General features: G+C 35.3%; 1 long non-coding RNA gene across 2 annotated transcripts; it reads left to right on the top strand.

The window, feature by feature from the left end:
- The first annotated feature begins 51,838 nt into the window (after positions 1–51,838).
- LOC307185642 lies at positions 51,839–102,361 on the top strand. Of its 2 annotated transcripts, XR_013828130.1 has the most exons (4): positions 51,839–51,954; positions 54,770–54,945; positions 92,519–92,658; positions 93,126–102,361. It is a non-coding gene; the product is annotated as an uncharacterized lncRNA (long non-coding RNA). The 2 variants fall into 2 exon arrangements; XR_013828131.1 differs by having other exon boundaries at positions 92,519–102,361.
- The last annotated feature ends 41,818 nt before the right edge of the window (positions 102,362–144,179 follow it).

Genomic DNA, 144,179 nt, shown 5'->3' with positions numbered 1-144,179 from the left:
GCAAAATAAAAATTTGCTGCATTCACTGGAAGAATATAGGACAGAGTTACTAGGCATGGTTATACACTGGATACACACACACACACACGGGCACTTATTAAGGAGAAATTGTGATATAAATGTCAAATAGTGAAAGGAATAAACTAGTGTAATGGCTAGTTTAATATCTGTAAATCTACAAAGTTAAAAACATTTAAATAGAAATAAACAAAAAAGTCCAAATTATTGCATTCACCAAAGTATTTCAGGAAAAAGAAAAGTTTCATTACAGAATCAAGAATAGTCTACTAAATAATATGTTTGGCTGTCTGACATTTTGACACTTAAATCTTTCTCATTCCTAAGATTTAATTTTAACACTTTAAAATGTTAAAGTAATGATGTATAACATTCAAGAGTCTTATAAAGAATGATTAAAATACATAAGACAATCAGAAACTGTTAGGTTAAAAAACACACAGCCAAATGTAAATGTATATATAAATCAGCTAAATCTCCTTCAGAAGTTTTAATTACATCAGGATTGAATAATCAAGTTCTATTATTTGCTATTTATAATTTACACAATAAATTCTATTTCAAGTCTTATGTGTTTGTTACATATTTTAAAATATATTATTCATTGTTATACTTCATAAATTTAATGTTTTAAAGGTTAAGACAATAAACTTTCATAGTTAAAAAACATACATTTAATTGGAAAACAATGACAATAATAGCATTTATAATAAAACTCAAATACTATAGGAAAAACTAAATACCAGTGTAATATCATAGGATACATAGTAAAAGAGAAATATTATTATTAGACAATAAGTGGGTGGAGACTAAAGCAATCCACAGCGACACATCCCTACAAAACCTTAGCATTTTCATCTAAATTCCCTGGTTGACATAATCACCCTCAATTTGTAAGGGAAATGGCCCTAGTTCCCCTAAATGTTGCTCTGTTCCTTGGCAACATACAACCATGGTCCCTTTATTAGCTTATGATGCCAATCAATGATGTAGACTATTTGCCTGAAGTTCAGCCAAAAGCTGATCTCACTAACCTATCTTGGCTTACTAGCAACTGAAAGAGCTTTTATCTCATGCTTATGCTGCCCACAAAGGCTGATCCTTTTTGAATGAGGGTCTTGCAGTTCAGCTGAAACCATAAAACCCACCCAAATGAAGAAATAGGTGAAATTGCCAAGAGTCAGTCACTTTAAGTCTTTGTCACCTCACCATCAGAACACCAACTTCTGGACTCCTTTATTTACTCCTCTGTGATTGACACGTACCATACTGTCAATAGATGTACAGTTCTTAGCAAAGAGATGATGGTGAAGTCACAGAAGGATGAGATATATTCTGCTAATGCATTTCTGCTGTTTTAGTATCTCTTTATTGAAGAAGAGTAAATCTAATGTCAAAGTGACAAGTCATCACAATTTTTATTTTTGTTTTAACAAACCCAGAAAAAAAAAAGAACATACTTTTACAAAGAAAGAGGATCAAATACTTAGTTGCCAAAAACAGATACAGAGAGAAAAGTAGTGTCCTGTTTGACTGCAACAACAGGAATTAGCAGAGTTCCTGACATATAGAAGTATCGTACACATTTTGTTAAATTCATTTCATTGGGTGATGAATATTTTACCCAAAATAATTGCTTAATTAAAAGACAATTTCTTTAACAAGTTTAAAGAGATCTTACTGACCATTCTGCCTCTGTAAAAGCCTATCCCAGATCATTTCTTGACATGGTAGCTATAGTGAGCCTATTAAAATCTAAAACAGATCACATTATCACTGTCCTGCTCCACAATGCTTTCCATGTGACTCAAAGCCAGACCTTCTCTATGGAGCACACGGCCACATGTGATGTGGCTTCCTATGTCTCTGACCAAATCCAGCCCTGCACATCTCACTGACTCACTCATCTTTCCACTGTTTCTGTCAGACCCTCCATGCTCTAACCTCAGGGATTTTCCAAGGCTCTTCCTTCCACCCAGATACACACATAATTTACTTCCTTTCTTTTTTCAGATCTTTACTCAATTTCCACTTCCTAACCTCAGGGATTTTGCAAGGCTCTTCCTTCAACCCAGATACACACATAATTTACGTCCTTTCTCTTTTCAGCACTTTACTCAATTTCCACTCTCATGGAAAGAATTTCATAAATCCTCACCACTGGATTTAATATAATCTCTCCTAGTCCTAACTCTCTATCTCCTTCCTCTGCTTTATTATTTTCCATACCACTTATGTTCTACCACTTATAGTTTATTAGTACTTATTTCTCTGGTTTATTGTCTATGTTAGGGGTGGGAAAACTATGGTGCACAGACCCAATCTGGCCCTCCATCTGTTTTTGTAAATAAAATTTTATTGGAACAGGAATTACATTCATGTATGTATCCTCTCTGGCTGCTTTTGCATTCTAATTGCAGAGATGAGTAATTGTGACATAGACCACATTGCCTGCAAAGTCTAAAATATTTCTACAGAAATAAAATATCTCCACAGAAAAAATATATTTCTACAGAAATTTCTGCCAATCCCTGGTCTATCCTAACAAAGAGAAAACTCCATAAGAGCAAAAATTTTGTCTGTAGTTTTGATTACTATTTCTATTGCTTACTATAACCCTGGCACACAGTAAGTGATCAATATATATTTGTTTATTGAATAGTAAGCTCTGTTAAATCAAACTGCAATGTCATAAAAATTTATCCTGTCTTAGAGAGATGGCTAATTGATGGCCCATAATATGATCTGTAAATTCCATAGGAATATAAAATATTTCAAAAAACATAAAAATTTTCATCTATTGGGGCTTCCCTGGTGGCGCAGTGGTTGAGAGTCCGCTTGCTGATGCAAGGGACACAGGTTCGTGCCCCAGTCCGGGAAGATCCCACATGCCGCGGAGCGACTGGGCCCATAAGCCATGGCCGCTGAGCCTGCGCGTCTGGAGCTTGTGCTCCACAACAGAAGAGGCCACAACAGTGAGAGGTCTGCGTATTGCAAAAAAAAAAAAAATTTTTTTCACCTATTATTCTTATGTCAATTCAGGAGGAAAATGTATTTTAAAAGTTGTTTGCATCACAATTACAGTTTCTCAACAGTAATCTCATATTCTCTTATTGCTCTCTAATTACTACTGAGAAAGCAGATTATGTTCCATTGTGTTCTAAAGCAGCTTTAACTTGCTGGCTTGCTTATCAACATAACCAGCTGTTCAATGGTAGATCCAGTGATGACGGTGTTTTTAATTGCTTTTTTCATTTGGCTAAGTAAGTTCAGATGGTCACTAATTAGCTCTGTCATGCAGAGATAGTTTTGTTATGAACAACGCAATCAGTGTTTCACTGAAAAGACAACTGTCCTAAGATCAACACTGCTTAATTATCCCTATGAATTCATCCTGTTTCTTTATTTGTTATAGCTGTCATGAGTAAGGTGACAGGAATTAAACAAAACTGCAGCTTAAAAGCATACTTCCACCAGCGCATATAATGATTCCTCATTTTCGCCTGCTTAGAAGCATTCAACTGAAAAAAGTCATAAAGACTTATTCTCTATTAAGGTTTAGGCAATGCTTTGGGGCATCACAAATTATACTAAATTATAAGATACTGAAATTTAAATGTTTTACTTTTATATCACATTGTAAGTTTTGGACACAACCATTTACAAACTCCTTGAAGTTAATTCACTTTGGAAAGCAGAGATTCTTCCCAACTTAATAGAATAAGACATTTTTTCAAACCTAGTCAGAATACCAAAAAAAAAAAAAAAAAAAAAAAAAAAAAAAAAAAAAAAGAGGTAGAAAATGGCACAAAATGAATTAAAACAAATATATTTCATAATATTTGTATGTAATGCTTTTTAATTGTTACTTCACAAAGATTTTAGTAGAACACAGTCTTGCTGCATAAAGAATACAAGAGAATTCAAAAATACAAAAGAAAAATCTCAGTATACTGTGTGCCTCAAGAAACATTTCTACCTCATTCTTTTTTCACTCTTCTTAGCATTGCCATTCTTACAGGAACAACAACAAAAAATCGGTACAATTTCACTTTGTATATTTTAAACTAGAGAAGGTATTGATATATGCCTGTCTGAGAGTGAAATACAAACCTAAGCTTCCTATCTGACGTTTTATTTCATTCAACATTTTCCCCTTGTCTTGTCACAAAGCAACTTCAAGAACTCTTCAACACCAATGACCCAGTTTTTGTTACACATATTCCCATGAGATAAAAAATCTTAGCTAAGAGTTAGTCATTATTATACAGAGAGAGAATTTTTGGATCAAGTCTACGTAATGTTAAATACATTTATTCTGCAGTCAAAATCAAAGACTATTTCTTCCAATATTAAAACCAGAGCTTTGGATTTTTCATTTAGAACATCATTAATATATACTCCATTATTCTTCATCAATTTTATGTACCTTTTTACCTCTAATATGCTCTCAAAAACATTCTATTTTATTACCTGAAATTCATATTATTTTATATTATTGCAAACATTATGATATTCCTCTTTTAATGTCTTTCACAAATGGAATTTAATTTTATGTGAAATGTAAATAACATTGACTATAAGCTTAAATCTATCCCTTCAACAAAATAGCTTTAAAAAATTATTCAAATTCTAGGAAAGCTTGAGTTTTTATGTTTCACAGAGGTTTTCCTCACATATTGGCATACCCTAAGCTTGCAAAAAGCAGAGCAAGAATCCAGAAAATACAGCAGAGGACAGCTGCTTGGGGCTTCTCAACTGAATAGAAATTTCAGAGATCACACAATGCTGAGATACTCAGTCATAGCCAGAGAGGAGGCTCTTAGTGACGGTACTGCTTTCTGTGGTTCTGGAACCATGGCTAGAATTAAGGATTACTGTAGGAATAATGGCAAAACCAAGATTGATCCACCTGAATGAAGCCAAAATCAAGACTTTACAGGAACAAATTTCTTTAATTTCATTCCATAGCAAGACAATATTTTATAAAAAGAAAATAACAATCTAGGTAACATAATCTAGTATTACTCAAAGTGTCTTTCAGGATGTTCATCAATCACCATAATTTATTAGACATATGAAGAAACAGGCAAATATGATCCATAAACAAGAGAATAAAGTAGCCACTAGAATCAGATCCACAAGTATCTAATAAATGTTACAATTAGCAGACACAGACTTTAAAATAATTATGCTAAACATGTTAAAGAATTTAGAGAAAAATATGGCAAAAGATGGATGATTTCAACACAGTAATAAAAATATAAAAACAAACTTCTAGAATTCAAGTGTCTGAAATTCTAGAATTTAATTTCTGAAAAGAAAAAAACCTTTCCTTTTTTGTGTTTAACAACAAACTGAAAACTATATGTGATGGCAGGCCAGTAGAAAGAATACAAATTAAAGCACAGAGGAAAAAAGAAACAAAGGAGTAAAGCATTATAGACACACAAAACAACATCAAATTATGAAATTGAATAATTGGAATGAAATAAGGAGAGGAGTGTGAAAAGAGGGAAAAGAAATATGTGAGAAGGTAATGGATGAAAACTGCATACAATTGACATAAGTTTTCTAAGCACAGACCCAAAAATCATATAAACATCAAGAATGCTTAATAAAAAAAGAAACATAAAGACACATGCACACGCGCACACACACACACACACACACACACACACACACACACACACCCTTTCTAGGCATATTACAGTCAGACTCAAGATAAAGAGAAATATTTAATATCAGATATAGAAAAATAGCATTTCAGCGAAATCACAATGGTAAAAATGAATATTTCTCCAGAAACAACAGAAACCAGAAAGTAATAGAATAATATAATTAAATTGCAGGGGGGACTAAAAACAGACAATCAAACAAAAGTCAACCTTGAATTCAATCAATACCCAATGAAAATATCATCGAATATGAAGACAATATGAAAACATTTTCAGACAAACAAGAACTAAAATAATACACTACAGGAAATTCATAGCCCAATAAATACTAAAGAAAATGCTTACTGAGTAAAAATAATACTGTATGTGCATGCAAGAAAGAAAGATAACACAACAGAGTTAAAAAAAATTGTGAGAAAATTGTGAACAAATGTACAATATCACATTTAACTTTATTTAAAGATTATTGACTGCTTAAAGCACATATAATTACAATATATAATAGAGTTTTAAAATATGTACAAGTAAATATATATAACCACAATAGCACAGAGAGTGAAGGTATATAAATACAATTACTGCAAATTTTTTATGCTGTTTATGAACAGTGTGATGAAGTGGGATGTGATATATTAAGGGTGCATATTGTAACATAAAATATCCACTAAAAATAATAAGACAAATATGGCTAAAAAGTTAGTGGAAGTAACAAAATAAAACACAATTATGGGCTTCCCTGGTGGCACAGTGGCTGAGAGTCTGCCTGCCGATGCAGGGGACACGGGTTCATGCCCCAGTCCGGGAAGATCCCACATGCCGTGGAGCGGCTGGGCCCGTGAGCCATGGCCGCTGAGCCTGCGCATCCGGAGCCTGTGCTCCGCAACGGGAGAGGCCACAACAGTGAGAGGCCCACGTACAGCAAAAAAAACCAAAAAAAAAAAAAAAAAACCAATTATACTTTAATAATGCAAAAGAATGAAAAAGCAAGAAAAACAAAATATCAAAGAATCTGTGGGAAGAACTAAAATCAAAGAGCCAACGATATTCATATCAACTGATCTAAATAAATTAAACACAAAAATTAGAAGATGAAGATGGTTAGCTTACATGAATATATCAGAGATCCTACCATAAATTGTTTAAATGAAATTTAATTTAGATATGAGAGGAAGTTAAAGTAAATAGGTGGGGGAAAACATACACCTTGCAAATACTACTACTACTAATAAAAAAAGCAATGTAGTTATATTATTATCAGACAGAGTAGATTTCATAGTGAAGAAATGCAGAAGGTTAAAGAGATAAAGAGAAACATTTTTGAAATAATAGAATAATCAATTTATTGAGGATATATACCTCTAAATTTCTATGTAGTTAATATCTTACAGAATACAAAAATTAAAAATTCATAGAAAAAAGGTAAAATATACCAATCCCAATCACATTTGAACATGTAAATGCATTTCTCTCAATGATTAATAGAAAAGTGTAGACAAAAAGCAGTAAGAATACAGTGGAGTGGAACGAGTTTATTAAGCTTTTCAAACTAGGACAACAATTAAATAACATTAAAATCAATAATGGCAGAGGTCCAGTAGCTCTCCAACCTAACTAGTTTATAATTGGTATAATATTTTACTGGAATATTAACTTGTATTTTATTCTTTGTCCTTGCTGTGTTTTTCCTGACCTTAGTTTAAGCCATTGGACCATGCTTGTTTTTTAAATTGAAGTACAGTTGTTTTACAATATTGTGTTAGTTTCAAGTGTACAGCATAGTGATTCAGTATTTTTGCAGATTATATTTCATTACAGGTTATTACAAGATAATGGGTATAATTCCTTGTGTTCTATGGTATACCCTTGTGGCTTATCTATTTTATATATAGTAGTTTGCATTTGTTAATCCCACACCCCTAATTTGTCCCTACCCTCTTCCCTCTACCCTTTGGTTACCACAAGTTTGTTTCTTCCATCTGTGAGTCTGTTTCTGTTTTGTACACACATTCATTTATATTATTATTAAGATTCCACATATAAGCAATATATAATATTGGACTTTGTTTGACATTTTCACTAGGCATAATACTCTCGGTCCATCCACGTTGCTACAAGTGGCAGGCAGTATTTCATCTTTTTTTATGACAGTAATATTCCATTGCATATAGATATACCACATCCTCTTAAACCAGTCATTTGTTGATGGGCACCTGGGTTGCTTCCATGTCTTGACTATTGTAAATAGTGCTTCTATGAATATTGAGGTGCATGTATCTTTATGAATTAGTGTTTTTGTTTTATCTGGATATATAGCTAGGAATGGAGTTGCTAGATCATATGGTAGTACTATTTTTAGTTTTTAAGGAGCCTTCATACTGTTTTCCATGGTGACTGCAGAAATTTACATTCCACCCAACAGTGTAGGAGGGTTCCCTTTTTTCCACATCCTTGCCAATATTTTTGTAGACTTTTTGATGATAGCCATTCTGACAGGTGTGAGGTGATACCTCATTGTGGTTTTGATTTATATTTCTATAATAATTAGTGATGCTGAGCACCTTTTTATGTGCCTGTTAGCCATCTGTATGTATTCTTTGGAAAAATGTCTGTTCAAAATGACTTTGGAAAAATGTGTGCCCACGTTATGATTGGTCTGCTTGGTTTTTTGATATTAAGTTGTATGAGCTGTTTGCATATTTTGGATATTAACCCCTTGTTGGTCACATGATTTACAAATATTTTCTCCCATTCCATGCATAGGTCGTCTTTTCATTTTTTTTTTTTTTTTTGCGGTATGTGGGCCTCTCACTGTTGTGGCCTCTCCTGTCGCGGAGCACAGGCTCTGGACGTGCAGGCTCAGCGGCCATGGCTCACGGGCCCAGCCGCTCTGCGGCATGTGGGATCTTCCCAGACCGGGGCACGAACCCGTGTCCCCTGCATCGGCAGGCGGACTCTCAACCACTGCACCACCAGGGAAGCCCTCGTCTTTTCATTTTGTTGATGGTTTCCTTTGTTGTGCAAAAGCTTTTAAGCTTACTGAGGTCTCATCTGTTTATTTTTACTTTTATTTCTTTGGCCTTAGGAGACTGATCCAAGAAAATATTGCTATGATTTATGTCAAAGTGTTCTGCCTATGTTGTCTTTTATGAGTTTTATGGTTTCATGTCTCATAATTAGTTCTTCAAACCATTTTGAGTTTTTGTGTATAGTGTGAGGAAATGTTCTAATCTCATTGTTTTACATATGGCTGTCCAGTTTTCCCTGCATACTCACTGAAGAGACTGTCTCTTCTCCATTGTATATTCTTGCCTCCTTTATAGATTAATTGACCATAGGTTCATGGGTTTATTTCTGTGCTTATTATTCCATTCCATTGATTTATGTGTCTGTTTTTGGGTCAACACCATGCTGTTTTGATTACTGTAGCTTTGTAGAATAGTCTGAAGTCTGAGAGGTTTATACCTCCAGCTTTGTTCTTTCTTTCTCATGATTGCTTTGACAATTCAGGGACTTTTGTGGTTCCCTATAAATTTTAGGATTATTTACTCCAGTTCTGTGAAAAATGTCATGGGTCTTTTGATAGGGATTATATTAAATCTGTAGATTGCTTTGGGTAGTATGTCAAGTTTAATAATATTAATCCTTCCAGTTTAAGAGCACACGATATCTTTCCATTTTTTGAATCACCTTCAATTTCCTTACCAGTGTTTTATAGTTTCAGAGTACAGATCGTTCACCTCCTAGGTAAAGTTTATTCCTAGGTATTTTATGTTTTGATGTGATTTTAAACAAGATTTTTTTTTTTTACTTTCTCTTTCTGTTATTTTATTATTAGTATATAGAAATACAACAGATTTCTGTATATTAATCTTGCAGATTGTCCAATATATTGGCATATAACTGTTCTTAGTATTCTCTTCTGATTTTTTTTTTTTTTTTTTTTGTATTTCTGTGGTGTGGTATTGGTTGTTATTCTCCTTTTTCATTTCTTATTTTATTTGGGCCCTCTCTTCTTGGTAAACCTGCCTAAAGGTTTATCACCTTTTGTTCAACTTTTCAAAAAATGCTTTTGCCTTCACTGCTCTTTTCTATTTTTATCTCTATATTATTTATTTCCTCTCTGATCTTTATTAGTTCCTTCCTTCTGCTGACTTTGTGCTTTGTATGTTCTTTTTTTTCTAATTGCTTTAGGTGGTAGACTATGTTGTTTATTTGAGATTTTTCTTGTTTCTTGAGGAATGCCTATATCACTATGAACTTCCCTCTTAGAATTGCTTTTGCTGCATCCCATAGATTTTGGAAAGTTGTGTTTTCATTTTTATTTGTCTCCAGCTGTTTTCTGAATTCCTCTTTGATTTCATTATTGACCTATTGGCTTTTTCTTTAGGAGCATTTTTTTTTTTTTATTCTCCACTTGTTTGTTCTTTTCCCTTTATTCTTTCTGTAGTTGATTTCTAGTTTCATATCACTGTGGTTAGAAAAGATACTTAATATAATTTCTACCCTCTTAAATTTGTTGAGGCTTGTTTCATGACCTAGTATGTGATCTATGCTGAAGAATGTTCCATGCACACTTAAAAATAATGTGTATTCTGCTTTTTTTTGAATGTAGTGTCCTGTAGATATAAATTAAGGTCAAATGGTCTATTGTGTCATTTGGGACCTCTGTTGCCTTATTAATTTTCTGTCTGTATGATCTTGTCTATCGATGTCATTGGGGTGTCAAAGTATCCTACTATTAATGTATTATTGTTAGTTTCTCTCTTTATATCTGCTAGTATTTGCTTTATATATTTAGGTGTTCATGCATTGGATGCATATATGTTAATGACTGTTATATCCTCCTCTTGTATTGACCCCTTTATGAGTATATAATGCCCTTCTTTTATTCTATAGCCTTTGTTTTAAAGTTTATTTTGTCTGATTTGAGTGTTGCTACCCCTACTTTTGTTTCCATTTGCATGAAATAGCTTTTTCCATTCCCTTTCAGTCTGTATGTGCCTTTTGCCCTGAAGTGAGTCTCTTTTAGGTAGCACAGAGCAGGTTCTTGTTTTTTTTTTCTTTTATCCAATCAGGCCTCCTGATGTCTTTTCACTGGAGCATTTAGTCCATTGACATTTAAAGTAATTATTGATAGGTCTGTACTTACTGCCATCTCTGACAAATAACTAATAAAAAAGGAAAATGTATATACTTTCAATGGCCGAGCTGCTGGACACCACCTTCATCACCGCTGAAGTGCACATGTATGAGAAGATTAAATGTCTTTCTGGCTAAGAGAATGCAATGGAAGGAAAAAGCACAACTTCCTTATATGAAGTACCAGGGAATCTGGCATATTCAAGGGCCATTAGTGAAAGCATAGTTACAAACTTTATGCAAGGAAATTTGGAAGTATCTGGCAATATTTTGTTTACATTTTTAACTGTCATAGGATTTCTGAATTTCTACATTAGGCAAATACTCTTGACAGTATATGAATGTTTTGCTATGCAGTTTTATTTAAACAGTGATGTTTTACTTGTAGTAATAACAAAAAGAAACAATTGAATTATTCCTCTATAGAAGTATGGTTAAATGATTATTCAGCCACAGAATTCTATAGACCTTTAAAATGAATATACAGTGACATGAGATTTATGGTACTCACCTTTTTTACTGATATCATTTTATGTTGAATGAAACAGAAATTATAATGAAGTTATTGCAATAAATTTCCATAAGATGTTACAGAAAAACCCAAATGAAATTTTTGGCCAACCCAATAGAATAAGAACTTATGTTTTTGAGTTCCTACTATATGCTAGCATCTATACAATGCTTTTTGGATATGTTATTTTACTTACTATGACAAACTTGTGAGACAGATATTATATATAATTATTCTTAGTATTCCATATATTTTACATGTAAGTAAACTGAGTGGTACAGAGGTTACACTATCTTTCCAAAGTTACACTTTAAGACATCAGTGAAGAAAGAGTAAGGTCTAGAGCTGGCTAGCCTCTCAAGTCCAAGTTCTTCACTAAAATACACTCAGCAATAAACACTAGGTAGAGGAACTACAGATGACACAAAAATTTTGTAATGTTTTCTTTTTTTGCTTTTGTGGTTTAAAATAGAAACTGGTTTTTCACAATAACAAAAAACGATACATAGGTAGACAAATGAAAGAATACATAAAGAATGGCCTCTGAATATTTTCATTAGATCTTGTGTGGAGATTCATCTTCTAGATGGTACATACTAAACTAAAATGGGAGATGATTAACTCTCACACAGGGAGAAACGTGTCTCTTTACCTCTTATGTTCCTGTGAGTTGATAAATGTACAGCCTACATACTCTGTGAAAACCTTAAACGGTGATGATCTGAAAACTCAGAGTTATTCCCTGTCATGACATTTAGGAATAGCTAGATAGCTCTTTTTTGTCATTTTTCTGGCATTACATTTTATAGAACTTAAATAGAATATTTTTCACGGAAGGCCACTATCATTAGAAACAGCTTTCTGGTTTTCCTCACAGCTTTGAATCATTTACACCAAACCACCAATAACAATTCATTTATTTATTGTCAGTATTTTTCTAGTATAGGAAACTAGTGTCATGACATGAATTTTCATGTAAATAATTACATGGAAACTGTATATGCACTTCTGATAACATGAAGTTGTTTTTCTGTTGCTTATTTTTCCAGCTTTATTGAGATATTACTGACATATAAGACTGTAAGTTTAAGGTATACAATATCATGATTTGATATTAGGAAATGATTACTACAGTGAAGTTAGTTAATAACAGATTCATCAACTCACACAGTTACCTTTAGTTTTATGGTGAGAACTTTTAAGATCTACTCTCTTAACAACTTTCAAGTATACAATATTGTACTTCAACTATGGTTACCATGTTGTTCATTACATGCCCAGAACACTGGAATCTGTACACACTGACTGCATTCACTCATTCTCCACCCTGGCCAACCAGTAATCTACTCTCTGTTTCTGTGAGTTTACTTTTTGTTTGTTTGATGGTCTACAATGTACATATAAGTGAGATCATACAGAGTCTGTCTCTCTGTCTGATTTATTTCACTTAGCATAATGCACTCAAAATCCATCTATGTTGTTGCAAATAGCAGGATTTCCTTCTTTTATAATGGCTGAATAATATTCCTGTGTGTGTGTGTTTCTTCATCCATTCATTCATACAACTGTGGCACTAGGTTCTTTCCATGTATTGGCAATTGTCAGTAATGCTGCAGTGAACAGGGGTGGGCAGTCAGCTTTTCAAAATAGTGATTTGATTTATTTGGATATATACCCAGAAGTGGATTACTAGATCACATAGTAGTTCTACTTTTAATTTTTTGAGGAACTTCCATACTGTTTTCCATAATGGCTGTACCAATTTACATTCCTACTAAAAGTGAACAAAGATTCCCTTTTTTATATATCCTTACCAGCATTTAACTCTTATCTTTTCGGTAATAACCATTCTACAATGTTAGGTGATATCTCCTTGTGCTTTTGATTTGCATTTTCCTGATGATTAGTGACGTTGAGTACTTATTCATGTACCTTTTGGCTATTTGTACGTCTTCTTAAAAAAATGCCTGGGCTTCCCTGGTGGCTCAGTGGTTGAGAGTCTGCCTGCCGATGCAGGGGACACGGGTTCGTGTCCCGGTCCGGGAAGATCCCATATGCCGTGGAGCGGCTAGGCCCATGAGCCATGGCCGCTGAACCTGCGCATCCGGAGCCTGTGCTCCGCAACGGGAGAGGCCACAACAGTGAGAGGCTCACGTACCGCAAAAACAAACAAACAAAAAGCCTATTCATTCTTTTTGTTGCAATGGCAAATGGGACTGTTTTCTTGATTTCACTTTCAGATTTTTCATCATTAGTGTATAGGAATGCCAGACATTTCTGTGCATTAATTTTGTATCCTGCTACTTTACCAAATTCACTGATTAGCGCTAGTAGTTTTCTGGTAGCATCTTTAGGATTCTCTATAGTATCACGTCATCTGCAAACAGTGACAGCTTTACTTCTTCTTTTCCGATTTGGATTCCTTTTATTTCCTTTTCTTCTCTGATTGCTGTGGCTAAAACTTCCAAAACTATGTTGAATAAGAGTGGTGAGAGTGGGCAACCTTGTCTTGTTCCTGATCTTAGTGGAAATGCTTTCAGTTTTTCACCATTGAGGACGATGTTGGCTGTGGGTTTGTCATATACGGCCTTTATTATGTTGAGGAAATGGGTGTTGAATTTTGTCAAAAGCTTTCTCTGCATCTCTTGAGATGATCATGTGGTTTTTCTCCTTCAATTTGTTAATATGGTGTATCACGTTGACTGATATGCATATATTGAAGAATCCTTGCATTCCTGGAAACTTCAAAGCTTTTGCACAGCAAAGGAAACCATAAACAAGACCAGAAGACAACCCTCAGAATGGGAGAAAATATTTGCAAATGAAGCAACTGACAAAGGATTAATCTCCAAAATTTACAAGCAGCTCATGCAGCTCAATAACAAAAAAAAAAAACAACCCAATCCAAAAATGGGCAGAAGACCTAAATAGACATTTCTCCAAAGAAGATATACAGACTGCCAACAAACACATGAAAGAATTCTCAACATCATTCATCGTTAGAGAAATGCAAATCAAAACTACAATGAGATATCATCTCACACCAGTCAGAATGGCCATCATCAAAAAATCTAGAAACAATAAATGCTGGAGAGGGTGTGGAGAAAAGGGAACACTCTTGCACTGTTGGTGGGAATGTAAATTGATACAGCCACTATGGAGAACAGTATGGAGGTTCCTTAAAAAACTACAAATAGAACTACCATATGACTCAGCAATCCCACTACTGGGTATATACCCTGAGAAAACCATAATTCAAGAAGAGTCATGTACCAAAATGTTCATTGCAGCTCTATTTACAATAGTCAGGAGATGGAAACAACCTAAGTGTCCATTATCGGATGAATGGAAGAAGAAGATGTGGCACATATATACAATGGAATATTACTCAGCCATAAAAAGAAACAAAATTGAGTTATTTGTAATGAGGTGGATGGACCTAGAGTCTGTCATACAGAGTGAAGTAAGTCAGAAAGAGAAAGACAAATACTATATGTTAACACATATATATGGAATATAAGAAAAAAAATGTCATGAAGAACCTAGGGGTAAGATGGGAATAAAGACACAGACCTACTAGAGAATGGACTTGAGGATATGGGGAGGGGGAAGGGTAAGCTGTGACAAAGTAAGAGAGTGGCATGGACCTATATACACTACCAAATGTAAAATAGATAGCTAGTGGGAAGCAGCCGCATAGCACAGGGAGATCAGCTCGGTGCTTTGTGACCACCTGGATGGGTGGGATAGGGAGGGAGGGTGGCAGGGAGGCAGATGCAAGAGGGAGGAGATATGGGAACATATGTATAACTGATTCACTTTGTTATAAAGCAGAAACTAACACACCACTGTAAAGCAATTATACTCCAATACAGATGTTAAAAAAAATGATTAAATGAGTTACTACATGCAAAGTACCTGGAACAGTTTTTGGTACATAGTACATATTCAATAAGTGTTTATTATTATTTTAAAAAATGCCTATTCTGGTCTTTTTCTCATTTTTAAATTGGAGATTTTCTCTATTGAACTGTATAGGTTCCTTATATATTTTGGATATTAACCCTCTATCATATATATGATTTGCAATTATTTTCTCCCATTCTGTACATTGCCTTCCATTTTGCTGATTCTTTCTCTTGCTATGCAGAAGCTTTTTAGTTTGAAGTACTCCCATATACTAATTTTCACTTTTATTGTTTGTACTTTTAATGTCATATCTGAAAGATTATTGCCAAAAGCTTTTTCCCTATGTTTTCTTCTAGTAGCTTTATGGTTTCAGATTTAAGTTTTTAATCCAATTCAAGTTAACTTTTAAGTCATTTAAGATAAGGGTACAAATTCATTCTTTTGCATGTGGATATTCAGTTTTCCCAACAGCATTTATTAAAGAGACTATCATTTCCCCATTGAGTATTCTTGTCTCCCTTGCAGACTATTAGTTGATCATATGTGTGGGGTTTATTTCTGGGCTCTTAATTCTGTTCCATTGGTCTGTGTGTATATTTTTATGTCAGTACCATACTGTTTTGATTACTACAGCTTTGTAGGATAATTTGAAACCAGGAAGTGTGATGCTTCCAGCTTTGTTCCTCTTTCTCAAGATTACTTTGGCTATTCAGGATCTTCTGTGGTTCTATATAAATTTTAGGATTGTTTTTTCTATTTCTTAAAAAAAGTAGTTGGAATTATAAAAGGTATTGTGTTGAATTCTTATCATAATTCCCATCTTATCATAATTCCCATAAAAGCCATCCCAAAGATGGCTTTGGGTAGTGTGGGCATTTTAACTATATTAATTCTTTCAATCCATGAACATGAGCTACCTTTCCACTTATTTGTGTATTCTATAATTTATTTCATAAGGAGTATTTTGAGATGATTCCTGAAAGCAAAGTTGCCATGTATTGTTAATCCTTTGAAGATGATGTCTCCGAAGTAATTTTGTTGGATTAGGTTTCACATACAAAATGTTGCATGATGACTACTGAAACTGTTTCACTAAATTCCTTCCCTGTGAGTTCAATCATGTGGTATTCACCCTCATTCTCTCATTTCTCCATTTTAGCAACTCTAGAGTAGTCACTGATCCCTTGCTATGGACACTGACCTTAGGGCAAATCATCTAATCTTTCCATAGGAACTTCTGACTATGTAATTTCATTAACCCCTTAATCCATTTTTATGTTTCCTGCTGAGTCTCTGAATGCTATACTGCTGTTAATGGTTTCTCTCTTTCAGACCTCAAATTAAATTTAGGGGTCTTCACCTCCATTAAATGTTCTAATAAGATATTTTATTAGGTTTCACAAATGAAAATTATGAAAGAAACTATACTTTTCCTAAGACTCTATCACAGAGATAGGGAATTGATTTTCTTCTCAAGTGTGGAAGAGAGCTAAGCATTCCAAGCAATGAGGTTTCTTAAGTCTAGCACTTTTTATCTGTTACTTCCAACTGTCTCTCAAATCTTCTTATTCAACTCCAAATATAGATAAGCCCTCACAAGTTTGTTTAGAGAGAAAGAATGGATCTAGGAGATATAGGTATTATAACAGTCATTCCCTGAATTGTGGTTTGTGACTTTATTTTTGCAGGCAAAATATTAAAATAATATCGCATACCTGAAAATTCTCCTTCAGCCCTATTACTCAGGCACCCTTGTGGCATAAGAAGCACAATAGCATAAGGGCAGAGACTGAATGAATTCAATACAGTGTAAAGTTGATTCCTCCAAAAATGAAAAAAAAGTTTGTCTTTTTTATTTGTGGCTTCCTATTGCCCAAATTAGATTATGATTTTCATTGGAGTCAAGATTGACTCATCTGTATATATTCTATGATGTTCCTTTGACACTTCTAATTCTCTCCCTTGCAATCAGGCTTAACGGTGGGTTGCTCCCATAAGAAGAAAAACCTGGTAACCTATATTGAACTGGATTCTTCCCAGACCCCACTTACTTTTTCTTCTTAGTTATTCAGATGGAATATTTCAGGAAGACTGCAGTGCAGTATGCCTGTGGAGAGAGCCAAAAAGCTCTGTAACCAAATATATATACCAGATTGCCCTGATTTAGTTGTTAACACTGGATCAATGGAAACAGTCTCTGAATTGAAGTGAGAAAAATTCTGTAAGATGTTTTATTGAAAATTAGAATAAATGGATCATATCTACTCCCCATGATCAAATACACAGTTTAAATAATAATATGACAATAATAAGAAAAATAAGAGAAATAATTTACAAATGTTTCTGATGCTTTGGGAAACCAGAATTTAAATTTGTTTACTTTTTTTTTTTTTTTTTACCGTATCTCGAAAAAGGAATGTGTCATAAAATTGATGTATTTGGTACCATTGTGTAGGATAACTGCTTATATTTTTGCTCAATTACTTCACCCATATATTTCTTACTTATGTGCCATAGTATCTACTCCAGACTTCAAATCTTAGTTGAAATTAAATATTTATTGACTCAATCAATGTATGAAATTTGTAATAGTTATTGGTCATTTGGAACAGCTTAAGACACCCCATGTCTTTCTGTTCCAGCCTATTATCTAGCATTTTCCTTTTCTACCTCTATATTCACATAAAAAGAACACAGAAAAGGAGGTGTCACATGCAAAGATACTATTTGGACACCAAGACTTGGTGAATCAGTAATAGCAGAATGAGAACGAACTATCTTTTTTTAGGGTAAATGCCTTTTGGCTTGCTGTTACCCTGAGTGAGTTACCTGGGACTTATCCTGACATCAGAGGAGTAAGATACAGAGGATTCCAATACTGGTATAGACTTGTTGCAGAAAAATATCAAAGGAAACTGCTAAGCATTTTTAGGTATTGGAAATCACTTAAACCATTTCTATGCATTGTCTGCACGGACCATTGAGTCTGGCTACCTGAATTAGAATCTTGCATTTATTTCCTGTTACCAAAATGACCTTACCCAAGTCAACAAATCTCTCTATGCTTAGTTTTTCTATCTGTAAAATGGTGACAGTAACACTTCTTGTAGTTGCTACAAAGGTTAAATGAGATGTAATATGCCCAAGCTCTGTGTCTGTAATGTAACACTCAATAAATATTAGTTATGCTTATTACAATTAATCTTAGTTTTCCACTCTCTTCTTTTTATATCACCAAGGATTACAATAGGGCTTGGAGTTTAAGTACTTGCCAGAAATAATAGTTTCACTTCACTAAATGTATTCTCTGCATATTAATTTTTCTCATTACCTAAAAAGATGTCAGGAGACTGATGACAATATTTGCATTTGTGAATCCTGGGAACAAACTAAATACCAGTAATTCTAACAATGCTTTACGCAGTGTGAAAAACATTATTCAACCATCTACACAGAATAAGATAAGGCCTCATTTTTCTTAATCCACATACAGGCCTTGTTATAGATCTACAAGTTGAGTTCATAGAGTAAGTTTTTGTTCTAATATGATTAGAAGACTGAGTTCTATGACATAAATATGGAAGTATTAGAAGACTTTTATTACTAGAACTTTGGTGGGAGGGGTGTACATGTGTTATTTGTGATACATATATACTTATATATTATTTTTTGTTTTCCAAAAGATATATATTTATAATATATAAAATGAAAAAGAAAATATTTTAATTTAAAAATAAAAACGAGCTTTCTAGGAATACCAGATATTATATTATTATTCTTAAGTAATAAAATAAAATAATTAGTGCCACTGCCACAGCTCAAGAGCCACTGCATAAATTAGATAATACAACCAATTTTAAATTGTGGAAGAAAGCAACAGAGATTTTTGGTGGACAAAGGTTTATTATGGTGAAACTATTGGGAATTTGCAATCATGTAAAAGCTTCCCTTCAGCTTTCTGCTGATCTATTAGAATGCAAAGATAAATGTCTCTGTGATTTATAATGCTGGGCACAGAAACTGAATAACATCTCAAGACACTAGAGCTGAATAAAACCTCAAGGTTTCATCTGGTGACTTTTTATCTCCTTTGAGAAAAGGAAAACCTACCTTTTTACTTCAAATTATGAATTTCCTCATCAAAATAATAGAAATTAAGAACTTCCTGTTGGGTTTGCCGTGAGGTATTTTTTCACAGGTTAAGAATGACATAGAGACAAGCCAATTCCCACATCTCCTGAGTGGAAGAATTGCCAAAATACCAATAAAGAGAGTGGAAGAACAATGCCAAAGTATGGAAACAAAGAACCATGATCCAAGCAATTTGGACTGTGAGACTGGGTCTTGTAATGCACCCAGAAGAGATAAAATATAAAGGGAGGGAACATTCGATCAGGAGGCCAGAGAACATTGTTACTGTTAGCATCATTTAAAGATGCTTTGAGCATCAACAATGCACTCAGTGCTATAAAGAACGATTAGACCCAGTTCATGCCCACTTGGCACTCAATTAGACACATCAGAGAGGTCTCTTCAGAGTACTCATGAAAATTGCATATTTAAAGCATTTTCAGAAAAGGTGTGGCTGTTAAAAAACTTTCTAAAATGTACTTAAATGGAACAGAAGATGAACAATCTAGTACTTCAGAATGAACTAATTTTCATATTCTACATATAATTATATAACGTATTTTTATAAAAATATATAATTATATAACATAATATATAATGTAATAATTATATTCATTTTTTATATAGTACCTAATATATTGGGAGAAGTAAAGACTGAGGACAGACATTATGAAGTGATTTAAGAAAGAAAGAGAAAGACAAACACTGTATGATATCACTTATTTGTGGAATATAAAAAACCCGAACTCATAAAAACACAGTAGAATGGTGGTTACCAGAGGCTTGGGGCCGGGGGTGGGGGGGAAATTGGGGAGATGTCGCTTAAAGGCACAAATTTGCAGATAAATAAGCCCTGTAGATCTAATGCACAGCACAGTGATTACAATAACAATACGTATTATAAACTTCAAAGTTTCTAAGAGATTAGATCTTAATTGTTCCCAACACAAAAAAAGGAAATGATAATTATGTGACATGTTAGAGCTAATGCTACAATGTTAATCATACCTCCATATATACATGTATCAAATCAACATATTGTATATCTTAAACTTATACAATGTTATATATCAATTATATCTCAATAAAAATAAAATTAAAAAAAAAGTATGCAGCATTGAATATGGAGGAATATAGGACTCATTTAAAATGTAGGCACCTCTCTGAAGTCCTATCCAGAAATCTAGCAGACTTGAAAAATAATCCCAGAATGGTTTGGAATTGTTGTTCATAATTATATGGGGTCATTCTTCTGTAATTTAAATTCATTCAGATATATCGGTTAGATACATTCATAGACAGCACTGAAGCACATATTGTTGAGGGAATGAATCATTAATGTATGCTTGAATGAATAAATACTTACTACATGTGGAGTGTGCGAGCAAAATGAAATTAGTATTTTAGGGTATAATTTTCTTGAGAAAGCAATATATTTGTATAAGAAGGTAAATAAGAAATATCATTCAGGCTGGTACATTGATACCTACATTAGTATTAAAAAAGAAAATTTAAAAATGTCTTTATTCTTTGCCTCAAGCTGGGCTTCTTTTTATAAACCAGTAAACCTGCATGGCCACCAGTTAGTAATAGTTTCATAAGCACTTTGGCACCAGTAGAGGCTATTTCAGCATTCTATGACTTAGAACCCCAGTACTAGAGAGAGCTTTCTGACACCACCAAGACAACTAAGCCATCATGGAATTCTGAATGTTTCCTACCCCCTAGCAAAATATTTGAATGACTGAAAAATGTTATGACAAGATTATCCTTCTTCTCTTCTCAACACATTATTATTTGCTATTTTTGCTAAGACCATTTCTTCAACTTTTACATTCTTGCCATATTATTTCGACTTCAAAATATTTCTACTTCAATGTAAATAAAATTCAAAATGTAAATGAAGCAAAAATTAATCAGATTCAATACTGTTTGTGCCAAATACCCAGAATGTCTGCTATGTGAATATTTCAGTAGGAAAATTTACAATAGATGAACAACTTGGTATAATTTACCCCTGAGTAATGAATATTTTACATAGCAGTGAAGAGTGCAGACTCTTGGATCAGGCTGTATGGCTTGAAACTGGCATGACAATTTAATGGTTGTACACAGCCTTGACTGAAATGAAATGTTTTTTGAGAGCAGGGATTTCATCCATTATCACTCTTTAGTGATATTGTTCAAAATATGAATAGTTTGCTTTCTTTCTGCTTTCAATATATATATCGGCCTGGGAACACTGTTCAGTATGATACTACCAAACCATTTTTATAATACCAAAGTCAGTGTTGCTATTAGGTTCTAAAAAAATATTTTCCATATCCTCCACCAAGAAATTTGACCTGTTTGAGAATTAAAATCTTTCATCATGACTATCTGTAATATGCAAATTTAAATGCTAATATCTTGAGGAGATTCATGATTTGATTTGCTCCCACGATGTTATGATCAATTTTTGAAAAGACTTCTCTTAATTGGTTAATTAATTGTATCTTTGCCACACAACTGTTGTGTTTTTCTTTCAATAAAATTGCTTGGTTTGGACGATTAAACACACAGCTTCTATGCAGCATGTATGATACTCAAGGAGAGATTTCTTCCTGCTAACTTGTGGTCTCACCTTAGAAGTTATAATAGAAATGCAGTATCTTTGAAGCCAGTGCCAAGCGGAGATTATTTGTCCCAGAAAATTCTACCTTAGAAGAGATACTACTTTCATACAGTTTACTCGCATGTTTGATTTAAATGGGTTTTTTTTTCTTAAATTTTAGAGGCAAAAACAAAAGTTTGATGCAATCAAATCATGGTTAAAAAGCACATAACGTTCTCCAACGATTTCTATAAATGAAATGAAATGTCCATATTTAATATAAATATTGAAGTTAGATATTTTTGGAATATTGAGTATAGATAGTATACTTATATCAGATATTGGAAGCACTGTATTTGTAGTTAATATTAAATCATTAAAATGAGCATTTTATCCCTCAGCATAAACTTAAAAAATAGAAATTTGTAGAATAACAACTGAAGATCATTAGTAAGCAATGTCAAAATCCAAATCAGTGGTAAGTTCCAAATAACCAAGACACACTTCACTCATTTCTGCTTTTGAAACTTCACTTAAGAACTTGTTTCTCTCTCTCTTGCCTTCCGATTCCTTGTCCTCTATTCCTAATTAGACTTTAAGTGCCATCTCACTTTCTCCAAGAATCCATCTCTGACTAACTCAAACAATGGTGAAAATCATCTGTATTTTACATTATCATCTCAAGTGTATATTAAATTATTCAACTGTTTTTATATCTCTGTAACTTATACTATATGTCTATACTGTCAGCAAAGTACAATCTGAGGATCAAATCCAAAGCATCACCTGTGTATATACTCGCAAGCTGAGAATGGATTTTACATTTTAAATAGTTGAAAATGAATCAAAAGGAGATTGATATTTATGAATCGTAAAAATTATATGAAATTCAAATTTCAGTGTCCATTAATAAAGTTTTATTGGGACACAGCCACACATATTCCCTTTTTATTGTTTTTACACTACAACAGTGGAGTTGGATAGTTGTGGCAAAGAAAATATGGCTCACAAACCCTAAACACTTTTTATCTGTACTTCTCAAAAAACTGTTTGCCAAACACTGGTCTACAGCATAAGTAATCAGTTACCTGTGTCTCCATCCAGTAGTGGTGTTTAATGCCTTCAGATTTTTTTTTTTTGAAGCAGAAACTTTAAAAAAAATATATTTATTTACTTATTTTATTTTTGGTTGTGTTGGGTCTTCGTTGCCGCACGCGGGCTTTCTCTCGTTGCAGTGAGCGGGGGCTACTCTTTGTTGTGGTGAGTGGGCTTCTCATTGCAGTGGCTTCTCTTGTTGCAGAGCACAGACTCTAGGCACGCAGGCTCAGTAGTTGTGGCGCACGGGCTTAGTTGCTCCACGGCACGTGGGAGCTTCCCGGACCAGTGCTCTAACCTGTGTCCCCTGCCTTGGGAGGTGGATTCTTAACCACTACACAAGCAGGGAAGTTCCTGCCTTCAGTTTTTTTATATTCAAACACAGACTACATAAAAGATTGTCATGGATACACTGGTTGTTACAAAGTATGTGCCAAATTAAAGCAAATCAGGGCAATCTAGAATAGGTGAACTTTAAAGATTGACCTACAGAAATTATTCTAGGCCTAGTAACTCTGCTTCAATGCTGGATAAAGCATGCATATTAAATGTGACTTGTACAAATTTTATGCTTTAAGATGAATAAGGTCTGAGGATCTAATGTACAACACAGTGACTATAGTTGATAACACTGTACTATATAACTGAAATTTTCTAAGAGAGTACAACTTATATGTTCTCACACACACACAAAAAAGATAAATATGTGAGGTGATGGATATGTTAATTAACTAGATGGGGAAAAAACCTTTCACAATATATACAACATATATCAAATCATTACAATGTATACTTAAAATATCTTGCAATTTTATTTATCAATTATACCTCAGTAAAGCTGAAAAAAAAAATCCTTTCTCCACATTGGAGTATTTTAGAAAAAAAATATGCTTTTTATTCTGGCTTGTCAACAAAAGAAAAATTATATGTTGTACTGAATATAAACTATTGCTAAAATCTCTAATTTTTCCCTTAAATTAACATTATTATTTCTTTGGGTAACATTTAGAAAGGAATTCATGTGCTTCTTTGAATTTTTCCATGATTTCTGCTCTAATGAATTCAGGGAACATTTTTTGCTTTTGTTTTTCTGTAGGGGAACAATTTATAAGGAAAGAGAAGCACAAATGACTTTTTTCTTAGACAAAAATGAATTGTTTTACAGAAAATGTTGCTGATCTAACTCTAAAATGATTGTTTTTGTCACAGACACCTAAGACACTGTCTCCTCTCTCACGTTTCTGTTAAAGTTATAAAGAATGTGTCAATAAGTAGGAACTGCATGTTCTTGAAACATGGATGTCGATATCTGCGGGATTTGAGTGAGGATCGTAATCAGATGACACTCTGGAGACTGTCAAAAACTCTACACTTTCATCAAACAAGATGACTAATGTTTTATCATAAATAGTGTTAATATGATTAATAGCATTTCTCCAGCAGTTAGGCTTTAGACAGTAAAAATATTTGTTAAACATTAATGGTTTTTCACAGCAGGATTCTGACTAGGTAAATAGATTGTTCTCTTTGCATGTATAGTTACATATATGAATTTATATAACCACATCTATACTTTTCCTCACTGTTTAAAATTCACTGTATTAAAATTTTAATAATTTAACAAAATTATCTTGTAAGTTGACAATGTATAAAAGAGTATGAGACCCAAAGAGAACAGTATGTAAAGCTAAGAATGTGTGACCATCATACTCAAAGCATTTATAGTTTATTAAAAGTTCACAGTAAGAGCAGAAGTTGAGAGGAATTTTTGTAACAACAGAAAAAAATACCGATTAGCAATTTTTATATCCTGGCAACGAAGGTCAATAAAATATTCCATTAAAATTTACTTATGGCTTCATGAATTTACAATATAGATCTCACCTACCTGAAAGAGCATTTGAGGTAGCTAATTGCAAAAATGAAATATGGAGAATGCTGGCTTACAGTTCATTCAAAAAGTCAGGGAAATTTAGTGATATTCAAATCAATGACTCAGAACTGTTGAGCTCTCTACAAGATGTCCTTCTATGGTCACAGGGAATGGATTCCATGAAACCAAATGAATAGTGAAAACTGTAAATATTAAGACAGGAAGACAGAACCCCTCAAAGTATCAAATTGTAGAACGTTAAAAAGAAAGCCTAATAATTGCAAATTATGTATGATATTTGCACATTAACTGCTTGCAGCAGTGACTGGAAGATGGTTGGGGCCAATAGCAATTATTCTAGACTTTCTCCTAGCAAATATCCCTGCAGTGATAGAAAGAGATCATGGACATGAAGCATATCATATATGCCATATTATATGCACACATTTATATACTGATATAAAATAGAATATATTATTATATACAATAATTTATATTTTATATTTATATTGTTATCTGTAATATATAGAATATATATCCTACACATTGTTTGATATACTATATATTACATATTATTTATATATTACACTTATTACATATTATCTCTGTATCTCCTTCCTCTTTCCTCAATTACTTCCATTTATAAGACTATATTTCTAAAATTCTGTTCAGTTCCATTATCAATATTATTCCTGGAAGGTCTCCTAGATTTGGGCATAACTCCTTGGTCTCTAGCACATACACATGCACCCCCCCCACACACACACAATACTAAATGTACAAAACTAGCCTGAACTAAAGTACTAATATCACCTGGGTAATTTGAGTCATTTTCTGTTTCACAATTACAGAACTATTCAGGTAAATATGGCTTCCCCTTTTAAGTAATTATTTCAGTTCTACCTTTTAGTTCAGGAAAAGCACACTCAACAGCCAGCTCTATGGTAAACTGTTTTAATCACACTAGGGGAGAGAATCATTCTTGGACTCTATGGGGTACAGAAAACCACTGGACAGAAAAATATGCTTTCCAAAGTGTCTGTATGTCAGTGGAATATTGACTATTATCCAGACCATGTTTACCCTCCACCATTTTATTTTTCAGAATTAAAAAATAAAGTTGCATTTATTTTGCATACTTTTTTTAAACATCTTTATTGGAGTATAATTGCTTTACAATGTGTGCTCGTTTCTGCTTTATAACAAAGTGAATCAGCTATACATATACATATATCCCCATATCTCCTCCCTCTTGTGTCTCCCTCCCACCCTCCCTATCCCACCCCTGAAGGTGGTCACAAAGCACTGAGCTGCTCTCTCTGTGCTATGCAGCTGCTTCCCACTAGCTATCTATTTTACATTTGGTAGTATATATAAGTCCATGCCACTCTCTCATTTCATCTCAGCTTACCCTTCCCCCTCCCCGTGTCCTCAAGTCCATTCTCTACGTCTGTGTCTTTATTCCTGTCCTGCCCCTAGGTTCTTCAGAAACTTTTTTTTTTTTAGATTCCATATATATGTATTAGCATATGGTATTTGTTTTTCTCTTTCTGACTTACTTCACTCTGTATGACAGACTCTAGATCTATCCACCTCACTACAAATAACTCAATTTCGTTTATTTTTATGGCTAATATTCCATTGTATATATGGGCTACATCTTCTTTATCCATCATCTGTAAATGGACACTTAGGTTGCTTTTCTTGTTCCTGATCTTAGAGGAAATGCTTTCAGTTTTTCACCATTGAGAATGATGTTTACTGTGGGTTTGTGGTATATGGCCTTTATTATGTCGAGGTAGGTTCCCTCCATATGCACTTTCTGGAGAGTTTTTATTGTAAATGGGTGTTGAATTTTGTCAAAAGCTTCGAAAAAGCATTTGATAAAATGCAATATCCACTTCTAATTTTAAAAAAAAGTCTCTCAGAGAACTAGCAGTTTTGTTAAATTACATTTTGTTAATTTTGTTAATTGTTAAATTTTAAAAGAATGAGTGTTTAACCCCTTAGATTAGCAATGAGACAAATTTGTCTATTCTCCCTACTTCTATCCAACATTGTACTCAATGTTTTAGCTACGGAAATAATGCAAGAAAATGAAATAAAGTTCTACAAAATTGGATATAAAGAAGTACATGTATCTTTATTTGAAGGCAACATGATTGTCCATATAGAAAACTTGACAGAATCTATAAAAAAAGCTACTACTACTAAAAATTAACAAAGCAGTAGAAGGTAAGATCAATACCAAAATCAATCACATTTCTATATAGTATCTACAAATGGAAATAGAAATTAACATAAAATACCACTTAACACAGTATCAGAATTATTAAACACTTAGAGATAAACCTGACAAAATATTTGAAGGAATCATATACTGAAAACTAAAAATATATGGCTGAAAGAAACTAAAGACCAGGGAGATGTATATTGTGTTAATTAGTGCAGCAGAGTATGGTATTAAATGAGCTTGATTTATAGGAGGTTAAAATCAGAAAAAGGAAGCATTACATATAAATTGGGAGGTAGTGCATGTATGGTGATGACAGAATATAGACTATAACTCTATGTATAAGTGGATTGAGTGGAGAGGAAGAAATTACCTTTAAAAGTGCCATGGTCAAGTATGTGAGTTTAGTGTTGGAGGGATCATCTACTGTGTCTTGAATCTGACAAGAATGATAAGAGAAAGAGTAGAGAAGATGGTGATCCATGAAGGAGCACAACTGGGAGATTCTTAGATGACATTAAGGGGAAGATAAAGTATATGAAATCTGACTACACACACTTCTAAAATGTGGAGATTTTAAAAGAAGGAAAAGGATGGAAAGGGCAGTAGGGAACCAGGAAGATTCCTACCCATCAGCATGTACTAGAGATACAGAAGGTGTGGGAGAAAGAATGGCCTCCACTTGCAAAGGCTGCAGGGATAACTATAAAGACCCTGGTTTTATCTAGAGAAAGAAGATGGAAAGATCCACAGAAAAGTAAAATCCAACAGTTTATAATTTGGATATTATTTTTAGTTTATGTTTATAAGTACCAATCTAACACTGTTCTTTGTATCAAATGAAACAATAGATATAAAAACACCAGTATTGGGCTTCCCTGGTGGCGCAGTGGTTGGGAGTCCGCCTGCCGATACGGGGGACGCGGGTTCGTGCCCCGGTCCGGGAGGATCCCGCATGCCGCGTAGCGTCTGGGCCCATGAGCCACGGCCGCTGGGCCTGCGCATCCGGAGCCTGCGCTCTGCAGCAGGAGAGGCCGCAGCAGTGAGAGGCTCGCGTACCGCAAAAAACAAACAAACAAACAAACAAAACCACCAGTACTGCCTAAGACAACGTAAGTACTTAAGTTCCCTTCTGCACTCCCATCTTGTCTTTGCTCTTTATTATTTAATTCTATATTTCTTCTCTTTCCAATTAGTTTTATCTGTAAAACAACCTCAGAAAACAGTACTGATAAAACTTATGAACTATCTCTCTTCCTAAAATTTTAGTAATGGTAAGGTAGCCGAATTACTATCCAATAATAAAATCAACATTATTTTCATTTTATCAAGGTATATCTCTAATCAAAATTAAACTTACCAAATTCTACTACTCCAAAATGGTGACAACTCCATAATACTGTTTAATTGCATTCATAATTAATTCACAATACTGTTTAATTATATTCATAGAAATTCATCACCTAGGATACTGACTGCTGAAATGTGTAGCATGGCTTTATTTAAAACATTGAACTGTCATTTTCAGAAATCAACATTTGCCAAAGTTGCTATCATCTAACTTATATTCTTTACATGCACTACATATTCTTATTTCTTGGATTAAAGTTTTGGTGGCAACTTCCTTCTCATATTTCAACATGTATATGTGAAGAATGACAGCTAATCTCAGTTATATTTTTAGTATCATTACAAATGGCATAGAAAGTAATCTCTTCTATTTTCCTTAACTTTTATAAAATGGAAACAATCTTTAAAGTCTAATTCAAACTTTAGCCTAATTCCACTGAATAAATTAATTTTACATAGATATGAAAAAACTTTTACTTCATAGAGTTATCGAGAAATTTAAATGACATGAAATATGTCAGTCTAACATATAATAGGCATTCAATATTCTTAATATTTTTTTTTACTTTCAAAACAAAGAATTTCTTAATCTGAGTCTGTGACCTATGTGAGAGATTCAGTGGTAATACTAAAATATCTTATGTTTTAATCTTACTGAAAGAAATAAGATATACATACACAATCTGTTCATAAATGATGTTAATGTCTGTTTTTGTATGGACTAATTTTTTTGAAGCAAGACCTCATAAAATATGTTGAATGCAAGTAGATTTATTGGATAAAATCCTTTAATATGGAATAAAGTAGTATGATACCATGAACTCTAATATTATCTGGTGATACTGCCCTAGAAAACATCTAAGCATCTTTATGAATTTCTGTGGACAGTTTTGAATCTATTAGAAGTGTACAGCTGACAGGGAGTGCCAGCCATCTTTAAGCATAATCAGAAAGGGTCACTTCTACAGTCAATCAACAAAACATTTTGATCATCTTATCCTTTGAATTGTATTATATATGCAGAATTTTCATTAGTAGAGTATGAAGAAAAACTTTCACAGTAAAATATATCTATATCAACAAATATACTGGGGCTTCCCTGGTGGCACAGTGATTGGGAGTCCGTCTGCCAATGCAGAGGACACGGGTTCGTGCCCTGGTCCGGGAAGATCCCACATGCCGTGGAGCGGCTGGGCCCGTGAGCCATGGCCACTGAGCCTGCGCGTCCAGAGCCTGTGCTCTGCAACGGGAGAGGCCACAACAGTGACAGGCACGCGGACCGCAAAAGAAAAAAAAAATATATATATATACTGGTCAATCATTAAAATATATATTGGTTTCAGCATCTTGAAGAGGTAATGGTGACATTACCTCTGATAGGGAACACTAGAGAAAAAGCTCCTTTGTGGAGAGATGGTGAATTTTGATAAGTTGATTCTAAGGTGCCTTACAGTCATCAAGATAGACATCTAGAAGTTATTGAGAACTTTCCTGTAGGTATACATATTTGATTGTTAATCCCTCACTCCCCAAAAAAGTAACTGAATCTTTAGGAATTAACTGATCCATCACTTTTTCAGCATGTGTATTTATTTAATAAAGCCTCATGTTTTTCATTGAATAAAGCATTTTTGTTTTGCAATTTGGATCTATTAATCAATTTATTCTTGTCTAATTATCACATTGCTTGTATTCTTTTAAATCTAAAATATAATTTAAAATTAATAATATGAGGTAGGGTTCTTTTCCTCCAATTACAGTCCTGAACTTCCTTTTATATCCTCAGTTATTTTCTTCTTAAAGATAAACTTTTGAAGGTTTTTGACAAGTTCAAAACAGATTTGGTAGAATACTGATTTTGTGTGTATTACAGCTGTAAATTTAATTATGGAGATTGACATCTTCATAACTTTTAGCTTTCCCTTCCAGAAATATATATCTTTTCTGTTTCTCCAAACCTGAAATTACCTCTCTCACTAAAAATATATTTTTATGTGGCAGGTACGATTACTTTTATTGCTATACACACACACATTTTTCTATTTGGGGGGATTTAAAAGTTTTATATTATATCCTATTAAAATGTGATATATAACTATTAATAATTTTAAATGCATATATTTTTATTTTCTAGGCACTTCATATTCATGTGAATACTCAGAGCCTTTAGTAGAATCTTCAGACATTTCCATATTCTAAAAGCATATTTTGCAAATAAAGAAAATCCTGACACTTCCTGTGATGTTGGAAGTGGAGTGTGCGAAAAAAACATGTATGTTATAATGGAATGGACAAAATTAGAAAAAAATGTGGAGTGAGAAAAACAAAATTATTTTTTGAGGAGAAAAGAATAATAAAAAGTTTAATTTTTCATGAAAAGGAGCCAATAGAAAAGGAGGAGAACAACATGATAATTAATTAGATAATGCAAGGTGCTAGAGAAGGCAAACAGTTCGAGCAGAGAGAGGGTACAGTTCTCTGGAAGGGACAGAGAGGAACAGATAGAATAGAAAGATAGCAATCTTTACAAATAAATTTGTAGGTGTTGTTGCAGAAATGTGAGTAAGTTCTTGATTGATAGCTACTTTTTTCTTAGTGCAAGAGGAGATGTAGCTGTTATTTTCCTTACTAAATCAACATTTCTGTTTTTTTAGAAGTGATTTTTATAAAGCTGGATTTATATTAGACTCTATCTTGGTAACTTTATAGAATAACAATGCAGTATTGTGTTTTCAGACTGTTTTTTTTAAACAGGCTTTAAAAGTCTTGCACAAGTACTAGCATTAAAATGATTTGAGCAGTTTGATTTTTAAAGTACCTAAACATCAATGGAATTGAAAAGTTTGTCAGTTCTATTTATATTCCATCGACTCTTGGACAATTTGTCAATGTCAGAATTTGCGCACTGTATTCACAGTTGTCTCTGTGCCATTATGCTTTTAAAGATTACATTATGTTACAATGTATTCAATTCCCTCAAGCAAGAAATAGGATGGCTTCCTATAGGTAAAAATATTTATTTTTACTTTCAAACTGATCATTTCTGCCTTCTATTCTTACCTTTTACTGGTTTTCAATTGTATACGTGGTGTTAAAAAATGAATCACAATTTTTAGCCTGTATTTAAAGTAGAATGTGGACACAAACAGAGTTTGCTGAAACTTCATTGTTAATTGAGCACTGACATTTGATAGAATTTTACTACTTTTATATTGATCGCCAATGGCCATGAGAGCTTATCCTCAAGAAATAACGGAACATTTCACCGAGAAAAAAAGGAGAAAAAGAAAATCATCATTCTTTTGGGCACATTTGGACAATATTGGTACCATAATGCCAGGAAGGAGATCAACTGGTCTTCTTATTGGTACTGTAACGTTATTGGTACCATCATGCAGGGAAGGAGGATTTTTATTATATGAAATGTAATCTGAGACAGGAAAAACTGATTCAAGGGTGACAAAAAATATGAAGCCTCTTTACTTCCTAATCTTTCAGATTGCTACGCTATCTGGTAAGTGTTTAGCTAGGAAGAGGCAACTATCTGGGAATGAAACTGTTTTGTATTACTAATATTCTGGAGTTTAGATACACTAATTTCAAATAAACAAAATAGTTATGATCTTTCTAGGCACTTATTTATTAATTTATCTCCTTCTCAATGTGATTGTAATTGAAGGGTGAAAGGAGTTATCTGACCAAAGATATAATAGACAAAAAGGAAAAAACAAATAAAAGACCTATAACAATAGCAATAAAAAATTAGAAATTTATAAATCTTTATTCTAAGACAGCTACACTAAAATTTTTATATAATTATCCACATTACACTGTATAAATCAAGTGGATTTGGCCACTATGAGATCATCACTTGTTCATTTTCAGCCTGATGGATCACTTCACCACTAAATTGTATACCTAAAATTTACCAGCTCCTCCATCATTACTATACCAAGACTATGAGCCACAAGGCTTTATTAGGATAAATATTTTAGAAGAATTAGAAATTAATTAGAAATTAAAGCTTTGCTTTGATGAACTTCTTAATCTATGGAAAAGTAGCAAATTAGAGCACTTAATTTATAGACTATTTAATATCAATTCATAGGTTAAAAATAAGGGAAATTAACTATCAGGAGAGATGTTTTCCAGGAGTTCAGATCACTTTATTCCATCATATCTTCAATAGTTTTATAAACGGAATGACTGAAGTATATTTTTGAAGGACTGATTTGACAAAAGTATAAAATATGGATTGGAAAAGAGAATCTCAAGACAGATGCATCAACTTTTTTTGTGTGTGTGTGGTACGCGGGCCTCTCACTGTTGTGGCCTCTCCTGTTGCGGAGCACAGGCTCCGGATGCGCACGCTCAGCGGCCATGGCTCACGGGCCCAGCCGCTCCGTGACATGTGGGATCTTCCCGGACCGGGGCACCAACCCGTGTCCCCTGCATCAGCAGGCGGACTCTCAACCACTGCGCCACCAGGGAAGCCCCAGATGCATCAACTTTAATAAAAACATACTTTGCCTAGATAACAAAGCATAATAAAAACATAGATACTATTTACATTTACAAATAAACTTCAAAAACTTAAAAAAACTTAACCCAAAATGTACAAAACTTGTATGAGGATTATTACTAAACTCTAATTAAAGAATTAAAAAGAAGGCATAAATAAATATGGAATTATTCAGATACAGGTGAAGATAGAAATTCTCCCTAGTTAAACATAGTGGAAGTTGTCTTCAAAAATTTCACTTACTCACATCCCCTTACTAAATGACACTTTCCATTCCCTTGTTGAATGCTTGAAGCTGTTGATCTGAAACAAATAGACTGCCAGATATTTCTTCAGCAAAGATGGGTTTATTCGGGATCAGAAGAGAGCTGCAATTAGGGGTCTGTAACCTTGGAGAGCCACATGCAAGTCCCCACATAGCAAGGGAAGGAGAAAGCTTTTATAGAGAGGAAAAGACAGTTTGGAGGGCTATAGTAAACAGAGTCCATGGCTTTTCACTGGCTGGGTCCTTTCCAGGAAGAAGAGTCTTTCTCCTTTTTCCTTCCTGTCTGGCTCTGTCATTGCTGCAGGGCATTAGAGCTCCTCCTTCTAGTCTCCCAACTCTATTTAATTGAGGCTTCTGCTTTCATTTTTCACAAAGCTATTTGGGTAACTTTCAACATGTCCCTGTACTTCCTATAAAGTCCAATGCTTACAGAGTCAGTTATGTTTGTTCATAAATCTGTGTCAGTTCTGTGTGTGTTCATCTTATTATATTTAATATCATATTTACTATATGCATTATAACAGCATGCAAACTATTATAAATGGAATCAATATAAGATTACATAATTTAATTATTTGTAAAGAAAATGTGTACATTATTTACATAAAATGACAGAGTTTTATTTCTATGGAAAATAAATTTGAGTTTCTTAGAGAGATTTAATAAAAGTATATTCCTATACTGTTACTGTCAGAATAAGTGTGGCTGAGACAACAGTAATAGTAGAGAAATAAAACATAAAATACAGGAAAAAATCCTACAATCTTACATTTGAAATAGAAATAGTGTGAGCTCAGGATTCATTTTTCTTTCTTTCAAAAAAAGAAGTGTTTTCAAGCTTCGCCCACTACCAAGTCCTAAAAATAAAAACAACCCAGTAACAATGAGTAACCCTAGTGACCAGATTGGGATCTTTAAAAGTCTTTCTCACTAAAAGGATCCAGGGCTCCTTAGAAAATGACCAAGGACAGGTAAAGATTAAGGAACTTACAAGAAAGGATATCATGTGTGCATTAAAAATTAAAATTAAAATTATAATCAATATCTCTGACATATCTACCACTGGAGTTTTATCCCCAGAGCATGGGATTAAAGTGTAGACACTGTGAACAATGTATCAGGTTAAGTTCTGTGTATGAGTGTTAAAATAGAACTTCATAACAAAGCAAAAGTTAAATAAATAGAAATAGATTGTTAGCATGTTCTGAAATAACCTAAAGGATTCCAGGAATTTGATGGAAAACTTATCTGATGAGAGAAAATTGTCTATTTTAGTTTATTTTCATCTCTCCTTTAGGCAGAAGAGAGGAGGAAACTTAAATAAGCTTCGTATTGTCTTCCTGAGTAGTTTCTGTAACAGACCTATGCACACAGGTTATCAAATAGAGGTAAGCATCATTCCTCCAATTTTACGTCATTTAATATTTTTTTGCCCAGAAAAATAACTATTAAATAGATCTGGTGCTTTCCAGTACCAGGTCACTATTAAGTAGGGCCACTCCCAGCTCTTTTGTTCTCTCATAATCTATGGCTCCTCTGTGTTCTTTACATGCTCCTTCTATTGTTTTCCAAATATAATCTGTATATTCCCATCTCCACAGCCTGGGATGCCTTCCTTTCTTCTTTGTAATTCCTCATGGGTGCTGTGCTTTGCGACACTCAGACCCTGCATGTTTAATCTTTCCTCTATATTCTCTTCTTCCTTTCTCTTTCTTTGTAACTCTTCTCTCTTCTCTCCTTTTTCTGTTCTGTTCTCTTTTGTTCTTTACCTTTTCTTTCTTCATACCCTCCTTTCCCTTTCCTTCTCTCTGTCTCTCTTACCTTATTCATTAGGCATACAAGGCCATGAAAAGGCAGACTCTGACCCCTCACATCAATGCTCATGTAAGAGGCAACAGTCTCTGTGACTCTTAGGTCAAAATTTTAAAAAGGATTTAACTGATAGAACTTCTCTATCTGACTCAGGCCATAAAATAATTGCAAACCACTGAGTTAGGTATCAATCTCTGGCGCAGTATTCAATGGCCTTGGAGTGGGAACCATTATACATACATTAGTGATGATATAATGCAGCAGTTTGCTTAGATAGGGCTATAGTGGGGGCAGGTTATGACACATGTGTAAACAGGGCTATTTGTCCATGTTTTAATGAGGCTGCATAATTTGTATTGTTTTTAACATACCTTTAAATATATTTTCATAGATGTGCCTTTATCTCCAATTTCATGAACTTTGAATTAAAGTAATTTACACATGGCAGTTTGTTAAATGGATTTATTTATTGTACTCTACTTTCTTCCAAAACAGATATACTATCACCATTGCATGTATTTTCCTTGGGAGTTCTCCATTTGCTATTATGCATAGGAAATGTTTCCCTTTTCTCAGATCAGAAAAAATATTCAACTTGATTTTCCACTACTTTATTCATCCCTTTCATGTAAATTATTAATCAATCTGTAATATATTTTAGAATATGCCATGTAATTAGCTACTTTTTTACATATTAAAAATAATTAGATGTTTCAATGTTATTTATTGAGTAAATGTTCTTTCTGATGTAGCTAATAATGTACATTGCTTACAAATAAAATTTGGATATATAAAATTGTGTCTATTTCTGGGATATCTAATCAGAGCCATTAATCTACCAATTGAATCTTGTGCAAGAAAAAAACACTATTTAATTATTGAACATTTATGGTATGTTTAACACCAATTTGGGCAAGTCCCTTCTTATATTAGTTTTCTATTCCATGTCCCAAATTACCACAAACGTAGAAGCTTAATTTATTATCTCACAGTTCTGTGGGACATATGCTTGGGCATGGCCTAACTGGGTGCCCTGCTGAGGGTTTCACAACACTGAAATCAAGGCTTTGGCCAGCTACATTCTCATCTGGTGGCTGGACTAGGGAGGAATCCATTTCACATCTCATATATATTGTTGGTAAGTATCCAGTTCCTCATGGTTATGAGATTCAGTTCCAATATTTTTGATTACTGTAGGTCAGGTGGCTCTCAGGTCCTAGAGGGTGTCCTCAAGCCCAAACCACACAGCCCATACACAAAGTGCCATTTTGTTTTTTTCAAGATCAGCAGAAGAAGCTCTGACTTCAAAACTCTCTCTTCAGGAAGGATCCAATCCCTCTTTTAAGGGCACACAAAAAGAAATATTAAACTCAGTTTGGTTGATGGTGGCATACATTTTTTCTAAGTAGTGCCCTCAGTATCAATGAATTATGTTTAAATATGTGGAGATTTCCCATAGTCAGTTGAATAATAGCCACCATAAGATATCAGCTCCTAATCTGTAGAACCAGTAAACGTTACCTTATAATAGAAAATTACAATCGATAATTATAGAAGTGAAATCATATCATATTCACAAATCCCACCTACACTCAAAGGGAAGAAATTATACAGAATGTACATATCAGGGGTTAGAAATCTTGGAGGTCATCTTAGAATGCTGCCTATTCCATTTCTCATTTTTTATTCACTCAGAAGTATTTATAGAATATTATGTGGAAGATACTTTGGTAAGACATAATCCCTATCTTTATAGCAAATTTATGGTCTAATCTTTTTTTTTTTTTTTTTTTTTTGCGGTACGCGGGCCTCTCACTGTTGTGGCCCCTCCCACTGCGCAGCACAGGCTCCGGACGTGCAGGCTCAGCGGCCATGGCTCATGGGCACAGCCGCTCCGCGGCATGTGGGATCTTCCCGGACCGGGGCACGAACCTGTGTCCCCTGCATCGGCAGGCGGACTCTCAACCACTGCGCCACCAGGGAAGCCCTGGTCTCATCTTATTCAAGATGTTTTGAGCTAGTCTTCCCAGTTTTACTCTCAAATAAACATAAAATCCGTTGTAAATTCTTGATTAGATTTTGATTTTCATTGTATTAAACCTATTGATTTAGAAAGGTTATGGTATGTTGTCTTGTCATACAGAAATATGGTTTTGTTTTACCATTGTAAAGTTAAATCCATTTTTTTCTAAATCAATTGAACCATAATTTTGAAGAGGGACAAACCTAAAGTCTAGATACATGAGGCAGGTATTAGTTTTTTGTAGTTGTTGTCGCAAACAACCACAAAATTGTTGTTAAACAACAGAAATGTACTGTCTCACAATTCTAGAAACAACAATGACTTACATAAAGATAGCAGCCAGGTTTATGACCCTAGACATGGGATTAAAAGATTTATTTATGGAGAAAACACCTGTATAGCAGTAAAGGCAAAATTTAATACGATCCATGAATAACCAAGGGTCACCAGGAAAAGCCACTAACATATAAGATGAAGACCAATATAAAGAGAAAATAGGGACTTGAAAGAAAGAGAGTAAAGAATGAATGATAAAAACCTCAAACAAAAGGAGTTAAGTACTTGAGACAGAGTAAGATCATGAAATAAGAGCAAAAGACTATAAAAATGACCATTCATACAACTAAAAAAAACAAACCTTTACAAATAAATAAATAAATCAACAGAAGAATTGAAAGATATGGTTGAGATACCATTAAACATTAAAAATGAGAGAGATGAAATGACTAAGAAATAACAGCCAAACTGTAGGCTCAGTCTAGGCATTGCAACATGTAAATAATAGGAATTCTAAAAACTGGTGACATTGAAAGTGACAGTGCTGTATACTGGTTTCACATCATTTCAATCCACTTGTTATGACTTAAGTAAAGTTGTTTTAATCCACCTGTTTATGAGAAAGACAAAAAAAACCCTTCTTTTCAAAAGTTTTTTTGACATAATGAAGTAAACTGGGTCAGGATGTCATCATCTCAACTGCTGTCATTGATAAGCACTTAGCAGCTCAGGTGCTGAGGGGCTCCTCTGGGGTCTTACTAATAAAAACAGATATAGAAGTACCTACGGTGAGGGGACATATACACTACAAATACTGAGAGTTTGTGAGGGGTATCCAAGAGTTTTGTTCAGGGCTAAGCTACCCTTGACTGATCTAGCTCTCTGAAGATCTTGAGACACTTGCTCCTGCCATGGCCAGGCTACTCTTAGTTGGCAGTGGTGTTAAACTGTGCAACAGTCTCAGGAAGCGAAGGGACATCTGTTCCTTCCTGGGTGAGGCACTCCTCATAGGCAATGGCACAAACAGGTACCTGGAATGATAACCCCCGGAGCAGTCTAGCCTGCCCTCTGACCCCTGTTGCCTTCCTTCCCTAGCAACATGCTCTAGCAACAAGGAACCTTTATTTTTGTGCTAGAGAAACTAAACTTGTATAAAGGGTACAGCTCAACTTAATTTGGACTTTATTTTTGTCATTGCCCCTTACCTGGAACCTCTTCCCACCCCCTCCCCTAAGTAATTTATCATTTGTTTGCAATGTTTTATTTCTTTACTATCTTATTAAGGATATTACCCTATATGCTATTAGCTTGTAAAATTATTATAAATCCCACAGCAAACCTGTGTTAAAAAAACTATTGGCAAAGGCAATCTCAGCCTCTGAGCATAGCCAGTCCCCAAACAAAACAGGCAGCAAGTATATTAAACAGACACAAACACGAATTTTCAAGAACTGGTGGACAGTGTGCTTACCACAATGGAAAGTCACTTTATTTAGAAATTTCAAAAAATTCAAGAAAAATCTGAGCTAAAAGCATCCAGGGATTTAAGGAAAAAGTCATACTAAAGACAGAATGGCATTGGACTTGTCAAATGGCCACAATGAAACGTAGAAGAAAATATAAAAATGACCGAAAACCTGAGAAAAATGAAGTCCAATCAAGAATTCTATACAAAACCAAAATGAGGATAAATGAATCACTTTCACACATGCAAAATTTTAATTTTTCTATGTGATGTTCTTCAAGAAACTACTGAAATATATTTTCTATCAAAACAAGTTAGTAAAGCCAAGAAGTCTAAATATTAAAACCTAGGAAAAGGAGAGAAACCATGAGAATCGCCATGACAGAAGGGAAAATAGATTCCAGGAAAATGATGGTTCACCAGGTCTGAAGCTGCCTTTTTAGATATAAGCAGGAAACAGAAGAGAGAGCTTTAAGTCTTTAAGAAGAGTAGAACATTGATGGTCTACTTGGTCTGTTAGATATACCCAGAAGAGAAAGTTTTAACTCCTAGCAAAAGTTTGGAATAAGATATTGATACATTTATAGAAATTAAATAAATAGCAATATGAGACAATTATCAACTTCAGAGAAAACAAACATTTATATAACAAAGGATACATATTCTACATGACTCAACTCTGAATAAGAATATTTATATAATTCTCATAACATAAACAGTAAGTATTGAACCATCTAAAATTTAAAATACAATTACATTGGGTAGTTGGAAGAAGGGCATGAATATGAGTGTGTGAGTGAGTGTGTGTGAGAGAAGGAAAAAGAGAAAAGGACATAGGACTAAGTATTCAAAATATTGTTTACTTTGAGAAGTCATTTGATATCTAGATATTTAGAATATCTAATTATAAAATATTAAAAAATAGCAGGATTAGCTTTTAATTATAAACATGGAGGTGATTACCTATAAATTATGTCACAATTTGAAAGTGGTTACCAATAAGAAATGAGAAAAAGGTTTTGAGCAGGGAAGGTAGATGGAAGAATATCAGTAGTATTTATAATGATTTTTATGGAAATATGGAATTTTAAAAAGTATTATATATATGCATAATTTTAAATGATGGTTTATTTCAGCCATTCATTGTGTCTCTCAATGGCTTTGTCATGGATGCTTTTACTTAATCCTACAGTCCACTGAAATTGTGGTTTTTGTGGTTTTGCTTATCATTCCCCTTCTACATATAATTATTTTCTGCTTTCTTTGCATTGACCTAACTGACATATTTGTCAAAGTCAAATTAACGACCCATTATGAATGTTTTAGTGTGTGTGTGCGTGCGCCTGTGTGTGGGCAACCATTCATTCATTCATACAATCATTCATTCATGAAAACAGACAATTAATTGCCTACTGTGAATTAAACATAGTGTCAAACATTCTAGCCTTGAAAGCCAATAATGCAATTACATTAATTTACACTGCTTTTTTTTTCCCTTGAATTTCTGAAACAAAGTTAGTATGGTCATCCTAATATAGCACTAAATGTTCTAGTGTTTTCATGTACTCTTTTTTTCCTCAATTCCTCAACATTTTCAACTCCTCCACAGAGATTTAAACATTATTTCTCAAGCAATCCAAGAGTATTTTACATAGCATAAGATAGGTTAATCTTAAATGCCTGTTAATTTATTATGAAAACAAAGGAGGTCAGATACACATAAAAAACTACAATTATGAGAATAATTATCAAAAGCCCTTGTTCTTTAACAACAATCCTAGAGAAATCAAGTAGTTAAATCTGAAGGTAAGAATTGGATTTTTGGGTATAGGACTTCTAAAGTTCTAATGTCTGGTTGCTTTCTTCCCATGTATGTGCCCACATATAAGTGATGTTTATATAATATCATCCTAAACAAACACAAGTCATATATTTGTCACACTAAGTCCAAAAACCAAATTAACAAAGCTAGAATAAAGATTATAGAATATATAGTAAGTATGGATAACTGTAACTGCATATTCAAATTCATTCTAGATTGATCCTACACAGAGGCAGAGAAGATGCCTGCTTGATGATTTAAATTCAGGAGCATCTTCATAATCTCCACTGAAAATTATCTGCATCAGATCATCCATGTTTATGTTTTCCCTGGATTATAGCTCTGGTAATGTCTAAAATCAAATACCTAAACAGGGGAAAAACTTTAGGTTTCAACATTTGTTTACATCTTAATATAAATGAACTTACTAGATACATTTCTTAATAAAGTGATAGAACAAAGCACAGTAATGAGGAAGGAAGAATACTAACACCTACTTTATACTATGAACTTTATACACATTTCACATAATTTAAAAAATATTTCTACAAGATCTATTTTATTGCCATTTTACAGATGAGTAGAGTAAGATTTAGCAATTTACTCAGTTATAATAGAGTTGAGGAACTAAAATTTAAGCTCTCAAATGCCAAAACCCATTCTACAGCTGCTTCATATGTGAATAAAATGAGTAGAAAGTCTGAATAAAATAGACCTTTATTCTTTTCTTAATGTGTCCTTTAATGTTGCTTCACATGGTGTTTGTGAATGATGGAGTGGCAGCAGAGGCCAAAAGGACACTGTGAATATCAAAGAGGAAGTTTACCTAATTTATCACTTTTTATGATCTAATATGGTACAATTATTTATAAATATATTTATCTATATATACGTATACGTACACATACACATGTATATATAATACCAGACAGTCACACCAAGTTTTTCAATAATAATTTATTGCAATATAGAGAACATTCATTAATGAAGAACATCTCAAAGAAAAGGAAGAGGGCCTTGGATCCTTTAGAGGAAAGTAAACAAGGGAATCATTGGTAATTATTCTGGAAGTCATGAGGAATAAGGGAGAAGAGTTTTTATCTTAGAATATGTCAGAGAAGGGTACTCCTTCTGCTGTTAGCTCTTTCCTTGAAAGACAAAGGGGAGATACTGGGAAACAATAAAACTGCCTTCCTCAAACAGAGGGTGCTTAGGTAAACTTCAACAGTACATAGACACACACACACACACACACACACACACGCAGACACACACACAGATCTAATAAATAACCTCCTTAACATTTAACACTTTGAACAAAGATATGAGTTTTCCCTATTCTTTAGAATCTTATTTTTTGTTGTTTTAATATGATAACATTTATGAACATATTTGAGAGTTCTAGAGAAAACTGAAGAGGTAGAAATGTGGCAGTGGCAATGGCAGCTGCATTGACAATAATGGTACAAACTGTGTCAATGACTACATTTTCAAGAGGTCTATTTGGATAAAATACAAGTGTTTTCAGGAGACCGCTGGTGCTGAGAATTTCTGGTGTTTTTGTTTTGTTGCCAACTACTCCATGCTTCTTATCTCAATTGTTATTCTAATACTCTGACTAGCTTTTCATTATACTAAGGAAGTGATTTCTCATCCTTGTTTTCATTGTCTGTTACATTCCCAGTCACTGTAATCTATGACAGGTGACATACTCTGCTTCTTATGATAATCTTACACAGAGATTAAAAGGCAACAGTATTACACACACACAGAAAAAAGTTTCAAAATAACTTGATTTTTTTGTTTGCATTTGAATGTTAGTTTTCAGAACCAAAACCAGCTATCTCCACATTCAGTTTAGACACTGAGAACTGAAACCACACCTTTCTTTCCGCATTAACAGGACTCTGCTATTCCTCTGTCCTCAGTAACATGACTTCATTTTTTCTAGGGCTCTGCTGTCCAGAAAAATTATTTGATCCTTCATTACAGGCATTACCTGCAAGATCCATCAATTCTTCAACGGAAAATATCAACAAACACTTTGTGCCCTAAGATTATTTGAATCTTTCACCTCAAAATCTTTGCCCTGCTGTTTCCACAAATCCTAAACTACTGTATTATCTCCCCCCTAAGACACTGCCAAAGTTTTGCCAGGTAGCACTCTGCCTTCCCATGGTAACTCAGCTTTGTTTTATCAATGGGTTTTGTTGGTGATATTTGGGGAGCGATCTTCTGACTGACTGTGCATTGTAGCATTCTTGGAAAAAAGTAAGTTAAGCTTAAGAACCATATGGAATGTATATCTCTTACTCTACTTAGCCATAATGCTTTGTATAAAAAAATTCCATTTAGAAAGACTTCAAGATTTATCAGTCATTTAGACATATTGTAAAAGATTTCACCATATCCTTTCTCTGAAAATATTATGATATAAGGAAGGAGAGAGATGTCAAAATAGAAGGAAATTAATAGTCTAAACTGAGGCAGGAGATAGATGGGCTCCAGGTTACACATTTACAGCCAGCCTCCTATTTACACTTCCAGATAGAAATAACAACAGGAACAGGGTAAATAGCTGGACTTTGCCTCTGGTGGACACTTTAAGATAACAATAATAGCACGAACGAGGAGGAACTGAGCTCTGCCCAGAAAAAAGAAAGGGAGACCACATGCTCATTCTCGAGGTCAAGGAGAGCTTCCTGACTACACATGTGCAGAAAGGCTCCTTGAGGGTCAAAAAGGGAGGGGGCACCACTCCACAGTAGTAGATGTCAACCGACCCATAGATCTCTTTGTTAGAGTCCATCTTGGCTAACAGATGCGCGCACGCACAGAGGGAAGGATCCTGAGATAAACCAAATATGGACTCAGAGCCAGGCAAAGCTAGATGACTGGCCAGAGGAAAGCCGGAAGAAATGCCCCATATAAAGTGATTCAAACTACCATAAAGGCACAACTCTCTCTCTGAGTCTGCCTGTGTGAGTCTATTCACACTCACTCTTTTTCCTCCTAATAAACACTTTACTTGTTTCACTATTTTCCGTCTCTTTGTGGAAATTCATTTCTACAAAGCTGACAGGCCAGGGCCGTGTCACTGGCCATTTTCCCTGGTGGTCTAGTGGCTAGGATTCAGCACTCTCACTGCCGTGGCCTGACCTTAATCTCTGGCCAGGGAACAGAAATCTTGCTTCAAGTGGCTGCAGGCTGAAGCCACCCGGAGATCAGAACTAACAAATGATTTTCATCTGGCCCTCCCATTAACACCTCAATTCCATTTTTCTATCTACTTAGTAGTTGTGCAAACTTGGGAATGTTCCTTAGCCTTTTAAACACCATCTGTATTACATTTTAAATGAAAATAATAACATTCCTGGTTTGCAGGATTACTGCTGGAATTAAGCCTGGGCTTTGCATGTAGAATGTACTTATCACTTTTGAATTTCTTTTCAAAGTAAGAACAATGTGCTTAACTTGTATTATACATCCCCTCCTCTTTCCTTTTTCATTTTCATGAAAAAAATGATGAAACTGCAGAATCTAGAAGGTAAAACAGACACTTTTTTTTGCTTTTATTATTTAAAAGCTAAAATCCAATAACAAGATGGTAAATCTGGAAAAAATCTTTAAAAGGAAGCAAAATAAAAAGAATCAGAGGTGAAGCAAAAATAGAAAAGATGAATAGTGGCTTTTACTTTGCTGTTGATCACTTTCTATCCCCATGATACCTCTCATCCCTCCCCGTAACAGAAAAAGGAGAGTGGATGAGCAAGGGAAGTTGAAGAAACTTCCAAAATAATTGTGGAAACTGACAGGAGAATGAAAGAAGATACATTTTCAAACTGAAGTGGTAGAAATAAGGAGAAGAAATATTTACAATATGTTAAACATTAAAAAAAAAAGCAAAATCGTAACACTAATTCAGATATAAAATGAACAGATGTTAAAGGTTTTTTTAATCATTAATAAGGAAACTGGTAAGATGTTACATCCAGTACAAAAAAGAATCTAAATACAGCAAGTTTATAGATCAAGAATATTGAAATTAGTGTTCAAATAGAAGCAAGACTGGCTTCACAGGAAATCAACTGAACCTCTACCAGACAGTATTAATTCGCATGTCTATAGACAAGAGTTTGCATTTCTATAATTTACCTACAATATAAGCGTTGTAAAACAGCTCACAGTCAATGAAAGACTGGAATCCACTAAGCAGGAATGGAGTGTTCTAGATAATGCGTATGTAGCTTTCCATTGAAGCAGATTGTTCCTATAGATCCTCCCACTTAATTAAAAAAATAATCTCAAAGAAAGATTATTCCAGACTAGAAAACTGTTCTTATTAAATGCAGCCTGATTATTTACATAAATGCAGCAAGAGTCTTAACCTACCACTTAGAGCTTCTTAAATTTGCCTTGCTGAATGTTAACAAAAGGAATCTCAGATTTGATTTATGAGTCTTATTATTTGCTTTCTTGAACTCAAAGACCCAATCCTGAAAAACTCTCTCTGTGAGGTTTGACCTGCATTACCTATAATTTTGGATAATTTCCTCTTCCTAAGGTCCTCAAAATATTCTAAGGTACCTGCCTTGCCAGAGATGATCTTCCTTACCACAGGGCCTATAAATTAGGTACCAGGTCAATTTTCCTGGTTGGACTTTGCAAGTTTTCATCTCATAAAAGCAAACTTAGCTCCTTTAAAGTGGCTGGTCATATCTCATTAAATGTGCTTCATTCTCAAATATCACATTCCAGGTAAGGGCTGGTTACATAACTAATATTCCCAGTAACACCATCATGGTAAACAATTATACCTTAGTAAACAGAAGGATAGTTTCTTAATGGCCGTATGCAAATAACAAAATAGCCAAATGAAGGAAACGCAATACAACGTTCTAAATTCTTGGGAGAGAATGGGGGTGGGGAGGGAGAGGGCAATCAGATATTATTATTTTCTTAATTTCTTCTTTTTTAACATCTTTATTGGAGTATAACTGCTTTACAATGTCGTGTTAGTTTCTGCTGTATAACAAAGTGAATCAGCTATACATATACCTATATCCCCATATCCCCTCCCTCTTGCATCTCCCTCCCATCCTCCCTATCCCACCCCTCTTAGATGGTCACAAAGCACCGAGCCAGATACTATTTTAAAATGTTCCATTTTATAAAAGCAGAGTTTACCAAACTTATATGGGTGTAAAGGAAGAAAATAATTTTCCCTCCACCCTTCTAAATTCTTAGCTGAGACCCCTGTAGTATAAAAACAGATTAACAAGTGAAAAACAAACAGGAAGTTTATTAACATGCATCTCTCATGTATACACAGGAGCTACCCAAGGAAAAATGAGTAACTCCTTGGGGTGGCTTAGAATTCAGACTTAAATACCATCTTACTAGGGAAAGGAAAAGAGGTCATGTAGGCCACTTAGAGGAGAGTAAATGACTTCTAGGAAAGACGAATGGGCCCTTAGAATAGATGAGAGATATGATAGTATTACAGTAACTAACCAAGAAGACCATTAGACTGAGGGCATTCTAATGCCTTGGCAGCCTACACAAGTGAACAGAAACCTAAGCCAGCGTATATTCCTGTAAATGCCGCAAGGTTAAGAAATGAAAATCTAAGAACAACCCATCACAAATAGCCAACTAGGCTTTCCCGAATAAGGCAACCACCTAAGCTCTAGCTAATCAAATAATTTTCTTGATTTGCTTCTGTATCTGGTCTATAAAAGCCTTTCCCCTAGTTCCTGTCTAGTGGAATATTCCTAACCATTTTAGGTTGGTGCTCCCCTATTCAAGTAGATTTTTGCTCAAAGAAACTCTAAAAACTTTTAATATGCCTCAGTTTTTCTTTTAACAGTAGCTTATGACAATGTTTCTCTGGGTGTGGTGTCACCTGTAGTCTCCTTTCCTGTGATAAGAGTCAATCTTCCCTGGTTGATGAAATTCCAGGGGAGGGGATTTATGACAACTGAGTTCCTTTTGGAGGATGTGTCTTTAGGTAGATAAGGGAGTTCAGAGAAAGCCTCTCCCTGCATTTGCTGTTTTGCAAGTGCCTATAGCCCCAAATAATTAATATACCCAAGTGGAATACTTTGGAGCGGCATATTTTGCTACCCTTACGAGCAACAGTTATATTAAGAAGAAAGGGCTTCCTTATACAGAAAATAGAACATTAAAACAACATCAGTGTTATTTCAAATAAATAACATTTCCCTTGTCAGTTCATTCAGTCCTACATAACTCATTCTTTGTTCTTTTCATTTTTATTTATTTATTTTTAGTTAAAATCCATCACCTCAGAGTTGCAAAAAACTGTTTTTCCTTGTGATAACTCTTAGGATTTACTTTCTTAGCAACTTAGAATTATAGTTACAGCAGTGTTAAATATAGTCATCTCGCAGTATGCTACATCCCCACTATTTATAATTCATTCTTAATCTGCTATCTTGGGTTAACAGTCTCAATGAAGGCACCTGGAAAGGTATATAGGAGGAATTTGTGGAACTCTGACTCAGCAGACTGGTATCAAAATGCCATCAGAAGCCTAAAACCAAGAGTCTAATCTTTGAAGTATAAATATTTTGAAGTACCTGGTATAGCCTTTTCCATGGGGCTCTGAGACAGTCTCCTTTGTGCAATACTCAATCTTTGGCAGGTGGCTGATGAAAGAGCCTTCAGGCAGAAATCAGAATAAACTACCTGCAGATGACAGAGATTTAAAATAACTGGTTAATTTATTAATAATCTCCAAATTTCAAAGTTCTGACAAGAGATTAAAGGGGAGAAAAACAATTCTTTTTCCTACTGCCCTCCTAGATTTCTGGTGGGGCCCTGTATATTGAACTAATCAAAGACACATTAACAAGAGAAAAGCAAACATAAGTGTATTAGCATGTGAATTAACAACTGAAAAGCAAACATAAGTGTATTAGCATGTGAATCGTGCTTACATATGGGGGTACCCAGAGATGAATAACTCAGACATATGGTTAGAACTTGGGTTTATGTAGAATTTTAAGCAAAAGCAAAGGAAAGGGGTTTTGGACTTCTGGGCAAGAGAAGGCAAGGTATGGGGAGGTGATCAGGAGAAGTATGGTAAACAAACCTTGTTTAGTTGTGTTGGTCTTAAGTCAATGCCTTCTCCACTGGTAAGAGTTATTGAACCTCTTACTCCTGGTAGGATATCTGGAGACATCTTTTACAAATGTAAGCTTCCCTCACAAAAGGAAAACTTGTGCCCTGTTTTTAGAGCTTTTCCACTGTTAGCTAGTTTTCAACGGCCTTTAGCTAAAAATAATTCATATGTCAAAGTAGCATATCTGGGGGTGGCATATTCTGGTACCCTTCAAAATCATAACAAGAACGATGCAAGCTCACTAACAAAAATATTTGGTTGTTTCTGTGTCATGCTAACAAGAAAGTAAGGTCAATCTAAGAAACAAGTTCTACACAAAATTCACATAAGCACAATTGTTAATCCTATTTCCAAATGAGACAGTGAATGCTACATCCGATTTTTAAATTGAACAAACATAATTTTTAGATAAAATATTGGAACAATACATATAATAATAATGAACTAAAAATATGTACTATACCATGAATATAAAAATCATACACTTAAAAATATATCAAGAATATCAAGTAACAAGATTAAGACATCTTTGTTGTATTAAACTCTTTAGGTAAATCTGATGAGTTGAGAACCACTTGCCTAGAAGATGTTGTTTCAAATTGTAAGTAAAGCTGCTGCCTAGTTAAAACTTATTAACATATTGATGGGGTTCAGGGCATTCTACCCCAAAATATGGCATCTTGGCATGTTGAATATCTTAAGCTGAAGGAATATGAGAAAACCAAAGCAGCAGGAAGGTCACTCTGATCCCCCCTCCCCACCTTCTTTCCTGAAAGCAGGAGATGAATCTCCTATGTGAAAGGCACCCTCTCTCTGTACCAGGAGGAAGGAAGACATTCTTAGCACTGAAAAAGGGAATTGGAGGCCAAAAAATCTACATAAACCTTGTTAATCTAACCTTTATCTTCCTAGTTACTTCTTCACCATTTACCACCCTTAGTACAAACCTTTCTGTCTTAACAAATTCGTTACAAATTTATAGTTTTGTTGTCTAAAAGGTATAAAAGCTTCCATACCCTGGTCACTTGTTTGGGTCTTCATTCTCTTGTGAAGTCTCCCATGTACATGTAAAAATTTGATAAAATATGCATGCTATTTCCTGTTAATTTGTCTTTGTCAGTTTACTTTTCAGACCAGCCAGGGACTCAAAGAGGGCTGAGGAAAACTCTTCCTCCCCTACCACATACTTGACTGATAACATTATAGTATTGTTGCCTAAAATCATCAGACCAAACATCACCAGGAATCTGATAAATATAGACAAGCTCAGTGAAACACTATTTCAGTACTTTTAATGAATTTAGTACATATTATAAAAAGTGAGGGAATTGACAAACCACCAAAAACTTCACAAAACCATATAATTTTTGAAATATTTATTCTAATTATATATTACCTCTATAAATTTAACCTAGAGAAGGCTGAACATTTCTTCTGAGTTCTCAACTCTTTCCATGCAACACATCATCAGAAACACAAAAAATAAGCCTACTTGTTTATAGCACCTTTCTTTTTTAAGGCTAAAGAATAAATCTTTCTAAATTTCCAGAGGTCCTCTGAAATATCTCAAAGATAGTATTAGGTGCAAAAGACATACTCCAATTTTAATGGAATTGAAATAATTAGAATCCAATTTGGGGAAGCAGGAATGAACAAGTTGTAAGAGGATATTTGAATATTTGATTAATATAAATTGTGAATGCCTGAGAAAAAATACTTGGATATCTATTTAATGTTAATGTCTATAAAACATTTAAAAATAAGCATAGAAGAAAACATTGTTTTAAAGACATTAATTCCTTCATAAGTAAGGAATCTGTTTTTGTAATTAAGGCCGTAAGTATTAAGGACATAAAGATGTCCAATCTTTGCTATTTAGACAAATTACACAGAAAAAGATTATAACTTTTCATATTATAGGAAAAGTCAATAGTAAACCAAGGAAATAATTCTATCATTTTTTGCTTTATCAGTTAGTAATTGGCCAACCTAGCATTTAGGAATACCATTTCTGGTCTTAGAACCTGCTGGGTTGCAAATGCATACTGCCAAGGGAATCATGAAGCATATATACCCAGTCTTGACATTAAAAAGGTATAAGTAGGGCTTCCCTGGTGGCGCAGTGGTTGAGAGTCCACCTGCCGATGCAGGGGACACGGGTTTGTGCCCCGGTCCGGGAAGATCCCACATGCCGTGGGAAGATCCCACACCCCGTGAGCCATGGCCACTGAGCCTGCGCCTCCGGAGCCTGTGCTCCGCAATGGGAGGGGCCACAACAGTGGGAGGGCCGCGTACCGCAAAAAAAAAAAAAAAAAAAAAAAAAAAAAAAAAAAAAAAAAAAAAAAAAAAGGTATAAGCAGTGTATTTTCAACATTCTTCCAAAAGACCTTTGATGACCTAAGACATGAAGGCTTGGACTTCTGGAAGAGAACTTATAGAATGCCAGCCATTGAATCTCAATGGAAAGTATCTTCTAAGTTACTGTGAGCAAACAGCTCAGCAGTAAAATTTGAAGAGGTGGCTTCTAAAATCCATGTTTCCAAATTACAGAGACACAAATCTTTAAAAAAGATTAGAAAAGCATCCCAACTACACACCTCAAACTGAGGCTACTTAAAGAATACTTTGGTATCAGAATACTGTCAGAAGACTGCTAAATCAAGACCTTTGTATGAAGCTGATGACAGCCCAAATTACACAGCTTCCACCATAAATTTTTGCAGCAAGACTATCTATATGCCAAAAGCCATAGATTAGCATATTCTTTCTTCTAGCACGTCAACCATTTAGTCTATTTCTGCCATTTTGCTGCTTTTATGGTATTCGATTGCTGATAAGTTAATTCGCATTCCTTAAATTTTTTGAAGAGGTCCTTTAAATATTGTAATATTCTCTATATTCTTCCCAAAATGTATACCGAGACATTATCACACATTACAGCTACAGCTTTATGTCTTGTGACTGTTATTTGTAATATCTACTACCTGGTTTCCCTGGATAAAAATCTAATCTCCATTTCTCTAAACACTTCAGAAAATCATTTACCTTCCCCTAGACACTTCTGATAAATGGAAGAGTCTCACATTATTAATGCCAACATTCAGTCACATTAAAATTGGACAAGAAATAGCAAAATCTATCTGCAGAAAACAATTTCAGAGCTGTTCACAGGGGCTGAAGACAGCAATGTTGGGAACAAATGTAGAAGCTCTCCTTTTCTTAGATTATTCTCCATTCCTACTCAGGGAATTTTCCCTCCCCAAGTAATAAACCAATGGAATGAACACTCCTGTCACATTAAATGACATCTAAATTTAGGTTGTATCCGTTTAGACTACTATGACTTCACTTGCTTACCACACACAAACCTGACTTGTGCCTAAGGAGTACTTATTAAAGTTTTTCAGACAAGCAAGACCCTTGACACCCCCCTCCCCAATTTTACATTGTTAGATTGTCTTAGAACCATACAAAAATATTACTGTGGCGAATTAGAGTAATCAATGATTAACTCCTTAAACTCTTCAAATTACTTGACATGGTAACTGTTACAAACTGAATTATTCAAATTTGGAAAAAGTGGTCAGAAATTTATCAAGAAACTGAAGTCATAAATGTTCACATGCCTTAAGGTTCAAGACATCGCACTCCCGCACAGCCTTTGGGCCAGAGCTCCATTCCCCGACCTGGCCAGGCCTCTGGAGCTAGGTGCCGCTTCACTGTGCCTCTGAGCGAGGAAGGTGGGGGGAACGGTGTCGCACTGAGGAGGTTTGCAGTTTGCTTGATAGGTGACGTGAGCCACACGCTTCACAGAGAACTCCGTGACGCCGCGAAGCTAGAAGCGATAGCAGCGGCCCTAACTTCCCGTTTCCAGGATTCCCTTGCCGGCTCCCCGAGAGCTCCTGAGATCCCGCGAGATCACGCTTCCTCTGGCGAGATCACGCTTCCTCTGGCGAGATCACGCTTTCTCTGGCGAGATTACGCTTCCTCCGGCAAGAGCGATGGCGGCAGCGGTCCTTCAGGCCTGATTCAGCCGTTCTCTAAGCTCTTCAGACGCTGAGGGCTTACCAGCCCATCAAAGCTGGACCCAAGGTGAGTCCCCTGACACCCTTGAGGTAACAGCGCCGCCTGCGGGTTCCAACTGTGCTGTTTGCTTTCCTAGGAAATCCCACACTCAACCCACCCTGGGTGGCCGCCATGTTAGGAAGAAGAAAAAAGAGTGTGTGGTTGTTTGGGTTTTTGTGGGGGTTTTTTTGGCCATGTTGCATTAGACAGTCTAATAGTTTTAACACTGTTAGCCGGGATGGTATCTTTGCCATCACTTTTTGCGTTATGTGCAGCTAACTGTTAATGAACTAGTAGAAAAATCCATTTCTAAGCTGGCTTTCCAAGGCAGAAAGTATGGAATCTGGAAAATGTTTACTTGGCCTAGGTTCACGAATTTTGTATCAAAACTTTGAAACGTTCAACCAAATCCAGTCATTGTGCTGCTCTTAGTCCTTGTGTGAGTTGCAGCCACTATCTATGTACTCATTGTCTCAGGAAAATTAGATTTCACCATTGAAGACTTTCCATCAATCCTTAGGATATCAACCAATCCAAAAACTTTCTATGCTTCTATGCTTTCCATACTAAGAACTTCTGATACTAAACTATAGCAATAAACCCTGTGCACTTAGTTCACTAAATTGACACCATTTTAGAATTATCTTTGTTGTTACCTTCCTTATTTGACTAAGTAAATAAAATTCAGTTTGCTTGTATCATAACTGGTTTCTTCATTTGAGGTAGGGCTTTCCTGTTACTTCAGTAATCAACAAGAATGAATTGGGCTGTGTCACAAAATAGCATCTTCCATACAAATTTTAGGGTTTTTTAAAGTTCTGTGACAAATACTTTGGAATTTTGATGGGGATTGCATTGAATCTGTAGATTGCATTGGATAGTATGGACATTTTAACAGTATTAATTTTTGCAATCCAAGAATATGGGAGACCTTTTGTGTTTTTAATTTGTTTCATCAACATCTTATAGTTTTCAGTGTACTGGTTTTTCACCTCCTTGGTTAAATTTATTCCTAAGTATTTTATTGTTTTCAATGCTATCATAAGTGAGATTATCTTCTTAGTTTCTCTTTTCAGAAAGTTTGTTGTTAGTATTAATGCTAATTTCTCTTTTCAGAAAGTTTGTTGTTAGTGTTATACAATGGACTTTTGTATTGTATCCTGCAACTTTACTAAATTTGTTTTTGGATGAATAATTTCTGAGGATCTAATGTACAGCATGGTTAACACTGTATTCAATACTTGAAATTTGCTGAGAATAGATCTTGAGTTCTTATCACACACCCAAAGTTAACTATATGAGGTGTTGGATGTGTTAATTAACTTGATTGTGGTAATCATTTCACAATGCATACATATGTCAAATCATGCAGAACATTTTAAGTACATACAATTTTATTTGTCAATTATTCCTCAATAAAGCTGGAAAAAATAACATTTTCCCCTTAAATTATGAGGTAAGAAAAGAATAATTTAAAGTGTCTAATTTACTGCTGTTTGCCCAGATATTTTCCAGTACATATAAATTAGAACATTCCTGTAATAGAAGCTTTTGAATCAGATTTATTAGAGACTTCTAGGAATTGATTTCATCTGTTCAAATTCACAAAAATGTATATATCACTTTAAATTATTTTGCTTCAGTTTTACCATTATGTCATTATATTCAGCCTGAAGTAAAATGCCCAAATCGCAGATTTTGGCCTCCTGCTAAAAGAAAAATTACTTATAAATATATAATTGCTTTACCAGCTGAAAAACAGATACACATTGCCATTTACTATATTTGCATGGTAGGTGGTTATTCTTCCTTCTGTTAATCCTTGCAGCTATTTACAGATACTAACAGAAATAAACTATTAGTAATTGCTGTAATTAAATTAAGTAGTAATCAGCTATTTAATTTGATTAGGTAGTGACGAAATAATACGGGTTGATGAGCTATTTTGAGGTCTTTTCATGTTGGACAAGTGGTAGTAAAAAAAAAACAAACCCTAATGAAACCTGTTTAGATGACCAAACCTAGTGTCAAATGAAGATATTTTGATGAAAAAGTATTGACCTTGCTTTAGAAAGAGTGTGCAGTACTAATTAATTGAGGATTGTCTGGAAATGATCTTTAGTAAAAAGTTTTTTTTCCCCCAGATAAAACCTTACCTCATTAATGATCATTTTATATAAAATATACTTTAACAATTCCAGATGAAAATTTAATAGACTCCGTAGTAACAATTGAAATATACATTTCAATAAATGGCTTTTACACTAAGTGTTCCCAAACAGCCTGCTTGGATATGCTTTTACAAAATTTTTCTGTTTTTCTCCCTCTTTCAAATATTATACTGCCCACTAATTTCTAGTCTCTTCTCTCCAAAGGACTTTGAATTTGGAAAATAAAACAAAACATAAAATTGCTGAATATAAAACATAGTTGGCTTTAAATAAGTGACTGCAAAGAGTTCCCAGGATCATAGACATGGCATGTGCATGGACTTACGAGACTTCTGTTTTTACTTCTCTGTGCCATTTTGAGTATTTATGAGTTTTTAAGTTCTTCCCAAGAACTGAAGAGAAAAGTTTAGTGAAAATTAGTATGCTCGTTCTTATATGATTCTACAAATAATACAGATCTATTATGTTTCCCAAATATCTCCACCTCCAAACATTTAACCTATTGTGTAATCACCTCTACTTGAGTGTTGGCTGAGCCTAGCGACTCATTCCTAATGAATAGATCATACCAAGATGTGACACTTTCAAGATTATGTTACAGTAAATAATGTGGCTTCTGTTTTGGGTTCTCTATCTCTCTCATTCATTCTCTCTCTCTTTGTCTCACCCAGCTGCCATATGTGAACTGCCCTATGGAGAGGTCCACGTGGCAAAGAACTGAAGGGGGCCTCTCATCCACAGTCCTTGAGGACCTGACGCCTTCAGTCCAATAGCTGTCAAAGAACTGAATCCTGCCTGCAACCATATAGGAGCTTGCAAGCAGATCCTCCCGCAGTGGAGCCTTCAGGTAAGACCATAGCCACAGCTGACACTTTGATTGCAGCTTTGTGAGACAGCTTGAGGCTAAGCCACAGGTATAGTCCTGATCCATACAAACTGTGAGATAATCAATATTTGTTGTTTTCAAGTTATAAACAATCACTATCACAGATATTTTATTGCTGATTTCCTAATCATAGGTCCCTTGTGATTTGGGAGTTACATTTTTCTGCTTTACCTGTTTGACGATTCTTGATTGCATGCCAGGTATTGGATATTAAAGAATAATAGACATTGAAGTAGATAATATTTATCATCAGTAAAGACACACCCTTTCCTCTGTTGGCTCTCTGAAGTGCAACCCAAATCAATCTCATGTGTAGTTGAGCTGGGTTTAGGATTTGTTGAAGCTATAGTCAAATTTAGATCAGCACTGTCTTTGTAAGTTGTGGATGTAATATCAGGAGTCTCCTTTCAGAAGGGCTTGAAATCTGAGCACAGCTGAGAGAGTTTCCAAAGATGACTGATCTCTCTCTCTCTCTCCATATGCGTGTGTGTGTGTGTGTATATACATATATATATATATATATATATATATATATATATATATATATATATAAAATCTTACCAGTTATGTTTCCCTGGAGATTCCTGATGAAAACATTACCTACCTATCATATATCTACATTATTTGTATTTTTATTTTATTTCTGCCTCCACCAGAATATGAGACTCATGAGACAAAGTGAGCTTTTTCTCGTCTCTTCTTATAAGAGCACTAATCTCATTCTTGAGGGCTCCAATGTCATTACCTAATTACCTCCCAGAGGCCCCACCTCTTAATATCACCATTTTGGGGGTTAAGATGTCAACAGATGATTTTGAGAGGGATAAAAACAGACCAGAGCACCTTCCCTGACTTAGTAGTGACCTGATGTTCTATCAGGCCATTTACTCACTTGAGACCTTCAAATTCTCACAGTAATACCATTGTTTTGTCTGCTTTCCAAAGTGTACATATCTTTCCTTATTTATCTTATAGTAGCAAATATTTCTTAAGTGCCTATCATAAACCGGAAATCATTCTAGGCATAGAAATGTAAAATAGTTTAGAAATATAAAACGTCATTCCTCAGGCACTTACCACATAATGTAACCAGAAGCTATTTGGTATCCCAGTCCTAAAAAAACCTACCTAAAGTAAGTGAACTTTAGAAAGTTAGCTTAAAGGACATGTTTTCTACCTATTCTTCTAAATAATGTAAGTTCTTTCCCATTTCAAGGTTGACTCTAAAAGGTATACATACTTGGTTACTGTTACAACATTTCTAGTTGATGATTACATTCACTAAAAAAACACTTTCAGATTATGTGCTTGACTTGTAAATGATTACTTCAGGAGACAGTTATATATAAATCTGTTTCTGTTTTATCTGTAATGTTTTTAAGAACATTACTCAAAGTACCTCAAGTAAGTTAGAGTGCAGTAAAAGTATAGACATGTTTATGTTTTGAAAAAAGCATGAGTTTTGGAGTTAAGTATATGAGGGTTCATTTGTCAATCTATATCAAAAACCATAAAAATAATTCATTATTTAGTAATTCCAGTAATTTTTGGAAGGAAAATGAAATTTAAAATGTACAGAGGTTTATGGACAAGAATGTTCAGAGAACATTACACATAAAGTGGACAATGGGAAACAGTATGAGTATTAGCAATATTGGAATAAACAAAGTATGATACAACCATAATATGAAATACTATGCAGCCAGAAAAATCTTATAGAACATTTATTGCAAAATGAAAAATCAGGATATAAATCTTATATTATTTTAATTTTGAAGAAAAGAAAAAGTCATTTCTGCCCCTTATATTTGGTAAGATATGGGATTAAAAATATAATCAAATACATAATTATTTCATGTACATTATTTCATTTGAATTGAAAACAATTCTGTCATAGATGAATTATTTCTACAGTAAAGCAAGAGAAGTGATATTTTCAGATATTAACCAACTTTCTCAGTACAAGAGGGCTAATACAAAATTCTGATAAATTGAGCTCAGTTCAGTGCTAGTCCTATTCTTAGTTATGACAGAAAGGCTATGCCCAATTCAACTTGTACCTGCTTTGGAAAATGCTTCCTATCTTCAGTAAAATGAGTATGAGATATGTTTACATTACACTTTCTCTCTTATGTATGTTTAGCTCATTTTCTCTGAAGGACAAAAATGTCTCTTCCTTGAATTCAAAGTTTGGGATTTTTTCACTTCCCATCTTTTTGATGTGCTTCCATGTGTAGATTACACATTGCTTGAGTTCAAAATTAATGTGCAGAATCTTGTAGGCAGTTGGTTAAATTAATGCTCCTTCATAAATATTTTTAAGTCTCTAAATTACAAAACCATTTCACAGATGAAGGAGAACTTTGCTAAACTTTAGAAACTGGAATTGCAAGAGCAAGGAAGCTTAATTTATTAGCTACAGCTATGTCATAGAAGACAAAAAATGAGGTTTTTTCCCTCAAATTATTCTGAAAATATACTACACTTTACATATGCAAAAATAAAGATAGTAAGAGGAAATTTATACCTTTGACTGGCTTAAAAAATATACAAAGACAATGTCATATGAACAGTATTGGGATTGAATTAAATATTGAAATTGGAGTCCTGAGTAGAATGAAATTTAATCAGTCAGTTTAATAAAGTCTGTGTTTTCCTAAAATTGGTTACTGTTGACTCCTGGAACTTCATAATATTTTGTTAAGAGTGTCAGGTTATACGTTTTTCTCTCCTGACAGACTATAGATTTCTTAAGGGCCAAGATCCTGTTTTACTAATATTTGTATCCTTTGCATTTCTACAAACCTGACAGCTGGGAGGATTTGAATGAGTTTTAAGAAGGAAGGAATCAATGTAGACTAGACCTAGTTGAAATTTAATAATTGATGATGGGAATGTTGATAATAAATGGTGAGAGTATTTTACATTTGTAGGGATTTGTTTTGCTTTTGTTCTCCGCTATTGGATACACAGAGCAAAACCGTTTTCCTGTATTTCCAAAATTATTCTTTATAGAAAATCAGAAATTGTTATGAAACCAGCATATAACTTCTATAGTTTGAGAAAATATGCCCCTTTTGATAACCCTTATTTGATATCCCCCTTTGGTGTTAATGCAGGAAATATGCTTTATGTAATTGAAAAAATATGCTACTTGGCTTTACAATTTGAGATCATACTCTATCTGATGCTGAGGGAAGGCTCAAATGAAGCGGCAGTGTGCTGTAATTGAATATGTACAGGCCTCAATATAGCAATGTCATAACACCTAAGTTCCTGACATAGATTTAGCAAAATCACAGTTTTACTGTTTTATATTTAATTTTTTTGTATTTGTTGCAACCCTGAAGAAAAATATTGGAGTAGAGTAGGCAGCCACATATTTGTTTAACTCATTTATTTAACAGGTATTTTTTTCTTTGTGTGTACAGCACTGTCTTAGCACACACACAAGAATGTAATCTTGGAGTTTCATTAGATGACTTTGATGCCTTATTTTAGGATAAAAGAATATTGGCATACAGTATTAAGAAAACTTTGTTGTTCAGAAATTAATTTGCTGAAAAAGAGTGGTAATTAGATCATTCACAAATTAAAGAGAACAGAAGGGAAAATATCATTAGTTGACATTATTGTCAGTGGGACTAACTAGTATCTGAGAATGCAACGAAATAGCTTCATAGGAAAGACAAAAATGTAAGCAGGGGAGTAAAAAAGATGGGACAGCTGAGAAAAAGGAAAGAAAAGCATGGAAAGAGAAAGAGAGAGGCTGAGTACGTGAAGAAAGGGAACTTAGGATCACCCCTATGATTTTGGAATCTCATAAAGATATCAAGCCAGCGATTAACATTCCTTTCTACCACCTGCCTGAGTGATAAAGCTTTTCAAATCTCTGTTTATAAACAAGGGTCAAATTTTAATGTCGGAATTAGAATTCAGTTTATTTTTTATAGGAAGTTCTAGAAGCAAATATAAACCCCTCTGAAATCATAGAAGACATCTCTAAATGATCATGATGTACTTTCCCACTGAGCCAGGGTATGGCCTATGTATCCATTGTATGAAGGCTCAAATAACCACAACCAACAGACAGTAGATGACCTTTGAGATTAAACTTATTTTCCATCCTGCAGTTAACAATCTCAAAGAATTATTTATCTTTCATTCACCAAATATTTATCATGCCAGCCATTGCGCTATTCTGAAAGTGCTTACATTCTAGTAAGGCAGACAATAAAAAAAAAGAGTAAATAAATAAGATACCAGGTTGTATAAATGCCATGGAAGAAAATTAAGCAGAGAAAAGACTGTAACGAGTTTTTAAGGTGGGAGAAGTTGCTGTTTATACATATTGAAAGATTCATTGATGAGTCCCAAATAAAGGAAGGGTCAGGGAAATGTAACAAGTAGAGAGACTGGCAAATGAAAATATTTGAGGCAAGGGACTTCCCTGGTGGTCCACTGGTTAAGATTCTGTGCTTCCAGTGCAGGGGGCATGGGTTCAATCCCTGACGAGGAAACTAAGATCCCACGTGCTGCATGGCCAGAAAAGGAAAAAAAGGGGGAAAAAAAAAGTAAAACAAAAATATTTGAGGCGAGAGCACACTTGGTGCATGGTAGAGGGACCAGAAGGCTAGTGTGCTAGGGATAAGGTCAGTGAAAGAGGAGGGATCAGAACTTGTAGTTTTTACAGCAGTTTGGCTTTCCTCTGATTGAAATAGGAACTCATTGGAGGGTTTTGATCAATGAGTGACATTATAGGACCTGTATATAAAAGACTCCTTCTGGCTACACAGTTGAGAACATATTATAAAGACTCAGAGAGGGACATGAAGAACAGTTTGGAGGTTATTGTAAATACCCAGACGAAGGATAATGAGGGCTATAGTTGCTTAAATTTGGGTGGAGCAGTAAATGGTGAGGAGTGGATACATTTTGAAGATAGAAACAACAGTGTTTGGTGATGGATTGGATGTGGAATGTGAGTAAGGAAGAAGAGTCTAGGGTAATTTCAAGATGTCAGGCCTACCTGGAAGATAAAGTTACCTCAAACTAAAATGAAGAAGACTAGAGAAAGAGCACATTTAGGTAGGTGTAGAAGTCAGGATAGGCTAAGGTATGTTGTGATAACAAACAACTCCAAAATCTCAGGCACTAAAAACAATGAAAATTTAGCTATGATACATGTCCAAAGAAAATGACAACAAAGTTTCTGTTTGTCACAGCCCCTGAAGGGCCCATGCTGACTAAGGCTCCATGTTGATAATGTGATTTAACAATCACTGTGGCACAGGTCAGTAAACCCATTGAATTATGCACTAAATAGTAAATCTTCTTTCCAAAAATAAAACTCTTAACTTACACTCAATACTTCATTTGCCAAAGCAGGTGACATGTACATTTATATTAAAAAAGGGGCTAGAGATACATTTTTACCATGTGCCCAAAAGATGTAAACTGGACATATTTAGCAAGTAGCATTTAAGATTCTTCAGAAGACATTTAAATTTAAAGGTGCCAAATTTGTAGTTCTGATTAGATATCCAACTAGTAATTCCAAATTAAGAGTTGCCTGTATGGGTATAGAGTTCAGGAGAATGATCTGGATTACTCATTTAATTAAATATTTAAAGCCATAGTCTTGGGATTGACATGTACAGAGAAAAGAGTGTAAGACCTAAACCATGGAACACACAAAGATGAGTGGTCAGGAAGGTGAAGGAGAACAAATAAAGGAAACTGAAAAAGTATACCCACTGAGCAAGGTAAGATGGAAACCAAGATAAATTGTTGTCCCCAAAGCCAAGGGAATAAAATAAATTAGGAATGAGTGAGTGATCATTTATGCTTAATACTGATAATAATGAAATTGAACTCAATCACTGGACTTAGCAGTGTGGAAGTTATTGATGACTTTAAAAAAGAATTTTTCTGTAAAGTGGTAATAAAAAAAATGCCTGATTACAACAGGCTAAGAGAGATTTGCAAGAAACAATACTGTGACAGTGATTTTAAGAGTTTTTGATATAAAAGAAGAAATACCTAGAGAAGGAATAGGGTCAATGAGGGGTTTTCCTCTCCTTTCTTCTTTTTTAAGATGAGTGATTTTAAAATATGTTTTTATGCTGATGAAAATGGCACAGCAGAGAGGGAAAAATGATGATGCAGAAGAATATTTCATGTTTCTTTAAGAGTAAAGTAGAAATTGCATGCTTTTGATTGAGCCAATTTTGAAGTTTTAATGCCTTCAGCATTAACAACTGTTTTTCTCTCTTTTTCTCTTTTTGTGTCATGTAGAAAGAAGGGGAAAAGTATCATTAGGTCAAGAGGAATCTGAGATCTGTTAGATATTATTGTAACGGTAGATTGAAGAGTAGACTCTTACGAAATTCCTTAAAATAAAATAGCTATTGTAAGATATATTTGAACAAATGGAAGGACTTTGCATGCCAATCAAAGAGAAATTTTTGTCATATTCCAGGGATAGAACTAATTGGACTGACAATAAAATAGAATTAAGGTGACTTAGGAAAGAAAATCAAATCAAATCCTCGAAATAGACTAAACTGTAATTTCCAGGCAGCTGGGATTTTTTGGAAAGGGATGATGCGGTGCAAATGTTGTCGTATATTTGCTCTACCAGATCCTGTATCTGCTGTGCTCAGACAAGTGGTGCTGACTCCTATGGTTGCATCACCTGGACACTCTTGCCAGCAGGGCTAACAGGAGGTTCCAGTGAGATATTAGTGGGCAGAATAGAGCGATCACCACTCCCTCACTGTTTCAGATACCTCCTCAACTCTAGCAACCCTCAGTAGTTCTTACTCCACAGGTCCAGCTTTCACCAGGTTCTAATTACACCAGTCCCTCCCCTGTCCCGTTCAATTCTTTCTACTGCTGTGGATTCCTGGGGCCTCAGCATCTCTTTTTGGTTCATTCAGACTTGCTCATACTGCCTAAATAGTTCATTTATTGAAATCTTTTCACTTGAATTATCTGGGTGTGATTCAGTATAAATTCAGGGATGGTATCTTTAAATATTTTATAGGACACATTATATACTTGACATACAGTTGACATATGTGTTATACTCAGTCTCTGCCATTATTGATTTTGTTGCTCATATTGCTCCTAATTTGCCCAATGGGAGCCCATTCAAGTTGGTTTCTGTATCCTTTTGGCACATACTCTCCAGTTTTTGAGTTCTGCTTTCTCTCTGGTATAATAATACATTTCGGGTTCACCATGTTTTTCCCTGCCCTGGTACTGGAATTAGCAATTTCTCTAAGGATCCGGGTTCCTTATGGTGGGAGATAATATCTTAAAATGAGTCAAGGTGCTAAATGTGCTTCTTCTTTTGGAGATGTCATTGATTTTTTTGGCCTTTTCTCAGCTCTTAGCCCTTAGGAAATATACACATTTATGAATTGTAAATTAATACTAACACTTCTAATTCTAATTCAACATTAGAACATGATTCTTTTGGGCTATCTCCTTTCACATTTATTATTGCTTTTTTTAAAGGGATTTATTTTAATAAAATTGATTATATGTCTGCTGAGTTTACCTGGTGAGCTAGCATAAGTTTCGTTCTTCTATTTTGACACCACTAGAATTGAGGTGCTTTCTCAATCATAGGTAGGCTGTCTTAATTCTAGAAATATATCTCATGTTAAAGAATCTTGCATGGTGAGAATACAAATTTTATTTATGCAGTGATCACATACTGAACTTTATGGTGGACCATCTAACCAAATACACACTTTCTAAGGAAGACTAATGAGTCTGTCTTTATGAAAAGCAGTTTGTAAGCTAATGTGATAATCTAGGCAAGGGATATTTAGACTCATGGTGCTTAGCTCAAGGTGAAGCATAAATGGGGAGAAGTGAATATATTTGGAGATAGAAATGACAAGATTAGTTATGGACTCAATGATAAATAGCTGATGATAAAAGAGAGAAAGAGGGTCTAGGATGATTTTAGTGTTTTACCTGTGAAAAACTAGAAGAATGAAGTTTCACTAAACTAAAATGAAAAAGACTAGAGAAGGAGCACATTTAGTCAATCAGGACAGACTAAGTTATACTCTGGTAGTGAACAATTCCAAAATTCCAAAGGCTAAAAGCAACAAAGATTTATTTCTTGTGATGGCTTATCTAACTCCAGAGTCCTTGCTAGATAGGGTCTTCGTATAATCCCTTTTAACAAGCAAGAATTTTTTCATCTCAAGGTTTAATCTAATCCACCCCTCTAGGGAGTTAAAGTAAACTCACCCATTGCTTGGCAGACACTCCTTGTATTTCTTAAAATTAGCACAATTAAGAGTTAGTGACCTCAGACTGTGCTGTTTTATGGCTCTTTTGTTTGTTTCGCAAAATTCTGTTTTTTCATTCCTGTGAAACTTTTGCTGTTACTTTTCACTGTACCCTTCTTTATAATCAACTTTTGATTCTTACAGACTAGAAAGTATGAGATAAACAGGTTTATTAAAATAGGCAATAAATATATGTTTCTAGATCTGAATAGATCCTTCTTCTATGAGATAAATTTATGACCTGTGTAATAGCTATTTGACATATATATACTTTAATGGATACTTTTTCTTTTAAATAATTAAATTTCCAGGTAACAAGGACTTAGGTATAATTAGTTGTAGGAAGAGAATGAGACAAAGGAATATTCAGCATAATACAAGAAGAATCAAGGTATATTAACTTTCTATTGCTGTGTAATAAATTACCAAAAATTTTAACAGCTTAAAACACCATCCATTTATGATTTCACAGTTTTGTAGGTCAGAAGTCCTACATGAAATTACTGGGTTCTCTGCTCATGGTTTCACCAGGCTGAAATCAAGCTGAGCTCTTGTCTGGAGGCTCTGGGTGAAAATTCAGAATCCAAGCATATTCTCATTAGCAGAATTCAGTTCCTTGCATTTAGAGGACTGTGTGGTCCTCATTTTCTTGTCAGTCTTCAGCCAGGGGCTACTCTTAACTCTGAGAGGCTGCCTGCATTCCCTGCCATGTGACATCCCCAGTCTTCAAGCCAGCAAAGTCACATCAAATCCTTTCTGTGCTTTGAATCTCTGACTTCCTCCATGTCTGACCTCTAGACCTAGATTAAAGGGCTCAGGTGCTTAGGTCAGGCTCACCTATATTATCTCCCTATCTTAAAGTCAGTCATTCTGGGACATTAATTACATATGAAAAATCACTTTTGCCAAAGACAGTAACATAATTGCAGGAGTGATATCTCTTGATAGTCATATGTTCCATCCACACAAGAAGAGATTATACAAAGTTGAGTGTAATTTGGGATTAACTCGGAATTCTCCCTCCCACATAAGTGTTCTTAAAAATATTAAGCAATCCTTGTATTCTACATAAAATAAATGCAGAATGTAAATGAAATGACTGTTAAGATTTGGGTGAATGACTTTAAAGTAAGAAAACTTATTTTTGAGAATAAAATTTCATATAAATTGTCCTGAGGTTTAAAGAAAAAAATGAGGCATTAAGAAGAAAAATGCATAAAACAAAAGACTGTTCTGAAATAAAAGGAGTAACCACCAAGACTGGCATATTTATGAGAAAAGCCACTCAAGTCAAAGTTGGAAGTTCATGATTGATTGTTAAAATGAATAAAGAAATGATTGGAGTCCATTAGTTTATTAACTAATCAAAGTCCATTGTGTCTCAAAAGGTTAAAATTGAACTGTGTTCTAATAAGAATTTTTAAGAGTTCTGTCCTATGATAAGATATGAAGACAAAGCCTTGTTCTAATGGAAAATGTCTGGAATTCTGATAAGATCAAGAGGGGGCCTCCTAAAATAGTTCAGGGTAAATTGAATACACCAACCTCCATTTGTCTCCCAGTGACCAGTTGTTGCTTGACAATGACAGGGTTAGCCTAGGACAGAACAAAAGGAAATTAAAAATATCAGTGCACAGATTTGTGGTTTCAAGAGGCCAATCTAAGCCTTTATAAATCATCAGTGTAAGATTGAGCTGTTCTAGGAAATACCTTAGATCAAAATTGCGTAATACAGCTCCTATAAATACCTTCAGAATATTTATTTCTCTATTTCTGTATACTCATTTCTTAGCCTCTAAAGGGGACATAGCATACCCTTACATTGGATGCCTTACCAAATGACCGGAAATTGCAGCTCTGTGCACAGTAACCGCAAGAAGCAAGCATCCCCATTAACCACCCAATCTGATTATTAAACTCTAAAAATAAACACAGCTTGGAAGGCATATTTCCCCCTAAGAAAGGGGAAAATAAATCAATAATGACTTAGATTCTGTTTGTGAACTAAAATGCTCAAGCTGCTGAATAAAATGTGTCACAATGTGACAGAGTAAATGAAAAATAGAAAAATAAAAAAACACACACTTATTGGATGGAAAGGCTTGCAAAAAAAGAATTCCTTCTGATCAGCGTTGGCCTTCTTGAGATGACAATAAATGTCAACAAGGACCTGAAACAAAGAAGAACAGAGAAAGGATCAAAATGTTTGCTGAGCACTTACTGAGTATACCAGTAAACTCTCTTAGATGCTTTCACATGCTCCCTCATATGATAGAAACCAGAGTGTTAATGCTTAATGGTGTGAACAGTGGGGTCACTACTTTAATACTTAAATTTCAAGGTCTTCTTATAGCAATTTGGTCAAGTGATGCATTCTCTATATGCATTCCTTACTGTATCTGGAAAATAGAAATAAATTACCTACTTTATAGTATTACTGTGACAATAAATGAGATATTGCATATAAAGTATTTAGAACTGCACTCAGCTTGTAAGTATAGATGATCATGATGATGATGACAGTGACCTCATTTTATCTTCAAAAGCCCATGGTACCTAACTTCCTGTCCAGGATGTAGAGAGCTGGAGCATTAGTCTCAGGCTCTAAACAACTACTATCAAATTTACGACTTTGAACCCAAGAGAGAGTTGAGGTTGCAGAGCCAGCAACTGCCACAACAGTCATTTGCTACAGGGAGAGAGAAGACACAAGCGTGCTCTCACTTGAGATAAACACAGCTGGACACCAACAAAGAGAATGCAACTAGAAGAAGTGACAATTTGATGAATGCCAAGTATTGGCAGATGAAATAGTCTGAAACTCTTAGGACTACAGATATTGGGGTTATCTACACCTTCTCTCAGGGTCTTTCTCCACAAAGCCCACCAAACATTCATAGAAAAGGTTGAAAAAAAGCCCTGAGAAATTTCTTTTGCAGTGCAGATCTCACGGAGGTGAACAGCAGTAATTAGGTAAGAGGGGGCAAGAAACTTCATCCAGATCCATCTTCTCCTATTTATTAAAAAAAAAAAAAAAAGATCTTACTGTGTGTCGGTGGGGGGCGGTGGAGAGCAACCATCACTGCTGCTCTTAGTTGAAAACTGATTGCAGCTAGGAGAGGGAATTGGCAGAGAAAACCTTGCTTCTGGGGGAGGGGCAGGATTACATGCTGAACTCATAACCATAGTGGCAGAAAAGCAGCAGGTCTGAAAAGCCACACTCTGATAATGCAGGGACACGACATATGCCCAAGCATAAGGCTTAATAAGAATAAATGTTCTACCTACCACCAATCGAAGAAGTTTTAAACAATAAGTAATCTCAGGATATTGCTGAGAGAGGGACAAAAGAATAACAACAAGCAAGACAAGCCAACAGTATAACATTTTTAAAGTGGCAAAAAGGGAGACAAAAAACAAACCTGTCACCCCAGAGTAATCTAGTAAGCAAAAGTATCTCTCAGAAATGAGACTTTTTCAAACAAAAACTAAGGAAATTAAGAGTTAAAGTAAGTTCTTCAGCTAGAAAGAATATAGTAAACATGAGACCATGCAAAGAAATAAATAGCGTTGGAAAGGTTATAAGGGAAGGACAGTTTAATTCTGTGCTCTTTTGAAAAATTTAAAGCTCTAAAAGGTAATTGTCCAAGACAAAAATATTAGCAGTATGCTGTATGTTAGCATGTGTAAAAGTAAAATAGCACAATAAGATGGGTTGTGGAATTGGGAAATACTGTGGTAAGGTTCTTAACTACATAGAAAGTGATATAATCCCATTTGAAGTTAGATTCTAATTTAAAATATACATTGTAAACTTTAGTTCAGTGACTTTTTTAAGAGATGAATAAGCAATAGTTGATGAGATTGTATAGCAGCTTTATCCTTAGGAGCCAGATACTAGAAACAATGCTGATGTCTTTCAACCAGTGAATGGATAAACAAACTGTAGTGCATGCATACAATGGAATACATGAAATACTACTTAGCAGTGAAAAGGAATATCATTTAATTGCAGTATTTAAACTTTGATAAATATTTTAATCATTGAAATTCATTCCCTTCAAGGACTTCCCTGGTGGTCCAGTGGTTAAGACTCCGTGCTTCCACTGCATGGGGCACAAGTTCTATCCCTGGTTGGGGAACTAAGATCCCCCATGCCATGTGACATAGCCAAAAGAAAAATAAAAGAGAAAATTCACTCCTTCCAAATGGCTTCAAATTTCACATATCTACTAAAAAAGAAACTACTCTCAATCTATCTTTCCTTTATTATATTTTTTAAAGATAAAATACAAATCTTTGGGTTTCCTTCTATGAACATATCTTTGCAGAGCTTGATATATAAATTTGCATTGCATATGATATTACTTTTAAATGTTATAGTACAAGTTAATGTTTGTGTATACACTCATATATATATACATGGGTTTGAACAACATCGGCTTGAACTGCACAGGTCCATTTATATGTGGTTTTTTTTCAGTAACTATACAGTCAAACCTCTGTATTCATGGGTTTTTGAATCAGTGGATTCAGCCAACAGCAGATCTAAATTTCCATACATGATTGCTTGAACCTACTGTCATGGATACAGAGGGCCAACTGTATTCATTGTACTAGGCCATCTTATATGAGACTTGAGCATGTGTGGATTTTGGTATACAAGGGGGTGGGCCTTCTGGAACCAATCTCCAGTGGATACTGAGGGATGACTGTAGCGTAATAAAATATTCATAACTAGAGTATAACTTTCTTGGGAAGAGAACTTATATTTTGTATTATTGTTTGTCTTTCCCTAGTTCAATTCTTATCAACATGGCTAAATAGAAAAAGGGGGTAGAAGTGAGACTACAGAATCATGATTTGGGTAGTAGAAAGACTCTTTAAGATATTAAGGTTAAAAATCTTTAAAATTTCTTTAAGAATATAAATATCCAGAAATCATTAGGAATATTTAAAATTCTCAAATATCATCACTTTATTCACGGATAGAGAAACAGTTTACCTAGATGGTGTGAGAATGACCACTAGAATCCAGGCCTTTTGACTCCTAAATCAATACAATGTTCTCCTCAGTATATCTTGCTTGCTCTTATAAGGTAAATTACACCCAGATCTTGTCCACATATTGGTGAAAGACTCTAAAGACCAAATCTGAATTTACTGGAGAGGTGGTAGCAAATCCTTTTTGAATGATGCATTGTCTTTCATGTTTTTATTAAGTATAATTTTTGCATCATACACATATTTATGTAGATTTCCTGTTGTCCTGAGATTAGAAATGAAATAACTTTAAAAGAATATGTAGTTCCCTTCCTTCCACAGTTAAGTTCCTACATTTCATAAAAAATTAGGTCCAGGTTAACTGTTACATATCAACTTGTGACCTTGATAATAGCCAGGCATTTATGGAGAGTTGTAATCTCTGGAGCCGACTTCTCTCTATTTAAAAGCTGCTTGAATGTAGTTTTCAGTAGATATACTTGCTTCTGAAGACACTTGAAAGACTTCACATATATTAATTATAGCAATCAAGACTCATAAGGCCTAGAATTTTACAACTTTTCAGAGAGCCTTTAGGAATAGAATATCTTCCAATTCAGTGGGCATGTTAAATCCAATTATACTTCCTTCTTTTGGCAGCCTCCCCTTTTGTACTCTTACAATCTGCAAACTTAGAAAAATGCAAAAGATGTTCTTCTATTGGCAAAAAGCTCCCTGTGTTTATTTGTAAAAAGTTTGTATTTTCTAGACTGAAAAGAGAAAACTTGTCAACATTACCAGGATTCGTTATAGATACAGCTACACACACATACACACACACAGGCGCACACACCAGAAAGCTACCTTTAAGTTTCAGCATTTGCAACCTTTTATACTTTCCTCATTTTTAATTGCAGAGAACTTAATTGGAGAGAAGGAAAACCAACTAAGGAGCTGAGAAACTAATTATACAAACAGAAAATGGTAGAACCGTATATAAAAATAGAACACTGACCTACAACATACAGAAACCTGCCTTGGAAGTTAACCTTCTTATATCTGGTAAACAACACAGGAAATCAGCCGGCTGTAAGTTAGACTTGTAGGAAATCAGACTGCTATCTCTAGTGACAGTCCAGGGAACTAAAATAATAACTTCCATAGCAATTAGTCCAAAATGGCCAGGACTTGATTAATAACGGACAGCTTCTTTAATTTTTGTCCCTGCTTTCAGTTTAGGACAAACCAGGGAAAGTCAAATGTGTGCCCCGTAATCAATCACATAGGATGCCCCATTTCTAAGTTAGTGTACCTACAGCTTCTGCCTACCAAATCTCTGATCAGAGCATACCTGAAGGCATCCTTTTTTCCCACTTTAAATCTTCTCCACTCCTCTGCCTGCCTTGGAGTGCCAAAACGCAAATGGCAGTGTCTGTGACCCCCGTGCTAAAGCAAGCTCTCTATAAGTAGCCTTTGCTTTTCTCATTTGGTTGGTCTTCATTTTTTTTCACAGAGCAAAAAGTCAAAATCAACAACAACAAAAAACCTGTGTTTCAGAATCTCTAAAATGCTTGAATTTCTTCATTGTTCCAATGTCCACTTTTGTAGTTAAACTATCTTTTTGATGTTTCTTTCTAATGTATCCTAGTGGAAATTATTTCACTTTGGGGACATTTCTGTAATTTTTTAAGTTAATAAATTATTTACACGTCTATTTATTTTTGTTTTGGTTTTGGTTTTGTTTTTTTTGCGGTACGCGGGCCTCTCCCTGCTGTGGCCTCTCCCGCCGCGGAGCACAGGCTCCAGACGCGCACGCCCAGTGGCCACAGCCCACGGGCCCAGCCGCTCCGCGGCACGCGGGATCCTCCCAGACCAGGGCACGAACCCGTGTCCCCTGCATCGGCAGGCGGACTCCCAACCACTGCGCCACCAGGGAAGCCCTACACGTTTATTAATGTTACGATTCTGAGTGCATTTTCATTTACAGAATCTCTAATTTTTAATATTTTTCATTGAAAATCTCAGGTAAAATTATCGATATTACATGTACATATGTGTGTGTATCTGTACATACGTGTGTGTAGATGTATACATATGAAATTTTGGTGTATTCTTTCTGTGTGTTTATTATTTAAGTAATCATATAACTAATAGCTGGTAACAAATGATTTCCAAAATGTGTATTAAACTTAATTTTCTTTAGGGATCACTAAGAATTTACAATTGACTATGAATTATTCTATTATTAGAATAAATTTTAAAATTTTGTTTGGAGTATAGTTGATTTACAGTGTTGAATTAGTTTCAGTGATAAATGAGGAGATTAGGATTAACATATACTCACTGCTATATATAAAATAGATAACTAACAAGGATCTATTATTAGAACATTAGCCAACAAATGTTTTAGCCCTGGTTTTTATTTTTTTCTTACTTTTAAAGGGATAAATAAAGAATGTCAAATTTTCCATACATTACTGTTTCATGTGCTATATGTTTTGTATAGATCTTGGACAATCTATTTAGTATTATTTTGTTCATTTTTGTTTTGTTAATGTGAGAGCATTTGGCAAATTTATAATAGAGATTTTTTCCCCAAACATTTATCTTATAATAATCAAATGACATTAGTTAAACAAAAAACGTAAAGTCAGGATCAGTCAAAGAGAATGTAGGACTACCCAAACTCAAATGTTATAGATTCCTTTCTATGTGTCCACAGGCCTTATGCAGTTAGTTACTTTTTTCTCAGTTCTGTTATCTTTATGTATAATCTCATCGTATTTCCAGGTGACGTTTATCTTTTAGTTCAACTCTTTGTACAAGTCAAATAGATATGAGCATCTGCATATCAGGAATCTTGTCATATTGGCCTCTGTGTGTATCCACATTCTATTTTGCAAAGCATACTACTTAACAGTGCATATAATAATTGCAAACAATATAAGATTTCAACCTTATCACTACAACTTATAATGACATTATGTGACACTAGACAATTTTTTTTGACCTATTTAAACCTCAATTTTCTCATTTATAAACTAGGGATGACAATAATATCTACTTCATAGTATAAATCTTAGAATTAAATTGAGCAATTCTTATACATGCTTAGACTGGGATCTGGCACAGAAGAGCTGCTCAATAAACATTAACTGTTAGCTAACAACACTGTTAAACGAATAACTTTCATGATCATTGGACCAAAAGAATGGCCTCTGAAAAAATTAAGAGCTTTCTGGAATGTCTTGTTTATGCCATCTACTACTTGACTTTTGTAAAGAGATATAACATGTTTTCTCCACTAAACATAACACTAGGAGCTACTGAGGAGAATCTCACTGGGTGGTATCTAGTAACGTTTAGCTGGAATTCCTGTCCAAGAGGTAAAGTCATTTATCCCTATTCTGCATAAACACATTGTATTGACATCACTGAGTTCCTCAACATACAAACTCTAGGTCTTTAGGCTCAAAGTCTAAAGATATTTGAGATCTTCATACACGCCCCTCCTTCTTCCTGGACATCTGTTTCCCCCTCTTTTTGACATGACTATCCTTTTCTCAATCTTAATATTTCATATTAAATGATCTCCTCAGTGATTGCTGTATCTGAAGTATTATCCACCTCTACTCCATTTCCTCCTCCATTACCTCTGTGGCACCACTTGGTTTTCTTTACTGGGCCCATCACATGTTGCCATTATTTTGCTCATTCATTGCCCTTCTTTCCCATTGTTTTTTTTTTTTGTTTATTATTGTTTTGTTGTTGTTTACCTAATTTATTCAGTAGGCTGTATGATCTATGAAGGAAATGATTTCATCTGTCCTGTCTCCTCCTGAGTATAATGTCTTAGAGCTCAAATAATATATGGAATGACTGTATGCTGGGAAATCTAGAACTTGTCTGCATAATTCTATTCCCCAAGTTAGAAAAGTAAGCCTGAATGGAAAGGGTTAAGGTTAGGGAAGAGTAAAAGTGTCAGGAATATAAAGTTTTCCTTCTCTTCATCTATACAAAGGTGTTTATTTAAGCATCTTTCAGTAAGAATATAAATATTATATGCAGATACAGAGAATGATATATGAGATACTCTATAAATAAGTAGGTATATCAGCTTTCTTTAATATTATAAAGCATCTATTATGTAATACTAATCTGAAATAACAAGTGAAATGACACAAATTTTTAGACTGGCCTAGTAGTTAAAGCTATTCAAGAGTCTTTGTTGTTTAGGAATTTAAATATTTTGTCTTCTATAATTAAAAACTATTTTCTTGAATAGAAAGCCTATAGAACTAACTGAACTAGAAAAGTCAGTACACGGTCTTGGTACAATCAGTATGACATTTATTTGTTCTTTTAGTTTTTTTCTCTACTTTTCAGATGCTGCTTTCTTGCTGTGAGAATCTTAAATCCTAGAAGAACAATGTTTTACTTATTTGGCATCCCCACAATGCCTTTTGTAATGCTTTTCTGATACAAATTACTGACTAAATGAAATCTATGTAAAATTGAAACTATGGTGTGCTCTTTACACTGCCACCATAAAAATCACTATTTTATCTCTCTTTAAATCCTAATCGATTTGTGGAGGCTCATATTTATAGTTTCCATAGTAAGTGAAAATAAAATTATATTGAAAGAATGATACAACCTACTTTAAGCTCATTTGGGTTCATTATCCAGAGAAACTGAAACAGTAAATGTATGTTAAGTTGCTAAGTTGGGGAGTAATTTGTTTTGCAGCAATATATACCTAATACAGGCATGCATCAAAGTTATTCATCCACTCATTCAAAAATGTATTAATTGCACAAGTTCCTATGATAGACTACTGAAATAATAGGCCAAGGGTAACAAAATGTAAGATGTGGTAGCTAGTAACCCTGCTAACGTCCTGTGCTCTAATAGGCAGATAATATATGTAAATAGATATGTGGTAATAAGGTAGAGAGTGATATATCTAAAAGATTTTAAGATTCAGGGCTAAGAGAGCATAAAGGAGAGGATTTTGATGTTGAACTGGCTATCCTGTCTCCTCAAAAGATATGTCCTCACCCCCAATACCGCAGAATGTGATCCAATTTAGACATAGGTTTTTTGCTGGTGAAATTAGTTGAGATGAAGTCATACTGGAGTAAGGTGGACCCCTAATTCACTGTGACCGGTGTCCTTACAAAGAAGACAGCCATGTGAGAACAGTTGCTCACAGAGAGAATGCCATGTGATGACAAAGATATAGATTGGAGTTACACAACTGCAAGCAATGGTTGTCAAAGATTGGTAGAAAACCAGCAGAAGCTAGGAAGAGGCACGCAAGGAGGCCCCTACAGTTTTCAGGTGTCATGGCTCTGCTGACATCTTGATTTCAAACTTCCAGCTTTCAAAACTGTGAGACAATACATTTCTATTGTTTGAAGCCACCCAATTTGTGGTAATTTGTTATAGCAGTTGCAGGAAACTCATACACAAGGCTTTGGATTCAGACCACCTGGGTTTTAATCCAGGCTTCATATACTAATGCTGGGCTCTTTGGCAAGTTACTGAACCCCATCTAGTTTGTGATGCTTTGTTGTGGCAGCCCTAGGAGAATAACACAGAGAGGGAGATTTTTCCTAGCGTCTCATTAGGATTTCACATCCCCATTTCAGGAGCACAGGACTCAAAGCATTGATATGCTTCATTTGTCCTTCATCGTCCAGAGGCACCTCCAACCCAAGCACTTGGACTCTGGAGCCAGCACAGGAATCCCAGTTTCAAAGGCTTCATGTTGTATGATTTGAATGTTTTGAGGCATGTAACGAAACTTTACCTCGGTTTTCATATCTCTAGAATAGATGTATCAAGATTTTATAATTCAAAGTTTTATCACAGGGTTAGTTGAGACAATGCATATGAAGTTTTAGAAATAGTTCTGTGTGCATCGTGAGCGCTCAATATGGGTCAAATACAATATTCTCCTTGGAACCAGACAGTCTCATCACACATAGATTTGGCTGTAGCTGAGAAAGCTAAAACAACTTCTCATCCATTGGTGTTTAAGTATGAGTGGTCTAGTTGGTCACTGACACTAGGCCACTTCAGAGTTTCTTGTGCCACACGCATTGGAGATGACGGTTGAGTGAGTTAAATTCCCACAGAATGATGGTTTCTTTCCTAGAAGCCTCTTTTGCAGCAGAAGGTAAATCTTCCAAATGTCTAATGCACAATGAAGAAGGCAGCTGCACTGTACAGTATTCTTTTCCCAGGACCACTCTGCTCCTATAGCGTATCCCAGTGCATCTCAGTTAAGCCAGAGCCTCTGAAGGACGGAAATGGCTCAAAATAATACTAACACTCTTTAGGACCCTAATGTGACATTCCACCAGCTGTGTAGCTAGGGCAAATAGGAGAGAGCCAAAAAGAGAAGACAGACAAAAATACTGTACTCCCCGGACACAACGAGTTACAGCTTCAAAAGAAGGAGAGGAATTGAGCAGTGTTAGGAAAACAACAGTGGCTGTCAGACCCACCTTGTCTGAGGTCTTCTGAAAGCAGGAGGTTTTTTGATCACAGACAACAAGGATGAAGTGAACCTGTAAGAGAAAACCCAAGACTACACTAGTTTGGGCAAATAGTTGCTGCCTCTGAAAACTAAGGAAGTCTTGTGTGAATGCCATGTGGAAATTCATAGCCAAAAGGACTGCCTTGTAGTCCACAGCTGCACTCTCCCATCACAGTCACCGCAGGAAATGTATGCTGAGGCAAATATTGCCTAAAATCTTTGCCCATGACCTGGATAAAGAACTTAGGCTATACCCGTTCTATTTACAGATGAAACAAGTAGTATGGATTTCTTTACAAGATCAATTTTAGTAAGAGTACAATTTGATATGAATATATTTTTTTTCAACAAGGAAAAGGGAAAAGAGCAAAGCAATACTCCAACAGAAAGTTTAAAAGAAGCAAGATGGAATAAGGAAAAACTGATTAACTACACACACCTAGCTGAAAGTCTCAGCGGATAAAAGTGGATAAATCTGCATTGACATGGCAATGTTCTATTTAATGGTGTAATAAAATTCTATTAAGTGAGGCATTTTAAAAAGTATCATTAAACTGCTAATATTTTGTTTCATTTCTGTTCTGATATTTCCTGAAAGCTATTTCATTAATGTTTCTGTGGTTATTGTCCTCAGTGACTTGGATTTTTGCCAGTCTACCATTATCAGTCCCTTTATTTTTTCATGTATAGAAATTTGTAGAAAAACTAAAAGAATATGAGCTGCATACATACTAACCATAGAGAAGAATTTGGGACTTTAAAAATTTTAAGTACATTTCTTATTCTCATATAACGTACATAAAGAAATGCATACCTTTGAATGAATTTTCACAAAGTGAATATACTCTACTAAACTAGCATCAAGGTTGATCACTAGAACTCTGCCACTCCCCATGGCAATTGTTGTTTATTCTCATTGCTGTATAGTTCTCCATTATTTGAATATATTCGGAATAAACCCATGTTTGCTGGAGAAATATATGGCAGTCTGTTTGTTTCAGATGGACAATACATTGTTTGCTCAGGATCATGAAGAGGAGAGACGGTACTGGTTACTTGGATCTAAGCTAATTGAAATTTTGTTTTACTTGACTGAAAATATTACTGTTTTTTAAATTAGAGATCTGGGAACAAATTTTAATTTATTTTCTAGTTAAACTTTTAATTTTGAGATATAGATTCATATGCATTTGTAAAAAATAATACAGAGAGATCCCATGTACCACATATTCAGTTATCCCAATGGTAACCAGTTGCAAAACTATAGTGCGATATGACAACCAGGATATTGACATTGACATCCATGCATTCAAGGTACAGAACATTTCTATCAACCACGAAGGTCCTCTGTGCCCTTGTATAGTCATACTCACTTTCCTGTCTTTCTCTCCTTCTCCCTTACCCCAGGCAATCACTAATCTGTTCTCCATTTCTATAATTTTCTTATTTTAAGAATGTGATATAAATGTAATTATATAGTATGTAACCTTTTACAATTGCCTTTTTTTTACTTGGCATAATTCCCTGGAGATTCATTCAAATTGTTGGGACTATCAGTAGTATTTTCCTTTTATTGTTGACTAGTAGTCCCTGGATGTACTACATACATCTGTAGTGGATGTACTACAGAGTGTTTAACCGTTCATTAGTTTAAGTATACCTGAGCTATTTCCAGTCTTTTGGTTATTAAAAAAATAGGCGTATGAATATTTATGTGCAAGTTTTTATGCAGATATAATAGATAATTCTAATTTCTCTGAGATACAGGCTTAAGTGTGCAATTGCTGAGGAATAGGGTTGTTGCATGTTTAGTTTTATAAGAAAATACATATTTTCAGGTTGGTTGTATCATTTTACATTCATGCTAGCCATATATGAGTGATCCATCTGTGTGTTGATCTTGTATCCTAAAGCGTTGCTAAACTTACCTTTTTGTTCTAGGAGTTTTGTTTTATTTGGGATTTTTGATGTAGATGATCATGCCATCTGCAAAATAGGGACAGTTTTATTTCTACCTTTCCAGTCTGTTTGCTTTTTTATTTATTTCTGTTGCCTTATTTCTCTTGCACCAAGTGTCTAGAACTTCCGGTACTCTCTTAAATAAGATAGACATCTTTTCCATGTTACCAGTCTTAATGGGGAACATAATCATTCTTGGATCATTAAACAGTATGTTAGCAACAAGTTTTGTGTAGTTTTTAAATCAAGTTTAGAACATTGCCTTCTATTCCTAGTTTGCTGAGATTTTATGTTAGATTTTGTTGAATACTTTTTTCTGCATCAATTATTATGGTTATATGGTTTTGCTTTGTCAGTGTGTTGATATGGTGGATTACATTGATTGATTTTTAAATGTTGAACCAGCCTTGCATACCTAAAAAAAATAATCCCACTTGGTCTTTTTATACATTGCTAGATTCTCTTTGCTAATATTTCTGGAGGAGTTGTACATGTAAGTTTGTGAGAGATATTGTTCTGTAGTTTTCTTTATTACTACTTTTTTTTGGTTTTGGTATCAGAATAATGCAGGCCTTATAAAATGAGTTAAGAAGTGTTTCCGGGCTTCCCTGGTGGCACAGTGGTTGAGAGTCCGCCTGCCGATGCAGGGGACACGGGTTTGTGCCCCGGTCCAGGAAGATCCCACATGCGGTGGAGCGGCTGGGCCCATGAGCCATGGCCGCTGAGCCTGCGCATCCGGAGCCTGTGCTCCGCAATGGGAGAGGCCACAATAGTGAGACGGCCGCGTACCGCAAAAAAAAAAAAAAAAAAAAGAAGTGTTTCCTCTTCTTTTGTTTTCTGAATGATATTTTGTAAAGTTGGTGTTAATCCTTCTTTGAATATTTGGTAGAATTCTATAGTAAAACTATCTGGGCCTGGAAATTTTTTCCCCAAGAGCTTTTAAGTTGCAAATAAATTTCTTTGATGGTTATAGAAACTATCCAGGTTATCTATTTCATCTTAGTTTAGTTTTCGTAGTTTGTAGTCTTTGAGGAACTGATTGATTTCTTCTAAGTTGTTGAATTTATGAGTGTACAGTTTTTTACAATATTGCTATATATACCTGTAATGGCTACAAGATCTGCAGTGATGTCTCCTGTTTAATTACAAATAATGATGATTTTTGTCCTCTTTTTATATACCTGTTTCATCTTTGCTAGAGGTTTATCAATTTTATTAATTTTTTAAAGTCCTGGATTTTTTTCACTGGTTTTATATACTGCTTTTCAATCATATTGGTTTCTGCTCTTTATTATTTCCTTCCTTTTGCTTGCTTTGAATTGGTTTTACTCTTATTTTTCTACTTTCTTGAGGTAAGTATTTAGATTTTTTATTTTGATAACCTTCCTATTTTCTAATATTAGTAATTAACGGTACAAATTTTCCTCTCAGCCCCTACCTCAGTTGTGTCTCACATATTTTGATATATTTTCATTTCCATTCAATCCAACGTAGTTTATTATTTCCATTTGATCCTTCATTTTCCACTCAAAGATTACTTAGAAAAGTTGTCTAATTCCCTTTGTTTGGAGAGTTTCTTTTTGTCTTCTTGTTATGGATTTCTAACATTTTTAATTTTGTTTCCATTATGGTTAGAGAACATAATTTGTATGATTTCAATTTTTTTTAAGTTTCTTGAGGTTTGTTTTATGGCAATTGTATTTTTTACTTTATAGGCTAAATTTTTCTTCTGTTGTTTTCTGCTATGACATTAGTTATGGGTGTCCACATTTTAAAGGAACATGGGAAAGTACAAGAAATCTAAAGAAAAAATTTAAAGATAAAAGGATAAAAAAGAGGACTCACAATTAAGGAATGATTTCTTTTTCAAAAAAAGAAGTTAATCATTATTTTTTAAAGTGTTAGAAATTAATCTGTCCCATCAATAAAATGTATCTTCCTATCTTTTGAAGTTTTTATTTTGTTCAAATATACATAGTGTAAAAGTTATCATTTTGACTGTTTTTAACTGTACAATTCAGTGGCATCAAACACATTCACATCGTTGTGGAACCATCACTACTATCACACTTACTTAGAGAAAAATAAATCTTGGGACACAAACAATGGACTTAAACCCAAACAAGCTTTCCAATAAATTATGTTCTGTAAATTAGAAATCTTATCCTGCTTCATGCTGGAAGATGGTCATTGACTACACAAGAGATTTTTAAGTGAATGGATGAAGTCATTTTTTTAAGCATCATTACCAGAAGCTGAGGCCTTTGATTAGATTATATTAATTTAAAGAGAATTCTTTAATAATGTAAATTCTGTCATTTCTAATTGTGTCATAGCTATTACCTTTCCTATCATTTTGAAACTTATTTTAATTAAACTTATTTAATTATCTATTTTCTCCTTATTATCTTTCAAAATATTATCTTCTTTTGAAAGAATATTCTGGCATATAACCTTGCTTCCAACAGTCATTGTTGGCAGTAAAATGATCAGGAAAGTTAGGATAGCAGTCCTCTATTGCCATCATACTGATTTCAATTGCTCATTTATATTGTCAATATTGTAAGTAGAATTGACATTTTCATTTACTTAATCAATTACTGCACCTTACTGTTAATTTTTATTATTACTCTCTCTCAAATTACTGTTAGTGCTAGAAACTAGTATTTAATACTTCCTAAAACAGAGATAGAGCCATGATTTGAGCCATGTCTCATTTTGTTTTTCTTGAACACTTAAAACTTTACCTAGACTTGAAAACTGAAAGAAGATTTGAGACAGTTATATGAATAATTTTTTTAAACATACACACATACACACAAAATTAAGGATGAAATTAATGTACCTCATGGGTTATTAGGGGGTGAGGAGAGTGATAAGTATTTTGAGCATTTCTAACTGTCAAGGTTTATACCCGTTCGAAAATCTTTACAACAGTCCTATAAACTGGATATTATCATCTATATTTTGTGGATGCAGAAACAAAGGATCAAAGAAATAAATTGCCAATGCCTTTTAGTTATGAGAGGGACAGCTAATATTTTAATTCATGTTTATCTGATTATGTGCTCTGTTCTCTTTGTAAAAAATTCTGTGAAATAGAGCCAAATAGCAAAGTAAAATTATGTGAAAAAGGAGAGCTTGTTCAATTGTATAATTCAGAGTGTATATAAGAAATAGATTAGTTGATGATGTGTGTCAGAACACACCTTTTTACATGTAACAATATGCTTTATTAGCATTTTATTGTAGAGAATTATGTGCTTTGTTCTGGTTTGGCTTTTATTTTCTTTACATAAGTGCATTCATCAGTTGCAAATGGATGAAAAGACAATTTCTTGCCTATTCTCACTGTCACTGTAAGTTGTCAGGTGTTTTTTCTTAAGATACAGACTCCTTAATTCCAGAGTTAAAGGAACAGACTTTATGTTAATCTAACTAACAGTGTGGAATAGGCCCACTCTGAACAAAAACTCTATGTAGGGTTTTTATTTAAAAGTGTTTCAGGTGCTTAGAGAGATAAGGCAAGAGTAGAAGAATGGAAAATTAGTTGAAGACTGGAGGTCTTGACCCCAGGAACTGGTGGATCTCCAGAGACTAGAAAAGAGGTCAGTAGAAACATGGTTGAGTGGTAGAAACATGAACTATGCTTGAATGTAGTACTCTGAGAGATGGAAAAATCTCTTAAGTGATTATCTCTTATATAGCCTTTGACTCTAGAAAAATTTTTCAAGTCATTATTACTGAGTTTGACACCCAAATTTTAGTGAGCCACATGGAATGAACCTTGTAAGAAGATCAATACTTACAATAACCAAAACCTTGGGCCCTTTCCCTGTTTTCTTCACCACGTTAGTTCCAAGATTCTGTTACAACTGAAGTGAGGGAGAGAAAGCATTCAGCATAGGTCAAATAAATTTCTTGCTAACTTTAGTAAGTGAAGTCCTTTAATACAAGTTAATTTGCTGCTTTTAAATATATGTAAATATTACATTTATCACATTGTTTACACACTATTATAATTAAGAAGTTTGGGAACATAATTTATTGAATATTTTCCTATAAAAGCATATAGAGCAACTACAGTGATATAAATTGAAATTGAATCATTATTCAATATGAAAATGGAAAGTTAAACAATTTCAATTACTTTACAAACAAATTAACTACTTCTCTTGAAGCCTGATAAGGCAAAAAGTCTGGCACAGGTACTACAAGGGTGACAGCCCCATGATCCTGAGAAATGTGCTACAGGTTTTACATAGTTTATGCAGTACCATTATGTAAAAGATAATAAGCGATGCTACGTTTAGAAAATGTGAGGTCCCATTTTTTAAAACCCTTTTTTACATGGCAGTGTTGTCAATTGCCTGTAAGATCATTTTCTAACATAAATTTATATCCCTCTAAGGTAAATGTGCCCTTTCCCATTTCACAGAGGGAGGCACTATTCAAAGAAGTTCGACCTTTCCACTATTCTTATTAATTCAAATGTCTACTATTATTAATCCAAACACTCCATCTTGCTTTAAACATGACTCTGAATACTTATTGTGTATGTCCCATTACATTCCTCACTTTTAGTTTGCCAATGCAGTGTTTGACTTCTTTTTCTAGGTTTTCACTTCTTAGTGAATGAATAGCTCTAGTTTTGTCTCTCTCCCCTGGGCACTAATTTTAGCATTTACTGTAGCAGATTCAGCCTGGTTAGCAGTAAGTACAGCTTTCTATAAAGTTAGTTCAAGTGCTAGTCTAAACAGTAATTGCTTGCATATTCATGGCATAGTTCTTCATGAGCTGCTCACAAACAGTCCCATCAGGCTTTATTTCCATGTTGGCATGTAGTTGAGGTAGGATTTATTTTTTCCTGTATATTAACTGATTCTGAGTGTTTCAGTTGTGTTTTATGTTTTTGTATGGTTGTACATGATTTATTATTTAATTGAATAGCTTTGTAAAGGAAATGCAAGTAATACTAGTACTTATAAAGGAAAGTATTCTCCCATCTTCTGAATGAGAATATAAATAAAAATTTGAGTTAGGAAAATTATGACTTTTCCTTGAGTGCTACTGTGTACTGTCCATGTGTGTTAATAGCTAAATGCATGGCAGGATTTATATGATGAAATAAAGAAAGATGTGGTTAAGATGCTGGAGGTTAAGATTGTAATTGCGATGAACAAGGAGTTTCATGGAAATCTGTATCTTTTCAATATGGAAACTGTCCTCTTTCTCTAAAAGACAGGAAGAAAAATACTCATCAGTTACACTCATCAATGCTATTCACCCACTGCCTTTGTAACACAACTTATAGAGTTCTCTGGTGAGTAAAGGAAGGAAAAGCCCAGACAAAGGAATGCCATTAGAAGTGAACATGTATTACATGTTCTGCTCAGTGTGTTAGAAGCAAAATGCGAATTTAAGGGCATAAATAACCAGGTCTATGCTAATATCGTGGACTAAGACTTAGCACTTGAAGTAAGAGTATTGAGTAAGTGCAGGCATGGATACCAAGAATACTCTGCAATGAATATAATTGCTCCGATACAACAGAATGAAGATCAGCACAGAAAGGGAGCAGCACAGGAAGCTGAAGAAATCATGAACCAAATAGGAAATAGATGGAGGGGGCACACTGTGTCTGGGCTATATTGAGGTGTAAGAGTAGCCTTAGTACCTGAACTCTGCTTTTCCCATTTTTAGAGATGAAAGATACTAGGAATAGACATAACACATTACACCTTCTAGGAATTTCTTTTCACCTTTATTCCAACCTCCTACGTTCTTTGAGTGCACTGATATATATCTTAAAGTTCACCTTAGACAGAATATGTTAATATAATCATTATCACAACTTTCTAAATGAGAGAGCATAAGGGGCACCAGGCATAAATTAAATTAAACTTTTCCCGCTAGTCTGTTCACCACTACTGAAAAATGTAATGCCTGTATGTTTTTTTCATGTTCTTCTTAACTAGGAAAAAAAAAAAAAAAAGCTTGGAGAGATTTATTGCCCATTTATCCTTGGAAAGAGTCCAAGGATCATTTTTGTTCCCTGTCTTGGAGAAAGGAGCATAACTGTAATTTTCTTAATTATGTGAGGTGCCACAAGTAAAAAGGTAGCAGCACTAGCTCAGTTCCCTGTGGGAACATCAGCATATGTGAGAGTTTGCACAATTCTTGGATTAGTAAGCTTCTCAACAGGGGGGGAGCTATGCTTGTTATTCTATCTTGGATCTGAGAAAATGTTTCAGATTTACCAGTGGCATTCTGAAAATGCCTTACCAATCACCTAAGCATTGTTGTGTAATTTTAAAATGTGCTGAAAAAATGTCAACGAGATAGATTTTAGAAAGTAGATTTGACAATGGAATTCAAATAAGAAGAATTTCAGACCTTTTTTATTCACTGTACCACAATTTTTATAAACATTCTTAAAAGGAGATATGTAGTTAACTCCATATATGGCATTTGAAAATATGGAGGTTGCAGGTATGTTTTTAAAATAACTTTTTAATAATAAAAAAAGAAAGATATATTTTCTGTTATTTTCTCCTAAAATGCTTAGTCTGTTATTATGTAGAGTTTAAACTGCAGGATAAAGGCACAGAAATTTGGATAAGCCTATATATCCAGTTCAAAAGGAAAAAAAAGAAAGAGACATAAAGAGGCAGTTAAGCACCTATCTTTCCATTCATTGTCAAACTGCAGCAAATGCAAAATTCTGCTTTAAACTTTAAGTAATACTCAGAGAAAAAAGTAAGTATATATATATATATATTATATGGATATATGTGTGTGTGCTTTGGTTTGCTATATATTGTTTTGCTGGGTAGAAGAAAGTGGATCATGTTTACAGGTTTGGGAAGGGGAGATTAGAAAGGGAATAATTGAAAATTGTGTAAAGTTAGGTGAAAACTGATAAGCCTTGTACTCTGAGGAGGCGGAAAGGAAAGGTACATTAGTTAAAATTGTTTTTTGATGCAAAAAATAGAATACATGTCTACTGTGGACTAAACAAATAGAGATTTATTTTTCAAATGTAACAAGAATTCTTGAAAGTCCTTCCCACATGACAGGAAGGTGGCTGCTGAATCTTTAGCCATCATGTTGACATTGAAGGCAGGAAGGAGACAGCTGTGTCTGAACTCTTGCCCTCTTATTCAGGAAGCTCAATAACTTTCTGAGACTTCTCCAGCTTCAAATTAAGTGATATTAATCAGAATTGGTCATGTGGACACCATTTATAAGGGTTAAAAAGAGTGGGAAATGGCATTGTTAAGATTGGCTTTGTATAGTCATGATTATTGTCCTGGCTTTGTCACAAAATCAAGTTATGTTAGCTAGAAAGAAGGAAAGAAGAAAAAGGAATAGAAAAATAACCAAGTTTCTAATTTGATGAAGTGAGTTTGAGGAAATGTGGAGATGGTAGACTAGAATAACTGTTAGAAACCTTTTGCACTGAGATAGGAAATAAGCAGAAATATTAAGTGCAAATTTTTATCTATTTATTGGTGAAGGGATAGGTTTTTAAGAAAATCCACGTCTTTTCAGCCTCATTTAAAAAAGAAGTGGTAATGATTTGAAAAATATGGAAAAAGAACAATCAGAAGAAAAAAGGGGCTACATTGTGTTTGGGAGAAATGTACACAACTTAATTATTAGTGTTAGTCTGAGAGTATTCAGTTAGAGGCATTAGATTTTCTTCAGTAATTGCACGTACATCTGGGTTGACAAATTTTTATCCCTCCTCCAGCTCTACAACACGCCCTCAACCCATGTGAAAGAACATGGGAGTCTTAATTCCGTAAAGATTTCCAACATTTTTTTAAGGATGATATACTATTGATTTTCTGCAAATGTTATAATTTTAGGGCAAAGTTTCTCAGTCTCAGCAGTACTGATATTTTGGTCAGATAATTCTTTGTTGTGGGAACTGTCCTGTGAATTATAGAAAGTTTAGCAACATCCTCTAGCATCCCTGGCTTCTACCCACAGGATACCAGTAGCAATTCCATCCCTTTCCTACTTACCCCAGTTGTGACAACTTAAAATGTTTCCAGATATTGCCAAATATTCTCTGAGGAGCAAAATGCCTTAGGTCGAAAACCACTGTTCTAGTATATTCTGGACTATGAGCAAAGGGATCATCTGGACGCTTGACATAACTGGAGACTCTAGGGCTCTACTGTGATTCACTGCATCAGGATATGAATTTTAGCAGGATCCCCAATGAATTTATCTGCACAATAAAGTCTGACATGCACTGATCTGTAACATGCCAGTAGACCTTTAACTTTTCTATTACTCAGTCTCCCAACATCTCTAGTCCATGTGACAGACTGCTGCCAGGTTAATCCACTAGAAACTCCTCATTGCCTACAGAATAAAATTGAAACTGTTTCCTCTGCCTGGTTTTTGAGGTTTTCCCAAATAAGCTTTAAATATAATTTCATAAATACCTCGTTGAAAAATCTGACATTCTAGTCAAATTCTGTGGACTAATGCCTTGCATGTTCTGAGACTTCCTATTGAAATAGTATCCACAGTTCAAAGCAACCTAACAGAAGTCCAACCTTTTCCACAAAACCTTCCATTTGCGTCATACTTAAACTCTTCTTCCTCTGCTTCACATGTTTATTTTGTGCATGTGTGCAGTAGAAGATAAAACTTTGCGTATTGAAGACAAATAGACTGTGTTAAAATGTCGTTCTGCCACTGAATATGATCTTTGGCAAAGTAAGTAGTTTCTCTAAGCCTCAGTTGCCACATTTATAAATTGGATTTTTTGTGAGTACATTCACTAAGAGTTGTTTTGACAGTTAAATGAGATAATGCATATAAGGACTGACACATAGAAAGCACAGAGCAAATAACAGTCATTGCCATTATTAATGGTAATGATAAAAATAAAGTAATACCTTTTATATTGCCCCACCATTCCATTCAACAGCAGAAACTACTATTAAGTATTAATATTAACTACCTTTTACAAATTTTTAGAAGTGTCTAATTCATTTTTGTATCCCCATGTATTATTTATACTGGTATTTCCAGTAAACAGAGTAAGCAATTAATAAATATTTGTTGAACAAATTTAAGTACATGCCTTAATTTTACTATCATACAATTAGAGGCGGGAGTTGGAATTTATGTCTCGTTGCTTTCTGTATCTCCACAGCAACAAAAATGGTGCCTGAACATAGTAGAAGCTCAATAAATGTCTGTTAACTACATGCATGATTGACTAATTGGTTAACTGTGGAGAAATATTTAAATTACCAGATGCTCAAAACCCAAAGGGAAACTCCATCCTGGAAAAGTCAGACTATTTATGTTTATTTCTCACTTTCTACTCCTTCTAATGATGAGAAAAACGTTTTTCCTACAACTAGGTAGTTTATGTTACAGACTTGACAAAATATTTTTTTTTAGCCGTCTGCTTTTCCATTTACCACAAATGGAAACTTAATATTCCAGCATAAAGTCATCTTGAAGAGAACTATTTGCATCCCCAAATGTTCTCCTTTTGTAGATCCCAAGTAAATCACCTTCCTCTCAAAGACGCACAAATTATAGATAATATGTCATAATTATTTTCATCACCAAGAATCACTTGCTATTTGCCAGATGATAGGATACTGTTTAACTTTCCCCAGTTGGAAATGTCAGTCAGCACTTGCTCTTGCATTATGTGAAAATACATGATGACTTTCTATTAAAGACAGATAATTTTGAGGTCTGCTTCATAGTGCATCATTATTTTCATTTTTTACAAAGCTAACTACATTGTTGCTCTCAAGAATCACTGATGGGACCTTTTAGATATTATGGAATCATTGTTCTCACTAATTGTTGATGGAACATTTTAGGATGCTTTTTAGATGTTAAAAAGTGCTCATAATTATTCTGTATATTTCAGAAAATAAGCTGCTGCTTTTGGTTGTGTTTAACACCTGTATTCAAAGCATTATATTCTTTCTGGGCATTAAGTAAATTACATTCATAGAGACAGAGTTTCAGCCTCATCAGAACAGACAGATGGTTTCTATGGGAAATACGCTGCAACTCCTTGGTTTCATCTTTAAAGCAATGACTGTTTTCTCTTCAGGAGGTAATACCTGGGACCAATTGTGTCAGAGAAAGATAAAACAGAAACATTTTCTTCCTCTTTTCCCCATGTCAACTCAAAACCAAATTCTGCCAATCGTAATCCTTTTTGTTTTTAACTTTTCCTTAAACTCTGCATATTTTTGCCTACTTTTACTGCTCAGTTTCTCTATTTTGAAACACTTTCTTCCTTTGGCTTCTAGGGCAGCATCCACTATGCTTACATCACTGGCTGTTGCTCCTCTTCTTTCTCTGTTCCCCCCTTACCTCTGTACTCTCACATCACCCTGAGGCTTAGCCCTTAGATCACATTCTTTTCTCTCTGCACTCACTCCCTTTGTGCACAGACAAACACATATGCTCATAGCACTCAAGTTCATATCAAGCTCAGCCTTCTGCCCTGAACTCCAGATCCTTAAATACAACTTCCTACTCTACATTCTTACCTGAGTTACTAGTTCAAAATGAACATGTCAAAAACTGAGCTCCTGATCTTCCTCCCTAATCCTCCTTCTCCCACAGTCATTCTACAAATGGATTTAATGATAAATCCATCTTTCCATGTGTTGAGAACAAAATTCTGGTAATCATTGTTGACTATTCTCTTTTTTCCACATCCCAAATTAAATCCCTTATTTCACCTGAAGCTTCTACCTTCAAAGTTTGGCTTTCTATCTCTACTCCAGCCATGTTTTCATTAGTGCCACAGCTATCACTCTGGTCCAGATCTCCATCATTCTTGCTAATGCTCTTATTGCAATAGACTCCTGACTAGTTTCATTTCTCTGCTTCCTTTCATTTTCATTTATTCTCAGTGGGGCAGCTAAAGTAATCCTGTTTCAAAGAAGAGGTCATGTCAGATCATGCCACATCTCTGCTTAAAACTCAACAATGACATCTCACTCTAAGTAAATAACCTGGAGTGATCTTTCCCCAGATATCCACATAGCTGGATTCCTGACTTGTTCAGGTCTTCACAGAGAAACTTTGCCTGACTATGCAATTTAACATTACAACCCTCTTCAAGACTCCTGACTTATTTGTCTCCATAGCACTTACCACTTTCTACTATACTTTATCAGTGGTTCTCAAAGTATGATGGCCAGACTAGCAGCATTATCCTCATCTGAGAATTTGTTAGAAATGAAAATTCTCAGCCCTCAGTTCATGCCTACTGAGTTAGAAATGTGGTGATTAGAGGCCAAGAGTCTGTGTTTTAACAAGCCTTTCAGGTGATTCTGATGTGTGCTAAAGTTTGAAAACAACATATTTTATTTATTTTGTTATATATGTTTTATTACAGTATATTTTATTACATATTATGCTAATATATATATATATATATATATATATATATATACACACACACACACGTATATTTCACCAAAAGTATAAAAATCACGAATGAAGAATTTATGGGTTTTTTCTACTGCTTTTTCCAAAGAATTTGAAACAGTGGCTGGTTTACAGTGTGTGCTACACAACTGTTGTTAAATGAATAAGTAAAAGTAGGACTTCACACATCCGTGTCCCTCCTCTCGTTTTTCCCTCTGCCTGTAATATCCTTTCATCCTTTCCTTATGAAGTCTGGCTGTTTACCTACACTTAACTCATGTAGCATCTCTACTCTTCTTGAAACTCCACCTCTACTTTCCCTCTGCAGGTCAGTCCATTGGGCACATGTCTCTTTGCCTATAGAAGATTTTATATTTTTAATCACACCACACATACACTAAATTTACCTATTTGTATACCCACTTTCTCCACTACAAAATGAATTATTTGAGGGCAAATTTTCTTTCTACATACCTAGACCATTCCACAGTATAGAATACAGAATAAGTTCTCAATCAATATTTCTTAAATTATTGAATTACATTTGGAAGATTGTTACCAAGGTGGTGCAACAATTGAATACAATTCAAATTGATTTAAGAAAAACATCTTGTTTGTTGGCAGGATACAGGGTGTGCAGGAAAGCCAAGGGCAGGGAAGAAACCAGGCTTCATGGGGGTCCAGGGACAAGAACCAGAAAGCCTTTCTGAAATAAGGCAGATATTTCCTCTGGGTTTATTGAAGTAGGCCTTTATGTTCTCTACAGCCAGATGGCCTGTCTTCCATCTGAGTGGGGAAAAAAATGCAATACCAGGTCTATGACTTTCCCATTTCAACTGCAAAATGAAGACTTGCTGCCATCACTGTATCTCTTTTTCAATTTACAAGTGAGAGAATCTGATTGGTCTGCTTCAGTTAGGTGCTCACCTCTGATATATCCCTAGAGTTTATTCTCTGTGAATGGGTGGGGGAATGGCAGGCAACTTAACACATCTTTTACCTTCACACAAACACTCAAGTATATATTGATACATATGTAACTATATAACTCATTGAATAAGATTATACATGAGATAAGATTCTACAAGTGTTAATACTATTAGATTGAATATATAATCACTGAAACAAATGCAAGATGTTTTTTATAATTTTAGCATGGATATAAATATACATAAAGTTTAAAATCTTTACAAAAATTGCATATAGAGGAACTTGTATGGTTTGAAATTTTCTAGTAACCAAACAAGTCTAACTTGATACATATATCTCACCAGTGTAAGAGTAAACGAGTAAAAATATTGTTTCATTTTCCTCTACGTCTAATACATGACATTTTAGGAAAGGTGAGCCCCCAAATTCTTTCATTCATAGAAAAAACACTTGTTGATTGTTAATGATATATGCTGTGTCAAGCAAGGGACACAGCATCTGCCCTCAACTTATATCCTGTGCACAGAAAATAAAATAAAGGGAAAATAACTACAACATGTGGTTGATAAAGAAGTAGGTATTGAAAGGCAGTAAAGGATAAGATATTGGTCATATAATTGTGATTTTCTTTGGGATAAGAGAAAAATCTCACACCACCTGCATACATTATAATCACTAACATGAAGGAAGAACAGACCTCTAATCCTGGTGAATTCTGTAGGTGGAAAGAAAGAACCAGAATCTACAGATAATTTTCTCAGGTCATTTTGTATTAAAATGCTATATGCAGCTCAGCTTCCTGGTGTTGGTGTTAATACAGGTCAATGATGACTCTACATCAAGTACCTGAACTAGATACTGTGGTCCCTTCTTAACACTAGCACCTTCAGAGCATCAGGTATGACGAAAGCAAGTCGGTAATCAAGTTTTTAAATCTCTTTCTGCTTGCACTCATGCAGCCCTGCCTTTTGGGCAGAGTTGAGTTAGAGACCAGGGACAGATTTTTGACCATGCTTTCTTTTCTTGGTGTACATGGCAATATTTTGCCAGCAGCTTCCCTAGCACAAAGAGAAAGATCAAGTTAAAATTTCAAAATATATCTGTGAAGTTACTTTCCAGATCCACTGCCTGATTAAAATAATGAATACATTTGGAAGACTAAATATTTACTAAACTTCCAATTGAGTAGTCTGGCCCTCCATGGTGTAATCTCAATAAATACTGAACAGCCACATCTGGAAAAGAGAATGTTGCTTGAATAATTATTTTCTTGTCCTACATTATCTAGATTTTACTTGTCTTTGGGCTCCCTGAAACCAGGGGCTGTGCTGTAATTTATCTCCCGTGCATGCAGAACCTAACCCAGTGCATAGCACGCAGCACATCGTCAGTGAATGTCATTTGAATGAAATCATCTGTTATTGATTTGCACTTACAGAATTGATTACATAAAAGATACTCTCTAAACAAGATAAACAGAGGAGATTATAATTTTGTGGCACTTCTGGAATGGGCTTAAATCAGCCATTTCCCTGCCTTTGTTTTTTAAGAAGAGAATAATAAAATAAAATAGTGGTAGATTATTCATCTACCTGTCAGTTCTTCTGACACTTTTCTGAGATCATTTAGGTCTAATGTAGTTCTTTTATTTCCTTTATAGATTCCGATGTTTTTAATAGAAAAAAAAAAAAGACTCTTGAAGTCTATTTGGAGTTTTCTGCTTTCTCTTAGACTCTGATGTATTTCTTAGCACGTAAAAAGTTCATTGTGTCCTCATCCACATGCACGCCCAGCCCACCCTCCCCACCATCAAAAAAAGAAAGAAAAAAAAAAAAAGACAAGTGTGGGGCTGATATATTTAGTTCTTATTTCTCCTTTTTACACTCCTCTTCACAGCCTCTCTGATGTAGTCACTGTCATCTCACACATGCTTAGGACTCTGAAAATTGTTCTCACTACAGCAAAACCACTGAAGAAACATGCTTCACAGCCTGATGAACTCTCTTTGTGGTTGTGAATATGCCTTATTCACTCAATGATTTTTCAGCAGAAAACAGTGAAATATGTGACACAGGAAGTGCCAGGCCTATCAGTCCTCCATGCAAACTGCTTTTCTTCATGTAAAACTAACATACTCACCCTTGGCATAACATGCATTGAAAAAAAATAAAGATGGTTCGTATGGATAAAAAGGTTATACTGTATATTTTATTCTTGTGAACATTTTAAAAACACTACTTTCAAAGCTCTAACCAGTAGGAGGAAACTAATATATTCTCAGTGTTTCTATTTATGAGGCACTAAATGTGCATTTGTCAGTATAACAGGATGTGAGCTTGTATTACTTAGTACTATCAATATAGCATTACAACTCAGGTTAGCTTAGGCACAAAAGTAAATGTGTTGGTTCAAGTAACTGAAAAATACTGGATATTTTGGTTTTAGGCATTGCTGGATTCAAGGCTCAAGTAGTACTTTCAGGGATGCTTTTCTTTCAATCCCTTAAACAGACTCTCTCCTAATGGTGGGTGTGATGGTGGGCAGTGACTTTCATCCTGACTTTGTAATGGCCGTGTGGAAAGAGAATCTTCCTAAAGCTTAGACAGAAAAGCCCCCATGGGACTCAACTTGGACAGTTAGTATAACACGACTATTTATGAACTAATCACTGTGCCAAGAAGATTGGGTAACGTTGCTGGGTAGGCCTGGATTATGAGCCCGTGAGGGTCACGTCCAGTAGAATTACATGTTTTTCCCAGAGGAAAGGGGCATTTGTAAGAAATGGAATAAGAGTACCCAGAACAAGCAGTAACAATTAGTGTCTAAAGCTGACATATAATACAATGCCTGTTTTAAAGATAAGGAAACCAAGACTCAAATTTTCATAACTAAACTTAGATTACACTAGCATCTGATATCCTAGTAAGCAGCAGGACTCCCCACTGCTTTTTCTTAATCCCAAATCCAGTAACATTCCTATCTCAGTTACCTGACCAATTTCTTCAGTGCTTTTTCCACACAAAAATTCAGACTTGTCTGTGATGTTATGCTGTCAATGAAAGATGCATAGAAAATATCAAGGATCTACACCTGTGCCTAAAAGAGACTATGCAGGGACACAGAATTATTAAATGAACCTGGTGTATGCAAATGGCTAATTGCTGTAGTTTAGATTTCACATTAATATATTTATTTCCTTAAAAAAATCTAATTTAATCCATACTTTGCACACCACATAATCGTGGGATTTAAAAATGGAATAATATTAACAGTAATCTGCCTTTTTTCTGGTTCTTATTTCCCATTCATTCCCCCCATCCCAATAAGTGTTACTGCTTATTAAATTTTAATCCAGAGGACCTTCAAGATGGCAGAGGAGTAAGATGTGGAGAGCACCTTCCTCCGCACAAATACATCAGAAATACATCTACATGTGGAACAACTCCTACAGAACACCTACTGAACACTGGCAGAAGACCTCAGACTTCCCAAAAGGCAAGAAATTCCCCACGTTCCTGGGTGGGGCAAAAGGAAAAAGAAAAAAACAGGGACAAAAGAATAGGGATGGGACCTGCACCTCTGGGAGGGAGCTGTGAAGGAGGAAGAGTTTCCACATTCTAGGAAGCACCTTTGCAGGCAGAGACTGTGGGTGGCTTCGGAGCCACGGAGGAGAGCACAGCAACAGGGGTGCGGAGGGCAAGGTGGAGAGATTCCCTCACGGAGGATCGGTGCCAACCAGCACTCACCAGCCCGAGAGGCTTGTCTGCTCACCCACCGGGGCGGGTGGGGGCTGTGAGCTGAGGCTCGGGCTTCGGAGGTCAGATCCCAGGGAGAGGACTGGGGTTGGTTGCGTGAACACAGCCTGAAGGGGGCTAGTGCACCACAGCTAGCCGGGAGGGAGTCCAGGATAAAGTCCCGAATTGCTGAAGAGGCACGTGACTTTTTCTTGCCTCTTTGTTTAGCGGTGCGTGAGGAGAGTGGATTCAGAGCACCGCCTAAACAAGCTCCAGAGACAGGTGGAGCCACGGCTATCAGTGCGGACACCAGAGATGGACATGAGACACTAAGGCTGCTGCTGCAGCCATGAAGAAGCCTGTGTGCAAGCACAGGTCACTCTCCTCCCGGGAGCCTGTGCAGCCTGCCACTACCAGGGTCCTGTGATCCAGGGACAACTTCCCCGGGGGAATACACGGCGCACCTCAGGCTGTTGCAGTGTCACTCCAGCCTCTGCCGCCGCAAGCTTTCCCCGCATTCCGTACCCCTCCCTCCCACCAGCCTGAGTGAGCCAGAGCCCCATAATCAGCTGCTCCTTTAGTCTGAGGGAAGAAAAGATGCCCTCAGGTGACCTACACACAGGGGCAGGGCCAAATCCAAAGCTGAACCCCAGGAGCTGTATGAAGAAAGAAGAGAAAGGGAAGTTTCTCCCAGCAGCCTCAGGAGCAGCAGATTAAATCTACACAATCAACTTGATATACCCTGCACCTCTGGAATACCTGAATAGACGACGAATCATCGCAGAATTCAGGCAGTGGACTTTGGGAGCAATTGTAGACTTGGGGGTTGCTTTCTGCATCTATTTGTTTCTGGTTTTATGTTTATCTTAGTTTAGTAATTAGAGTTTATTATTACCAGTAGATTTGTTTATTGATTTGGTTGCTCTCTTCCTTTTCCTCTCTGAAGATAGATATATACCTTTTTTTCCTTTTTTCGTTTTGTGAGTGTGTATGTGTATGCTTCTTTGTGTGATTTTGTCTTTATAGCTTTGCTTTTACCATTTGTCCTAGGATTCTGTCTGTCCATTGTTTTGTTTTTTCTTTAAGTATACTTTCTTTTCTTTTTTATTACTTTTTATTTTTAATAATTTTTTTTATTTTTAATTTTACTAAGTTCATTTTATTTTATTTTTGTTTTCTCTTTCTTTCGTTTTTTCTCCCTTTTCTTTTAGGCCTTTTGGCTGACAGGGTCTTGGTGCTCCGGCTGGATGTCAGGCCTGTGCCTCTGAGGTACAAGAGCCGAGTTCATGACATTGGTCCACCAGAGACCTCCTGGCTCCACGCAGTATCAGATGGCAAAAGCTCTCGCAGGGATCTCCATCTCAATGCTAAGACCCAGCTCCACTCAATGTCCAGCAAGCTACAATGCTGGACACCCTATGCCAAACAACTAGCAAGACAGGAACACAACTGCACCCATTAGCAGAGAGGCTGCCTAAAATCATAATAAGGCCACAGACACCCCAAAACACACCACTGGATGTGGTCCTGCCCACCAGAAGGACAAGATCCAGCCTCATCCACCAGAACACAGGCACCAGTCTGGTCCACCAGGAAGCCTACACAACCCAATGAACCAACCGTAGCCACTGGGGGCAACAATGGGAAATATGAACCTGCAACCTGTGAAGAGGAGACCCCAAACACAGTAAGTTAAGCAAAATGATAAGACAGAGAAACACACAGCAGATGAAGGAGCAAGGCAAAAATGCACCAGACCAAGCAAATGAAGAGGAACTAGGCAGTCTACCTAAAAAAGAATTCAGAAAAATGATAGTAAAGATGATCCAAAATCCTGGAAATAAAATGGAGAAAATACAAGAAACGTTTAACAAGGACCTAGAAGAACTAAAGAGCAAACAATGATGAACAATACAATAAATGAAATTAAAAATTCTCTAGAAGGAATCAATAGCACAGTAACTGAGGCAGAAGGACGGATAAGTGACCTGGAAGATAAAATAGTAGAAATAACTACCACAGAGCAGAATAAGGAAAAAAGGATGAAAAAAATTGAGGACAGTCTCAGAGACTTCTGGGACAACACGAAACGCACCAACGTTCGAATTATAGGGTTCCCAGGAGAAGAAGAGAAAGAGAAAGGGACTGAGAAAATATTTGATGAGATTATAGTTCAGAACTTCCCTAATATGGGAAAGGAAGTAATCAGTCATGTCCAGGAAGCGCAGAGAGTCCCACACAGGATAAATCCAAGGAGAAACACGCCAAGAAACGTATTAATCAAACCAACAAAAATTAAATACAAAGAAAAAATATTAAAAGCAGCAAGGGAAAAACAGTAATATACAAGAGATTCCCCATAAGGTTAACAGCTGATCTTTCAGCAGAAACTGTGCAAGCCAGAAGCGAGTGGCAGGGCATATTTATTTAAAATGATGAAAGGGAAACCAAGATTACTCTAACCAGCAAGGATCTCATTCAGATTCAACAGAGAAATTAAAACCATTACAGACAGGCAAAAGCTAAGAGAATTCAGCACCACCAAACCAGCTTTACAACAAATGCTAAAGGAACTTCCCTAGGCAGGAAACACAAGAGAAGGAAAAGACCTACAATGACAAACCCAAAACAATTAAGAAAATGGTAATAGGAACATACATATCGATAATTACCTTAAATGTAAATGGACTAAATGCTCCAACCAAAAGACATAGACTGGCTGAATGGTTCCAAAAACAAGACCCACTTCAGACCTAGGAAAACATACACACAAAGTCAGGGGATGGAAAAAGTTAGTCCATGCAAATGGAAACCAAAACAAAGCTGAAGTAGTAATTCTCATATCAGGCAAAATGGACTTGAAAATAAAGAATATTACAAGAGATAAAGAAGGGCACTACCTAATGATCAAGGAATCAATCCAAGAAGAAGATAAAACAATTGTAAATAGTTATGCACCCAACCTAGAAGCATGTCAGTACATAAAGATAATGTTAACAGCCATAAAATGGGAAATCGACAGTAACACAATCATAGTAGGTGACTTTAACACCCCACTTTCACCAATCACACATCATCCAAGATGAAAATAAATAAGGAAACAAAAGCTTTAAACGATACATTAAACAAGATGGACTTAACTGACATTTATAGGACATTCCATCCAAAAACAACAGAATACACTTTCTTCTCAAGTGCTCATGGAACATTCTCCAGGATAGATCATATCTTAGGTCAAAAATCAAGCCTTGGTATATTTAAGAAAATTGAAATCATATCAAGTATCTTTTCCAACCACAACACTATGAGACTAGGTCAGGAAAAAAATCTGTAAAAAGTACAAACGTGGAGGCTAAGCAATACACTACTAAATGATCAAGAGATCACTGAAGAAATCAAAGAGGAAATCAAAAAATACCTAGAAACAAATGACAAAACACGATGACCCAAAACCTGTGGGATGCAGCAAAAGTAGTTCTAAGAGGGAAGTTTATAGCAATAAAATCCTACCTCAAGAAACTAGAAACATCTCAAATAAACACCCTAACCTTACACCTAAATCAATTAGAGAAAGAAGAACAAAAATACCCCAAAGTTAGCAGGAGGAAAGAAATCATAAAGATCAGAGCAGAAATAAATGAGAATGAAATGAAGGAAACAGTAGCAGAGATCAATAAAACTAAAAGCTGGGTCTTTGAGAAGACAAACAAAATAGATAAACCACTAGCAAGACTCATCAAGAAAAAAAGGGAAAAGACTCAAATCAGCAGAATTACAAATGGAAAAGGAGAAGTAACAACTGCCACTGCAGAAATATAACAGATCATGAGAGATTACTACAAGCAACTATATGCCAATAAAATGGACAACCTGGAAGAAATGGACAAATTCTTAGAAAAGCACAACATTCTGAGACTGAACCAGGAAGAAGTAGAAAATATAAACAGACCAATCACAAGCACTGAAATTGAGGCTGTGATTAAAAATCTTCCAACAAAGAAAAGCCTAGGACCAGATGGCTTCACAGGCAACTTCTATCAAACATTTAGAGAAGAGCTAACACCTATCCTTCTCAAACTCTTCCAAAATATAGCAGAGGGAGGAATGCTCCCAAACTCATTCTACAAGGCCACCATCACCCTGATACTAAAACCAGACAAAGATGTCAAAAAAAGAAAACTACAGGCCAATATCACTGATGAACCCAGATGCAAAAATCCTCAACAGCATACTAGCAAACAGAATCCAACAGCACGTTAAAAGCATCATACACCATGATCAAGTGGGCTTTATCCCAGGAATGCAAGGATTCTTCAATATCCACAAATCAATTAGTGTGATACACTACATTAACAAATTGAAGGAGAAAAACCATATGATCATCTCAATAGATGCAGAAAAAGCTTTGGAAAAAATTAAACACCCATTTATGTAAACACTCTCCAGAAAGTAGGCATAGAGGGAACTTACCCCAACATAATAAAGGCCATATATGAGAAACCCACAGCCAACATCGTTCTCAATGGTGAAAATCTGAAATCATTTCCTCTAAGATCAGGAACGAGACAAGATTACGCACTCTCACTGCTCTTATTCAACATAGGTTTGAAAGTTTTAGGCACAGTAATGAGAGAAAAAAAGAAAGAAAATGAATACAAATCAGAAAAGTAGAAGTAAAGCTGTCACTATTTTCAGATGACATGATACTATACATAGAGAATCCTAAAGATGGTACCAGAAAACTACTAGAGCTAATCAATGAACTTGGTAAAGTAGCAGGATACAAAATGAATGCACAGAAATCTCTTGCATTCCTATACACTAATGAAAAATCTGACAGAAATTAAGGAAACACTCGCATTTACCACTGCAACAAAAAGAATAAAATACCTAGGAATAAACCTACCTAAGGAGACAAAAGACCTGTATGCAGAAAACTACAGGACACTGATGAAGGAAATTAAAGATGATACCAACAGATGGAGAGATATACCATGTTCTTGGATTGGAAGAATCAACATTGTGAAAATGACTATACTACCCAAAGCAATCTACAGATTCAATGCAATCCCTATGAAACTACCAATGGCATTTTTCACAGAACTAGAACAAAAAATTTCACAATTTGTATGGAAACACAAAAGACCCTGAATAGCCAAAGCAATCTTGAGAAAGAAAAATGGAGCTGGAGCACTCATGCTCCTGGATTTCAGACTATACTACAAAGCCACAGTAATCAAGACAGTATGGTGCTGGCACAAAAACCGAAATATAGATCAATGAAACAGGATAGAAAGCCAAGAGCTAAACCCACACACATATGGTCATCTTATTTTTGGTAAAGGAGGCAAAAATATACAGTGGAGAAAAGACAGCCTCTTCAATAAGTGGTGTGGGGAAAACTGGACAGCTACATGTAAAAGAATGAAATTAGAACAGTCTAACACCATAACAAAAATAAACTCAAAATGGATTAAAGACCTAAATGTAAGGCCAGACACTATAAAACTTTAGAGGGAAACATAGGCAGAACACTCTATGACATAAATCACAGCAAGATCCTTTTTGACCCACCCCCTAGAGAAATGGAAATAAAAACAAAAATAAATGGAACCTCATGACACTTAAAAGCTTTTGCACAGCAAAGGAAAACATAAACAAGACGAAAATACACCCATCAAAATGGGAGAAAATATTCGCTAATGAAGCAACTGACAAAGGATTAATCTCCAAAATTTACAAGCAGCTCATGCAGCTCAATAACAAAAAAACAACCCAGTGCAAAAATGGGCTGAAGACCTAAACAGACATTTCTCCAAAAAATATATACAGGTTGTCAACAAACACATGAAAGGATGCTCAACATCACTAATCATGAGAGAAATGCAAATCACAGTACAATGAGGTATCACCTTACACCAGTCAGAATGGCCATCATCAAAAAATCTACAAACAGTAAATGCTGGAGGGGGTGTGGAGAAAAGGAAACCCTCTTGCACTGTTGGTGGCAGTGTAAATTGATACAGACACTATGGAGAACAGTATGGAGGTTTCTTAAAAAACTAAAAATAGAACTACCATATGACCCAGCAATCCCACTACTGGGCATATACCCTGAGAAAACCATAATTCAAGGAGTCATGTACCACGATGTTCATTGCAGGTCTGTCTACAATAGCCAGGACATGGAAGCAACGTAAGTGTCCATTAACAGAGGAATGGATAAAGAAGATGTGGTACATATATACAATGGTATATTACTCAGCCATAAAAAGAAACGAAATTGAGTTATTTTGCAGTGAGGTGGATGGACCTAGAATCTGTCATACAGAGTGAAGTAAGTCAGAAAAAGAAAAACAAAAACCATATGGTAACACATATATATGGAATATTAAAAAAAAAAAAAAAGGTTCTGAAGAACCTAGAAGCAGGACAGGAATAAAGACGCAGACCTAGAGAATGGACTTGAGGACACAGGGAGAGGGAAGGGTAAGCTGGGACGAAGTGAGAGAGTCTCATGAAGTGAGAAGTGAGAGAGTCTCACTACCAAATGTAAAATAGATAGCTAGTGGGAAGCAGCCACAAAGCACAGGGAGATCAGCTTGGTGCTTTGTGACCACCTAGGAGGGTTGGATAGGGAGGGTGGGAGGGAAAACAAGAGGGAGGATATATGGGGATATATGTATATGTATAGCTGATTCACTTTGTTATACAGCAGAAACTAACACACCACTCTAAAGCAATCATACTCCAATAAATATTTTAAAAAATAGAGTGAGATGCAAAAAATAAAAAAAAAATTTAATCATTCAAAGGAGGTAATGTTTTCATTTTGGTACCCCTAGCTAATACTAGTATGAGCTCCTTTCCTTCTCGCCTGTCCTGGACTGCTTTGTTGTTGCATGCATATACCTTTATTGCTTGTGAAGACTTTTGACAGCACCACCACTGTACCAACACCTGATACCTATCCTCTGAAAGGAGACATGGGAGAGTTTGCCTCCCCAAATTTCAGATATAGCCCACCACTCCTGTAATGACCTTTGTCTTTTACACTTACTGAGAAATATTGCCACAGTCTATGTTATTTTCCTGCCATAATGCAGGCTACCAGGCTGCATGAATGCTACTGGTCTCTTGAATTTTACCACATGTGAACATTTCATTGAATTCATTACCCTCTGATACAGTAAAATCCCACTGATGAAATCAGCCAAAAATTTTCCAAGGCTGCTATGGTACTGGTGTCGCCATTATCTTTGGATGTACCTAAAAGTAATAGTGTGTTTGACTGTAGAGAATTTATTTCCCCAACTTCTGGAATAGTCTCTCTTACGTTAATTCTCAAGTTCCAATGAAAGTATTTCTGAATGAAATGTGTCTTCCAGTATGTTCCGTATAGCACCCTTCTCCCAAATCGATTTACTTCCCAAAGACTCAAAGTCCCTGAAGACTGAATTAGATACACAAATCTAAATTCTCATGGTTTTTTCCTCTCCCTTTGTTTAATACAGGTTATCTTCCCCAATCAATCCTCTTTTCTTTGCAGTCAATACGCCAGTCCTGAATAACAGCCTAAGCATGCAGTATGCCAGAGCTGGGACCAGCATTGCCACTATGATACATCCTCTGAATCCAAATCATATCTGGGAAGGGAACAACATAATTGAGTTTTATGGCTTGGTGTGCATAATATCAATTCATTTTCAGAATAACTATGTAAGGCAATTGTGAAAACAACTCTGCAGTTGCTTAAGGTTTTTAATATGCTTTAGCTTATGGGTCCTGTTTTAGTCTTTGTAACCAAGGAAAAGTAATATATTGTTCATATTATTCATATATATTGACTATGCAGTTGGTAGGCAACAAAGTTTCAAAAGCTTACATGGTCATTCCTGAAGCCAAGAGTCATGGTTTTTGCTTTCTTTTCCTCTTTTTTTCCCTTTAGTTGCAAGGAAAATAAGTGGTTGATTCTTTGCAATAATTAAAAATTTTTTTATCCTCAAATTTCAAATACTAATATAAGGCTGTTCCTAAGAAATGAATGACATATAGGCTAGTAATTATGTATTGTGTATGTATGTATGTGTAGTATTATGGTATCACTAGTATGTAGCAAGATGGAGTCTAAATTTATTGCAGTTCTAGGAAATGTTAAAAAACTGAAAGTTCAGGGAAGGAAATTCAGAGATTTCATAATGACTTCATAAATGAAATCTCTGAATTCATAAAATTCAGAAATTCAATTGCCACAAGTGGTTTTAGGTCAAGCAACAAAGTATTTAAAGACTCAGAGTACCTAGTAATTATCGGGAGCTACACACTTAGTGCCACATATCACAATTCATAATATATGTGTTTTTTGATGTATTAGCACAATACAATTTTATGGTGAGAGTCCTGTGTTATATTTTAAATAGTCCTTTGAGAAAAGGAATATGGCAGCTCATCGATATTTCCTGGAAGTAATCACCTGGTGAAATACCTTAAATGTGCAATAGCATTGGTTTCACAATGATAAAGACCCACCCTTATGAGGAAGTGTTTTGTTTTGCCAGTAAGCCTTGAGATGTCCATATTGCACACAGTTTCTCTGATATCCACCTGTCCATATTTTCAGACTGTAGAGCCTTTTGTGTCTTCATTGGCAGCAGGAGCGAAGAGGTTTAGCAGCCTTTCCAATAGCTGGTTTAGAGATCATCCAATTCTATGAACACATCATCACCTAAATCAGTATGAAATGAAAGAGCTGGAAAGAACTATGAACTGTGATTTATGCAGATGGCTTGGTAGAGCAGTGCTGTTCCCCTGCTGCTGCCCTGGATAAGATATGCAAGTGTGTCAGCCCTAACTGGAAATATGAAAGGTAGAGGAACTTCTGTAATAGTTGTAATGGTTAATTTTATGTGTCAACTTGAACAACATGAGGGTTCGGGACACAGACTCCTGAGCAGTTGAAAATCCACTTATAACTTTACAGTTGGCCCTGTGTATCCATGGTTCCACATCTGTGAGTTCAGCCAACCACAGATCGTGTAGTACTGCAGTATGTATTTATTGGGAAAAAAATCCAAGTATAAGTGGACTCACACAGTGCAAACCTGTGTTGTTCAAGGGTCAACTTGAGTGTGAATGCGACGTTGACTTGCTTGTAGTCAACAGAATATGGCAAAGGTGATAGGATGCCTCTCTGTTAATAAGATTATGTTATATGGCAAAAGTGATGGGCTAGTCACAATCATGATTATGTTTCCTTATATAAGGCTTTGTCTTAGCAGACTATAAGCAGAAATTCTCTTGCTGGCCTTGAAGAAGTAAGTTGCCATGTTGTGAGAGGGCCTGTGAGATGGGCTTATGGCATCAAAGTGTGGACAGCCTCCAGGAGCTAAGAGCCAGATGACAGCCAGCAAAAAAAAATGGGCACCTCAGTCCTACAGCCACAAGAGATTGAATTTTGCCAATAACTACATGAATTTAGGAGGGGATCCCAAATTCCAGAAAGGAGTGCAGCCTTGCTTCACTTTATTGCTTCTTTTTGAGACTCTGAGCACAGGACCCAGTTAAATAAGGCTCAGTCTTCTGATTCCCAGAAACCATGAGATAATATATATTGTTTTAAGAACTATGTTTTTGTTAGTTATGCATCAATAAAAAAATTAACTCATTAGATAAGTAATGCCACTTGTAAGTAATGCTGGGCCATGACAGGCTTCCCCACCATAAAGGCCAGCCCCTGTGGAATTTAAGACATGGAGGAGAAGAGGTGAGCACATACTTTTGTGGTGATGTGGTAGAGGCTGATTCCATGGTCAGTGTTTGCTGACGGCTTTCAACCTCTACTTAGCCCTTTTCCACTGTTGCCTCACATCTAGGCAAGCCAGTGTGAAAGCCTAGGTGCTCCAACCTTTGGACTGGCAGGACTGTGCCTGCCCTGATCTATATGTGCACACAGGAAATCTCACCCCAACCCCACCCTTGACCTTAGTAAAAGCCAAAGCCAGTCACTGATCCTGGCTCTCTCAAGACATTTAAGGAACTGCTTAAGAGCCTTCCCTGCTCTCTTCAGAAAGCCTCATTGTGTGACTACATTTTTCATATTCTTCAGGGCTCTGTGTATGCGTGTGTGTGTGTGTGTGTGTGTGTGGTGTTTATACAAGCTATAATGTTTGCTACAGAATTAATATATTAGTGTTTTTCCCATATTTGTGCATTTTATCTCCATTTTCTGAAGATCATGTCCAGGCAAGAGACTCCCTTGGTAAGGATTTTATGCACTCTCCTTAATCAGTGGAAAGATATTTCACTACCCCTCCAATCAAATCCTACCCAAAGGGATTGTTTTGACCAGAGAAATATAGCTTCTAAGCTCTGGGCTATATTCAAATAGGTAAATCAAAAAATAACTCATTTCTAAAGTTTCTCTTGAAATGATTATCATAGCTATGTGTTAGCAGTCTAGCAGAGCAAAAAATAAGATACCAAATAAAGTGTGAAAAATAGTTTTAAAATTCTCATATCCCAGATTTAGCAGCTTCTGTTAAATATACCCAAGGGGAGTTTACGTGAAATCCTAATATATTTCAAATAGCATTTTTAAGACTATTAGGCTTGATAAAATTTAAATATGATATTTTATAATCTCACGATAAGAACTTACATACATCCTTCATAGGCAAATATGTGACATTTCTTTTATCATTACTGTTTTTTGTGGTAAGAATGTGAATTAGTTTAGGCTAAAGCATGGTACCTACAAGTTTTGATTTGTTTTTTTATATCATAAATGTTTATCCTGAACTGAACTAAAATCAGTCATTTATTTCTCTTGTTCAAGCTATATGTTATATGCCCACTTCAGAAAACATGAACTTTCAAATGGCTTTAACTCGCCTACTAAAGTAGGCATGATGCTTTTATATTTTTGTTACTGTTACATGACTGCACTCCTCAAAAGAAAAAAAAAAAAAAATCACCTCCACCACCAAACACATTAACTAAAGGCTTGTCCCAAATAGATGACTAATTATTGTCATGCTTGATAATGCTTATCTAGCAGCTGTATAATATTTTAAGCTTAGTATAAATGTCTAAGATTTTGTAAGCTATTACTTAACTCAATATTAGGCTTCCACTCTCCTCTGATGATATTTTGTATCATCAGACTGCAAAATCATATCTGTATACCTGTTAGAAATAATCCCTTATGCAACCTTCTTGTCTTTCTCTGCTTGGTCTTAAAATGTTGCACTTGCCTCAGATTTTCTTTTTTGGAAAGAAATGCTAGTGTCTCCTGGGGATTTTATACCCACTCAATGTTTCTATTACCACCAATGTGTAGGTATACTGGAAACATTTGCCTCCAGACCAGACTTCTCTTCTAATTTCAACCCCATATAACATGGAAATTTTTAAAAGTGCTATTCTTTTCCATATCTCAGTTCACTTTGCATTGTATGTTTTTTCTTCTACATAGAATTCCCAGCCTTCCTTTTTCATATGATCATCTTTCAAAACTCAGCTCAAGCATCACCTATTCTGTCTCTTTTCCATGTAGAATTGATCTCTCCACCCTCCCCTTTACTCCTGTCATATTTGCATCACAGTATATATGCATTAGTGACTTGTACTTACATAACTATTTCCGCCTAATATATTGAAGTTTTTGAAGAATAAAAAACATAATTTTGAAAGCTATAGGTGTGGTAGTATCAAATAAAATTAATTTTTTCAAACTGTTGCTGAAATAGAAGGGTTTTTTTTGATAATATGTATTTTTACAATCAGTAGAAAATAAACTTCAACTTCTTCATATGGTCCTTTTATATATTTGATATTAAAAGATTGAGAATAAACAATGAGGGATCATGTGTTTTTATGAAACATACACATACAGATATACTAAAACCTCTTGATGCACAGGTAAGTGGCATATATTATTTTTGGCTTGATCAACATGAGTTTAACTGTCACAGAAGGAAATGAAATTGGTCTAAAACAATTTCTATTCATAAGGTCATAGTGGTTTTTATTGTGTGCTTATAAATCCTATATGCTTATAAATTCCAATTTTATGCTTGTGTGTACTTTTGATGTTGCTGGTTTTCTTGTTCTGTTTGTTAGATAGTCCATGATATTGAGCTAACATGAAGGGCCTATAATTCTTTAAACATTTTGTCAAAGACACACTCCCCTTATCTGCCTTTTTATGAAAGTCCTAGAATTAACCAAACATACTGTGTATAAGCTATTATTAAGGAAAATCTTTTTAAAATATGAGTTTTCTGTTTTCTTTGTTTATAAATATGGTGTAATAACACTTTGCTTTTATTTTTAATTTTTTTCTCCTATTTCTGTCTAGAATGGAATACTTACTTCTAGAAATCTCCACTCCTGTTCCATCCTCCAGTCCCCATTAATTTTCTCTTTATAATTTGCCAGGATATTGAAAATCAGAATGATGGAGTTTGGGGAGGTAATTTAAATATGAGTCTATTAAAACTTTTATGTGTGGATAAGGACTTCAGTATAAAGCAAAGAATATGAAAAGCTTTTTGTAATGTTCAAAAGTCTTTGCATTCTGTTCTTATTTGGGATTTTGTTCCAAATGTTTGGAAAATTAGAAAATATATCGAGATAAATGGGGTTAATCGTGTTTAATTTTTACATGAAATTTGGATTGTTTGGATTGTTTTTATTTTCCCATATGCATTATAATTTGCAACAAATAATACATATATAATATACAGATACTAATATTAAAGTGAAAATTATATATTTTGCATTAGCAATAAGTACATGGCATTTGTAAGGTCATTTCTCTTTTAATTATATTTATTCTGATTTTTATCCATTCCAATATTTTCCCTTCCTTTCTGAAGTTTCAAGTTCTCTTCTATTATCATTTTCTTTCTGTTTAGAGAATTTTCTTTAGCCATTCATTAGGAGTAGATTTGCTAACAATAAATTCAGTTTTCCTTTGTCTGAGAATTACTTTATTTCCTCTCCATTCTTGAAAAATATTTTTAAGAATTCAGGAATATTTCTACAGAATTCACAGTTGAAGGTTCTTTTCTTTTGCTACTTCAGAAATATTTTGCTACTTTTCTGGAAGATGAGAAATCTACCCTCATTATAATTGGTGTTCCATTACAATTAATGCAACATCTCTCTCTGGTTGCTTTCAAGACATGTCCTTTGTCTTTAATTTTTAAAGTTTAATTATGATGTGTTTGAGCATGAATTTATTCGAGTTTATCTTTTGTGGGGGTTAGCTTGGCTTCTTGAATCTGTAGGTTTTGTCCTTCTACAAGTTTGGAAAGTTTTCAGTCATTATTTCTTTAAATACACTTTTAGTCCCACTCCCTCTCTCTCTCCTTTCATTGTGGGAGTCCATTGATACAAACTTATTTCATTTTTTGTCTCCCAGGTTCTAGATACTGTAAAGTTTTGTTGGTTTCTTTTTTGGGGGCAGGGGGCAGGGTCTGTTTTCTCTCTGCTGTTCATGTTGAGCAAATCTGAATAAGTCTTCAAGTTCACTGTTTCTGTACTCTGACATCGTTACTATTAAGCATATTCAACAATGCATATTATGAGACTCTTGAATCCTATTTGATTTTCTCTTTTATCAGCCATTCTCCCTTTTGAGGTGTATGAGACCAGAGTTGGGTGTGTGTAAGTTTGACTTCCCACTGGACCCTACCTATATCACCCAGCAAAAGTGATGAGAGCTGACTCAGACTGCCTTGGGATGGAAGTTCAGGTAGCTATTTCCTGGTGAAGGTGGGGCACCAACACACACTGCCCTGTTGCCCTCGAGTCAGGTTATAAGCTCAGCTCCCAGTGAGCCAATACCAGGAAGGAGGGAAGCAGGGTGGGGTAGAAGCTCAGCATGTAGGGTTCAACTACTTGCCCAGTGGGGAACAGACACCACCTTGACAGAAAGGGGAGCATCACTGCTTCTACTGAACAGGGGATGAAAGATCAGAAAGCTGTTGCTTGCTTCCATGCAGGGTGGGTAGGAAAAGTAGAAAATCAGCTCTCTACTCAGCCCTGCTAAAATCTCAGGGGTGGGGTGTGGTGATTTTTCCATTCGTGTTTGTCAGGAGTAGGGCAGGTCTTGCCAAAAAGGTTTTCTGCTGTGAGGCCACCCTTTTCTAGGACTTTTGGCTAGGGGCAACAGACTTTTCTTGAAGCTTTTTTCTCTGTACCAGCGAACAGTTCTGGGTTAGAGGCTTCTAGAGTTCTCTGTCCAGGATATATAAGAGAATAACAAAATTTAGGGAATTCACTGTCATGTAGTTCCTCAAGTATGGAAAACTCTAAGCAGTGCACAGTGTGCTTTCTTATTTCTGTTTTTCAGAGTGTTCTTATTTGTTGTGTTATGTCCAGGGTTTTGTTTTATTTTTTGTTTAGTTGTAAAAAGAGGACTTTGGAGGAATGTGTCTCCTCCATCTTTCGGAATGTACTTTTCATCTATTGTAACACATATTTCTCTATCATCACTCACTCTGCTCACTTTCTATTGATGAATATATGGTCCCCTCCCCACACTTCACTCTATCCCAGAATCTTCTCAACTCTTTCTGTAAACTTCTAAAGAGTAATTCTTACACAGGTAGTCTCAGCCACCATGTGACATCAGGCAGTTTACCTTCCCTTTGCTTTTCTTCCATTAGCAGTATTACCTATGAAGCCTTGTAAAAGGGCATCCTCCCGCTTGTGCTAATTTTGATGATGGATTCTCAAAATCACACTGTGATAGTTACATATTGGTTCAAAGACATTGTGCTAAAGTTGGAAAAATGTCCATCCCTCAGGCTCATATCTATGCAGGAGGTACACAAGTAAGCCATAATGACTTAAAGGGGGCCACGTACACTTCTAATAGCTAAAAATGTTTTTGTTCACCACTTATGCTGGGTTGAATAATGTCCTGCAAAAATTTGTATCTACCCAGAAAACCTGGGAATGTGATATTATATAGAAATAATGTCTTCGCAGATAGAGTCAAGTTGAGATGAGGCCATAGTAGGTTAAGGTGGTCCCTAAATCCAATAAGTCTCATGTCCTTATAACTGGAAAATTTGGACAGAGAAATATACTGAGAACACCTGAATGAATTAATAAACTATGCTTAGTTAGCTTCTACCCTTTGCTCAAGAAAGTGAGTCCTGAGTTCATAAATTAATCATAGAAAACAGAAAGATAAGGCAGAGGGTAGTAAATGGATTGTGGTATACTGATTTTCCTTAACTTTGCCTTAGACTAGGGAGATGCATTCTTTTGTTGAGAGTTATGTATCTTGAATCTAGTTTGTTTGACTCAAATTCCAGAGCTCTTTTATACTTACTCTTTTGCTTTAAGTTACCATCACCTATGCTTTTTCCCTGTTTATAATAACATTTCTTACTGTTCATTTCTGAGGAGACAAAAAGGAAAGCATATGATAAAGTCTAGCCCCTGAGGTTGTTGAGTTCCATCAATTATACTCATCAAAGAGACAGTGAATGAAAACCAAAATGGTTTATGGCAAGTCTGTAGGTGATTTTATCTTCATTCTCATGACCCTCACAGTTATCAGTTTATACATTAAGGCTTTGCCTTAACACAGTGCACCTTTCAGAGCAAGCTCAACAGCTTTCTGCAGTTGAACATAGATAGCTATGTTCTCTTCCTGCCAAACCTATGGGCCCAAAGATATAATTAGAGTGACAGCTGCATATCAGAACCAACCATCCAGTACAAACTGAGGAGAAAGCTAAGTTTGAGGTTTAGTGTTAAAACTTTAAGAGATCTGATGCCTAACTGAGGGCAGTGATTTTTAAGCCATAGGTAAATAGAGTTAGGATGTGGGTAGGAGATTTGCTTAAGGAAGGTAAGCAGGCTGGCCCAGATAAGTGAGAGATGCTGATAGATCCCTTGGATAGCATAGAGGGCATCATGTAGATGGGATACATATCAAAAGTTAATATATCTACTATCATGATATATGTTCATCTCATATGGGTGGGTCTGTTTATATAAGAAGGTTCCTGTTTGTGAAGATATTTTAGGTGTACAGAACCACTGTCTGGCTGGCATCATGAGCCAGATTCACCCATTCTGCTACTCTTAGGCTTGATACATGAATACAAAATCTCACAGCACACAATAAGGGGTGCCATCTTTGGGGAATCCCTGCTGTGTTCATAGTTCAGTGAATTATTTTCTCTTACTTGAATACCCATTACTTACTCTGAATTTGTTTTAATACATCAAGAGAGTAAGGCTCAGAGACTGTAAAAAATCCAGGTAGCATTCATAGAAAATCTCATTTGTCAAACACTGAGAAATAAAGGACCCCACTAAATCCTTTCTTATAGAAGGTGGCTGAGTTTATACGATCCAAGTAGTGATGATCCTACAGTACCCAAAGCCTTGTCATGTCCCCTGTGGCCTTACTTGTCACACAGAAGAACAATCAAACTACTGACAAGTCTATCCTCAGGGTGCTCAGGAAAAATGGACACAACTGCCAGAAATGTTCTAACATATGCTATTCCAGACCACCAAAATTATAACAGGTCCAGTCCTGGACTTAACTAATGGAGTGAAATATAAAGTGGAGAAGCAGAGATAAAAGAAACACACCCTAAAAACACATATACATAATATCCATGCAAGTATTGGGATTTCTGGCAGGTTTCTCATAAATCACACCCATTTTCCCTGCTTGAGTTCTAAAATATTTGAGACATAAAATGGAAGAATGGCATATGGAAACCAAAGAACTCCTCTATTATTGATTGAGGCTGGGCTGGAGGACATGACTAGGGATATTAATCAAGTGGATCTGCAAATAACAACAGAGTTAAGCACACTTTCGCATCTGGACCTGCAAGTGCCGACCTTGGGACAGGTTTGTTTATATGGTAGGAAATGAGCTAACCTTTAAAGAAACAGGAGACTTCTGACTTCCTGGAACATCTGATCCCTGAGGGAAAGCGGGGCAGAGCTAGGGGTGAATGACAAAATGAAAAAAGAGAGGTTACAAGTAACCATCTGTGGGGCTCTTCTATGGAGAAATAAACTTTTATGGGGAAAGAAAAATAAAAAACATCAGACATGAGGAGTTTCCCTCAATATATTGCTTGTTTATGTATACATTACTTTTTGGCTCTCTGTTGTATTTAGGTACATCTCTGAGAACTATATCTTAATTCACCAATTTCTCCCATCCATAGTTTATAACAGCTATTGAACTTTATATGCTAGAGACTAAATTTTTTATTTAAAAGTTTTCTAATTAATTAATTTTCATATCCATCTATTCTAATATAATTTCTGCCTCTACTTTCTAATTTCCTGTTCTGCTTTGTAAATATTATTATTTTTTTCTCTTTCCTCTATACTCTTGTAATGCTGTTTTAGAATTCTCTATTTTATTTTCCTTTTCATTTGGAGCAAAGTAATCATTTCATGCTTACATAATTTCTTCTAAACTTTGTTTTTCCTCATGGGGTTTCGAATTTTGATATAAAGCTTCATCTTGAAGAGGCGCTTTTGTTTTGCTTTGTTCTACTTTTTTGTGGTTAGTCCTCTAATAATTTTATGTTTGCCTCTTTTGATCCCACATGGACCATAGTCTGTAACCAACTCATTTTGGTGCCTCAAGCTCCTACCCCATTATCTTATTGAAGATTTTGCAGATGTAGTCCCTGAACCCCTGGGAAGCTTGGTCCATGTTCCAGTCAATTTCCCTTTATACTTTGAGGTACACAGTTTCATATAAATTGTTGTCAGATATTAGGGTCAATTTTAGCTATTTTAAGTTTTCTTTCAGCGTTAGAGGAATTCCACTTTAGTCTCTAGATTAAGCAGAGATTGCTCTGACCTCTCATTCTCTTGAGGCAGATTTAATTCCAGTTCCCAAGAAGATTCACATGATTGTTCATGTGGAGCCAGGTGAACCATTGGATCTTTTCCTACAGTTGCTGAAGGTGATAAGAAAATTATGTGGGAAAGCACTTTATTTCCTTTCCTTTAGGTGTACTAAACCAATACCCAGTACTTCGCTGGTGAGAACAGCTCCAGAAAGTCTCCTGCCTCTCCTGCCTTTCTTTATAAATCTGTACTGATTGATGGCAAATATACACACATGCACGCACACACACACATACATGTACATATACATACTAGATATGTTCAAATGCTAAAAAATTGTCTAAATGTATAGTAGTCAAAAGGGAAACATTTTAGACTAAGCTTCACAGCAAAAACTCTGTTCTTTGTCCGCATATGGTTCCCCCATTCCAGTGAACCCCTCTCTGATAAGGCTCACTCACATTATCAGGAGTAATCTGCTTTAATCAGAGTCCACCAAATTTAAGTATTACTGTCATCCAAATAAAACCCACCTTCCCAGAAACATCCAGAGTAATGTTTGACCAAATATCTGCGTACCATGTTCCAACCAAGTTGACACATAAAATTAACAGTCATAGGGCTGCAGTCATCTCAAGGCTTGACTGGGAAAGTCTCCCCTGTTAAGCTGACTCTCTTGTGTTTTGGCGAGCCTCGAGTTCTGTGTGTGTGTGTGTGTGTGTGTGTGTGTGTGTGTGTGTGTGTGTGCGCGCATCTTTAAACTACTTTTGGGGGAATTCCCTGGTGGTCCAGTGGTTCGGACTCCTCGCTCTCGCTGCAGATGGCCCGGGTTCAGTCCCTGGCCGGGGAGCTAGGATCCCACAAGAAGAGCAACCGAAAACAAACAATCAAAAAAAAAACCAAACCCTACTTTTGTTATTCCCCAAATACCAAATTCTCTGAGACTTTGAAATTGTAGCAAGTATAGGTTATAAATTGCTCTGTGTTGCATTTACCTTCTACTAGAGTTGTACAGTTTAGGACAGTCTTTGGCCCACGTAGGTTGGCTACCAGACTGCACAGAATCCCATGAGAGGTAAGGACATATTTATTTAACTCTTCCAGGATCCTGCAGAGGGGTCTACACACAAACACACACACACGTGCGTGCGCGCGCGCGCGCGCACACACACACACACACACACACACACACACACAGCTGGACTTTATTATTGAGCCTCAAGTTCTTGATAACTGTCAGCTGGAGACACATTTCCTAGCCACATGAGCCTCTCTTTATGACTGTTCACAATATGGTAGCTAGTTTCTCCTAGGTCAAGTGATCTGAGAGAAAAAATAAGAAAGGGTACCCATAATGGATGCCAGTCTTTTTATAAGCTAATTTCAGAATTGACATACGTACCGTCTCTTCTGTGATATTGTTTTCTTTGGAGGTGAGTCAGTAAGTCCAGCCCACGTTCCTGGAGAGGGGACTACCCATGAATTTGAGTGGCAGGAAGCAGAGATCATTGGGAGCCATCTTAGAGTCTGCACACCTCAATATGTATATAAATTCAAGTATGGTTTCATATGTATTTTCAGTGACAGAAAAATGTAAGTCCTCAGAGTACATTTTTTTTCACTGATTTTTTTCAGTACCAAAGGTACAATAAGAAAAGTTATCTTTTTCACATATCCCACTTCCTTCCTCTGCATCTTCACCCTCAGCATGCTTATTTTAAAGTCCATGTAATGTCTCATTTAAGAGTCAGCAGTATATGGCCTAAGGGCCACATTCAGCATCATCCTGTTTTTTGTATGGTCTGCTTGGTAAGAATGTTTCTTATGCTTTTAAAGTGTTTGCAAAGCAAACAAAACAAACCAAAATGAAACAATAATAAATATGCAACAAAGTTTATATGTGGCCTATAAAGCTTATAATTTTTACTATCTGGTCCTACAGAAAAAATGTTTGCCAACCTTGATCTGGTTTTACCTTTCAGAAAGATAATAAAATATAAAATGTATTATAAAATATAATTCACCAAATTTTACTTTGAAATTAATATGGAACAGTAGGAGGACAAGCATCAATTTTCCCTTTTATGTGATACAAATTAACAAATAATCTGTGATCCTATTTTTCTTACTTTTGATTTCCCCCAAAGTACATTTAAGTTATTAAGAATCATATGAGATGGTAAACTCCAGCTTGATATCTTTGTGTATGGAAAGCAAAGGACAAAACTTGCTAATCCAGAGAAATCCCAGGGTAAATAACAGCAGTTGATATTTGGACTGTAGTAAGAGAATACTGAATTCATACATTCCTTTCTGTAGAATGTTCAGCTTTTTGACACATCACAGTAGGTAAAGCCTTCCAAATTGAGAAGAGGGCTCAAGTCAGTGGGTTTCTGAGAGCCGGCTTCAACAAACCCCTGCATTTTGTCCATGGCGGGGGAGAAAGAAGAGAGGAAGTTAACAGTTTATTGATTGTTTAATATTTACTGAATAGTTAAAATCATAGGGGACCTGGGATACTTTTGAACAACCACTGTATTTGATGAAAAGATTTTGAAATCCTACACCAAACTCTGCCTGCCATGCAAGTTCCAGCAGGCTTGGAAAACAAACAGATCCACTCAGCTTTTTATCTTTGTTGTCTCACTCTGCCATTCCTGAAGATGGAAATCTAGGGCTTGAGAGTAAACAGCAGAGATTTTTTTTTTTTTTTGGTAGGTTAATCAGCATTTTTAAAATCATAAGACTCTCAAAGATAGCAATATTAGCTAATATTTATTGAGTCTCTATTATGTATTAGGCATAGTGTTGTTTGGTGCTAGAGCTAGGTTCCATGGCCCCCCCTCGTAAAGCACCATATGATACTGCTTCCCACAGTGGCCATGAAACATGTATTGCAACCAATTTCTGATCTTTAGAGTAAGAATCAGGGCTTGGAATTTTCACTCTCATTTCATCAGTGCTGTTTTTCTTTGTTTTTACTGTTTTATTTCCTTTCATTTCTTTCTTTTCCTAATAGTTCCTTCTGACCTGCTAAAATATTGCATAGTTATTATACAATTTATAGTTCCTGTATTTCTTTCAAATTAAATCTACATTTATCTTGGACTTTTAAAATGGTAGAATAATATTATTTCAGAGATAAAGAAGGCATACTTTCTTCTAGAGAAGGTACTGTGAGTTTCCACATATAAAGCTGTCATCTGCTTTTCTTAGTTCATGGAAAATACTGGGCTTTGCTTTACTTACTTAACCACACACATATGTATAACATTTATAATTTATTTTTTGAAATGTATTATTGTGTTATATTTTCAGGGAATTATATATTTTAAAGATCTACAGTTTTTTGAACATATGTTATTCCCTAAGTTATAAATACTTAATTTTTCTAACAAACCTATAAACTGCTGTATTTTATGCCTGTTTTTCAATGAGTAAAGAGATTTGAAGACTAAATAACTTGCATTGGTAGGATTCAAAACCTATTCTAACTACAATGCTATAGCAATGGTAATAACAAACCTTTATATCCATTTTTTCTTTTATATTTTATAATATATACTAATTCAAAGCTTCATTGTTTGCTCTAACTGAAGTAAATAAGCCAGCTATTACTAAATCCACTTTTATAGCTAAAAAATAAGGAAGGTTAAGAAAAGTCTTAGTTACTTACTTAATTAGAGTGACCTGACTAAACCTGACAAGATTGGGGAAAGAACTTTAGTCTCCTGTGTCTTAGTCCAGTGACCTTTCCCCAGAATTGAATCATACAGCTATGTTTATTCAGTGGAGAGTCTCATTTTGTGCATAAACTCAGTCTACTTCTGCAACAGTGATGAAGTAAATATTTTTCACAGTGAGTATGAAAAAACATAGATTTGCAAGAGGGAGAAAATTCAGTCTTCCTCAAATAATTTGAGGTTTCTTTGGGACCCATTAGGTTTACCATAGTTTTCCTGATCATTTTTTTTCTTCAGGGGATGCTGAAAAGTGTTTGCAGTTAAAAATGAAGGCTCTTGAATTGCTTGAAGGCAATCTAGGTTGAACAAGAATTTGACTATCCTCAACAATGTCTCTTATCTTTACTTAGTTATGGCATTTTTTTTAAAAAAGGAAAACTATTGCCCTAGGTACCCTAAAATTGATATAATTTACCCAACAAAATTTTACCATGCTCTCCTGTTATATTTTATGACACTATGAACTCCTCAGTTGCTGTGATCTGAGGCACATTTCCTCAAATTGGGATCAGGGAGAAATATGAACAGAGCTTTAAGTCAATGAATTAGTGGTTACTTGGAGAGGCAAGAGGCTCTTGTTTGATAGAAGAATGATACTGTATCTTCTATTGTATAATTTGTCTAATTGGTGGTTTTGTTTGTATAAAGAAACATTTAATTCTTTCTTTTTTATTATTTGTTTTATTTTTTTGGCCACAGGGCTTATGGGATCTTTGTTCCCTGACCAGGGATCGAACCCGGGCCCTCTGCAGTGAGAGTGCAGAGCCCTAACCACTGGACTGCCAGGGAATTCCCTACATTTATGTTTTTCATCTCTTGTGTGGTAGATTTTGTGAATACGATAATAAATAAGATACTTTACCGTCAAGAGCCAAAAATCTAGAAGAGGCAAGCTAGTGAACAGATTTTCATAATAACAAGGGTTGAATGCCATAAAATCTATGTACAAGATGTGATGAGAGGGCCAAGGAGAGGCACCTAACAAAGTCTTGAAAGAAAACACATCAAAAATGCTTTATCTAAGAAGTGTTGCATAAATTAAATGTTAAGAATGAGTTAGCCCTAGAAATAAGAAGAAAAAGTATAGGAGTAAACACTATTTGCGCTAAGAGGTCAAGTTTTCCTTTTCTGACAGGAAAAGGTCCTGTTGAACTTAGACAAAGCCATGTGATTTGTTTGGCCAAGTGAATGTGACCAATGTGAAGGGAAGGTGACACAGTTTTACCAGTGGACAGAGGCAATTAAGGGCCAGTGTGTATTGTTCCATGCTCTCGCCATGATGCAGTGAAACCTAAAGACTCAGTTTGGGATGGAAGCTCCTTAAGGTGGTGAAGCCTCCTGCCTTGAATCTAATGCTACTGATGTTTTAGTGATGTTTTTTAATGCGTCACAGCTTATCCTACCTTGACTGACACATACATGTTTTTTTTTTAAGTGGTAAATAATTCAGAACAAGGAGGTAGTGTGACAAGAAATAACATTAAGATATCAGCAGGGATTAAATTATAAAAGACTTTGTATGCTAATTTTAATTAATTTGGATTTTATCTTGTGACCAGGCACATTCCTGATATAAATGAATCAATGTATTGCTAGCATAAAGCGGAGTTTCACAAACTTGGCACTGTTGGCATTTGGGGCCAGAGAATTCTTTGATGAGGAACTGTCCTATGCACTGAGGATGTTTAGCAACATTCCTGGCTTATACCCACTGAATGATAGTTGTACCTCCTTCCCCAGTTGTGAAAACTAAAAATGTCTCCATATATTGCCAGATGTTCCCCACAGAGCAAAATCACCCTGAGTTGAAATTATTGACATACACGAAAGGGAAATTTGTTGTAAGATAAGTAACATACAATAATTATCATAGCTATGAAAGGTCATTTACATTTTCTAAACAGTGTGCACAATCCTATTTGAGTTTTAGAAAAATGCCTCAAATTATAGCATTGAAAATGGGTTGGAGGGGGCAATATTCATTGTGGTAATACCTCCTTGTAAGTAAATGGACATCTTTGGTTCCTGAAGAATTCCAAAAGTTCAGCCTTCTCCATGACTGCTCTGGCTTTGTCACCCATACATGTATGACAAAGACATCTTGATAAAAGTTGATTATCCTAGAACTTCAGAACAGTCTAGCACTCTGAATTAAATGGAATATTTTCTGGATATATTATGCATGGTTATACCATAAAAATTTGGACTTTGTTGTATGAATGATCAATGGAGAGAATTGGATAATTGTCTAATACAGTGCCTAGAGCTAGCTGGAAATATAGTACATTCTAATTAACCTTTTGCTGATGTAGCTTGTTGTAATTTAGAATGAGGTTAAGAACTATGGATCTGGGTATTAATCTTACCTCGAGTATACTGCCTTCATGGTTTGTATCAAGATTCTTTACCTTATGGGCTTCCCTGGTGGCACAGTGGTTGAGAGTCCGCCTGCCGATGCAGGGGACACGGGTTCGTGCCCCGGTCCGGGAAGATCCCACATGCCGTGGAGCGGCTGCGCCCGTGAGCCATGGCCGCTGAGCCTGCGCGTCCGGAGCCTGTTGCTCTGCAATGAGAGAGACCACAACAGTGAGAGGCCCGTGTACCGCAAAAAAAAAAAAAAAAAAAAAGATTTTTACCTTACATTTCAATTTCATTATTCATATAATAGTGCTAATATTGTTTTATATAATTATTCTAAATATTAAGTAAGATAATGTTCTGATTGATGAAAAATTATGCCAGATTGAATGTAAATACAGTTGTTTATCTGTGTGACTCTTGGAATTTTCAAAGATAATTAGACTAAATTTTTTTAATACCTGAATGAAACTAAATATTGATATGTCAGCTTTCTTATTTGCACCCTATGCTTTTCAGGTGTTTGCTTTTATATCATCAAAATATCTAGTTCTCCTCAAATTCCTTCTTTCCTCTAATCTGTGTGAGCTTTTCTGCCCTCCTTTCTCCTTTTATAAAGATGGAGGGATACTATATGTTTTCAAGCAACTTATATATTTTTATCAGATTGTTACAGACAGCATAGGATAACCAGAGGAAGTAACTTCTATAAGGAAATACAGTCTAGTTCTTTCATTTTTGAAGATAGTGTTCCTAGGCTTCAGGGCATAAGAAAGTAGATACTAAATTAAAAGATTTCAAGGGAAAAAGACAAATATATTTGTATATATATTAATTAAACATTCATTGAGCATATATTACAGGTCTAGTCCTATCACAGATGCTGGAAATACCAGTGTAAGTGTTCAGACATACTTTTCCCTCATTGAAATTAAAATACAATGGGTGAGAAGGCCAAAAAACACAATAATCTTCAACAAATTGTGATAAACATAATAGTAGAAATCCAGAATGCTATGAGATGTAAAAGGATAGAAGAGATACCTGTTTTAGTCTGTGTAGGGTGCTAGTGGCTTGGGAGAGGTCTCTCCCCACTCAAAGGTTTTATAGAGATAAAGAGTGAGAGACAGAAACCAAAAGTGTTCTAGATAAATGTAAGCAGCGTAACAAAGGCCAAGCCAAAGGAATGAATGATTCTCAGGGAAATTAAAAGTAGATCATTATGTCTGGGGTGTGGAATGTAAGCACAGGAATAGCAATAAATTAAAAGGCAGATCAGACAGGGACTTGCAAGACATACAAAGACATTTGGGTTTTATTCTAAGAGAACTGGGAGATATCAAGGCATTGAGCTGCTACAGTGGAACAGTAAGATCAAATTAAGAGGAGAACTTGGGATACACAGTGAGGAATGAATTGGAAGTTGTCAGAACCAAGGCAGGCACCTTAGTTATTACACTGCTTTAATGTATATATATATAAAAAAGTTGCTGGTGTTTTACTAGGTTAATGGGAAACAGCACTATAAAATGTAGACAGAATTATTGAAGATTTATCTTGACTTGGTGGTTGATTTGATATATGGGATGAGAGAGTGGAAGGAATCAGTGATGTGTCCAAGTTTTCCTGATTGATCTGGGTGCATAGTGATGCTATCAAATGACATAGAAAACACCAGAGAAGAAATGTGTGAGGAGAGAATAATGAGGGTGAATGTTAGAGTTTTATTGGAATTTCAATTTGGATTATCATTTGGTTATTTAGGACTGGAGCTCAGGTGAGAAAAATAGCCTGGAGATATTGATCAAAAAGTCATTGGTATGTTGATAGATTGTAATATTAATATGTGAGATTACCTGGGCCAAGGGTATGAAGTGATAGAAGAGTTGCAGATAGAAGAAATCCTGAAATTTAAGGTGCGGCTGAAGAAGAATGCTAAATAGAGACTGGGAAGGTAGAAGAAAAAACCAACATACTGCTACATCTAGGAGGCCAAGGTAAACAACTGTGCACTGAAAAAAGAAAAATAAAACCTGAATTTATAGATAGTAATACAGTAAAAACGTTAGTCATGAAAGAAGTATGGTACTGCTCTGGTAGAAAGAAAGCAACTTCAAGGAAAACTCTTAATGACTTCCTAATTAGAAATGATAGTTTCCCTTTAAATTATACTTGGAAGTCCAAAATAAAAGGCCTTAGGAAATTTCCTGCATTATACTCTTAAACCGTCTCAATCTTAAAGCATTTAATATCTTTCCATGTACCAAGGGCATCGGATTAGCAGTCAGGTTTTGAAGAGAGCAGAGGGGACTTGCTTTTTCATCTTTGCAATGGTTACATGTTTCTCATTCTTAAAAGTTCCTCACTTTCACAGCATCTCGGAACATTGTACCATCATCCTTTTCTGATGGGAACACATTAAAGTGCTCCTTTTTCCCATACCTCCCTGTCTTGGTTCTTTATAGTGAAATGCTAAATATGGTGCACATATCCTTTTAATGCTAATGGCCCAGTAAACTGTAGATAGACAATTTAAAGGTAAAGAGGAAGCTGTATCCTCAGACACTTTGTAAAATGGGGTGGAGGAAAGGTAGCAAAATGTAAATATAGACTGAAAAGGTCACTAGTGATGTTTACTTTGTTACTTAGCTGCAATTATACAGATTGAGTCATTCAAAAATAGAATTTCTGTTCAGCTTTAATAACAGTCTTTGTGTTCCTTATTTTATTGCAGGCATGTTATAAGAGTGGCAATTTCACAGTAAGCAGCTGGACTAATGCTATTCATTAGCAATTGTACAACATATCATAGGAACAAGTAATGTTCTGTTCAAGTATGAGTTTCAGATCTTAAATCCCTAACTGAATGTCCTTCTTACTCACACACTATCTTCATAATGACATTATTTTTCATTAGTAAGATAAGAATGAAAACATTTAAATACATTTAAAAGTTTAAGATAAACTTTTAAAAAGACAGCTGTGTGGGAACCTATATATCATGAATTACTGCAATGGGAAAAACAATCTATCTTGTTAGCTAGATTTCCTGCTCAGCCCAGCTGGGCCATTCCAGTGATCTGGGGAGTTGAGGTAATATGAACCAATGATTATTCATTTGTATGAGCCGGCAGCATAACCTGCCAGTAATACTTACCCACATTCAGCATCTGTGCATAGACACTGATAGGGGTAATTGTGATGGCAGCCAAAGTGGCAAATCCCAGCATGTCCTGGGCTTGAACACAGCTATTCAAATGAAAGAACATTTTCTAATTTCCTGAACTGGTGTAAATTCCCCAGTGAATTTGGCCTGTATAATCACAGGCAGATTATGGTTCCAAAGTCTGGCTCAAATCTACGCCAGATTGACTACTAGTCATATTAAAAAAAGTTGGATTAAAAAAAAAAAAGAATGCAAATTTCGGGCATATAAACAGCCGATGAAATGTATTCCGTTATACTAACAGTTAGTATTCTGGAGTCATGCACACTGTTGATTTACTTTGTTATAAACTAAAAAAGTTTCTCATATAACATATATATGTATATGTGTGTATTATGTATATATATTTACTGTAAACATTTATTTTGCATTGACTGATTAATAAATGAACTTAGAGCTTTATAATTGTACAGATTAAGTGTTATCTAGTTATATGTTTTATTTTTAATATATTTTTTCTGGCAGCCTTTATTACTGTAACCTATCTTCTATGAAATGATACCATTCATTCATTCATTCTTTGAACAAAAATTTATTGAGTAATTACTCTGTGCAAGGTTTAATCAGTGTCATAAATGGCTGACTGCATCTCAGGGAGAATTGTGTCCACTGCCTGTCTGTGACTGATTTCATCTGCACCATATTTTAAGTTGGTGATTTTCAAAAGGTATTTCCCTAAGCAACACCCGGTTGTTTGTTCAAAAGATATATTTCTATGTACTATTAGGAAAGATTCTAATTCAGTACTTCTGAAAAACAGCCTGGGTATCTGATTTTATGACACGTATTCCCTGATGACTGTGATGTGATTATTGTGAAGCTCATCTTTTCAGACCCTGATGTCTCTAATTAAACTATACTACCCAGACAAAAGTTATTGAAGGAGAGAGAGAGAAATAAAGATGGAGAAAAAATAGTATTATAGTAATAAGGTTTTGTGCATTAGAAATTACATATATCATTTTTGCTCTTCTCCTTATCATAGGCACTGACTTAAATGTATATAATATTCATGTCTTTGAATAGCAGTCTGTTTTGTATGTGTTTCAATTTACAAGACTTTGTTATAGATTGTGTTTCTGTCTTATTCACTCAACAATAAAGATGAACATATATGTTACTTTTATTTATGTATAAAAATATTTAAAAATTGTCATTTGATGTAAAGATAAATTAATATATTTGAAATAAAGCTAATTATGTAGGAAAAAACATTGTAGGGGTATATAATTTATAACGACTACATTATATAACTTGACTATTCAGATTATTTCTTTGTGTGCTTCTAGCACATTTTATTTATTTCTTTCATCGGTATGGCCTTCAAGATTCTTCTGCACAAACAATACTATTATGAGCATGTCCTCCTACAGAAACTTTGAGAGTTTCTTGGTGCAAGAATGGAACTGCTAGCTCATACGGTATTGTATGAGTCATCTTCTACATGTTAGCAGTATTCTCACTTGGGGAATATGATTGATGCAAAGTAAGTGCAAATTCCTATCCATTGTATTATCATCTATAAAAAGTAGCATTTCAGATCATCATTAAAGGATGAATAGAACTTTACGTTGTTGCAAAAGAAAGGAAAACTTTTCAGGAAGAGGAAAGCCCATGTACAAAGCCAGGGAAAAGTAAAAGTCCATGGCTTGGATCTCCAACATGTAAAAGTTCATTTATCTGAGGGCTGCAAGTAATTGAGATTTCAAGACATGCAGTTAGAGAGGCAAGTTGAATTCGAGCTTTAAAGAGCATTGTGGATAACAGAGATCCCTGTAAGGATTTAAGCAGGAGACCATCACAATTTGTTTTTTGATGTTAGACATCCTCCTGAGGGGAAGTTGAGCTGGATGGAGGAAAGAAATATCTGTTAATAATGGAAATAAAAATAATAATTACACATACATATAATGACAACAACAACTAACATTTACTGATCCTTTGCTATGTCTTTGAGCCTTTACTGAGCACATGTAATGTATCATCTCAATTAATTCTTGCTCTGAGAGAGATAGTTATTATCCTCATTTTACAGATGAGGAAACGTTCTGAAAGATGAAGCGATTATATCCAGTATATTGTAGGCCTTGTACATTTTACAATGTGAGAGTCTTTTAATAAGAAAAAGAAAAAGAATTAAGAATAATACAAAATTAGGTCAAAATTCATTTGTATTTCAGATGAGAAAATGAAACAAAATAAATTATAAATTTTACAAAGTTAACACATAGCCTAAGTGTCCTCAAATCAGAAAAAAAATTACATTAATTCTATACTCTCTACTACCAAATACAAAATTATATACTGCTATAATGTTCTTTCCTACATTTTGAAGGTACATTATCTTTACTTCAAATGACAATTTTCAAAGATTTTTCTACATAAATAAAAGTAATCAGTTTTTTCCCCTCTGGCATAATTGTTTAAAATAACATCTTAAAATTACTAAAAGATTAGAAGAGTTTTTGAAGCCTAACAAATTTATTTACTGTTAAATTGGGAAATCTGTATCTTTTTCTTTTCTTTATAAGTTGTATAATTTGGAAGTGCCAAAACTCAAATTCTTACTGCAATAAAACTCAACTTCTCCTTTTTATTACGATGCTGGGTAAATCAGCCAAGGGGAAGGGGTTGTGGCAATGTGCTATAGATTGAATATTTGAGTCCTCCCAAAATTCATACACTGAAACCTAACACCCAATGTTATAGTATTAAGAGATGAGGCTTTTGGGAGTTGCTTAGGTCATAAGAGTGGAGCCCTTGTAAATGGGACTAGTGCCTTTATAAAAGAGATCCCACAGAGATCCCTAGTTCCTTCCATCATGTGAGGACACAGCAAAAAGGCACCATCAATGAAAGAGAAAGCAGTTCCTCACCGGACACTGAACCTGCTGGTATCATGATCTTGGACTTCCCAGCCTTCTATGAGAAATAGAAGTTTATTATTTATAAGCCACTCAGTTTATGGTATTTTGTTATAGCAGCCTGAATAGACTGAGATATAAGGCTAGCAATAACATGATTATAAATGGAATTGACTGTGAATCACATAACTATTATACCATTAAACCAACTAAACGTAAAGTCAACTTCTTTTTAAGCTGGATCCCCAAAATTGTTTTTTGCCACTCCAATGCCACATGATACAAAGGGGAGTGAAATAGAAGTCATGGTGAAAAAAAAGCAATGATCTTAATCAATTTGATTAGAATATCATATTGAAAAATTTACAATAACATATCATTATGTGGTACATATTGCTATGACCTGAATCCTAGAAAGGTCTGTGCAGTTGAGTGTCCTTGAAGCTTAAGCTTCACTGGCTATGTGGTAAATCTACTTCTGTTTGTGACAAATTCCTCCGATATCTCCCCAGGTATTTTAAGTTATCATTATACTGGCCCAATCAAATTTATGCCTAGGGTTAATGGGGCAAAGTTAACTTTTTTCTCTCTTCTTAGCACATTTATTATACTAGTTATCATCTACTGATAATGTATTTGTTTTTAACAATTAAAATTAGAAAGGAAAATATCACAGCTTGCTATGCTAGCCCAGATGTTCAGATTACTACTTCCATGTCTGAGGAGATGAGGCTGTATCAGAAATCTCTCTCCTTAAGATCACTGCCAAACTGTTACTCTATGACCTTGACTCAAGAACACTTTTTCTTTGAGTTTTTGCTGCTGATTTTATCTTGCTGTGGTTTGAAAGCATCCAGGTGACTCATAAAGATTTAGGATTAATTCCTGATTAATTACTAATTAATTTCTTACCTAGGCTAGATCCTCGTTACTCAGATTATGGTCCACACTTAACAACATCATCAACATCAAGTGAGAATTCGCTAGAAATGCAGACTCTCCAGTCTCACTCCAATCCACTGAAACAGACTTTGCATTTTAAAAGATACCTAAGGGATTCTAGTACATATTAAAGTTTGCAAAACACTGTCCTTGATGTGGTTAATTACCTGAATTACTTTGGTCAGCCCCCAGGAATCTTTTGGTCTACTTAACCTCTGCTACCTTTACACACAGGAGATGACAGTACATCTATTTTCCTGAAAAAACAGTTTCTCATCAAACATAAAATCTCTAGAACTCATACTCTCCATTACCTGTGTCCTCAAATATTCATACTTCTTTCCCTATAGCCTCAAAATATAAGCTATCTCTTCTCCTGTTCAAGATGTGAACTCTTGATGCCATTATTTGGTGTAACCTCTGGAACCATGATCCGTCTATTATGTACCTTTCCTCCTCAATTTTAAAATCTTAAATATACCGTTTCATCTTCCCAAATCTGTCAGCATCTTCTGCTTTAGTCAGCATTATGTCTTTCCTTTCTTTCACTGTCAAATATCACAAAAAAAGAAAAAATAGCTGCCCTAATTTTTTTTAATTTCCTTTTCCCATTTATTTCTCTTTGTGCTTAAAATCTGACCGTTGCCCCCAGAGCCAACCTGAAATTAATCTCACTGTGCTTCTATGGATATTTTAATTGCCAAATGCAGTGATTTTGTTTTCAGCGTCCCACCTTATTTACATATCTTATTTCCACTTATCACTGTGATTTGTTCCAATATTATCTGCTTTGTATGCCTTCTATATAGAGTTGACCACTGTGTTTACTGTGCTGTCACTGACCCTGAACTCTGCCCTTGGTAGAAGATCCTTTACACTGCTTTGCAAGTTTGCCTTCTTCCTTAAGTGGGAAGAACCTTGAGGATGAGGACTCATTAATTTGGCTCCCCACTGTTTCACCAAATCCCTGCCACAGTGTAGGTGCTTGACAGATGATGAATTGAACTGGGCTCATCTTAAGTGACCTGGGGGCATATGACCCTTTGATCATGTGAACTTCCTTTGGTTTTGGTATGCTTTCAGTCCTGGTTTTTCTCTTACTGCACAGAGCATTTCCTCTGCCATTTCTCTACTATTCCTTACAAGGTAGATGCAGGATCATGAACAGATAATGAAGCATGGTATTTAGGAAAAAGGGAAAATTAATAGTCATAATAATTTCAGTAAGTGCTAGCTAGATTACAGTACAATGCAGCTAACCAAAAAATTATAATGGCTTACAGCAACTTCTAAATATCCAGCATGGGTCAGCTTCAGTTTTGCTCCATGTCATCTGCACTCTTGGAGCCCAGCTGAGGAAGCAGCCTCTGGCTTGAACATTGTTCTCATGACAGAGGACTAAGAGAACTAGGCAAACAATGTGCTGGCTCTAAAGGTTCTACTTGCAAGAAACACATTCCATGGGCCAAAATAAGTCATATGTCCAAGCCTGATGCCAGAGAGGAACAGCAAGTATTTTAGGAAAATAAAAGATACCACAATGATTAGCTTAGTACTTCGTCTATAATATAAATTACTGAAACAATTTGGAGAGGGGAAGTTTAAAAATACTACACTGTAAACTCTAGAATCATTATATTAGTCAGGATTGTCAGGCAAACAGCCTCAAAAAGAAGTGGAATTTTATTGTCTGAAGATGAAAAAAAATCACTGAGTATTATTTTCTAGAGTGGAAAAATATATACGTCTGAATGTTTAAAAAAGTTTATAGTTTGTAATTATTCATTTTCTTCACTCTACTTCATGTTCATATTCACTTGATTAAATAGTTTTCAGAATAATAGTGAATATTTACTGAACAAGAACAGCGTTCTACGTCCTGTGCTAAAAGCTTTCCAATAATTTTATCATTTTATCTTTTTTTTTCACGTGTGATTTTTTTTTAAACATCTTTATTGGAGTATAATTGCTTTACAATTTTGTATTAGTTTTTGCTGTATAACAAAGTGAATAAGCTATAAATAGACATATATCCCCATGTCACCTCCCTCTTGCATCTCCCTTCTACCCTCTCTGTCCCACCACTCTAGGTTGTCACAAAGCATGGAGCTGATCTCACTATGAATGTGGCTGCTTCCCACTAGCTATCTATTTTACATTTGGGAGTGTATATATGGCAATGCCACTCTTTCACTTTGTCCCAGCTTACCCTTCCCCCTCCCTGTGTCCTCAAGTCCATTCTCTACATCTGTGTCTTTATTCCTGTCCTGCCCCTAGGTTCCTCAGAACCTTTATATATATATATATATATATATATATATATATATATATATATATATATATATATATATATATATATATATATTCCATGTATATGTGTTAGCATACGGTATTCGTTTTTCTTTTTCTGGCTGACTTCATTCTGTATGACAGACTCTAGGTCCATCCACCTCACTACATATAACTCAACTTCCTTTCTTTTTATGGCTGTAAAAGAAACGTATATATGTATACGTTGTATATATGTGCCACATCTTCTTTATCCATTCATCTGTCAATGGACACTTAGGTTGCTTCCATGTCCTGGCTATTGTAAATAGAGCTGCAGTGAACATTGTGCTACATGACTTTTTTTGAATTATGGTTTCGTCGGGGTATATGCCCAGTAGTGGGATTGCTGGGTCATATGATAGTTCTATTTTTAGTTTTTTAAGGAACATTCATACTGTTCTCTATAGTGGCTGTATCAATTTACATTCCCACCAACAGTGCAAGAGGATTCCCTTTTCTCCACACCCTCTCCAGCATTTATTGTTTGTAGATTTTTTGATGATGGCCATTCTGACTGGTGTGAGATGATATCTCATTGTAGTTTTGATTTGCACTTCTCTAATGATTAGTGATGTTGAGCATCCTTTCATATGTGTGTCATCTGTGTGTCTTCTTTGGAGATATATCTATTTAGGTCTTCTGCCCATTTTGGATTGGGTTGTCTGTTATGTTGATATTGAGGTGCATGAGCTGCTTGTATATTTTGGAGATTAATCCTATGTCAGTTACTTCATTTGCAAATATTGTCTCCGATTCTGAGGGTTGTCTTTTCATCTCATTATGTTTTCCTTTGCTGGGCAAAAGCTTTTAAGTATCATTAGGTCCCATTTGTTTATTTTTGATTTTATTTCCATTCCTCTAGGAGGTGTGATTTATTTATTTATCTTTATTGGAGTATAATTTCTTTACAATGGTGTGTTACTTTCTGCTTTATAACAGAGTGAGTCAGTTATACACATACATATGTTCCCATATCTCTTCCCTCTTGTGTCTCCCTAGGAGGTGTGATTTATGCTGTGCTTTATGTCATAGAGTGTTCTGCCTATATTTTCCTGTAAGAGTTTTATACTGTCTGGCCTTACATTTAGGTCTTTAATCCATTTTGAGTTTATTTTTGTGTATGGTGTTAGGGCGTGTTTTAATTTCATTCTTTTACATGTAGCTGTCCAGTTTTCCCAGCACCACTTATTGAAGAGACCCTCTTTTCTCCATTGTATATTCTTGCCTCCTTTATCAAACGTAAGGCAACCATATGTGTGTGGGTTTATCTCCGGGCCTCCTATCCTGTTTCACACATTTATGGTTTTGTGCCAGCACCATACTGTTTTGATTACTGTAGCTTTGTAGTATAGTCTGAAGTCCAGGAGTCTGATTCCTCCAGCTTCATTTTTCTTTCTCAAGATTGCTTTGGCTATTCAAGGTCTTTTTTTTCTTTTTCCATACTAACTGTGAAATTTCTTGTTCTAGTTCTGTGAAAAATGCCATTGATAGTTGGACAGAGATTGCACTGTATCTGTAGATTGTATAGTATAGTCATTTTCACAATGTTGATTCTTCCAATCCAAGAACATGGATTCCATCTGTTTGTATCATCTTTAATTTCCTTCATCAGTGTCCTATAGTTTTCTGCATACAGGTCTTTTGTCTCCTTAGGTAGGTTTATTCCTAGGTCTTTTATTCTTTTTGTTGCAGTGGTAAATGGGAGTGTTTCCTTAATTTCTCTTTCAGATTTTTCATCATTAGTGTATAGGAATGCAAGAGATTTCTGTGCATTCATTTTGTATCCTGCTACTTTACCAAGTTCATTGATTAGCTCTACTAGTTTTCTGGTAACATCTCTAGGATTCTCTATGTATAGTATCCTGTCATCTGCAAACAGTGACAGCTTTACTTCTTCTATTCTGATTTGGATTCTTTTATTTCTTTTCCTTCTCTGTTTGCTGTGGCTAAATCTTCCAAAACTATGTTGAATAATAGTGCTGAGAGTAGGCAGCCGTGTCTTGTTCCTGATCTTAGTGGCAATGGTTTTAGTTTTTCAGCATTGAGAACAATGTTGGCTGTGAGTTTGTCATATATGGCCTTTATTATGTTGGGGTAAGTTCCCTCTATGCCTACTTTCTGGAGAGTTTTTATCATAAATGGGTGTTGAATTTTCTCAACAGCTTTTTCTGCATCTATTGAGATGATCATGTGGTTTTTCACCTTCAGTTTGTTAATATGGTGTATCACATTGATTGATTTACGTATATTAAAGAATCCTTGCATTCCTGGGATAAACTCCACTTGATCATGATGATCCTTTTAATGTGCTGTTGGATTCTGTTTGCTAGTGTTTTGTTGAGGATTTTTGCATCTATGTTCATCAGTGACATTGGCCTGTAGTTTTCTTTTGTTGTGACATCTTTGTCTGGTTTTAGTATCAGGGTGATGGTGGCCTCGTAGAATGAGTTTGGGAGTGTTCCTCGCTCTGTTATATTTTGGAAGAGTTTGAGAACGATAGGTGTTATCTCTTCTCTAAATGTTTGATAGAATTCACCTGTGAATCCATCTGGTCCTGGGCTTTTGTTTACTGGAAGATTTTTAATCACAGTCACAATTTCAGTGCTTGTGATTGGTCTGTTTATATTTTCTGTTTCATCCTGGTTCAGTCTCAGAAGTTTGCACTTTTCTAAGAATTTGTCTATTTCTTCCAGGTTGTCCATTTTATTGGCATAGAGTTGCTTGTAGTAATCTCTCATGATCCTTTGTATTTCTGCAGTGGCTGTTGTTACTTCTCCTTTTTCATTTCTAATTCTATTGAATTTCCCTTTTTTCTTGATGAGTCTGGCTAATGGTTTATCAATTTTGTTTATCTTCTTAAACACCCAGCTTTTAGTTTTATTGATCTCTGGTATTTTCCATCATTTCTTTTTCATTTATTTCTGATCTGATTTTTCTGATTTCTTTCCTTCTGCTAAATTTGAGGGTTTTTTGTTCATTTTCTTTGAGTTCTTGAGGTATAAGTTTATGTGGTTTATTTGAGATTTTTCTTGTTTCTTAAAGTAGGATTGTATTGCTATAAAGTTCCCTCTTAGAACTGCTTTTGCTGCATCTCATGGGTTTTGGGACATCGTGTTTTCATTGTCATTTGTTTCTAGGTATTTTTTGATTTCCTCTTTGATTTCTTCAGTGATCTCTTGGTTATTTAATACTGTATTGTTTAGCCTCTATGTGTTTGCATTTTTTACAGTTTATTTTTCCTGTAATTGATATCTAGTCTCAGAGTGTTGTGGTTGGAAAAGATACTTGATACAATTCTGAATTTTCTTATATTTACCAAGGCTTGATTTGTGACCCAAGTTATAATCTATCCTGCAGAATGTTCCATGAGCACTTGAGAAGAAAGTGTATTCTGTTGTTTTGGGGTGGAATGTCCTATAAATGTCAGTTAAGTCCATCTTGTTTAATGTATCATTTAAAGCTTGTGTTTCCTTATTTACTTTCATTTTGGATGATCTGTCCATTGGTGAAAGTGGTATGTTAAAGTCCCCTACTATGATTGTGTTACTGTTGATTTCCCCTTTTATGGTTGTTAGCATTTGCCTGATGTATTGAGGTGTTCCTATGTTGGGTGCATAAATATTTACAATTGTTGTATCTTCTTCTTGGATCGATCCCTTGATCATTATGTGGTGTCCTTCTTTGTCTCTTGTAATAGTTTTTATTTTAATGTCTATTTTGTCTGATATGAGAATCGCTACTCCAGCTTTCTTTTGATTTCCATTTGCATGGAATATCTTTTTCCATGCCCTCACTTTCAGTCTGTATGTATGTCTAGGTTTGAAGTGGGTGTCTTGTAGACAGCATATACACCGCTCTTGTTTTTGTATCCATTCTGCCAGCCTATGTCTTTTGGTTGAAGCATTTAATCCATTTACAATTTAGGTACTTATCAATACGTATGTACCTTTTACCATTTTCTTAATTGTTTGGGGTTTGTTATTGTCCGTCTTTTCCTTCTCTTGTGTTTCCTTCCTAGAAAAGTTCCTTTAGCATTTGTTGTAAAGCTGGTTTGTTGGTTCTGAATTCTCTTAGCTTTTGCTTGTCTCTAAAGGTTTTAGCTTCTTTGTCACATCCGAATGAGATCCTTGCAGGTAGAGTAATCTTGGTTGTAGGTTTTTCCCTTTCATCAGTTTAAATATGTCCCTCCACTCCCTTCTGGCTTTCAGAGTTTCTGCTGTAAGATCAGTTGTTAACCTTATGGGGATTCTCTTGTATGTTATTTGTTGCTTTTCCCTGCTGCTTTTAATATTTTTTCTTTGTATTTAATTTTTGATTAATTATTGTCATGTCATGTTTTTCCTTGGATTTATCCTGTATGGGACTCTGCACTTCCTGGTCATGACTGACTATTTCCTGTCCCATATTAGGCAAGTTTTCAACTATAATCCCCTCAAATATTTTCTCAGTCCCTTTCTCTTTTTCTGGGACCCCTATAATTCGAATATTGTTGTGTTTAGTGTTGTTCCAGAGGTCTCTGAGACTATGCTTAATCCTTTTCATTCTTTTTTCTTTATTCTGCAATGTGGTAGTTATTTCTACTATTTTATCTTCCAGGTCACTTATCTGTTGTTCTGCCTCAGTTATTCTGCTACTGATTCCTTCTAGAGAATTCTTAATTTCATTTATTGTGTTGGTCATCATTGTTTGTTTGCTCTTTAGTTTTTCTAGATCCTTGTTAAACGATTCTTGTATTGTCTTCATTTTATTTCCAGGATTTTGGATCATCTTTACTATCATTATTCTAAATTCTTTTTTAGGTAGACTGCCTATTTCCTCTTCATTTGCTTGGTCTGGTGGGTTTTTACCTTGGTCCTTCATCTGCTGCATATTTCTCTGTCTTCTCATTTTGCTTAACTTTGTTTGGGGTCTCCATTTCACAGGCTGCAGGTTCGTAGTTCCCAATGTTTTTGGTGTCTGCCCCCAGTGGGTTAGGTTGGTTCAGTGGGTTGTGTAGGTTTCCTGGTGGAGGGGACTGGTGTTTTTGTTCTGGTGGATGAGGCTGGATCTTGTCTTTCTGGTGGGCAGAGCTGCATCCAGTGGTGTGTTTTGGCGTGTCTGTGAACTTATTATGATTTTAGGCAGCCTCTTTGCTAATGGGTGGGATTGTGTTCCTGCCTTGCTGTTGTTTGGCATGGGGTGTCCATTACAGGAGCTTTCTGGTCATTGAGTGGATCAGGGCCTTAGTGCTGAGACGGAGATCTCTGGGAGAGCTCTCACCGATTGCTATTACGCTGGGCCGGGAGGTCTCTTGTGGTCCAATGTCCTGAACTTGGCTGTCCCACCTCAGAGGCTCAGGCCTGACACCAGGCTGGAGCTCCAAGACCCTGTCAGCCACACAGCCAGGTACGTAGGGGATTTTCTTGCCTTTTGGGGAGTCTGAAGTCTTCTGCCAGCATTCAGTAGGTGTTCTGTAAGAGTTGTTCCACATGTAGATGTATTTTTTATGTATTTGTGGGGAGGAATGTGATCTCCATGTCTTACACCTCCACCATCTTGAAGGTCCTCTATCATTTTATCTTCACAGCACCCTTTTATGGTAAGCACTATTGCTATTTCTATTTGATAAATGAGCAGACTGACACACACAGAGGTAAAGTAACTTGCCTAAGATAGCCTTTATGTGAAGTGGTGCGGAAAGTGTTTATATGAAGTAGAGAGGTAAAGTAACTTTCTTAATGTAGCCTTTATTTGAAGTGTGGCTGTGCTGACATGCTACTACTGCTATATCTTCTATTACATGTAATATTAGCACTTTTTTCATATAAATGAAATTTTCTTGAGTTTTTCTTGCTATGTATGCTTTTGTTTAAAAGAGGCAGTAACTAGCAGACAGTGACTATTTATTTATTTTTCCACCTTTATTAAGGTATAATTGACAATTAAATTGTAATATATTTAGAGTATACAGGGAATTTTTTTGATATAAGTATATATTGTGAAAGGATTCCCACCATCCAGTTCATCACCTAACTTTTTTTTTTTTCGGTAAGAGCACTCTTAACAAATTTCAATTATACAGCACTCTATTATCAACTACAGGCTCTATGTTGTACATTAGATTCCCAGGCTTTATTCATCCTATAACTGAAAGTTTATACCCTCCTACCAACCTCTCTATATTTCTCCCTATTTCCCCTACCCCACAGTCCCTATCTATATTTCTCTATATTTCTCCCTATTTCCCCCACCCCACAGCCTCTATCACTCTACTCTGTTTCTTCTTCTTTTTTTTTAGATTCTACTTAGCAGTGATATCAGTATTTGTCTTTCTGTCTCTTATTTATTTCACTTAGCATAATACCCTCAAGGTCCACCCATGTTGTGGCAAATGGCAAGAATTCCTTCCTTTCATGTCTGAATAATATTCCGTGGTAAATATATACCACATTTTCTTTTTCCCTGCATCTCTCAGTGGACACTTAGATTGTATCTGTACCTTGGCTGTTGTGAATAATGCTGCAATGAAGATGGGAGTTTAGATATCTTTTCAAGATAGTGATTTAATTTCTTATGGATATTTACCCAGAACTGGGATTACAGGATCATGTGGCAGCTCTGTGTTTAATTTAGTATTAAACAGTAATATGGAAAGTCCATACTGTTTTCCTTGTGGCTGTGCCAATTTACGTTCTCACCACAGTAAACATGGTTCCCTTTTCTCCATGTCCTTGCCAACATTTGTTGTCTTTTTTTTCATAATAGACATTCTAACAGATATAATATCTCATTGTAGTTTTGATTTGCATTTCCCTGATGATTAGTGATGTTGAGCATATTTTTATGTAATTGTTGACCATTCATATGTTTTTTTTGGAAAAATATGTATTCAGGTCCTTTGCCCATTTTTAAATCAGGTTATTTGTGGGGTTTTTTGGGTTTTTTTTTTTTTTTCTGTCTTTGTTCTTGTTTGTTTTTTGTTTTTTTTGTTTTGTTTTGTTTTTTTGCTTTGGAGTTGTATGAGTTGTATATTGAATATACAATATATACAAGTACATACCTCTTTTTAGGTATGTGATTTGCAAGTATTTTCTGCAAGTCAGTGGTTTCCTTTTTATTTTGTTGATGGTTTCCTTTACTGTACAAAAGCTTTTTGATTTGAAATAGTCCCACTTACTTATTTTTGCTTTTGTCTTCTTTGTTTTTAGTATCAAACCTAAAAAAAAAATCACTGCAAAAAATGTCTAGAAATTTACCCCTATGTGTTCTTCTGGAAGTGTTGTAATTTCAGGTCTTATCTTCAAGTCTTTAATTCATTTTGAATTGATTTTTGTCTGTGATATAAGACAGGAGTTCACATTCATTCTTTCCCACATGGTTATCCAGTTTTCCCAACATCAGTAATTGAACAAGAGTGAATTTTTATTTTATTTATTTATTTATTGTTTTTTTAGGAGTGAATTTTTAAATTTAAACATTATTTACTATGGGATTCTGTAAGAAATTTATGTTTTATCTTGACTCCTGGGATAAAAAGATTTATGTTGGCACCTGAGATATTCTACTATATTAACAAATAGCTATCTCTTTCTTCAAAATTAACAACTGTTACACAGTGGTATTAGTTTTAAAAAACAATATGGTTAAACTCTTATGGTGACTGCATGATCCTTCCCCTCATTTGTGACATATAGTTTGATGCCTGTGGAAAGCATAGGTATAGCTGATTTATTTTATTAAACTATCTTATTTCAACACAATTTAATTTCATAAATGATGAAATTAAGTGATTTCTTTGTATGCATATATTTCTAATTTCACAAGAATTTTTCTCATGAGGAATGGTATAATTTTTATATTTTTGTTAGAATGAATTTCATATGCTTTAAAAGGAAACACAATTCATTAAAATGTATACATTATTAAAATGTGCCTTTTTTCTAAAATCCTATTCTATTTATGAATTATTTAACCCTTTATAATTTCTCATTTTGATTCCTCCAATTATCTCTGAGATAGTCCTTCAAATTGCTAAAAGAGTTAAGAAATTCTTTTAACTTTATGACTTTTAAATATTTAATGAGAGTTTTAAAGTTTAACACTCTATATTAAGAAGGATGTTTTTACCTTTTAAATAGTTTACAAAAGTCTTCTTTCTTTTATAGCAGGTTTTATATTTGAATCATTAATGTACCCATTTGAGGATAATCTATTCTGGAAGGCTTTTAGATGTTAGTATCAGTTCTGTTTAACTATAAATATTTTGGATAAGTGGAGATATATGTAATTATCTCTCCCCAATAGTACAAATATGCTTTTCATGTGCTACAAAGAGGCAGTCTAACTCAGTCCTGAGACACACGGACTTGAGAATTACCATTTACAAGATGTCTGACCTTGGATAAGTGTCTCTAACTCTCTAAGCCTCAGTTACATCATTGACTCATGACTGAGACATTCAAAGAGGGTAGGTAGTTTGCCTTCCAGACAGGAGGAGCCCAAGGCTGAAAAATGTTAATGGTGTTGGATGTTCATGATCTCACCAGCACTGCTATCTATCTCCCAGCACTGCTTGCTTCTGAATTGACTTTGTTGCCTAGCAGACTTATTCCACCTGGTGCTAAAATGGGATCAACACCTCCAGAGATGCATGGTTATTTTTTTTAATTTTTATTTATTTATTTATTTTGTTAATGGTACGTGGGCCTCTCACTGTTGTGGCCTCTCCCGTTGAGGAGCACAGGCTCCGGACGCGCAGGCTGAGCGGCCATGGTTCATGGGTCCAGCTGCTCCACGGCATGTGGGATCTTCCCTGCCCGGGGCCCGAACCCACGTCCCCTGCATTGGCAGGCGGACTCTCAACCACTGCGCCACCAGGGAAGCCCGCATGGTTATTTTTGTTTGCTAATTTGGCAATTTCCCTCTGTCTTCTAGAATGTAAATGTGTGTGCACATGCATGCATGTATGTGCAAATATGTGTGCATGCACATATAAATATAAGTGTAAATGTATACACACATACATACACGTGCACACATAAGAGTATGTGTGCATATGTGTGTGTTATAAATTAGCTAACTTTGCCTGAGTCATTTGTTCACAGTGTACATGAATCACCGGCAGGGATAAAATAGTTTGTGTGCCACAGTGGCCAGCCCTGTATCACAGAGCTACCCGTACATACAGAGGACAAGAAACCCTTGTGATTAACAATACCACCAATACCATGTGTGTGGGGACTGAGAAAGTTAGGAGGCATAGATTCCCTAGATTCTCCATTTGCAATAGTATTTGTAAATCACTAAGCACACCTCTTAAAAGTTTGTTACCAGAATTCTGGTTCCTGTGACTATTAATTTCCTAACTCCAGTACATTCATTTTCACACTTACAGCCCTAAATGTCACCTGAGGTGGACAGCAAAAGACAAATTCTAATTCCTGCATCAAACCTATAGAAAGATGCATTAGTATAATGCGAAAATCAAATGTCAACTTCTATAGAAAATATGTACTTTGCAAATGACCAACTTTCCTAAACTATGTGCAGAAGGTGAAATTAAGAGGTGTTTATTCGTAATATGACCTGAAGTCACCTATTTCATAGCATCACTCCATTTTTTGTTGCTTCTTGGGAAGTTGGAGTGTGACAAGATAAAGAGGCGCATAGCTAATTTGACAGGAATGCGGAATCAGAATTTATCATTAGATACCTGCTGTGTGTTGGGTATCTATTCTGGTCATTTCCTTAGGATTTGAGAAAGTCAAGCTGTAATTTCCCTTGCATATGATGTCATTCTTGAAAGAAAAAGTGGGAGAATTTGTCAACCTTAAAGTGAGGATAATATTAAGATGAAAGCAAAGCAGGACCGAAAGGCTGATAATGTCTGCAATGCTGGAAGACTCAAGGTCTTTAAGGTTGTAGAAAATGAATTTTCTCATGTCTCCTAATTTTCATCATAGATTTTCACCATCTTTATTAATAAGGTCTTGAATTTATGAGTAGATGTTGGGATGTATGTGTGGAAGCTGGTTTAAATTGGATTGTAAAGTAAAGCCATTTAGGGGAGTTTTGGACTAAATAAAACGACATAATCAGCTGTGCAAACAGCTTTCCAGGCTGTTTTCAGAAGAGCATTGTAGGCAAAGAATAATATGGTAAAATTAAAGGTTACAAGGAAGAAACAACTCAGTATGTTGGAGAACCATAGGGAAGACAACCTAACAGGAATTAGTTGATGAGGGACAAACAGGCTCCAGATAAAGTTGGTGAGGTAAACAACTGGCAGATCACATAGAATCTTATAGCCAAGGGAGGAATTTTGGATTTTATTCTATGATACATGAGAAAATTTTGGAAGATTTTAAGCGGAGAAAAATCATATACTCATTTACATTTCTTAAAGTTTCCTGTGCCTGCTATATGGAAAACCAATTGGGAAGGGACACCTAGGGATAGAGAGGTGAAGGTGACTTGAATGAATAGTAAAGATGGGGAAAATACAAACAGCTGGGTTGTGTTTTGAAGGTATAACCATCTTGCTGCTAGAGGGGCTGTGAGGAATGAAGGGGTATGAAGGATAAGAAAATCAAGGACTACTCTGAACAGAGTAATACTGGGTAACCACCAGAAAAACAGTGTCCCTCACCAGCATTGCCTTCATACTACCTATCAATCACCCAACAGAGTTTGTACCCAAAGACATTGCATAGCTCCTCACCTAATGATAATAATTACCAACTCATCTACAGTGTAGGGCCTGGATGACTAGAGGACGAGTGGGTGAATGATACAGAAGAGAACAGGGCATCACATGGCCCAGCTCCTGAGTCCCACTCCAACTTAACTTCCTATCCCTCTATCCTTTGCTCAGTCTGTGATGGCCACATTGGCCTTTTGTGGCTATGCAAACATCTCTCACACTTCTAGTGCTGCTTGCTACTGTCTCAGTCTGGAGTTCTTGCCTTAGATATCCACATATCCCACTCCCTTATACATTTGGATTTCTCTGAAAGTTTAGCTTCTTTGAAACATCTGCTGATCATCTTATCCAAATAAAGTATCACCCTGTTCCATCCTCTATTCTCTTAGCTTGTGTTATTTTTCTTCATATTACTTATCACTATGCAACATAAACATTTATTTTCTTCATCCCTCCACTAGCATATAATTATATGATGGCAGACACTTCAGTTTATTCTGCTCATTATTTTGCCCCTCATGTCTAGAATATGGCATATGACAGGAAGGAAGGGGTAACTATAATTGCATAACTGAATAACTATAATTGTTCATATAATAATAATTGCATAACTGAATAACTGTAATTGTTCATATAATAATAAAATTAATATTCTGTTCATCAATTTGATCCTACTGGAGAAGATCAAAATAACAACTAAAAAATTTCCTTTCTTACATTACTCTTTTAAGGACAATTTGATTTGATTGTACCACTGTTCATATTACTCCCAGGGAGGCCTCTGCCTATTGTGATTTCCATTCCCCCAATTTAGCTTTAGCTGTTACCCAATCTAAAAAAACATTCCCTGAGCCTCTGTTATTCATCTGTAACACAAAAAAAATTTCCATTCCGTACCCATTGTGCTATTTATTACAACATTTTATTTTGCGTTTATTATATAATCAGTAAAATTTTCTTATTTTCCCCTGATCACAAAATTCATTTAATAACACATGTATAAGATGTTATTTTGTTCAACAAATGTATCAGATTCTGTATTAAGTGTCTTACACTGTAGCTTAGAAATACAATGCCCACCTCAACCCAAACCTAGAAGCAAACTTTGGACAAAGGTTAATAAATGCTTATAGTGGTTCCATTTATGGAAGTAAATCTTTAACTTAAAAAATCCTACTTGATTTGAATGTAACCAATGGTGTTTTTTGTTTGTTTGTTTGTTTTTAGTGATAGCTGGTCTTATTCTTTGGCAATGCATTTTAATGGGCTTCTTTCTTATCCATTGGTAAGCTTCTGAGCATGATATTGAATCCAGAGAGGGCAACTGACACAGCTTTGCATAAACATGTAAAACACTATCTCCAATGCATTCAGGATACATATTTATTTTAAGGTTATATCAATGTATAAAAAGAGAAAAGAAAAGAGATGCGTCTCTTCGTATCTTTTGATCTAATATAAGCTCTTCTAGTTTTTACATATCATTGTTGATTTCATTTGTGATTGGGAAACAGGAAATCAGATGAGTGTTTTCAAGTTCTTTTTTTATTAATTCTTAGAAGTAGTGGGGTTGCAGTTTGATAGAGACATAACACAGTATTGCAACACCACACATGAGATTGAATCTGTGAATAGTGGACATTACTTAGGTGTCTTTTGGTGTTAAGTGACAGATAATCCAAATCCAAAAGCAAAGTGGAGTTTATTGCTTAACATTAATGAAGAGTCCAGATAAGAATGTCTTTAGACATTGCTGCATAAATATTTAAAGAATAGTTCTAGGATGCACTTTCTCTCTCTCATACTCATTTCTCCTTAGATTGGTTCTTATTTCACAGTTCAAGATGGCTACAGTAACTTCAAATCTTACTCCCTCAATTTAACTAAACCTTAGATAGATTTTTCTTGACCATAGAAGCCCCTGATCTCCCTTTCCTTAGAGCATTTACTGTAGAAAACTTACCATTATAAATTCTTTCTCTGTCCCTTTGGGATTAAATCTTCTGCCACACTATTGCCAGTTTTACAACCTAAGAATATCTTTCTCAAAGATATGTGAGATGTTCCTTTGGAATGTAATAATCAAGAAAGATAATACTCCTATCACCCAGTCTCTGTGGGAGGATGGATGTGTAACTTCCATAAGCACCAGTTAGCAAACACAGATGGCCCATTGACCAACCTCCCACCACCCAATGTCCTCCAGTATTTTAAATGCTAACTCACCCTAGTCTTTAAGAACTCTCCCATCTTTTGTTTCAACAGAGCTGAGTTTTGAGTTCCCTCTCTCTCCCCTATTATGATGGCCTCCCTTATTGCTATCATTGCAAATAAAGTTTTTCTTATATTTTTAACCTATCCAGTGCAATTTTTTTGACAGGAAAGTAGATTATATGTATGCTAAAGACTAAAGTAATGAAAAACAAGGGGAAATTTAACATTTTACATAAAATGTTCTTAATATCTCAACTGGGTTAAAAAGAAACAAACAAAAATGGTCATGTATTATGTTTAGTAAAAAGTTGTGGTACAGTGATGGCTGCAAGGTAGTGGCAAGAGATGCAGAGAGGTAAGTTTAAGGATTTCATTGTAAAACTAATTGTCTAATGAATAGAGTTCACGATATTTTTAGTATCAATTAAATGACCAGGCATGAGGAATATAAACAGCCTACATCACAGTGGAACTGCATTAATCTTCCTTCCTGAGGATGGCTTCTTTTAAAAAAAACAAGGGTCTTTGTCACAATCTGTCTGCATATACCTTCTGTCAGAGATTTTAGCTAAGTAAATTCTTCATCATTAAAGTGATATTATGCTAACATACATGGCAAATTCCATTAATTGATGATGTATTTTTCAGTTTTCCCATGTAGGAATTCTCAGCTGTTGTATTCCTTCTCCTGTCTCCAATAAGTTGTCTTATGTTTTTTTCATTCTATGTAAGTAGAATTGGTAAAAATTGAGAGACAACCTCATTATCAATAAATCATGCTTAATCATGTTGCATTGGCATTTGATGACAGCATTATGCTGTATATTCATTTACACTTACTATCCTATATGCAACTATTTGAATATGAGACTTAGGATTATTAGAAAAGAATCAGCAGATTGTACCCAGATTTACAGTGATTTATTCCAGTTACTATTAGGATTGTAAAGCTTTCAAAGACAATCACTAAAATTCTCAAACCAGGATGAAAAAACAGCTTTCTTGAAAGGAAAAACATTTTAAGGGAAACAAAACCATTTAATGTATTTTCTAGGTAATTATTCCTTGTTGAACCACAGTTGCCGTGTTGATGACTCTTTCCACTAGCATGCTGTTGACAGAAGGTGCATGGAAGTGCAGAAAAAGGCTTAATTTTGACTAATTCCTTTCTTGCCTCTTTGCAGATGTGATCACAGCAGACAAATTTTATAGCTGTATTTTAGGGTTATTTGGGGAATTCAATTTTATGGTACTGGCCACCAATACCTTTCTAAATTTTCTGTTATAATGCCTCCCATAGTTCATTGATTACTTATTCCTTATTCATGTGGCTCCATGGAATGTAAACACTAGCTTTGATGTAGATTATGCTAGCCAAATCAGCAAACAAGGGGATTTTTCAAATGGCAACTGATATCTACAAGTTAAGCTCTTTTTTTGTTTTCTTTGATTTATTGATTCATTCTACTGCTTATATTATGGCAGCATCTTCATTTAGAATATGAGAATTGAAGTAAATAATACGTCTCTTTTCATCCAGTCTGACTGATAGCTTCTGTTATCATGGTAATAGTCTTCTTACATTATTTTTAGGAAGCCCTTTAGCATATATTATTTCATTTTACAACTCCAGTGATGTGATTGTTTGAGACATTACTCTTCGCGGATGAAGGTATGACACAAAGTGGAATCTCAAAAAAAGTGTTGGTTACTTTAGCCTTTTGCTGTGGTAAAAGAAAGCTTTATATACTTTTTTCACCTTTAGGTACACCCTAGTTTAGTTACTAATGCTGCTATCAAGGTATTTTAATAGTGTCTGGATGGAAATTCTGAAGCCATTCAGAGAAACATCAAGTAGTCACACTTCTGGCCCCTACTGACTCTCACTGGCGTTCCTCAAGGGAAAACATGTGAAGTTCCTGACAGGTGAGTTAGATTAGGATGCTGAGCATGTGTGGCTCAGCCTTCCAATTTTTCTGCTTCAGAGAGGTGCCCTTCAGGAAGTGCACACTTCACGCTTTAGATTTTATCAGGCATTCTGCCAGTGTCTGTCGAGAGACCACCCAATGTCCAGCTATGATTGAGACTGGATCAATAATCCTTCCTGATTCTGAGGTAGGAATTAGTAACTTTTAACCTAGTGTTTACCAGTAACAAAGAGGATATATCTTTCTCCATCTGTCTTCTCCTAAATTATCTCTTCATTGATTCAGAACTCAGGTGGAGAGAAGCATGACTTGATGTGTTGAGGCTCCATGACTCAGTGATATTTTTGAGGCTACCACAAAACAATATATATGCTGCTTAGGTTTTTTTTTTTTTTCCCTGACCCAGCTTATAGACTTGAAACCTAGTCCTAGGGAGGTGTGGGAAGAATATTAAAGAGAAGATGATTCATTAAAACTTCTTTAAAATATTGGTGATTAAAAAGTCTGAATGTTTCTTGATTCATGTAATAGTCATATAATAATTCATATACTATAAATGACACTTGTGACAGTTTTGCCATTTCAGTGGCATTGGTTGGTATACAGAACAGTAACTACATTAGAAGTAGTTCAGGGAAGGAGTAGGTGTTTGAATAGCAAGACATAGAAGGTTATGTAAGGCAATATGCTAGGACGAGGCAACCAGTAGGGCATGTAAGACCTTGGGAAAATATTGTCTGTGGGGCCCTGGTCTATATAAACAATTTGAATAAAAGCTTTATAAAAAATTCATGAGTCTACATGAAGTAGAGGGGTTTGTCAGTGAAAATGTAGAATAATGGATAGAAAAGAAGTATTTGTTTAGTCCAACCAGGGAACGTACCCAACACCAACTCTTCCTGTTTCTGGTTCTTGAACCCAGGAACCAACTATTCCTGTTCTTTATTGTCAATTTTTAAATTCCTGTCAATTAAATTTTAAATTTTATATCTCCCACCTCAAGAAAACATAGCAAAACTGTTATTAATCAGGAGTCCATGGTTCTTTGGAACTAGCTTGTATTGAAACAAAATAGCTCTTCTTACCTCTGCAGTTTATTTCTTGCTGGTTATATCATTACTCGTAAGATGGTACATCGTGTCTTATGCCATAATGACTATCGACTTTCAGTAATTCTCTCAAAGGTTGTTCTGTGCTTCATTGGTGAAGACCACAAATTCAGGTCTTACATGCAGTATGAGGGAAAATGTAAACCATAATTTATTTTCTGGTCATTTTAAATTGACCACTCAGAATTTCTTACCACAAAGTTAGAACAACACATCCTTCAATCATTCCATCTCCTGAACTCTTTAGGCCATAACACTACATTCTAGAATGTGATCTCTTTCAATACTGACCACACCCCTGCCTTCCACACAACACTCTTTGTTCAAGGAACATCCTTCTCTCATCTGGCAATTTTAAAAAAAAATTATTTTTATTTTTATTTTTTTACAGTAGGTCCTTGTTGGTTATCTATTTTAAATATAGCAGTGTGTACATGTCAATCCCAAACTCCCAGTCTGTCCTTCCTTTCCCCCACAGTAACCATAAATTCATTTTCTAAGTTCATTCTGTGAGTCTGTTTCTGTTTTATAAATAAGTTCATTCGTATCACTTTTTTTTTTACATTCCGCATATAAGCTCTATCATATGATATTTGTCTTTCTCTTTCTGACTTATTTCACTTAGTACAATAATCTCCAGGTCCATCCATGTTGCTGGAAATGTCATTATTTCATTCTTTTTAATGGCTGAGTAATATTCCATTGTATATATGTACCACATTTTCTTTATCCATTCCTCTGTTGATGGACATTTAGGTTGCTTCCATGTCTTGGCTATTGTAAACAGTGCTGCAGTGAACATTGGGGTGCATGTATCCTTTCAAAGCATGTTTTCTTCCAGATGCATGCCCAGAAGTGGGATGCTGGATCATATGGTAGCTCTATTTTTAGTTTTTTAAGGAACTTCCATACTCTTCTCCATAGTGGCTGTACCAAAGTACATTCCCACCAACAGTGTAGGAGGATCCCCTTTTCTCCACACCCTCTCCAGATTTTATCGTTTGTAGATTTTTTGATGATGACCATTCTGACTGGTGTGAGGTGATATCTCATTGTAGTTTTAATTCGCACTTCTCTAATAATTAGTGATGTTGAGCATCTTTTTATGTGCCTCTTGGCCATCTGTATGTCTTCTTTGGAAAAGTGTCTATTTAGGTCTTCTTACCATGTTTTGATTGGGTTGTTTGCTTGATCATCTGACAGTTCTTAAGACCAACTTCATAGAATAAGAAATCACCATGTGGATCAGAGTCAAGGGAGGACATCAATTATGTGTCCATTGACATTAAAGAGAAAAGGTCTTAAAAGGCATAAAAAGTGATAGGCATGACTCATCCAGAGAATTTCCTGATATATGGCATAAAGCCTGCAAAGATGATATGGTGACTGTCTTAGCTGCCAGTGCTATTGGGACCCTTTGTATTACAAACACTGTAGACTGGAGGTAGCATCAAGGTCAGAATATAGATAGGCAAGGAACAAGAGCCTTATGTCCAAGGTTACTGATGGACTCTAGCTCAGAGGCCTGCTCTTGTCCTATGTCTAAAATGAAAGAAAGTAACCCCAAATCAAAGTATCACTACCATTCTGATAGTTCAAATTCAAAGATCTTGTGAAAGAAATAACATGCTAGATAGTGAGAGATATCTGCTTTCCAGGTCATGCTGAAAGGCAGGACTCTACTGTTGTGACTCTTGGAGCTCCTTGGGTACCTATCTGGTCAATTCCATGTAGGTATGAAGGGGACAATGGGAGGAGGAGGAGAGTGAAAGAAATGAAAGAAAAAGGACAGTATCCATTCATAGATCGCATTGCTGTCTCCGGCATATACAGGTCCCAGAGAGAACCATCCTCGAAAGTAAGCACTCCAAAGCTGCAAAGAGGAGGAGAGAGGTCCAGAGCCTACTTCTCTAACTTGATTTTGGAAGAATCCTGACTTAGTTTTGAATCCTATATCTGAGGCTTATAAAAATGTGAGAACCAGTTAGTTAATGTTTCAAAGCCCAATTTTATTCATCTTTACA

The sequence above is a fragment of the Stenella coeruleoalba genome, assembly GCF_951394435.1.
Source record: "Stenella coeruleoalba genome assembly, chromosome: 4".
Taxonomy (NCBI): Eukaryota; Metazoa; Chordata; class Mammalia; order Artiodactyla; family Delphinidae; genus Stenella; species Stenella coeruleoalba.
This window is presented reverse-complemented; position numbering and strand designations above follow the sequence as displayed.